Source organism: Pezoporus wallicus, unplaced genomic scaffold (genome assembly GCF_028554395.1).
Source record: "Pezoporus wallicus isolate ANWC-B61680 ecotype Strahan unplaced genomic scaffold, APGP_CSIRO_Pwel_v1 contig_3365, whole genome shotgun sequence".
NCBI classification, from domain to species: Eukaryota; Metazoa; Chordata; class Aves; order Psittaciformes; family Psittacidae; genus Pezoporus; species Pezoporus wallicus.
The window spans coordinates 2,173,635-2,299,393 of record NW_026640883.1 but is presented as its reverse complement, the minus strand read 5'-3'; the positions used below and the strand labels follow the sequence as shown (position 1 = coordinate 2,299,393).

Sequence of the window (125,759 nt, the reverse complement as noted above, 5' to 3'; positions counted from 1 at the left end):
CGTGACTCCTAGAGTTAAATCTGTGGGATGGAGTCACTCACTGTTTAGCTGCTGCCCTGTTCAACACTATCAGATTTACATTACCTCATGTTGGGTATATTTTGGGGACGGAGTAGGGGAGAACAAAACAAAAAAAAAAAACCCACAAGATTCATAAAATTTTGTAGAGAAAAAACTTGTGTTTTTTGTGAGATTAGTTTTATGCAATCCAGAAAAACAGGAAAATAAAAAATATTTCATTTTAAAACAAATGCTGGAGCAATCCTTTAGGTTTTTCAAAATATGCAAGTTTTTCTGAAACTTAGCACTTCTCAGGTTGCATTTTAATGTTTGATTTCTCGCTGGCTCTGGTTAGTATATCCATCTGCAAAATGATGTGGGATTGAGAGGAAAAGCTTATGCATATGAAATCATTTTTATGTATGTACTTATTAGAGGCAAATTCTAAAGTCACTTCGAGCATGTCGATGTTATTTCTTCTACAGCATAAATAATCTAATGTTAAAATACATCTTTGCTATTCTATGATCATGAATCACTTATGTGTTAAAACTTTAGAAATAAATATATACTTTACTTTACTTGAAGGGTTATATTTAGACTTAATTGTAAGCTTCAAAATTCAAAAAAGCTGCTTTAGAAAGAAATACATGAACTGATTTGGAAACTATAAGCATCACTACCCACCCTTGTTAGCTGCCATGGTATATGGAATTAGAGATTTTTCTCAAGAAACATTTAAAACCACCTATTAAAGGTAACTTTTGCAAAAGCAAAACTTTTGCTCTGACTTTTTCTTGGTAACCATGGAATGCTCTTCCCAAACTGTTTTCAGCAGCAGGAGACATTCAAAGGCCCAGTAACATACAGCAAAAAAAAAACCACTTAATTCCATTCAACAGCCTTCTCCTTGAACACAAAACATGTATACTGCAGATTATTATGCACAGGGTTACATTATTAAACTTGCTGAGGACTGGAAGTACACAGGACAATTAATATCTTCATCTATATTCTTTGATTTGAAAATTCCTGAGTTGGGCAGTTACTAGGAAGAAAATCTGATTTCAGTTCCTTGTGCCCAATTCTATTCATTTAATATCCATGGATTAGTGTGAGGTGTCCCTGCCCATGGCAGGGGGTTGGAACTAGATAATCTTAAGGTCCTTTCCAAACCTATTCTATGATTTCTGCCAAATCTAGAAACCTTGTTGCATTAAGAAGGAAACTATTTTTAGAGATTCAGTAATTATAAAGATAGGAGAGGCTCATAGAGGCATCTAATTGATGGCATTTCTGAAGTACTATAAACACCCATGGAAACACATCTCAGAAAGGGTGAGTCTATCCAGCACAGTTTAGACTGCAATGAAAGGAAATTAAAATGAATTGCATGATTTTTCTTGTGACCTAGCAGTCAGGGACAGTTACTACAGCTCAGCACAATAACCCGAGTGAGGATCTGTACCACACAGCCACGTCACAGGTGGTGTAAATCAGCACACTGGAACAAATCTCACATCATCAGCACTGCACCAGCTCAAGGCAGCTGAAAATCCAACCTCCAGCCTGCGTATCTGGACCTAGTCTTCAGTCCCACAAACATCCCCAGGCTGCTAACCTCCCTGGGCAGAGCAACTTCCAGGCAGCTCAGCAGCAGCTTCTCTTTCAGATCCCTCAGACTATGTGGGCAAAGACAACCCACATGAAATAACTGGAGTTTGGATGCTGGAGAGGGACTCTTCACTAGGGACTGTAGTGACAGGACAAGGGGTAACGGGTTAAAACTGAAACAGAGGAAGTTTAGATTGGATATAAGGAAGAAGTTCTTTACTGTAAGGGTGGTGAGGCACTGGAATGGGTTGCCCAAGGAAGTTGTGAATGCTCCATCCCTGGCAGTGTTCAAGGCCAGGTTGAACAGTGCCTTGAGTGACATGGTTTAGTGTGAGGTGTCCCTGCCTATGACATGGGGGTTGGAACTTGATGATCTTAAGGCCCTTTCCAACCCAAACCATTCTGTGATTCTATGACAAGTTACAACCACCATCCATCTCTAAGCTACAAAAATCTCACCAGCAGTTCATAAAACAGCAAATCCTGGGGCCAGCTATGAAAAGCTGTCTCTCAGTTCAGATTGTCATTGTGCCATTTGATACCAAATAAACAACGTTTCACTGAAATAGACAATTTACATTGCACTTCAGCAAGAACAGGGGGAAGGTAACAGCATCCCTCCACCTCTCTGGCTTTTTCTGCTGGAAAATTATTCATTTGCAGCTTATCAAGTAATTATACATGTGCCTTGGTATTTGAAGATGTATGAGCATACTTTGTTTAATGGCTGGTAATTACACAGGCCTCCTCTGATCCCTCTGCTCTAAAAGGAAGGCTTTTCTGGTTTCATCCTCACACTGTCACCTCTAGAGGTTAAAGATCCCTGGACAGCTGTTTATCTTGTTGCACACAGAAAGCAGGCTTATACTTCATGTCATGATGCAGGCCTCCCTAATAATTCACTGTTAATGCTACATATTAATTCCTTCAGAGTTAAAAGGTGACCTCAGTTTGTTCAGAATGTGTGTGAAAACAGCTTTTATTTTCATGTATAGGTTAAAAATCACCAGGTATGCAAAAGGCCATATGAAGACCAAACCACTGTTACTTTTTCCTCTGCAAGCAGGTAAACACATAGACCTTGCACTTCAGTTCAACATCTACATAACCTCCTGCTGCAGTTGTCAACCTAGTTATGCAGCACCACAGGGATGTCCCTGTGAGACAGGGCATGAGGCTCAAAACATGTCAATGTGACAGAGACATACAGATATGGTAAGATTCAAAGAATTCTTGACATAGACCTTTGAATAGCACAGCTGGAAGGAATGAAACTTCAGGCAAGAATGCTGCCAGAGAGGGAAATATTGAAAACGCAGTTATGGAGAACAGGTTTTGAATTTGTTGCCATGAGTGTTTGCAAAGAAACCTCAGCCTTAGGATTAGGCTCGGATAATTGAGTACCAGATTTAAGCGTGGCCCATTTCATCATGGTAACGCTCAGAAAAGATGAGGTGAATCAGCAAGCGGCATGGAGGCAGCACAGACAAATTAAGGTTCTCTAAACTCCTGAATGAACATCAGTGTTCCAGAAGTTTTCAAGCACTGCCAGTCATTCCTCTAATTTACAGCCACTTTCTTTCTGAAAGAAGGGATTTATGCGAGTTTAGGAGACTAATTTACTCCATTAGTTGGCACCTTGTATCTCGAGTTTACTTCTGTAGATGAGCTCCGTCCCAGCTCTTTATTATTAAAGAGCCTTTAAAGTTTCCAGCTTCCAAAGATTAGAAAGAGGCATTTAAACACCTTTAAGAAGTGAGGACTTCAGAGACTGATATCCAAATTAAACTGTTTCATCCTTACCCTCTCTTTAGAGTTATACTGCTGAACACCTCTGATTTTGGTAATGGATCAACTCCAGAGCAGAGTAAAGAACTTGAACCTACCACTCTGAACCCAGCTGGTAGTTAAACCAACTTGTGTGAATGGCAAGTGATCTGCTAAGCTTTTTATGATGGAGGCCTTTCTTTCACACTTGAGACAAGTAACTTTTTGGAAATCATCCCAAGCAAGACTGCAGCAGCATCTAATGTAATTAGTTAATACTTACAGCTGAAGAACTCAAAAAGGAAAGATAAAAGTGGCTTTCAAAAGTAGCTGGGTCAAAAATAGATAATACACCTCAACTTTCCAGTTACCCTCAGTTTTGAAGCTGTTAGAATTCCTAGTTTCAAGCTTCTCTGTGCACCTGTGATTGTTTAATTCTTGCCAAATGAAAAAAAGCCAAAATGCATACAAAAGCAACCCAGTCTGTGTGCTGCATGACTCAGTATGAAACAATAGCACATGACCTGTGAAAGAAGATTCTTCTGAAATTGCCCAAAATGAGCAAAACACTGAACTAAATGTTATGCTGTTTTAAAGGCACCGTAATAAACAGCACTGGAACAATGTGTGCTTATGGCTTTACATTGTGGTTAAAATTACAAAATATGCAAAATGTTTAAATACCTAGAAACATAGTATTTTACTAGGCAGGCAGATCTGTAAATTCTGTTATATGGAGCACAGATTGGAAAGAACCTCTCCCTCCCCCCCCACTTTCTGGGAAGTGACAAGTTGAAGCATCTCTAGCTAGGAACCAGAAAAAAGGTAACTGTGACTGCCAGCCTTCCAGGCCTGAGTCTGAACTGGGCTGTTAATTCCTTCCTATCACTAGGAACCTTTCAAAAACTGACCCACTGAAAAATGAAGTACAATACCAGCATTCAGCCTTAAGCACAAGGTGACAGCAGGCTTTTAAGCATCTCATCTCTCCTATTTTGATGTATTTTCCCTCATTAGTAAGGCGTTCACCATGCCTCCCTTCATCACAGGTCCAGAATAATCACTTATTGTAGCTACCAAAGTAGGGAGCAGCAGATGTTTCTCTGCTCTAGTGATAAATATTGCAGATGTTACATGAATACTCTAGGGTCTTATACATGCAAATATCTATCTCATAGGTCCTGTGCTAGTGGATACACTTATGGATATATCAAATGGTGCAGGCAGTTGCAGGTCTAATAAAAATTATTCTGCTTCTGCATTGTTTCCTTTATTGAACTATGCTTCTACTGAAGCTGCTTGCTTCCTTTCACATCTACCTTTATCTGTTCCTGCTGCTAAACCAGTGGCACCAGTCTTCACCCAAGATCAGCCAAGCTTCAAAAACACTTTATTTGGGAAAGAGGCTCACTCCATTTTCAATGAAAGCCAGCAGAAGCTCAATTGTAGGCACTGTGAAGGGAAGTAACAAATGAAAATTGATGTCATTTCTTAAATCCCAGAGCTGACCAGGTACCTGTGCTCTAGAGAAACAGGTAGAATCATTGACTCATTTAGGTTGCAGAAGACCTTTAAGATCATTGAGTCCAAACATAAACATAACACCAATTCCAGCACTAAACTATGCGTTGAAGTGCCATTTCTACACATCACCTCCAGGGATGGTGACCCCACCACTTCCCTAAGGAGTCTGTTCCAGTGCTTAATAACCCTTTGAGTGAGGAAATTTTTCATAATATCCAATCTAAACTTCCCCTGACACAACCTGAGGCCATTTTCTCTCACTCTCATCCTATCACTTGTTGGTAGTATCAGAGGCCTCAAATTGAATAGTAAATACAGCCTTTGATACAGCACATTAAGGAGAGGGGAAGATAGTATTCAAAGCAAAGCTGTAATAGGCCAGCATTAGTTTACCAGCTTTTATATTGGATCCCAATAACGAGTAGATATGTTTAACAGTCGTTCAAAGCTCACTGTGAGGAAAAAAGCAATTTCTGAAATAGATTATACAAGATCCTGCTCTTCTTTCACTTACTTGTTCTGTAACTTTCAAGCTCTTCCATACTTAAAGTGATGTTATCGGAAATAAGGCCACAAAATAAGAAATGTAGAGAAAGCTATATATACATATATTCAATGGAATAACAGGAAAAAAGGGAAGGAGTGCTGTACTTCATGGCAGCAGATTCAAGCAGATTGCTTGAAGCTGAGAAACATAAAGCCCTGTTCCAGATCTCTTGCTCTAGGGAAAGTGAGGAAGAAGGGATCATCCAAAAAGAAGAAAATAGATGAGTCTTTTCTGGGTAAATAGAAGAAATATCACCTTTCCTGGAGAATTTTAGTTACTCAAAGCAGTACAATGAGACACCAGCAGTCTAAGTTCTCTGTGATGGCCACAAGTCTCTTTTCTAAAGACAAATCTGTTAAAACTGTGGGAAGCAGGTGGGCATTTAGATTCAATTCCAATAAGGAGAAACTTATGGACTGAAAGGTGAAAGACAATGCAAGTGGAAGTGATCATAGGACAGCAGAGGAAGGGAAGAGAGACCAGGAGAAGGAGGACAATGGACTTCAAAAAAAAAAAAAAAACAAAAAAGGAGGAGCTGGGGAGAAGCAGAATTCAACAGGTTTAGAACTGTGAAGCACCGTCTGTTGGGAAGATAATCTGAGACAGAGGAATGCAGGAAACCTGGTAGTGCTCAAAGAGACAGTATCAAAAGAACAATAGCAGACTATCCCAGTACAGAGGGAAGATAGTGAACATAGCTTGAAACCAAAATGGCCACATTAGGAGCACTTTAAAGACTGAGCAATCAAAAAGCAACTGTACAGAAAGTGGGAACAAGGACAGGCAACTAAGAAAGACTATAAAGGAATAGCACAAACATGCAGGGATAAATCAGCAAGGCTAAGGCATAAGATGAATTACAACTAACAAGGACATGAAGGCAACAAAGAAGCTCTATAAATACATTAAAAGTAAGAGGAAAGCAAAGCAAAGCAAATGGAGAACAAGTCCAATGATGCCAGGAATGCAGTATTATCTCTGCCGCAACCTCCAGTAAAAAAAGGTTAGTTGTGACCAGATACTTAATGCCATTTTAATAAGGAGACAAGAGAGCCGGCCAGAATAGGAAACAAGCTGAAGACTGTTCTGATGACTTAAGGCTTGCTTGCCCAGGGACATAAAAACACAGTGAATTCATGTGTGAATTTGCCCTGTGACTCTGCACCAGCCAGCACCTGCTTTAAGGGATGCACATCTGTATTTGCAGAACAAGTGGCAGGAATGTTGCATTGCTCCAGAAGCCAGCTGGTGTCTAACCTTGACATAGAGGTGCTGGTGACAGATGCAGGATATTTCTAGAGATAAGAGAAAAAATACATTCACACTCACAAAATCCAGCGCCTTTAAGAGATAATGTCTTTTTTTTTTAATTTTTGGCTAATTCCTTGAATAGGGTCAGCTGAGAAATATGCAACGGACATGGGTCAAAGTCCCACAGCTACCAGCTCTGTCTAAATGGACAATGCCAGTTTTGCTCTGCCATCTTCCAAGGAGGCTGGCCTTGCAAGAAAATAGAAGCAAGAGTTCCTACAGTCAGAAACTTGACCCCTTGGTGTTGTGGGATGTGTTACCCAACAGTTTTTGCTGCTCAGTCCAGGTACTGACAATCTCTTATGCTCCAAGATCTTGTCATCTCCCTCCTGGCTGACCAGGATGTGTCCCTGCCTACTGTCTTCCATATGGCACAGACCAGATGAAGCCTGTGCTCTCAGGACTCCAAGTTATAGCTGTCCTCTACTAATAACACATTCTTTCTGCAACACAAAGTGACTCCACAGCATTTTCTGGTAAGGGAAATTATAGCTTGGCATCTGTTCTTTTCACTGCCAGAACCAGATTGCTCATCTTATTATATCTTACAAAATTGCTCAAGACCCGCAAGGAGAAAATTGATTTTCAATATGGCCTTTTTTTTTGTTTTAATAAACACACTTAAGATCATTAAAAGCCCCATGCCAGTTCCAAACACACCACAGCATTTTTGCATGGACAGACACCGTGAGGGTTTTAGAAAATACAACTGAGGAGCTTCAGAATGTTACATCCCAACACCAATAGCAAGAAGATGTGCTGGATCACAAAGTTCTGAGCAATGCTACCCCATTTCAGCTCAGGTGGGGATGAGTCTCCCACTTAACCCCAGGTGGTGAGCAAGCACAGCACAGAACATCCTCATACCACAAGAAGAGGTATGCAGCTATTTCCTTCTGCTGCAATGTCTCCACTTACAGGTGAACTAATTTCCCAAAGCTGTGATTCCCAACTGATCCAACACAATACCAGAGACACTAAACACCCTTCACACTTCTTAAAACATGGCACAATGGCACAGATTCAAAAGAGGAAGCACCCTGACAGCTGGGATTGGTATCCCTGCTATCACCCATGCGAAGGGGTGGTAGGACCACACAGCCAGGAAGAGATATATATTTGCATTTAACTGTGCTCTCTGCTGAACAGATGTTACGTTTAATCAATAGAGAAAATCATTCTGACTTTCATCCTGTTACCACACCTTTCCAGGAAGATGAAGTCACCTGCTGGCTACAACATGGCTTTCTTAAGCCTCACACTGTGAAACAACAATAGAAATAAAGTTGTAAGAGGTAAGGATCTGTGGAAAATGGCAAACCCTTGCAGGTAATGTGCCTTCTACAAAAAAAAAAAAACCTCACAGAGCAGTTGAATGTCTCCAATCCTAGAAGTCTTTTTTATAGACCAGTCCAGCTGTTTTGTTTTGTCAAATGGCAGCCAGAGGATAGGTATTATTAATAAATAGCTGTTATCCATACGGTACTCCTACCATTTACTTTCATTTCATGTACTATTACTCCTACAGCACAAACCTACAGAGGTTGCAGACACAGCCTATAACTAGCAGAAGCATTTCCAAGAGGCAGCACCTGCACACAGACCCAGGAGCTGTAGACAAGCTCAGAACAGAGTTGAGTTCCAGCATACATTATCAACCTTTAGCCACTGCTGAAAGAACCAAAGTACAAAAGCCAGGAGAAGGAAAGTGATCTGACTTCAAGCCAAACTGTCCCTCTTCCCCTAGGCTTACAGTTCTGATTTAGACTCTTTACCTGCCCCCTTTCCTCTTCAGTCAGGCCTTAACAGAATCCAGGAAACAGCCACAAATCTCCTATGAGGGTCCAAAAGAAAATATTAACCCCAAAATTGACATATTCACATCATTGATGAACTGAAATCAATAAACCTGCTTAGAGAGACCCTTTCTGTTATCTCCCCTCATCCCCCAGTTCAGAAGGTACATTCAGCTTGGCAACACCCCTGATTACTAATGTGGCATCCTAGATGCTGCTCAGCACCTGAGCACAGAGAGCTTTCCTCCCTGTGCTCAAGCATCACAGCAGCAGCACAGAGGATGCTTTCACCTCCAAAGGCAGGGAACAGCTCAGTAAAGCTGATGGGTCAAGGTGAGCAGCACTTTAGCCTGTGGAGATGCAGTCCTATTCAGCTGGCACATTGTGCAGCTTAGCTAGTTAATGTTGCTGTGCTGGTTTGATACATAAATCATGCATTAGCACCTTTGTTCTGTCTGCAGGGCACACATAACTAACCGGCATGGTGCAGAATTTGCTTTAGCTCAATAGCAGACCTGCTATTCTCAGGGTATTCATTAAGTGGAAGTGGCCAAGGGAAACAGCCACAGCACAGTGGATATTTCCCTTCTAATTGCCAGCAAATACCTGTTGAAAGCCTTCCTATTTTTTTTTTCTTGTTTTAGCAGCTGGAGAAAGGACTGCATATGGACACTGAATAACTGGAATTTCACAGCCTTTCAAGAGTTATTAAAGTAACTTTTTCCATTCCTCACCTGGACTTGTTTCCTCAATTTCCCTTCCAGTTACTTGGAGATAAAAACTAGGACTGCCACTCACAGCCAGGACTTTGTACCATTCCCCTCTAAGTGACTCTAGTCATTAATATATTTTTCCAGAAGACATTGTTATTTTTCTCATCTTCCAGTATTAATACATCACTCCATCAATTTCATCTCCTTACATCACTGCTCTTCACTGGCTAAAATCCCCACTCCCCTTAACAGACTCCAAGACCTTCACTAATCTTCATGTGGGCAATCACATCCCTTGCCATGCATGCATAAATCTTGTGTTGCACTGAATAAGGTAGGGATGCAGTCTGCCCAGATCTCTTTTCAGCGTAATATTTGTGCTCTATATGCCAATGAACTAACAGTTAGCCTGAACTATAGACAGAATATCAGTGGTCCTACTCCACTGCTATTTTCTTCTGGTAATTTTGCAACTGGGTAATAGTGAGCAGAATGTGTAAGCAGTGAAATAATGAAAGGTAAAACATAAGGGGAGTCATAGGAGCTACAGCCTCCAGTGGCATTTGCCGAAGTTGCACTGGCCAAGTTAAATGCAATCTGCTAAGAATCTCCAAGTGAACACACAAGCAGTTTGAGAAACCTTTGAAAATAAGACTAAGGTTGACTTTGAAAATAACACAGAAAATACTGGGACCAACTCCAGCCAAGGCTCAACCTATGTAACCCCACACAAGGTTAGAGGGACTGAAGATGCCCAGTTCACAGGGACCAGATCTACAGACTTTGAAAAGAAATGAAATCCAGAGATGACCTCTATCAGCTGAGCAAGTTTTCACTGAATGCTCTGAGAACTCCACCATATAAACCTGAACAAACCCACCAAAACACATCAACCTACAGTGATTAAAATTGTTTTAAAAAGTCAAGTTTTGATTGCGGGAAGGTAATGTGAAGACAGTCTTCGAATCTGAATTAGGATGAGTCATGCATATTTTATTTCCTTCTTCAAATGCAAATGCATGTCTAATGTATTTAAAGTTTCGTCTATTGCCAGGCTGTTTACCAGCAGGTGTACAAAGGGAAAGAGATGGCAAGGAAACTACAGGGAGACAGTTTTCTCAGCACTTGAAGTCCTCAGCATAGCAGCGCAGTAGCTGTAATGATGACCCATATACCCCAAACAGTACAGAGAGAGGCAAAGAGACGGGTTAACAGTCAAGGATGTCCTCCATTATCACAGGGAGGAAATGAGATAGGTGCAAGACCCAGCTTTACGTCTTGCTGCGTTTACCTCTAGCCACTTTGATGTTCTTTCAGCGCTGGACAGGTTCTGATCTCTTGAGTATCTTCAGCATCCTCAAGTTTTCTCCAATGCGTGGGAAGTATTTTCCAGGCACAAAGAATACCAAAGCACAGCCATTCTGCCCTTCCTTTTTCCATGATCATGTGCTTGATTCCTAGGTAGGACATCTGTGAACTTAAGCAGCCCAGGAAGCCTGATAGATAAAAAATACATGAGGAAGGAAGTATTGTATCACAAAGCTTCCTGCCTGCTTTGCATCGCCAGATAGCCCAAACCCATGAGATCCGATGTGAAAACAATGTCTATCTGTGCCTTGAAAAAGCCCCAAACATACATGCAGAAAGAGTAGGTTGGCACAACCCAGATAATAGATGTAGGAGTGACAATGAATTACCATAGCTTTGTATGAATAGCTTGCTTTGGGCCAGGTCTCAGGATAATAACCTGAGAGACGGAAACAACTCGAGGCCTTATAGGGAAAGCAGAGAACAAGTTTCAGTTTGGCATTTTGAGTCCCACACCCATTATATCTCCTACAACACCAAAGCTTTCTCATGGTCAAAGAGAAACACTACTCCTTTCACCTAGTCTTATTCCTAATGACTAGAACCTGCTGCTCACAAAACAGTAGCCATGAGATGGAAAGAAACTAAAGGAAGAGTTAGGTCATTAATCCATCAAGTTGATCCAATTAAACTTCTGATGACAGAAGATTAGTCCTTGGAGCATATTTCTGGTTGTATCCAGTTTACTTTTTAAACAACCCCAACAGAGTGTCTATCGTTTCCCTTGAAGAAATTACCCACAGCTCATTGAAGATCTCTCACCAGGACAATTTCAATTCTTTCCAGCCTAAAGGTTCTCCTTTTCTTCATTTTATGTTACTGCTCTCAGCAATCTTTCGTGGCCTGCTTTGTAGGGCATTCCTCAGCACACATTCTGCACGTGCACATGGATCCTTGGCTTCTAGCTTTGTAAACTATATTCAGCATTTTCAACCTTTCCAAACACAATTCCCAGCCCTTTTAGATTTATGGAAAAGCAGTAGCTTTTTTTTTTTGATTTTTTTTTTTCTCCATTTACTTTCCTCCCACTTGTCCCTATGTTTTGTTGTCCCGCTGTACTTGAAAAGCTCAAACTGGCACATTGATCTGTGGAAAGAAATAAAGACACAGCAGACTACAGAATGATGTCAAGTACACCAAATTCCTTCCAGAAGGGAAAAGATAAACACAGACATTTTTCTTCTCCAGTGGAAGAGAGATTGGATGGTTATTCAGTCTTCTGTTGGCAAGACTTGTGCTTTGAACACACCTGTGCCTGCCAAGCAGAAGGATCGGGATAACCTCTGATACAGAGAAAAAACAAGCACGAGCACAGAAAAAAAATACATTCAGGAAAGCATGTTCCATATTGACATCAGTACTTCAACCAGCCACAGCAGAAGTTTGGATATCAAAGCACCACTCCTGTCTCTGGGAGAAATCTCAACCTCCCCATGTGCTGAAGTAAAGAGCAGCTGCATTTAATCACTTGTGGGACAGCCGATGGCAGTCAGGGCCTAGGCTGCCCTTTGCTAAATGCCAAAAAGCACAGCCAAAGACTGGCTACATGCTGGAGAAATCAGTGGAGACAGAGTCCCTTCCAATCTGAGGGCTGGAAATCAGAGGGACTGAAGATAAGAGAGGAATCATCCAACACAGAGCCCCAAAATGAAATAAACAGTTCTTACAAGATATTCTTGCTTGAATGGGATATAAAGAGTAATACCTTAGCACAGCATCAAATAGAGTTGGCACCTGTAATTACAGGCAGGAGTACCACAGAGAGCACAGCACGATGCTGAGTATCCCCAGGCAGAGATTCCTAGGAGAGGCAGTTCTTCACAAGCCAATTGCCTGCTGACTTACCCAAGTAGAAGTACTGCAAAACACACTTACAAATTACTCCAACCCTGCTGAAGCAAGAATCTTGTGCAGATTTAGATCTGATGAAGGTCTGGCTAGCAAAACACAGCTACACAGGGTATTCTCCGCAGCCCCATCGACTTCAGAAGGAGTGGTATGCACCAGTCAGAGCACATACGGGCAAGAATGAGCAGGAGAATGGGCTCATGCTGCTGTGTCTGTCCACTGCAGGCCACTTTGTTCAGCTGGATGGGAAAAGAAAACAGGACTGGAGGGCCACTGGAAAGTTCAGAGGTGGTTCAGCCTTAAGTAGCAATTGAGCTTCCTCCTCCTCTGTTCCTAGTTTAACAGAACTTCAGCATCATGAGCTGATTGTTTCTGTTCATGACTACACCAGTTCTGCCTCTTCCTTCGATGGATGGATGAGATCTCATTAATGCATTTTTAAACCACACCATCATAATCTCTCTTGACTTTCAATGGCTTTGAGCTACAACCACACACCTTGAAGAGCTGAGCTTTTGCATGCCTGATAAATTCAACTTTAAACTGATTATTGAAATACCCAAGCTGTTCATGCAATGACTGCCAGCTGAATCTGCACTCTCTTCACTTCTTAATCTTCACTTACAGCATCAGAATTCATTTGTTCTTTTCCACTGCACTCCCTGTTCCCAATTGTGCATTCCCACCCTTTTCCCACCTCCCCAACTCCACTGAGCACACTGCTTACAAGATTTCTGGAAATGGCTCATTCAAGAAAGAGCTTATTTGTTTCAAGCAATAAACCAAAAAAAAAAAAACCCAAAGGAACAACTCAATTACTGTTTACTTGAGGACAAAACCAGAGCATCTTTGATACCTTTGTGTACAACAGAAGGTGAATTTTATATTTAAGTCTTCTTTACTTCCTCTTCTGGATTCCTGAACAACAGTAAGTAGGAATCAGCTCTTTGCTTTGCCAGAAGTAATTGCATTTTAGAAGTAAGCTGTCCCAACAAAAGTTTTAAGTAGAAAGCATAAACATCAAGTTACAGCTACCATGCCCAGTAAGGGGGATGAAGCTATTTCACCACCACCTATGGCTTCAAGCAATACATAGACTTACCTGAGCACGAAACACTCATATCTCTGCTACACCAGACAAGCCCTTCCTCTGAGTTGCCTCCAGCTCCTTTTGTTCTCACCTCAACCAGGAGGCAGAGGGAAGAGGAACTGTGAGCTCTCAAGCCCAGAAGCATCCTCCACATTATTAACCCCTTGCTCCTCCTCCACATTGCAAATATGAAGGATCTTTTCCTTTGCAGCTGATTCCACTCTCTCCTGAGGGCCAGGGAAGCAAAGGCAGACAGCTGTAGCCTTTCTACAGAAAAGGGCATTTGCCTCTTTCTTGCCAGCTGAGGGACAATGCCCAGCCCCCTGAGGAAGGCAGATATCATCCACTCCACTTGACATTTGCACAGTGCTTTGGAAGACAGCTATGTAAATGTAAGACAATGAGGGGATATTGTTCAAATCCTGTAAACCTATTTGAAGCCAAGAGGGTAATGTCAGTTTACACCATCCAAGTATCTAGGCCTGTGTAATTAATAATTAGAGATGAAGCACAGGGGCTGTTAGTAATAAAGCCAGGTTTACTCAGGTCTATGGCCAGCACTTCAGCAGTTTTACTGTGCAGTTTTAATGAAAAATGGAATTCTCTCAGAAGAGAACAAAATTTTAACCAGTTGAAAGGATCATCCGACATCACATTTGTCATTGCAATCACTGGAAAATTATCCAATCCATTGAACAGCACATATGATCTTTGCAGGTGGGTCAGAAAAAGCCTAAGGCACAGAACGGCAGGTACGGTAGAGGTCAAACAGCACTATGCCACAGGCACCGAGGCCAGCAGAAGCTGTGAACACACATGGGTTTGAGGACACCACTTGGCAAAGCGGCATTTTCTACCTCTCTTCTGCTGAAGCCTGGGAACACTAACACTGCAACGCTCCCCTGCTTTCCCTGTCCTAGTTAAAAGACTTAGCAGACAGAGGTGATTTACTCAACCCCCATGTGCAATACAATCAGATTGCTTACAAACACCCCAAGCCCTCAATTCCAGCTATGGTACCTTGTGCTTTTGCCTCACACATCAAAAAGCTTCTTTCACACATTTCCTCTGTGCAACACGATCCATTGGCCTAAAATGTTTACCTTATTAATAAATACTGCAATGATTCCCTGAAGGTCACAGGTAACTGTGCTGGCGCTCCACAGGGCAACGTGTGTGAAATATCCCAGCACTTTTGTCCAGGGCTTTCCACGCAGCTCCATGTTTAATGAGTCCATCACCAGGTTTAATGACCTGCCAGAGCTTTAGAAACACTCTGCCCTCCTCATCAATGATTCACATGCAGTCTTAAACTGTGCGCAGATTAAAGAGGCTGCTGCTTTCCCACCTCGCTTCAACCCAAAGCGGTTTTAAATATTTCATCTCGCCACAGAATTCTTCTGTACACATCCCAAAGGTGCTCTGAGAAGCTCTTGATGGGAGTTTGGCTTTACCTGGCAGAGGGCCTGCTGGCACCATAAGAAAGCTGTCGCTGCCAGGCCTGCCCACATCCTTTATTTACTTTCTTTAATGAGTCCTGCATGACCCTGGCTGTGCGGAGTGGGGACAGGATTTTCTGAAATGGTTGGTACTTTCTGTTTACGGAAAGCAGATGGAAGCTCTGACTGCAGGGAAAGAACAGAGAAGTACCTGATCCACAATTACCTGGGCAGCAGGAGCCTTCCTTTAGCTTCAAGAGGACAGTCATGACTCAATTTTCCTTTCAGCTCTGGTGGGATTTAAGGAAATGTAGGCAGGACCTTGCCTTTTCCAGATGAGCACATCCAGGATGATCAGAACACTTTATAGCTCTTACTGCAAAGCAACTCTGATGTGAGAGGTCTCACAGTCCAGACACAACCATAGAAGCATCACTCCCTGCACAAAGCAAGACTCTGGCCTCTGATACAGTCTCTATGCACACATTTTTGGTCCCAAATGAAGGAGAGGAAAGTAGCCCAGGTCTGAAAGACAGACATAAAGAAGTAAAGCCACACCTCAGCTTTGTCACCAATGGCAGGATGCTGCTGATATTAGTCTCAGCCATCACTTTGACATCTCTCAGATGGGAATGCTACCAGCAGATCTTGCTGTCCAAGGCATTTTGGGAATTACAAATCCCTTGTACAGTACATGCTAGTACATTACCAGGAACAGCCGTATTTTCGAGACATGTAGCCATGCATGCCATACACTTCTGGCAGACAGAGGTCTGTCCAACATGCTGGATTTTCTTATAGGTTCAAGTTCTCCAGAATTACTCTAGGCAGATTCTTATAACTTCATATTGTTTTCCTAAGAATTCCTATATATAGGGTATATATGCTAAATAAACAAATTATTAAAAAATATCAGGAAATATAATAGTGAGAGAATCACTTATAAAGCACAACATACACCCTTTTACCTATTGTTTTACTCTGCTCTTACCCTCCTTTCACCAGCAGTGCACAACAGCTTACCTGCTGGCACCTGTGGGTAGTGTTCCCCAAGCATTCAGACTTGACAGGTCACCAGTTTCATGGGAAATCCATTTCCCAGGAATTTGGCTATCTCAGAGACAAATGATGTTCTCTAGGTAAATAATTTACAATTTTTGGTCGGCAAATCCTTTTTTTTGGTTAGTCAATCAGCTCGGAACACAGAGAGAGAAGGACAAATCCAGGGAAACAGGCATGCAGAGAGATAAGTGCGCACATGCAGACACACAATTTCTATACTAGCTCCTTCAGCAGCTCTGGATTTCTGCCCTCTTTTTGGCTTGCTTCTCACCCAGAGGCCTTGGAATAGGCAGGGAGCAGCTTGAAGCCACCTGAACACCTGTGCCCGCATCTTTGCCTTTGTTGTCACAGCCTGTAGGAAGTGACAGCCAGCCTGCATTTCTTCAGTATTTTACATACAAAATTCCTTGGCAGTGGAAGGTGCCTGCTGAAAGCACGAGCAAGCAACCCCTGTCCTCACAACAGGGGTACAAGACAACCTTAGTCCAATGCATTCACCTACCATTTCCAATAAAGACAACCTCAGTTTCCGTGCCCATTCAACCTCAGGAGTGTTTGGAAAGGAGACATTCATCACAAAGACTTGAGCTGGGACCACATAGGTTGCAGAGAGGCATTAAACCACAGTGACTTTAGGATCTACACGGCACAGAACAGCTTGCACCCACAGAGCTCCCTTTACAGCACTCATCCGTGGTCAGGACTGTGGGGGTCAGGGACCAGACAATTCCCCCTACATTGCCAGGGACAGCGCAGCTGACAGCACTTGGTCATGTCACTTCCTTGTCCTCATTTCTTCTCTCACCAGCTAACGGGAAATGAGGCAAAAACTCCTCAGTGGGTGAAGGGGGTCACACCAGTCCATGGCAGATATGATCAAGTAATGAAAAATTTTGTTTGTTGGTGTGCTCAGAAAATAAAGCCTTGCTTTCTCCTTCATAACTCAGCCTTTCCTATAATGAATGATGAGCTCTGTGGGCCTGCAAGGGTAGCCCTGCCTGAGAGAGAAGACAAAGATCCCTTTACTTAATGCAAAACCAAACAAAAGCAAGCAATAAAGCACTGTAGAAAATGAGCAGGTAAGTACTTGCATTTTATCTTCAGTCAATAACTTTTCAGCATGGCTGATCTCTGAAATCTGATTTTCTGTTGTACTGCAAATCCATACCCCCTGGGAAGCCTGCGTCCCCCTTGCTGAGCATTAGCTCTCACTTCATTTGTCCACACAATCTCTACACAGCTGTCATCTCGGCATCCAAGCAAGCTTAAACAAAAACATAATCTCTCCATAAAGAACACCTCTATACTTGAATAGCTGTTGCTCTCAGGTGTCCCATTCCATGAAATCCATCACCATACCACTTCTGCCTTCCTCAGTGAAGGGAGGATGTTCAGAGAAGAGCTCTGTAGTGCATCATGGGCTCAATTTACTGTGGCTCATTACCTCTCCCTGGCTCACTCTAGTCTTTTCGGGGGTGAGAGGGCCATATGAGTCCTTGGTCAAAGCCACTGCAACAGCTACAGAAGGAATCACTGTACATCCTCACTATACAACAAAGCCGTCATGCTAGGATGTGGCAAGAGAGAGCTTGTAGTCAAAGGGTTGTGTGATAAATAACTAGAGCTTGAGGTGAATGCAGGAACCAGATGATGGGGCAATAAAGTATCCATTGCCATAATGTCAATTAACTTTCTTTTTCTTTCATATCCCTTCCTGCCTAGTGACTCAGGACATTCAATAAAAGTGAACTGATCAATGCAGCTGAGCTGCTGCTCAAGCTGCATCTAGAAAATATTGTTTCCCCATTACCTTCTGTTAGCTCCAGCTATCTTATTATGATTGTTGCAGAGTAAATGTTCACATTTTAGTATAACCCATCAAGAAATCCTTGCCATTTACCCACAGCAGCAAAATGTTACACAGAAGGGAAAGATGCAGGTAGTGAGGCTGTTTCCAAACTGCCTTCCACCTAGCTGTTTCCAGTGCTGCTCAGCCAGAGAGCCATCACCACAACCCTCCTGAGGGGTTCTCACTGGAGTAACAGTGCTAAAGCCTGAGCACCACACTAAACTGCCAGGTGCATCAGGGCTCCTAAAGCAAAGAGGTGTCAGGTACCCACTGTTGCTATTCATAACCTTATGCACTCAGTCTGAGCCATATGAAAATCATGCTTGACAAATCATGAGGATCAAAGGAGCACCTCCATCCCCGACAGAAGCAGGGTACCCTTGAAGTTTTATCAGGGTGGATTTCATCCCAGGTTACATAAAGCCATTGCAGTAGTCTCAAAGATGTGAAACTTGGGTATGAGAGGGCAATGGTGCTAATTAATTACACTGAGGAGTTAAGGTTAGTGGAACCAAACCCAAGACAGTGTGAATCATCGCAGTTCCACTGGAGGGAACAGTTACATTATTTACTGAGTGAAAATGTGTTTCACTAAGTTGAACAGAACAAGAAAGGGCTATAAACAGAACCCGAGTTATAAAACAGTAAAACACAGTTTTCTGTCCTTAAAGTAGATCTCTCCCCTACACTGGGTCTCAAATCCAAGGGCCATGTCAGGTGAAAGGCAAAGCCTGCCATTTGCCGACTTAAACAATAGAAAGGACACAGCGTGATGAAGCCTGTCAGATGTAACTCACTTGCCACATCAGGAACCATGGCTCATAAAGCAATGAGCCCAGCCTCTCCAGTCACCTCAGCACACCACTGAAGTCCTTTCTACAGATGCGAAGCCAGCCTTGAGGACTGAAGCACAGGTATGGGATTTCAGAGGCCTGGGCTTCACCCTTGCTTCCCCTACTGCTACTCCTCAGCAAAGTTTTATGTTGTGTCTTACCCAGTCAGGACTATCTTGTACTTACACCAATAAATATCTGTGGAAAAAATCCTCAGCTGAGGTCCAGGGACTGATGCCCATGACACTGAGTGCTTCCCTGCTGGCCACCCCTCTCTCATCTTCCTGCTCTTCATTGCACCACTGGAAATCCCCTGTCCTGAGCTCTTTGCCACAGCCTTATCCTGCTTCCTTCCACAGCCCAGGATGGGAAAGCTTCTGGGAGTTCTGCTTGCTCAGAAAGCAGAATGCTGCAGGCAGTTTTGTGTGCTGCAAGGTGTTGTATAGATGGAGCAACACTAGCAGTCAGAGGTAATCTCTCATGTTAAATCATCTGGGATTGGGGGGGGATGACACAGAGGAGCTTTTGAGCACATTAACCCTTGTCACACCACTCCACCTACAAAAGGCTAAGACTATTCCAGCTACCACAGTATTGCTGCTACACCACAGGTGATGGAGAGCTACAAAAGGAGGACAAGTACTTTGATTTTACAGTGCCCTGTCATGCTAACTATTTACATTGACCTGAAGTGCTGATCCTCAACATTCATCATTAACCCCGGAGAACAAGTAATGCACTTCCTACGTGTCCTCCGCAGGGACAGGCTTTGCACATTAGGGCATTAAGTCAGACATCCACTACTTCTATGACACTGTTATGGGACTCCACTGCTCTGGTCTCCCTGTCAGGAGTCCAATTCACAGTACTGGGCTCCTCAGCTATGGCTGTTGAGCTGATCTGCATATTAATCCAATAACGCTTTACAATTGAATGAGAAGGAGGGGAAAGGAGGATGAAATAACGAAGCCCTCTGCAGATGTTGTCATCACATATGGTCTCCCATATGGTTGTATGTCACTGTTGCTTCACTTTGTAAGATCTCTCTCTCTGAAGAGAGTAACTCCAGCCCCTTCCATACTGCAATCAAGAGACTGATTAAGAAACAGGTAACACTGCAGGCCACTTTGTCAGTGCTCACAGAAGTGCTGAACAGCCACCTCCAAATTACAGCTATCAATCTCACAGACTGTATGTAGATACATTAATCATTTCTCCCATTCCCCACAGAGACAGATGCTTCCTGTTTTCTTTACATAAGCCGTGTGGATCACTTGCCCATCTGGCTTACCTATGTTGTTATAATGGTATCTTTCCTTAGATGTCATCTTTCAATTTCTAATAGCATTTCTAAAAGATGTGTCTCTAATCCTCCAAAATTTGTGAATTCACCCTGAAATTACTGTATTGTGTTGGGATGTACTATTTGCTCAGATATACAGGGTGCATATATGGCCAGGGGTTTGGTGGCAATTACATGAATTGCCAAAAGTCACAGTGATGACCAGTGACAAAACACACACTGGAGCAGAGATTTTAAAGTGGGTTTTCACACCAGTAGGTAAGGATAAGAAAGAATGAGATGCAGCAGTCCATGACCTGCTTGTTTAGGAATAATGGAGTCCACATGCACAAAACAACATGGCTTCAGCTACAGTCAGATCCAAGGAAGATGCTGTTTCTTTAACAATCAGGCAGGACATCTATGGAATCCTGGCAAGCCAGGAGCAGCAGCACAGCATGAAGCCACAACACTGGCAGGGCCACCAACAGCAGCTTGCCAGACTTCACAAGCTCTGGCAACTGCTCTGCAGACACAGAAAGCACGAGGGCTTCTGCATGGGGAGAAAGCCTCCCAGCATGAATTTCATCAACAAAACTGGAGGTCTCTGACTAGCAGAAAAAGGAGCTGGTTCAGGGATTTCCATTTCAAGTTCACACCTGGCCCATAACTCGTAAGGGAAATATAGCATAGATGTGACATTAGAGCAATTCCACAAACCACCTCTCCTAAGCATCAGTTTCTCCAGGCAAAGAAGAATGGGCAATTTTTACAGCAGCTCCTTTTTTATGACTCACTCCATCTCATTATACCAATAAGATTCTGTCTCTCCAGGGTGTTTTTCTCCAGTGATTAAAGCTGTGAGCCTTCGACCTTGTGCCTTATCAACACTACACAACACACACTATAACCACCTAGAAACTTGCTGCGTTTCATCCCTTATTGCTTAATAAACTTGCCAGCAGACCTACAGCAACAGAATAATGAAGCTAAGCAGTTTCATTCAGCTCAGTAAATCTGGGCGCAGGACCTGTTAAAAATAAATAAAATTAAATTAAAAAAAAACAACAAACTAATTGCAGAAATGTGGAGTGCTGTGAAGAGATCCTGTCAGTTCAGCCAGAGTTCGCAAACCATTCACTCCTATCTCAGCTGCTGAGAGGAGCAGCAGTGTGACAGATGGCGGTAGGGGCTTGCATAAAGCTGGAAGAAGAGCAAGAAGAGGTGCCGGGACAGATCCACACACAATTTGCACCTTAGGAAGCTGCTGTGGGGGTTGCAGACAGCACTGTCTTTGGAAGCATGAAGTGCTAAGGAAAAGAAGAGATGTTCAAATGTGCTTTGGCAGAGTGATGTGGAGAAGGCAGCCCAGCACCTGGCTTCTGAAGCTTCAAATTTAGTGAAGTTGCAACCAGTTGACATTAATAACCTGCAGTTTACATTGTGCTAGTGCTGTAATTGGGCATTTGATGGCATGTAGCACAAGACAGGTTCTCTTCCAAAGCAAGGCACGGGCACGACAAAACAGTAAGTTGCAGGGTAAGCATTGCATTTGCAGGAACATCTAACACTCTGCTATGCTGAGTAGTTATAGAATACTTAAGGTTGGAAAGGATCTTAAGATCATCTAGTTCCAACCCCCCTGCCACGGGCAGGGATACTTCACACTACACCATGTTGCATACAGTGGTCCAGATGCCTGACCAAGCTGCTTAAGGTATGGCACTTTCTCACTACAGCCTATGTACGGAGCCTGGGATGACCACATTTCCACCTCTGAATGCCTTGTTTGGGTCTTATGGCCAGGCCCACAGAACATCAAGTCTGCAAAATCACACATAGGCATTTCACAGGGCACATGGCTACTTGTCATGTGCTGAGCAGCCGGAGACTGTTAGCAAGCAATACCAAAAGCCACAGAAATGTATTCAGCCCCCATCAGACAGTAGGGGAATACAAGAGCCGTGTTCTCTCTCATATCCAATTGCCTCCAAAAGCAAGAAGCTCAGTAGGGAAAAATGCCAAATCATCCCAGTATTACCTATGACTACACTAAACCTCTTCTGTACTGCCCCCTGGCCCACTGTTTTATCAGCATATATTTCCTGCTGCATCCTTCCTCAGGCAACAGCATCTCGCTGCAAGACCCTTACTGCTTCATTGCTGCAGTCAGCAAGGGGGTTCAGAATGGGAAGCACTAACTTTTACTTCTCATAGAAGAGCCTTCTTGACCAGAAAGCTTGTCAGGATCACAGGGAAGCACAAATGCAGCAAGACCACCACGTTGATTCTTATACAGTGATAGAAGCAGGACCAGAGGCTTCACCAATCCCAATAAAAAAACAAATAGTCTCCAGTATCCAGAGCCGTATCACAAGGAGGCTCCAGTGGTTCCCAACACCATCACCCCAAAACACTTTCTCCAGCTACTGAGACACTCGTAACTGAAGCTAGAGCTGGGTCTGGCTTCCTGAGAGAAATTTCTGCTGCAGGTGTAAGCTGCTGCTGGTCCTTCCCACCAGGCTATGTAATACATCTCCCAGGTAGACAGGGAATGAGAAAAGGGAGTTCCATCACCACAGTGCACTTCACAGTAAGCACTACAATTTATAGCACATAAATACTGTATATATACAACAGCGTTTTGCAGACATTATCATCTCAAAGGGTAGGTAGGAGGTGGGAATAACAGCTTGTAACAACTGTAACATAGACAGCTGCTTTCTTTGCCATGTCTAATGCTGTCTGGGGAGGCAAAATAGGTCTACCAGCAGCGCCTCTGCTTCTGCTAGCATACGTTGCAGCTCCACGTGGGGCTTCTGGTGAATAATTAGGTTAAAGGCAGCACAATCATGTAAACAATCTTGTAGAGGCTTTCTGGGAGAAATTTCAGGTAAAATCATTCATAACTCCAAGCACATCCAATCCCCAAAAAGGAGAGATGACATTCTCATGCTGGGATTTTGCACTGTCTATAACACAGACTGTCTGACCCAATCACTGTAGTTGAAAGTCTAGTTGAACAGTGTAGTTGAAAGGTGGACAGGATTAATCTCTTGTAATGCTGGATGCCGTAGCTAATAGCAGGTTTCAGCTGCACACAGGATTACATCAAAGTTCTCTGACACCAGAACTGTCAGTCCCAGTCTTCCTACACCTCCTCCTCTCTTTCCCCAACCTGATTATCAGTCCTGCTCCCACCCTTGTCCTTGTGTCAGACTCCTCATAGAGCCAGTTCAACTCACTAACCTGACAAAGTGCTTCCTTTATTTTATCCTGGGGGAAAACTTTTGGCCAGCTTGCTTTTCCTGCCAACTTAGTGAGTTGAATCACATCAGCAGGAGCTGGCCAGCAAAACCAAAAATCAAAACTAACAATAGCTGTACTACCAAAGGCATACAAATGGAAAGTAAAAGTGTTCAGGATCAGGAAGACATTGGATCAGTTCAGCTGCACCCTGCATTAGAAGTGAAACGTCTCGCTTTTGACAGATATATGGTCTCTTTCCTATAGCCCACAGGATATAAGAAATTATATTTTCACTGGTCTAGCTTATTCTATTTGCTGGATAGCTTGGCTCCATGGGCCGAAACAGTAGCATTTTCTTATTTGCCCTGAGGAAATTTGGCAGGGTGCAGCGAGGACATCTGTAATGGTAGCAGCATGGGATAAAACTTCCAAGGTGATCCTGTTTTAGAAGTAGAATCACACTGGACTCACACAGCCTTAAAGAAAGCAACCTGGCCTGGGATATTAGCATACAGATATTAACATTTGTGAAAGCTTTTGCAAATTGGCTGTAGCTGGGGCTATTCCATACAAAGACACCGTATCTGGTTCTGGCAGCCCAAGATCACCAGATGCACTGCAGACAGGTGAGAAGACCAGATGACTTTCTGCTCGCCCTGTTCTTACACATGTGTTTGCTGCTGGTGATTGCACAATGTCACCACAGATCCATGCTCTGACCCACCAGGTCTGTCTGTGTGTCTAGTCTAGACACTCAGCAGCCAGTGGCCATAAGCCCTACTTAACTCCTTCCTTCGACTCTGCTTTGAGCTCTCAGAGCAAAGAAGTCTTTGCTTTTCCCTTTAGGGATGTCACACAGTCTTCCACATTGGTGGCTTGCCTGAGCCACAACACTGCCATGGTTACAGCCTCTTTCATGGAGTCAGGGAGAGCAGCAGAATTCATGGAGCTAAACTCAGAGCTCACTTGAACTTCAGAGAGCCGCAACTGGAGATGAGTCAACATCAGAAAGGAAAGGAATTGCTTCTCTCACCACACAAAATGCCAAAAGAGACAGTCAGGAAACCCAGCATCACATCAGGGCTTTGATAAAGGTGAGCTCAATTACTCTCATTAAAAGGCTTACCAAAATATCTAGCCATCATCAGAGCAAGCAGGCAGTTGCAATCCAGTCAATTCCTCCTTGAGGGCAAAGTCTGATTATTCTTTTAGAAGTGCAAACTCCCTCAAGCAGATCTCTTCGCTCCTTATTTTGTTTCAGCCAGAAGTTGTGATGTTATAAAGGCACCACATGCCTGCTGGTATCTTTGCTTGCAGCAGCACTGAAGGAGGCTGCAAGAGAAGCACGAGGTAGAGCTCAGCCTGGGAGAAACAGCTTAACTGCATGAGCATCAATATCCCAAGCGTGACATGACACAACCACAACATAAGCCTGCATGACCATGTACAAGAAAGGCAACCATGACCTGACTGCCCCTTTGGGTCATGCTTGCTTCTTATCAGCAGCCAGCTGCTGAGAAGGACCAATGTCCTTGCGTAGGTATTTATTCACTGTGGCTGGAAAGCAACATTCCTGGGGGCAGTGCAAAATACTGCTGTAGAACATTGCAGTTCAAGACCTCAAGAGATGCTTCCTGCCAGCCACAGACCTATACACCAGGATACAGCTGGGGTCACCCTGTAAGATCAGGAGACAATCCACAAGCTTCTCTATTTGCATTGGGATGGAAACCCCCTCCGACACCCAAATGCAAGCTGATGTCTTCAGTCAGAGCCATTGGAAAGCATCTATAAAGCAACAGGAATCCACCACACTCACTTCTAGAAGCTGCTGTCCACATGAACTCCTTTTCTAGGCTTCTTTCAGCACAAGATGAAGAAGAACGGCCACACCTCCTCGCATTTCACTGGGCAATAGGCAGTCTGAGCATGCAGAAGAGCAAGGGAACACCCTTCCCTAGTTCAATATGCCTCACCTCTGCAGTGCTGCTGGTGTGTGACCAGCATTGCCCCTCTGAAACCTGCTTGTCCCCACCAAGGCAGTAGCAGTATAACAGCTTACAAGCTCAGAGAAAACACTTCTGCTGGCATGAATACTCCTGCTTCCCAGGAAATCAATGTATTTATAGCCCCAATTTAAACTGCTATAAGCACTATCTCTAAAAACATATTTGTGTTATTATCATTACACTGCACAGTTAATTGCTATACAAACATTTGTGTTGCCCACATTCATCAGAAGCTGCTGCTGCTGCCTCAGGGTGAACTTACTGAAAATCTGATGTGTTTTCCCAAGACTGGAGATCTTAAAGAGGATGTGTCTATTCTGTATGCTCAGAGAAACACTGCACCCCGATCCAAAATTCCCTTCCACTGAGGTGGATCTAGAGCAACAGGCACCATTTGCTTCAGAGGAAAAGCATATCGGGGCAAGATGAAATCCAGACTTCCCAGGCTATAGTTTTGGACCACGAAATGAAGCTACACTCACCTTCCCTCTTGTCAGCTCATTGTGGTTTGTTTAGATTTATCACCAGTCTTCCCTGCTCCCCTCTCTCCTTTCTTTTTTAATTAGACCATTGAGGCCTTGTTTTCAGAAACTCTCCTGATCCCAACAGAAGCTTTTAAGTCTCAGACATCAAATGGCAGGCAGATTACTATAGTTAATTACGGTAATTTTTGCTTAATAGTAGCTTGCCTCTAAAGAGTCAAACCTACTTAGAAAAAGCCACAGCCCAAGGCATGAATTTCTAAGAACATTTTTTGCCATGTGTGGTTTTACAAAGTTTAGTAGCAGAAAATTAAAACCCAAAGGGAAAAAGAAAGAACTGACAAACAGAATAAGCTTTTGGGGTTTACACAGCATCATGTGATAGACAACCAGACTATGTTTGCGCCTTTCATAGGCATCAGGCATCACTGGGCTGAGCAGCAGTACAGGGGCTGGGTCATCTACAGTGGCCCAGTTTCCTACCACAGTTGTCCTCTGCTACCAAGGTTGCTCTGAATTCCATAGGACAGGCAGCCCTCCAGCCAACCCCAGAGCAGAGAAGGCACAAAGGTATCCTGAAACCACAGACAGTCTGAGGATGGAGACCAGATGGATTGTCACATGCAGCCAGCTCCACAGAGATGCTCGTGCCTTTGGATGCAGAGCATTAGGTGACACACTGCATTCAGTCCCTGCTGTAGGCAGACAGGACACCTCATGCAGCTAGCAACCAGCAAGGCCACAAAAATAACAGAAAACCACTCCCAAAGACACCTGTAAGAAGACTGTGCACAGCAACAGGGCTTTGAAATGCCCTAAACAGTCCCTGTCTCTTCACAAGAATTAAGCCTATGGCTGAGACCATATTGCATGTTAAAAATTATGAGCCCTGGGACGCAAATGCTGACTTACAGATCCGTTCTTGGTTACTCCACGTAAGTCTCTAACACGGCTCAGGCTTTGCCCCAGACCTTCATTAGCAGAACTTTTACTTGCTGTTGTGTCACCTCTATGTGCAGGTGCTTTACCTAAACTTTCAACCCAAGCTTGTAGCCCAGTATGAACCAAAAATCAACATAGCCATGATGCTCACAAATATGATCCATTACAAAGAGGATGGAGTTAACTTATGTAGACAGGCAAGCTTCTTGCACAAGGAAAAGACACTTGTTCACTCCCAAATCAGCAAGCCAAATGGTGAGGAATTGAGTTACTTTTCCAGTGTCTGGGCAAACCATCACCAAGCTGCCTGCAGACTACTCACAGAATCACAGAATCCCAAGGGTTGGAAGGGACCTCAAAAGTTCATCTAGTCCGACCCCGCTGCAAGAGCAGGGTAACCTAGAGTACATCACACAGGAACTTGTCCAGGTGGGCCTTGAATATCTCCAACGTAGGAGACTCCACAACCCCCCTGGGCAACCTGCTCCAGTGCTCTGTCACTCTCACAGTAAAGAAATTTTTCCTGATGTTCACATGGAACCTCCTATGCTCCAGTTTACACCCATTGCCCCTTGTCCTATCACTGGGCATCACTGAAAAAAACCTAGCTCCATCATCCTGACACTCACCTGAACGAGTTAAATATATTGTTCCCTTACCCCACTTTTTCTGTAGCAAATCAAGGATATTAACCCCTATCTGTTTTCCAGGATTTCCTTCTAGGTTCCCATAGAACTTCCCTTTGAAGAGAAGTTCACCACCTGGAGAGAAAAACAGAGGGAGAACTGACAGTCTGCCTTTGATTTCTATGGCTACAGGTCTGCCCAGATAATCTGGGGCTTGCTTTCTTTTATGAAGGGTCTGAAATTGTGGTACATTTATCAATCACTGAAATATGCAGTCTTCAGGTCTGCTTTGCTCCTGCAGTTTGTTTCATCTTCAGGCTCCTCTTTTAGGCAATTTAGCGTTTCATCTGGGAATCTGGAAACCACTTGGAGCAGTTTAATTCAAACTTTCAAATATTTATTACAAGATGGGTTCAGAAGTAGGCACAAGAATGTAAAATACAAGTTCAGAGCTTCCTGCATAAACCATCTCAGACCTGGAGGAAAGGAGAGGGGGAAAGAATTATCTGTATTTCTAATTAAATCAAAGGACAAGTATCTAAGCAATCACTATGGTCCTTTCCATAAGTTCTCATTCTCTGGATGTTACAGCTGTTTGTTTGCCAAGTGGTTTGAACAGCTTAATCATTGTTTAGTGTAAAAGCAAGCGATTGATTTTTGAAGTTACACGCAGACATTGCACAGCATTGAGAAAATTGAGTTTTCAAGAACATCTTTTTTTAAATACAGTTTGACTCCTTTCAGCAAAGTGAGTCTGGGTCTCTGCCTACTTTCAGACAATGCAATTCTGTCTCTCAGCAAAATTCTTTATATGCAAATATGAATTGGTTCAGTTCAGCTATTGTTGGTGCTTTAGGTCAAACTCATTCCTCACAGAAGTCAAATGAACTTCAAGGCCCCCCTGAAGTCCTATTCTGTAGAACTCTGGAACAAACAGGGAGCTTGTTTCTCTTCTCACTACCCCCTCATTGAATGCTACAGCCAACCTAGAGATCCACCAAGCAGCAGACAAGGGTTTGGCATTTGGGACTCACAGCTCCATCAAAGCTTTTCAGCACTCACGTGGCTACACGCAGGCAACACCATTCTACATGCACTGCTTTGAGCATGCATGCCAGTCATTAGAGGCTATGGGACAACAGACAGGCTGGCGTGTTTTGGGGCACTAAAGAGAAAAGGAGCAGCCATAAAGCCACCAACCAGCAGGGATAAAGATGACAGGTTCAGTTTCTCAGGCCACACAACTCTAGTCCCTGAGCCAATACCTTTTCTTTCAGCAGGCAGGGAAAAGGCTATGCCATTTCCCTCCTGTGCCAACCTCTTCAAGAAGACTTAAATACAACTCCTGCAATAGTGTCAGTGGTAGGATCAGCTGAGGCAGAGAGAAAACAACCATTTCTGCCTGACAGACTACAAAACCCATCTAACTCCCAGGATCAGTGCCCAAGGATGGCATGTCTATGATCCCTTAGGCCGCAGAGACAGCTTTGCCTTCCCAGGACAGACCTTGTCTCCTGTCACAGTCCTTTATTCCTGCCCAAAACCTTACAGGGAAGCACAATGACCAAAACTGCAAGAAAAGACTCACCTTCACTGCATTAACCACTCGGTGAGCAAGAGAGTCCAACAAGGAAGTGGTGGGAAAACCTCAACTAGCCTACAAGTCCCCCTTGGAGAAGCCCATGGGGTTCAAGCTGCTCAGACTCTCTTCTGCAAATCCAGACATGTTGAAAGCAATTCCTGCAGTACCACTTCTCACGTCACACTTCAAATCTTCCACTTCATGACTAGAAGATTAGACCACACAAAAACCCACATCATGCTAATATTTAGCTCTTAAGTAGTGCTTTTTAGCCACAGATCAAGGTACTTTACACAGAATAGTTCAAAGAGATTTATAACAAGGTTCAGGGCTGCGCTAGTAGTCAATGGAGAAATCTCAAAGTGCTGTGTAGAGATGCTTATGCTGTGTGGTCAGCATGCACACTGAGGAACTTCAGTTCCCTTTCCCAGTTCTTGTTTCCCAGCTTTTGCAGTGCGCATTCAGAGCGGCAATACTGCACCAAAACTTTCCTCCCAGATGTTCACCCTCCTCACAACCCACCCCACTGCCACATGTGGCTTTAATAACCAAAACACAAAGATTACATGAGTCAGTGGCTGCCTTCTGGGTTGCCATCAAAAAGCTGTCCTCTCATTAACCAAGCTTCTCCCCTCCATGCCACTGCCAACCAGGGCAAAACCAGCACAGTAAAGAGACACAGACCACAACTTTCTACTCATGGATTAACCCAGACTAAGAGAACTGCTTCATGTTCCTCTCAACTGTGACAACACATACTGCAAATCAGGGCAAGACTTCCTTTCTCCATCCTTTCAGCAATGCCATTACATTCTTCTTGGCCAAAACTTACTCTGTGGGTCCACAGGAAAAAATCTTACCGTGCATCTCAGCTCATAACACCCACTGAGGTTGGGGGCAGAGATACTGTAAAAGCCAGTGAACTGCTGAAATCAGCAGCTTGGTTGGGTGTGCTTGCCTGTCCCCATAAAACAGAAGGAAGAAAAGGAAAAGGGTTTAAACACGCAAAAAGTGAACCATGTGCTCCAGCAGACCCTGCTCAGGATCAGTGCAATCCAAGCCTCCAGACCTCCCTCACAGGTACAAAGGAGTCACCTGCTCCTCTGCCCAGCTGCAGACAAATTCTCACCCTCAGCACAGCACCACTGAGCCAACACCAGCACCTACCACCATCACAGAGCAACATCCCAGGAGAAGAACCTGTGATGGGAAACTCTATTCATTCACCAAGCACCAACGGACTAGAGCCACTGATTCACCATCTGTTTTAGTGTTGCTGCCTTTTTATCAGTTGCCTTAGTTTTGTAGGTGGCTGGGCTCCCCTCCCCCCCAGTAGTGCTGTTTTTATGGCCTGACCTGAACAATTGCTGTTCATACAGCAGCCCCAAGGGTAGTTTATTCAACCAAAAGCACTTTTCTTGTGCTGTGCTCTCCTTTGGCTTGTTAAGAACTTGAGTTCAAAACAGCTTCCAGCTGCCAAGAAATCAATTGTAGTGGTTATAGGAGATACAGAGGGGAAAGATACAGGTGCTCTCTGCAGGCAGACATAACGATTAAACAGGTTCCATCCCATAGCTTTGTTGCCATCTGCCAGCTCTCCCATGTGTGCCAGTGGAGAGGGCTCTGCAGTTTCCCTTAGTCCAAAGGATGGGGAAGAAGGAAAAAGAAAAAAAAACAAAAACAAACTTGGCTGTTTCAAGCCCATTTTGTGGCTGTGTTTGCTGGGAGGCTTTCCTTGCAGCAGATCAGACAGAGCTCAGTTGGGCCCTTCCATTAGTAGGGCTGAAGCAGTCACATCCCTCCAAAGGGCAGACAACAGGGTGGGTAGGACCTGGCACCCATATTAGTAGATGTAAAGGAAGCATTTCCCTACCCAAAAGACCCTTTAAACTCTTCAAGTTGTTTGGAAAACAGTGACTCAGGCCTTCCACAGACTACTGCCTGTGATGAAACCTATTCACCCTCTTCTACCTGTGACTGTGGCACCAACCCTCCCCATAGCCACATCACTGTGAAGGCCCATGTCAGCAACTTGCATTTCCCGCCTGCACCAGCAATCTGAGGATACCTCTTATGCCACCTAGTGCCATACCCCACCTTCTGATGACTATATGGGACCAGAGCAAAGTGGACAGTGTGGTATCAACAGGAGTTTCCCTTTGGGAACATCAGTTCTGTGCTACCTCTTACCCCTTGAAACGCACCACTTCAAAGGCCAGGCAAGTAGAGCAGCCAGCCCATCTACCTGCTCTCCCCAATGATGCCTGCAATGATCTCCCCTCCCCTACTCGGTTTCTCAGCTGCCACGACACCACCTGCCCATCAGAAGAGCCCATCTTCAAAAGGCTCACATTACTACTTCGTTTCATTCTGCTCCAGTAGCACAGGAATTGCTGCGGGATGGCAGCTGCCTCAATACCGCACTATAGCTCTGAAGCCAATTCTGCTGTAAGGGCAAGTTAACATTGGTCAAATCACATGAATTCACCATGTCTCAATCAAGGATCTGTCAAATGAGGTCGACAGTAACCCATTGGGTTGAAGCTTAATTATTATTATGCACTTGATTTCTAGATATTTGTTATATGCACACACATAGGCAAAACATCAGTGATCCTGTGAGTGCCAACCCTTGACTACCTCAAAAGGTCTGTAGCAACAGGTAGTTGGTTAACAAATAGTAAAGTACCAAAAGTATCTGTGAAGAGATAACAAAGCCCCCCCATCCTCTCAGGTACCTGTCCTGCATTTGGGAAGTACCTGGCCCATCTCCAATGAGAGACTGTCCCACCTGCAAGCAAGAGCTTCCTTTACCCATGCAGCAAGATGATGCTCCTGCATAATAAAAATTAACCAATTATGTTGTGCAACAGCTTGTTCACTTTGATGTGCATATCTAAATGATTATTGCAGGTGGATGCAAAACAGGTTCTAGCTTAATAGGCTCTCTATTTTGTATGGGTTTGGCCAGAATGATTGCCTATGAAGAAAAATCAGAGAGCTTTAGGCAGCTGTTATTGTTTAAAAACACAGTTTGCGGTGAGAAAAGAATTTGCAGTGGGGAAAAGAAGTCTCATTTGAATAACAAAACAATTTTTGTTGATGATGTTGTTGTTTATGAGCTATTTAAGCCCTGGGGTGGGTAGAAAAGGGGAAGAGAAATTTCTCTGTCAAACATATTTTAAACAGATAGTAGCGATGATAAAAACCCCATTTTGAGTCTGAGCAATGAGTAGCACATCGTACAGTTTCTAGGAAGGAAATTAAGAAAAAGGACTTAATGAGCCATGAAAATATTGGAAGAAGTGGTATGTGTTTTTAAAAATAAACACAAGTTTCGGCCCTGTTTGAGCTCTCACATCTTTTAATTTATTCAGCCAAACCCACCATCATCACTGTTAGGTTTGGAAAACACAGTGGCGTTTATCTTCCTCCCTTCAAGTCACAGGGAGCAGTGTTTCCAGCTTGAAGCACATGAGATGCCCCCCCAATCCCAGCAAACCTCCTTCTCTCTTGGTCTGCTTAGTTTGCAGAGCCAAAAGCTCAACCCTTGCTCCAATCAGCTCTGCAGTCCACAAACAAAGTGAGAAATAGCAACTGGTGCCCCAGGCAGACAGGTTGGAGATGCATGGATAAAGCAAAGCAGCGTGGAGTGGTGGTGACCACTGCACAGTTCCTGCCCTCACACCACACTGACTTGCAGAGACCTCTGTGGGTAGGACATTTGTAATATAACTGAGAATAAATAAGGCTCAGACGCTGTGCACATGACCTCCAAGATCAGTTTTCAGCTCTACCATGAATCTTTACTGCTTAAATCTATCACTTCAACTGTTGCTTTCTCCTTCATCGTAACCATTCACTAAAGTAATTTCTCCTCGCTGCACAAAAAGTTTTGGCACCAGCTCTATTTCCATCTTTTGGCTTCATATAAAACAGTCAAACAGCCCACCATTCATAGCTGGGCACCCAAAGGTCACAGGTATCACACCTCATAACCAAGCAAGGAAGAGACCAGAGTCCCCTCCATCACCTGTACATGCAGCCAGGCATGGAAATCAACAGTAAAGAAAGAACAAAGCAAAAATCCACAGTGTGATATTTACATGGCAACGTGTGTTCACAGAGGCCTTCATATATCAGAAGTCTGACACAGTTTAAGCAAAACAAAATGTCCCTTTTATGCTGAGGAGTTACTCGTACTTGCTTTTCTGCTTTGGGTTGTGATTTTGTTTCTTGTGGGTTTTTGTTTTTCAGCTAATAAAAGCCACATTGCAATTACAAAGACCTGTCATTCAACACGCATCTTGGGTATGCTGTGATTTAAAAATTAAGAGTAAACTCTTTATATAGAAAGAGAAAAAATATTCTCAGTAACCGCTTTGCAAGTGGCAACTTGTTATAAATGGATCAGTGTTTTCTCCCAAAGAAATACTCAAAGATACTCCTAATTAGCAGTAGGCTAATTGCCACACAGCCTCCTGCATTCAGCAGTGACACACTAAGTCACCCCTGCTTGCAGCTTCTAGAGCTTCACAAAAGCCAGCAGCAGGAAGGAGGAGCAGTGAGAGGAGTCATTGCTTGCTCACATGGGAATGAGCTGCAGCTCCCAGTGTAAGGTGAGGAGAGTCCCACAGGCCTCTCAAGCCCTCACTCTCCTCCCAGTCTTCCCTTTAGGCCCACTCCATCCCCTCATCCTCACTGTCTGTGCCCATCACAGTTCTTTTCTCCCATTTATCCAGCACTGTTTCTACTGCCTTGGTTTGATCCACTCTGAGCCTGGGTATCCCAACAGCGCAAGTTCACCAGAGCCTTTCTCACAAGGTATTTCAGGAGATCCCCATCAAACCCTATCCTAATCTTGACAACCTGGAAAAGAGAAAACGAAGTAAAGAAAGTCAGGAAATGAATCTGAAAGATTAGAAAAGTCAGAATGTTTGAATTTCAACATCTGCAGTGCAACTTCATTATTTAAATAGAAGCAAACTGGTTTTGACTTGGTTAAGAAAAAAGCAGGAAGTTTCAGCAGAAACAAGAACAGAATTTTGACAGTTTCTCTTGTCTGCCTAAGATCAGGTTCAACATTTCTCCTCATTGCACTCATATATAAAGCAGATTTATCCAGAGGTTTCCCCAAATCACAGATTTCATAGAGAATCCCAGATTCCCTAAATCACCACCGTGTGACACGGAGAATGGAAATGGAGAGGCTGTCCCTCTTGGGGTGGGCAAGTGCCTCCCTTGGGCTGGTCCAGCCCTCGCCCCTTGGAGCTGGAGCATCCCAAGTCCCCTGTTTCTCACAGCCATCTCTAGGCTTTGAGTTGTGGCGCAGTGGTAGTGCTCGAGGCTGGGAACTGCAAAGTGAGTTGCCCAGGAGGCTGATTCAGAGAAAGAGCTTAATTTAGGTCCTCTGCCTCACCCTCAGAGGAGATGGCTGCTCTCTGACTACAAAAGGAACTGGAAAGATTAGTGGAAACTTTGCCTCTGTGAATCCCTCATCCCCAGTGTCACACCAAGTCTGCTCAGGGCCCAAATCACACAGCCCAAGTCTCAAACTGCAAGCACTGTCAGGCAAACAACACAAAAACAGCTGGGACAGAGCAGTGAGTACCGGGAACCACTCTGTGCTATGCACCATCTCAGTTAAGACATTATTAAAAGCAGCTTCCTGAACTCCCTGCCCAGGGAAGCCCAAGGTTGCATTTGAAGTTCAGGGACAAGCTCAGTGGTGGATTGGACATGCAGCAGTGCCAAGGCTTTCAGAGACAGGGAGCAACCCAGCAATGTGTTAATCACCTCTGTCTCCACTTTAAAAACTATAGACAGTCAGGGCTTATTTCTCATGTTGTTTTATATAAAGGACCCTGAGCTATTATTAAATCACACAGAGGAACTTAAAGGGGAACAGAAAGGGTTCCTAGCTCCAGCTCTCAGGTCAGCCTCTCACATCCAGAGCATTTCCTTACCAAAAAGCTTGGTAAAAGGGGTCAATGGCCGGCACACAGGCTCAGGAGAGCTCTCCATTTGGTTTTGGAAAGTCTGTCAATGTTTTTTATCTGGCTGATAAACATCAGGAGCAGAGTTTTCATGCTCACTGTCCATGGGGCAGTGTCTGCATCCCCATATATCCCCCTTGATGACACATGTTCCTTCTCATTACCTGAAAGAATCCTTTGCATAAGATAGTCTTGTTTGTGCCAGCTTTGCTTCTTGCAAGCGACTGGAAGTGTAAAGCAAGCTGAAAAAGCTGATGTTTTGCAGATCAGACACTGCTCATCACAGAATGTTACAGCTCCTAAATTATTAATAGTAAAAAATGAGGTGTCCCAGAGCTGCTCCTTTCTGGGTGAGGAAGAGTAGGAGGGGGTAAGAAGAAAGGATTGTGCTATTACAGGTTATTTTTATCCAACATTTCTATGCTTCTGTCATTAGCTAATTGATGACACAGCCTGTTTAATATTATGTCTGCTTTTGGTATTTATAGCTCACCAATTACTGTAGTATCTAGGTGCTACTAACAAGCTGCTCTCAGATGGATTTGGATGCTCATGACTATTCTTTGGTGCAAGGAAGTGCAACTCGCTTGAAGTCAGCTGTTTCACACTAGCTAAGGATTTATTGAATAACCTACAAAATCATGCAGGGTGATGCTGGATCCCAGCTCATCCATTACTAGGATGAAGGAACAGTAGGAACAAGTCACCATATTGCACAGCAGAGGCCACCATTAGACACCTCCAACATTTCTCCTGCACTTGCCCCCAGAGGATCCAGAGCCTATTCTGCAGCGGGACACCTCTGTGTCATCATTGCCTTCAGCAGGGCCAGAAGTCAAACCAAGCTCTCAGACATTTGATCCAAACACCCTGCAGAGAGGGAGAGAAGAGGGGCCAATTTCCAGGCAACTGTCCAGTCAAATACCTCCCAAATTCCAGCGATCTCTCTGTGGCTGAACTCACAGCACCCAGCAGTGACATCTTAAGCTGGCTGAAGTCTTTCACTTGCAGCAGATGGCACTGACCTTTGGGTAGTGCTGCTTAGTGAGAGAAGTGGTACTATCCACATACAGAGCAACCTCCAAGCACCAAATCCGCTCTCAGCTGTGACAGAGACACTGGACAGCTCAGTCACAGCTTTGCACAGAACCTCTTACTCCTACAGGACATTAGCAGGAAAAAACATGCTTCAGCACATGGTAATTTCCCTTTCTGCCACCTACCCTACAGCTTCCATCTGAGGAAGACAAATGCACAGTCCCAGGGATGCTGTGCTCACAAAGAGCCTGTTGTTGAAGATGCAGGTCCCTTAGACTACCAGCCATCAGTGGGTCCTGTTGGCCGGCGGAGCTCAACAGAGCTCAACACAGGAATTTAGCAATTCAAGACCCATCAGGAACAGGGCTCAGACAAGAGCCTGTCTGCTTCCAAGTGCTATAGATGGCATGCACAGGAGTGGGTGGTTACACTGAAATGGCAATTTTCTGCTAATTGTAAACAATGCCTGTGCCCATGTATTTCATTCCTGCATTCACTGAGTAAACCTGGGAAATAATGAAACCTGGGGAGAACATTTGAACTTTTATTGTACAGGGTAAATGCTCTATAACATTAACAAATCAAAAAGCATTACTTCCTGAATAGCAAAATGCCAAGCCATTAAGATTAGCCATGCTCAGATTCCTGCTGCGATCCGTGTGTAATTGTCCACCAGCAAAGAACAATCTCTCAAAATTAGTGCTTGTCACAGAGCTCCAGACTGCCTAGAGCTGCACTTAACGGTGCTTATAGCCAAAATGCACTGAAATCTGCTTTTAACCCCAAATCAAAGATAGCTTTTCCGGTGGCATTCTCTCTGCAGCTGCCCCCTGCCTCCTTTTCATCCCTCATTCAAGAGGGAATCTAGTTTGGCCTTAAAAAGCATCTTTGTGTTACAGAAACTGGCACATTGCAACGCAGCTGCATGTGACCCACTGATTGCTCCCCCCACAAAACCCACAGGGGCTCCAGGGACTGATGTATCTTGGCTCAGCATTACATTACAACAGATGCTGTGCAGAAGTGACAAGTCGTGAGACAAGCCTAAGGCTCAATAACAGCTGTAGGGGACATTCCCTGTCCACCACCAAGCTATTTCCTCAAGACACCCAGAGTTACAGTGCTTGGCCTGGCTGGAGCATCCTCCATAGAAGCAAACAGCCCAGCACCAGGGCATTATTAGCTGCCCCAGGTCCTTCTCCATTTCTAGCCAGAAGCTTTGTAATGGAGCCAAGATCATCTCGCCACTGCAGGCTTCATTAAAAGAAGCACGTGTATTTGAAGAGTTAAAGCTCCAACAAGTTGGCATATCCTGGTAAAATGAGTTTAGTTTGAAAGCTACCAACCAGCTGTAATAGCATTTAACATTTGTATGAATTATTTCATCCAGACTGCTGTATTTTTAAGTTAGGAACTGACAGAGAAAAGTTCATGCCCCCAAGACTGCATTCTTCAGCGACAGCTCCTCAACAGGAAAAAAAAAACATAGCCTTAATTTTAAAAGGGATGGGTAAGGCTGCAGAAGCATCTTCAATGGAGAAGATTAGGTGGGCTGGGGAGAAAGATAGGACAATCAGTTGCACCCGAAGGCTTTCTGCTGGCTATTCCAGCTAGGCTAGTAACAAAGCAGCAGAGTCAGGTGGCTTGGAGAAGGTAGCTTTGTGCTCCTTCATCCTCCAGCACACAGCTCAGTGGCTAAGCTTCCTCTCCAGTTTGCCCACGTTTGCAGGCTGCTCCAATTCACATTGTTTTCCCTGGCTCCTGTTGCACTTGAAGCTTCCCCAGTCTGTGGGTGCACACACAACATCCAGAAGCTTAGCAGCCCCCATGGGAGCACACAGATAAACTCATCTCTAGCAGTTAGATGAAGGCATTTATACTTCTTCCAATAGGTTGCAGAGGGAAGCAGAGGAATGATTCTGCTTTCTCTCTGCACACTTATCACAGAAACAACAGTTATCAGCAGAGGCATTGGCCCAACGGATCAAGAGTGGCTCAAAAAGCTGAATAGCCCCTCCCCAGACAGGCATTTCAGGATGGATGAAATCAAAGTAAAGAGCAAGGTCCTGCAGAAGTTATGAAATCATCTGCTTTAGCAGCTCAGTCTTACAGCAGCTTCCCTACAAGGCACATAAGGGAATCTTGTTAGAAGATGGGAGTCCCCCAAGTTCCTCTCCTCCCAGCTGGACAAAGAAGGGTCCAGCCCTCCATGCACTTAGGGGAGCACAGAGCATGCCTGCTGCACTGTGTGGCAATAGGGAGCAGCTCCTGAGCCAGATGGTGAAGGGAAAAGCAGCTGCTGCACAGAGAGCAGCTATTTTCTTTCCCAGCACGCTTCCTTCCTCAGCCATTCCTTGCCTGCCACACTCACAGCGCCAAGGCTCCCCATGAGGAGTCCTGCCACATTTTTAACATCAAAACCAGCAACACGGGCTCCAATTCTGCTGGAGCAGCAGGACTGACACATATCTTGTGCCTGGAGAGAGGGAGATCTGCTGCAGCACCAGTCCCCTCTGCTTGTGCATGGTGTCACTGGAGGGGGAAAAAAGCCTGAAGCATCTGGGGACAACAGGAGCTGTGCCTGTCTCTCACTTCTGCTGTACCCTGGGGTTCAGGGTGTCCAGCAACCCTTCATGAGCCACTATCCTGGATGGGCCACCTCCACAGAAACCCCAGTGAGGAACTGAGCATCTTCTGTGCTGCAGACTTCCTGTCGTGCTGGGCGAAGGAAGATTTTGCCGGGGCTCCAGTGTACACACACAGCAGCTTCAAGATGAAGGTCAAGATCTGGCTGGGGTCAGGGTGCCTTACTTAGAAAGCACTATCCACCACCTCTATCCAAACCCTGTTCTAGGTGGACATACAGGGCAGGACATGAGAAAGGACAGTCCAGCTGCAGAATAGAAAACTACACACTTCAGTCTGATGGGGATTGAATAAGTCCCTTTAAATCAGGTATTTGGAAGAGCTGGATAGTGATACACTAACACACCTGGGCACTGTTTAACAGAGGATGGATAAGATCCCTCCCATGGGCTGTAAAAAGGCTGCTCACCGACACTGACCTCAGATCCTGGGCTTGGTGACTCAGGCAGGATACTGGGCAGGACACCCATTCCTGACACCCCAGCATCCTCACTGCCTGCTCCTTGGCCAGCACCCTTCTCCTCTGGAGTTTACACTGCTACAAGTCAGCAGAGCTGCAGTGACACTATCGCTGAGCATCCCACCCTCACTACAATCCTGTTGTACTACATTTTGCACACCCCAGATAAACTAATACAGTGTCTGGAACCTAAGCTAGCTAAATGGCCAAGCTCTTCCTCTGGATTAATCATACTTAGATGCATCACATTGGACTGGCACAGTCCCCATGGTTGGTGAGGTATTCGCTGTCTCACCTCATTGGGAGTCAGGAGGATGAAGCAGCTGTGTGAGGCATCCCATTATTTAAACAGCTTGTCCTCAACCTGAAGTACCTCACAGGGAGGCAGCCAAGAATTTGTCCTGTTTCCATAGTCCTGCCCCTTGTCAGTGTAAGAGTCTAAAGCACTTAAACGCCCCCTACAAAGACAGGATAGTGTTTGTTATTGCCCTATGAGTATCCACTGTTCCAAATGGAGAAGCCCTGAATACGTACACAGAAAGTTTATGAAGTTGCTCTTAGGCTATAAATCAGATTTCACCCAGGATTATGTCAACAGCAAGAGACATGTCTAACTCCTTGCACAGATCTTCCATTCACAGGATGCTTAGGGCTGGGGCAGAGGATGCTATCTCTCTGCTAAATTCATCACACCCCAGAAGCTGGAGGAGACAGGGCTGTAGCAGGCAGCACTCAGAGGAGACTGTTTCAAGTTGGAAGGGGCCTTTAAGATCACTTAGTCCCAACTCCCCACCACAGACAGTGACATTTTCCACTAGACCAGGTTGGGTGAGCTTAGGAGGAAAGAGCAGGGCCAGAGAGGAGCCTGCACTTGATTTCCAGACCCAAGAGGTTTGATGCAAACTCAGACAAACCTCACCAGCACATCCATCACCTCATCTGTGTTATATAAACCATAAATATAAAATATCATCTCAGCTTGAGAGGCTTCCAGAAACCTCACAAGAAACAACTCCAGCAGGGACCAAATGACAGAACATTGAGTTTTTCCCTGCCCAGGGGCCACCCAACACAGGAAAACCCTTTGTATGTGGTCCACAGCCAGCTCCCAGCCACAGCTGTGCACAACCCTACCCTGCAAGGGGCAGCAATATTGAGCCCCCTATGGCAGCACTACAGCAGGGCTGTTCTCATTCACCATCCCTCCAGTCAGACTGCAAAGGCACACTGCAGCCTTCCTGCTTGTTTAAATGCATCTTCATCCCCATCTCTTCCCCTGCTGCTCCTCCCTGCTCTTCTGCCCCCGCTTTCTCACCCATCTTACACTATCACTTGTACTCCCCTGAGCCCTTCTTTGTGACAGGTTCCACTCAAATAACTGTATTTTGTTGCACATTAAGGACAGATGAGCCAGAAAGCAAGGCTGCAATAGAACCAGCCCTCCTGCCCCTACAGGGAGGGCAGAGGGGTGCGCATGGCTGCTGGCAGCAGCACTTCCCCAACAAGTTACACTGTGTGAGAGCACAGAAGTTATGTTATTGACTAAAAAATGTGTTTGTTTTTAGCACAGGTGATAAATGCTGCCAGCTACATTTATCTCCTCACAAATCAGACATTAATGACTGTACAGCAGCACAGCCCAAAGTACATGCTGGCTGGTGGCCCGACACAACCTTCGTATCTGGCCTATTTAATGACCCTATACAGCCACATCGTCCAGGCCTCATCTGAAGAGAAGCCCTGCAACTGAGCAGGGAGGGAGAGTCCAGCAGGAAGAGGTCATCATCACAACTCTTCACTCATGTTTCACTCCTTCAGAGGAACAACACAGGACTGATAGTGATGGATGCAGTGGGACTCTAGGTGCAGTGTTGGAGCAGCAGCCCTACAGGAGAGCCAGTGTAACCCAGTTAAACCTTCACTGCAAATCAGAGAACTAACAGGAGGCAGCGTAACTCATTGCTACAAGGACTCAGGTCTTGCCTGATGCTGTTCAGGTAACGTGTGCTGGAGAGGAGCATAGCAAGAAGCCTCAGCCCACCTCATACAGGAGCAGCTCTCCTTCAATCAGCTCCTCCCGCCCTCTCAGACCCACCCAGACTTGGACATCTCTGCATTTCACACCAGCCCAGGGTGCCCAGCCCAGAACTACCCCATGGTGCCTTGCCTGGCTGGCAGGAAAGCAGGATTATGACCCATTACACTTCCAGAGCACGGTAGAGACAGAACGGCCTGGGGCTGCAAGAGGGCACAGGACCCCGGAGGAGGCAGCTCTCAGGCAGCAAGCACCGTGGGTGTAGGAATGAATAGCATGGAAAGTCTCCTGACCCAAACGTCTGTTGCCCAACCAGGGCTGTCCTGTCTTTTTGGGCTTCAGGATTTAGTTTCTGTACACTTTTTGCTGTGTTTCAGCAAGCCTTCCTACTACCAGTTAAGTTGTCCTCATTGGTTTTGAGGCAGAGATAAAGGCTCTCCTCACTAAGGGAAATTCCAGTTACGTTATGAGAGAAGGAGCATGCTGAGCTCCCAGTGCCAAGATACATCACATTTGGTATGGGCATCTCACAGAGCCTGGCATAAATAGGCCATGATCCTACATATAGTCTGGGAGCAGGAGGGGACCCCTCACACACATGCAGCATCTCTGAGGCAGCCTTGCTGCAGGGAGGCAGCACAGAAACAGAGGGACCAATATGAGGGACCAAACCCATACGTGTGTGATTGCTGCTGCAGCCCTGGCTCCTGCCACAGCCCCTGAATGACTGTTGCTGCCCTCTGTGCTCCCGGAGCTCTGCCCTTCCCATCTCTTTCCCCAAATCCCCCACATCTGGACCTGAGCTAAACCCTTATAGCCACCTACACAGCCCATTACCAAGACAGGTCCAGAAACTTTGCCCATCTGCTTTAAACCTGGTGCTAGGCTGACCTTGAGTCAAGCACCCAGATCAAGGCTGGAAGATCACAGTCCCTCCAGGCTGATGCAGTTACTGCTGAACACTGTATACACCAGGAAATCTTGGCAGCAGAACAAAACTAGCCTTGCCATCCTGTCTTTTAAATATGTGCTGTGTGTACAATACCCATACGTCCATCACCAACACAATTATCTCTAAGCATTTATGCAATTTGCTGCAGTCCTCTACAATAAATCAGGCGGCAGTATCAATGTCAAATCATAAGAGAAGATCATTTTATATACTAAAGCAGTGCTTTAAAATTGCTTATGGCTGCTGTATTAGAGAAATAATAAAAATAAAACCTACCCATAGTTCCAAAACAGCAATGACTTTGCTTTTAAAAATAAATTAGATATTAAACAAAAATTACAGCCCCAGAGGGGATAATTGCAAAAATGTAACAAAATAAAATAAAATTACAAAGAGGAGGGGAAAATATCACTTCAGCTCTAAGTCAGAGCAGCTTTCCCGTCCTGAACACACAGCAGCGCTGAGGAGCAGCGCATTGGCACAGCCGTGCTGTTTTCCTTCTGTTCTCAACACCACTTCTGGTTGAATTCAGAGAAGTGACATTCAGAGCAATTGTGTGCTGTGCCCCTGCCCAGGCAGCCAGGGAGGAGCAGTCCTGTTGGCAGCAACACAACGCTATGGTCATTTCTCTTCTGAGGGTGTACGGTGGCCCTGGGTGCCTTCAAGTCCCCAGTAGCCACCACTCACCCATACAAGAGGAGGGAGATAGGCACCACAGAGCTAGGGAAGAGCCCGCCCTGGCACAGCAGCTCTTTGGGAAGCAATTTAGGACTCTTCCAAATATTATTTCTCTAAGGATAAGGAGTGATGTTGTTTGCTTCTAGGATCAACTTCTGTATTATTTCCCATCCCATAATACCTGGTTGTATATAGGGCCACTGTTGAATGAAGGTTGGAGACAGGGCCCTCTAGGAGAGGACCCCAACATTTGTGTGTCAGTAAAAGTAGTGCAAAAAAACCAGCTTGTTCCTACCTGCAGAGGCCCCTGAAGCAGTGACTCTGAAATAGCCAAGGAGATCCAGGCTGCTCCAGTACTCAAAGTCCCATCACACACACAGCTCCTTTGTAGGACCAGAGGCCTCCTGACTCAAAGAGGGAGCCAGGACACAGCAATGATGGGCTGTATGGGATGGAGGTACATAATGGCCACAGAAATCCTGCAAGTCAGAGCCCTGGCCAGAACCTGGTGCTCTTAGAGAGAAGGAGAATGTCCCTCTTCTCACTCAACTCAAAAAACAAAGTCCTTGTCCAGACAATTCATACTTGCTTGTGGCCAGGGTAAGCCTGTCCTGGTGGCTCAGTCACTGCCCATCACTCTGTTCATTCTCTTTGACCTGGACTGTCCTCAGCATCTGTAAGGTCCTTGTGAATGAGACTAATTCTTGTCTGTATATTTGGTCTGCACACTGCATATAGGATAAGGCTTTGAAGCCCCAGCACAAAGACATTCCACTCTTTGCACTAGACATGATGCACACCTCTTCCCTTCTTCCTCTTTTCCTCAACAAAAAAATCACTGAATAATTTTCCTCTGCAGGGTACAATCCTTACACTCGCACACTGCACTGTAACAAGAACCCACAGTTTATACTGGAAATGCTCTTAGCCAATTCCTAAGGGACTGGCAGCATGTACCAACTCTTTAATAATAGCCCCAAAGGAGCTATTAGAACAAAAGCACTGTGGAATTAAGTAAAGACGGGAAGACGCTGGCATTACACGAGCAGGGCTGCAGGCTCCGTGCTTGTAGGCATCAGCTCATGACACTTGAGGACTTCCAGCACTCCACCAGCCACCTTGTGTCCCTATAACATGCTCTGCTTTTGCTGCCATCAAATTCAGCTATTGCACCCCATTCCAAAGGGTTTTACTTGGTTTTACCAACTGCCACGAACCTGGGAATAACTCAGGAACAATCATATTGCACCAGGTGCCTGCCTGCCAAATGGCAATAGCCCTCAGCAACCAGCAGTCAGCCCTCATCCATGTGGCTCCATATATTTCCTCTATTTCTCAGGACCTGGAAACACACTGGGCCATAAGAAAACCTTCCCAACAAGACCACACAAACTTCTCCCAAGTGGTACTCGCCAGCCAAGGTAATGGGCATGGCTTGGAGAGCAAAACCCTAAACTCACAAAAAGTAACTGAAACCCTTCAGTGGACTCAGTACTGCAGGGTTTGACCCAAAACCATAGGCTGGGTTATAAATTCTTCTGCTGAGCAAGACAACAGGCACCCAAAGAGGGGGATCCCAGAGATCTTCCCATCACATGGGTACCATGACAGCCTCACACCCATTGCAGCAAGTGGGTTTGCAAAGCTCAATTTGCCCTTGAGGAAGCACCAAGCAGAAGGCAAAGAGCAGCAGAGTCGCTGAAGGCAGTCACAAGACAGCTGGCTCAAACCCCTCTGGCAGACACACCAGCCTGGAGGCATGATGAGCACTGGGGTGAATCCTTCAGGAGGACAAGCAGCTTCTGCCACTTCACAAGCAGAGCAGGGAAGCCCAGAAAACAGGGGGCAAAGGGGCTTTGGGACACAATCCACACGGTAAATCAGGTTTAAGGGAGGAAGATGGCATTAAAGGGCCATAAATGCACCCTCGTGATTTATGCAGAGCCTCAGCCCTGAGCTGTGGTTACAACCCCATTACCCAGTGGCTGTGTTTATCACCAAGGCTCTCACTGAACTCTGCTCCAGCTCTGGGAGCAGTTTCCCTGGAAAATAGCTCATGCTCCTGTGCTGTGTCTTTCACTTTGAGCTTCCTTCCCTCCCTGCCCTTGTTTTTTTAATAAGCATTGTTTCTGTAAATCCCAACGTTCACTCAGGCTCCCAGCCCTTCCCATCTTCTGCACTGCCCTTCTCCTCAAGGGGCTTCCAGCCTGTCCTGCTCCAAAAATAAGTCAAGAGAAATTACAGACGAGTTATACTCCATCTGTCTCTGAAAATGGTCCTTGTGCTCATATTATTTGCCAGTGAGACTCCACCACCACAATTATCACTGTTATTTTATCTCTTCCTGCCTGTAATGCTGACAAGGGAGCAGCAGACAGTGCTGGTATTTAAGCTGAATAAGTCACTTAAATACATTTATACCCCTGAATCACAATATACAGCATAAATCTAACCATCTATCATGCACTGACTTGGTAGAGATACTCACCACGTTATCAGGCAAAGCAATCACAAGAAAAATGCAGAATGATTTCAGCTGCAACTGCCTGCAAGTCTTTGACAAGGGTATTAGATGAAAAACGTCAAGAAGGGATGAAGTATCTCACCTCGACATGGCTCTTGCTGCGCTGACTCCCCGGGGAAAGCAGTGACTTGAAGAGGTAGAACTGCAGCTGTTTGTAATAGCCTAATCCAGCAAGGGATTGCCCAAGGCTTGCTCTCTTTTCAAGAGCAAATCAAAGAGGAAGAGGGCCTGAGGCCAGGACGGTTGATATGAGGACCTGGCTCAGGTCCTGGCTCTGAAGCATCTCGCCAGCTCTGCTCCCTGCCCCGTCTGTTCACCCGGAGTGGGGAGGTTTGTGCCCAGTGGTGCTGTGCCTGGCAATGGTTAGAAACTGGAAGATGCTTGGATCCTGATGCAACAACCTAGCACACCTTAGGCACCTCTCTGAGGGACTCCACCATAGACTTGACTGAGAAAAAGTCGTCTTGTGCTTCCAGCTGCCCAAGATGTGATGTGGGTGTCACTCCGGAGCAGGGTTGCTATGATGTGGTCAGTGTTGGCCCCATTCCTTTTAGTCATCATCTAGAATGCATTAGAGAAAGGTGAAATACTATTACAGGCCTCATGGTGTCTGGAGTGAAATCCTCCATCTCCTGCAGCACCGTTGAACCAGAGGACAGCAGGGTGGGAAGGTTCCCTTGGACATCCCAAGGGTCAGATAAAGCTCAGCAGGGCTCAAGTGCTTTGCAATGGCATGTTGTAGTCTTAGGCGAGAGCCATACTCTAAGCAGCCAGATAACTCAACACTTCATTTCAAATTTGCTTCTCCAGCCTTATCACAACCCCAGTGCAGGATCAGGGAGCCATGGTCTGGAAGCCTTGCATGGTAACACACTTTTGCCTTTCTCTGCTTTGCAGTTGCTCAGAGAGGAAAGGGATGAAGGCACCACATGCTCAAAGCAGTGACAACACTTCAGGCTCTCACCCACCCTGAGGGCCTCTGCTCCCAACACTCACCTGCTCATCTTGCCTGCAGCACATTGCTTTATTGACTGTGCTTTAAATGGCAGCATTTCCTAGTGGAAACATTGCCCAGCAAACCCAGTCTTACTTTTTTCCAGGAGTACAATAAAACCCACGGAAGGGTTAATGGGGGCTGGAGCAGGGTGATCTTAATGCCCTTCCCTGCTCAGCTTCACCTGGGGGATTTGTCTGTGCATGCACCAGGCTGTGGGCAGAGGTGATGGGAGGGAATCAGGCAGGTTATGGTGGCATGAGAGCAGGATAAAGCTGTTTTTAATGACACCAGGAGGCAGGGCTGTAACACAGACCCTGGCACTCTGTGCTGTGCTCAGGGGAACATTAGCTCAAGATTTGTCACCAGAAATCTCTGTTCCCATCCTCGACTCCAGCAGAACAGACCTTTAGGACCCATCTTGCCTGTGGCGCCCATAGAGCGCCAAAGGCAGCACATGGCCACTGCCTCCTGCTTCTCTTTCCTCAAACTCAGCTTCAACCAAGGCAGTGCAGGTGATGAAAGCATATGCCAAGCCCTGTGGTACAGCACTGAGCACCAACACTTTCCTCCCAGGCAGGTTTGGATGCAACCAAGGGCAAAGCAGGCTCAGGCCTGGGACAGAGGATGGGGCTGGGGAAACCAGAACTGCCAGCACGTGGAACAGAGCGAAGAAAGCCAGGCTCCAGTTGCAAAACTTGATCAAAGCCCAGCAGCAATCTGCATGCTGCCAGCAAAGGAAACAGACAGGGGAGACACATTGGGCAGCAGAGGCTTGGGTAATTTGCTGCCAGCTTGCACTAAAGCAGACAGGAGAGAAAAAACCCAGTTATCCCTCAGCCTGAAGTAAATTACAAGACACATCCCTCAAGAGCACAAGGTGAAGCTCTTGATCAGACGAGCGATGCTGCATGTAATTCCCTTTGATATCACCCTATTTGAATTTTAGTGCTGTGAAGGGGGCATGACTGACAGCTCCGGAAAACTCAGGCATCTGTTCCCATGCAGAAGAGGGAGGACCCACAGCCCTGGGCACCAGCATCCCTGCACTGCCTCTGCTGTTGGTGGAGCCGCAGGGAGAGGATGTGCATCTGGGGAAGGAGGACAGAGCTCATCCCCCACTCCATCCAGCCCTTGCACACATTGCCAGAGGTGGGCACATGGGGGCCAGCTGGTGACTTGAGGACACAATCATCTGCCCCGCACTGTGCGGGCAAAAATTGGGTTTGCCAGCAGAAATAAGGGTTATGAATCGCATCCTTCTGATTCCTCCCCCCTCCATGAGAGCTACAGAGGTAACCACGTATTCAAACATTGGTCCAGTACCAAAGAAGCAATCTATTAGACATCCATCCTCCCTTAGTACCTTTCCACTGCAGGATCCACCATGGGGTCTACAAATAACCCACCAGAAATGCCACCATCACCAGAGCCCCCTCACTCCTGTAAGACAGAAGCAGCTAATTTCTGAGGACAATCCCCATGTATCCAGCCAGAGAATTAGGCTACTTACCCTGTATTACTGACAGCAATTGGTCTGGGAATAGTTTGCATAGCATCAACACTCAATATCAATGGTAAAAGACAGAAAAAGTGAAACTAAATCAGACTAAGATCCAGTAAGCACACATCATATTAAAATCAAAGAAGGAATTGTAGCTGATTGGAGGCAAATGGAAATACACCAAACCCTCAGCTAATGTACTCAGGCAGAGAACTGTTGACTTCTGTAACCAAAGTTCACTTAATTGCTCACTTTTTGCAGTTCTAACTCACCTGCTGTGCTGCATACCAATGAAACACTCGTTTCTGCAACAAGGACAACAGGATTCACTCCAAAACCAAGCCACAACAGGGGCTGCTTTAAGGAATTTTGAAGGCAATTTTGGCAAGAAAAGCTGACTGTTGAAGCTGTTCACAGTTCAGGACTGGTGCAAGCACGAGGACTTAGCAAATAGCTCACCACTAAGCAAATAAAGCAATGCACGGTTGTTAGAAAAGGCTGGTAGGAAACATTTCAGGTCTGCCTTTTTCCTCTATAGCACCTAAATCAGCAAGGGGCTTGGTAATTTCAGGAAGAATTGTGCATGCTCAGTTAAAATAAAACTCCAGTTATGAGTTTTCCTAACCTGCCAAGAGGGAATATATCTGAATGGTAACACAGAAACTGCAGCAGATGAGGTAGCTCAAAAAGGGACTTGGAAGCAAGAACATCTATTACCTAGCCAGCCCCCAGAGTCTGCCCTGCTGTGCAGCCACACCACATGCCCCTGCACACCCTACATCAATAGGGCTGCAAAAAGGTACAGCTTTAGCAGAGCAAGACCAAGCAGTCCTGAGGATGCTCAGAGAGCTGTGATTTATCAGCCTTCAGGTGAGCCGCAGTAACTGAGCATGTTTGCTAGTAGCCTGCCTTCATTGCAAAGTAAACCAGGCTTACTTAAACTGCTGCTTCAGGCACCTTTTCATTTGAAGTGACAAAGATGGTTTAAGCAAACACATTTTACTCCACAACTGGGGCCAGCTAAGAACATAGCCACGGTCGATTCGTGCAGCTCAGCTGCCACAGGGTAGCTTCTGGCACGATCACTTGTGTTCACATGAATGCCAAAGCAGTCCTGGAAAACCGTGCTTTCCCACAGGAGCTGGGCACCGTGCTTCAATTATTTATATTAAAAACAAAACATGCATTTAGCCTCCAGAAATACCCTGTGCTTAGAATAAGATTTCAGAGTGTTCCTGACGAGGAGAGACAGGAGCACACGTTGACCACTATCTATATTTTCTGTAGGGAAGAATGATCGATCACCTGCTTCCCAGTGCTGATCCCAAGTACACCACTCCCTTACTATTGTTGATTTTATTATCCTACAGCTCTCAAGAAGGCTGAGCTATGTGTGTTTTGCCACTACACAAACATACCTTGCTCCTACAGGGACATTCGGAAAATTAAGAGGGATCAACAAAAGTTGCAAATACATACTTCACTTGAAGTGCATTCAAACCCCATGAAGAGATTCTCATTACAGATTAAAATGGCTTTAAATTACTGCTTAGTCTTCTGCCAAGAAAAAGCCCTGAGAAACGGTTCTTGCTGTGAAGAGCTGTGAAGTTTAAATAGTCAAGACTGGCTGAAAGCACAGTTGTTTATATCCACTTCACACCTGGGCAGATTAAAGTGCCCACCATCAGAAAGGGAGGCTCCCGGCCACCTTGGAGAGAAACCGAGATCTGCCAAAACCCAGACTACAAAAATAACATCCTCCAAAACAGCCTTTGCACCCTTTTTACCTCTCTGGATGTTTGGTAAGCTGAAGAGCTAAAAAAAACCCAAACACACACACAAAAAGAGAGAAAATACTGATGATATCTGTAAAATAACAAATAACAGTAAAAATAAAGAAAACAGCTTGCCAGGAAGTCACAAAAAGGGAACAAGACAGCCCTTAAAGCCAGCATAGGACATGCAACCAGGAAAGGCACCATTACAAGGTTCTGACCAGCCATGACAAGGCCAGCCTTCCATCAGATGCAGCACCTCCTTGAAAGCGCTCAGGCTGTAAGATAAGGAGGATCCCAAACAGAAAATCTACAAATACACCCTGGTTAAGAAAGAGTTCCACAATTTGCCCATGATTTACAGATCTGGGTTCATCATTGCTCTCTGAGAGGAGGCTCTGCAGGACTGAGGATCACAAGGCAGCAGAGAAAATAGGAGCCCCAGCAGCAAGTAGAGCAGGGGCTACTGGATGCACAAATGCACTGAGAACACCAGTTCCTCTTGAAGACCAAGTTAAAACCATCTCTGAGGAAGTGCCTCTCCACACTGTCAAAGCCCTTATTGACATCAGCTAACCTGCAGAGGGTTGACACCAAGGGTGCACATTCCAGCCCTGCAATTAGGTGCAACAGGCCAAGAAACATGCTGTTTGTAGCCAAGGTAGACCACAAGAGCAAAGCTTACCTGCATCTTTGGTTCAGAGAAGTCTGCAGGGTTTAGCAATTCCTCCCCTTCATCTTAAAGCTTAATGTCTCTTCCCCTCCTGGGCATCCTGCTTGTGGTCACTCACAACCCAATTAGCACCCAGTGGGACACCCACATCCTGAGCTGCATCATGAGACAGCCATGGTGCAGCTCCTACCCTAGGGGTGGCCACATTACAGCAGTTGCTCAGTGTTTGGAGACCCCCACTCAGCCTCTTTACATCAGGGTGAGCTGAGGGCAAGACTGCTGCTTCACCTCCAGACCGCCTTGCTCCTGTAGCTCCCTGCAAGGACCTGGGTACTGAAGGCAGAGCAGCCCAGGGGAAAGCTCAGCACCCTGCGCTCACCAGAGGAGAAGCAGCAAAGGGCAGGGGAGGATCTCAGCAGGTTTGGAGCCTGTTCCAGCCCCACAGCTGCAGCCCTACTCATACAGGTTTATCTGGCTGGCTCCATATACCCATGGTGAGGAATATAAACCCACTGAGGTCAGCAGAGGGATTAAAAGGTATGTGGGTTCTGTAAGCCCACAGAGGTGCTCCAATTCGGGGAGAAACCCAGCTGAAGGGGAAGGTTGAAGATAAGAACAGGCAGCTGCTTTGACCTCAGCCATGTGCAGACATCCTACAGACTCTGCCCTGCTCCCTCACACCAGTGTTGTGCCATACACAGAGCTTTGTATCCCACTGGGAAGATGAGGCTCCTCAAGCAAGCCCATGGGATGAGATCCTGACGTCTTTCTGTCTAAGCATAAGTAGCTGATCTGCGTGGAGCTGCTTAAAAAGCGCACAAGTGCAGAACAGAAAGAGCATCAAAATCAAACTCCTGCTTTTAGAAACACACTAAAAATACACTCCGCTAGAGGAGATGGCACAACAGCTAAACCACCTGCTAGGAAAATAATACTCAATTGCTAAAGTGCCTAAATACAAAGATACGTGATTTAGAGACTCTAATTTGGGTAAAGACAGTTAGGATGGACTAACTTTCAGGAAGAGTCATTAACACTTCAGAGATGGCAGGCACTGGCTTGGCTGCCCAACTTCTCTTTTTTTGATTCTTCTGCTAACTTTACCCTCTGGTAGCTTCACATGAGAGGTAGGGAATAAGCCAAGGATCCAGCTCTCGCTGCTCTTTCTGGCGCCTTCTTTAAGGCACAACAGTTTCACCCTAACGCAAGGGAACAAAACAACATCTTGAGACCTACCACTGTGAACTCACACAGTTATTGGTAACCCACCTGCAAGCAGCATGCTGGGACACACAGCTGAACACCGCTGTAGCAATTCCTTGTCTTCAGGATGTGGGAAGGAAAACTTTCCTCTTGTTCACTTGAGCTTTCAACACACATCCCCATCTCCTGTGCAACCCATTACTCTTTATCCTGCAGCAGTTTGCATTTAAAAACACTTAGAAAATGACACTAAACGTTCTTATGTCCCACTGCCAGGGTGCAGCAAGAACCAGCTGCTCCCTCAAGGACAGAAAAGCACAGGAAACTCGCCGTGGGGCTGAGCTTGTTAAACGGTGCCCGTGGGCTCAGGTGGAGCTAATCAGAGCCATTAACGCTCATTAGTGCCCCAAGGCCCAGCACCTGCTGCTCTGATCACTGCAAAGCCTCTGCTCTGTGGTATTCAGCCTTTCCTTCTGCCTGCCCTGGGTGTTTGTAGCTTTTAACATAACAGAGCCGGAGATCTGTTCTTCACTGGCGTTGACTCAAAGGGTTCCCAGGTTTACAGCAGCAGGACATGCTATCTATCAGGTGTGTAGTGTGTGCTCCCGTTGCTCTGAACTCACAAAGCAAGTGTAAATTAAGGGCTGGATTCCTGTGCCATGTCTTTGGTAGCTGGCAGGTTATCCCAGAAGGGTTGTACCCCTGCCTTTGAGTGGATAGTTCGGTGTACAGGGTCTTGTTTGTGTCCTGCTACACAACACAATGAATTCAGACCTGCCAGACAAGATCCGAGCATAAGTTAGATATGAAGTTACTTAAAATGTTATCTGTATATTGCAAAAGCTCTGAAAATGAGCAATATCACATACTTTGCTCACCAAAAGGGGCTCTGTGCAAGCTACTACAGCTCCAATTGGAACCAATTAAAGTGAAGAAAGATTTCCTCCAACTTAAGTGCCATGTATCATAGCCCTTCGCCTCCATCTTTTCACATATCTTTACAGGAACAAGAAGTTAAAGATATACTTGCTACTGCTAGGCTTACATCTTGCACAGACTGGAATTCAATTAACATTTTTCTGCTACAAAACTTGGAGGAGCACTTCAGAGCTGCTGCTCACAATGCAGAAGCAACTGAACAAATGATATTCTCATTAACGCTCTGCCTTTCCCTGCTGCGCAAGCCAAATCCTTGAACACTAAAAGCACCTCAGCATCAGCTGGGTTCACAGACATCCAGAGCAATTTTTCAAGCTCCCTGACTTTTATAGACCAAGGGGGAAGGGATTTGGTGTGCTTTAATCCATTCTATTATATGAACTCAGAAATGGTTTTTACTCTCTAGCACTATAAATTAAGCTGGCTGCAGTTATTCTTTTCCTGATTATGCTGAAAGTTACTGGGAATAATTTGATGACTATACTTTCTTGCCCTTCTTTTTTTACCTTCTTTTTCAGAATTAACCTGTGAATTTAGTTTCCCAGGTAGTAAGTAAATAATGCAATAAAACTGGAGATAGTAGCCAACACATTCACATCTGTATGCCTGAAAGTGTGTATTAACACAGTAAAAGCTCTTGTACTTTGTATGTGGAATTTACTGCACTCACTTCCCAGCCCTACAGACTGGTAGGACATATTGTGCAAGAAAATCACCTTTGTTTTGCATTCCTCTGTTTTTTTAATCTAGAAGACTAATCACTTGTTAGAAATAAGTTAATTCACCTTTGCAAGTCATCAGACAAATACTATCCCACCCATCATAGAGGCTGGAAAACTCAGGTAAAGAATTACTTAGAGATGGAGTTTCTTACCCTAAAAATAGCCCAATCTGTGCAATGCAAGCTACTGTTAAGTACTTCTGAAGATGGAAAAGAACGTGTTCTGTTAGTGTAGTCATAAAAATACATGTAATTAGGGAACAGATTACATCTGTTTGACTCCCCCTCATTTGCTCTGACCATTGTAACACTTGTCTCCTAAACCCTGGTAACTGAAGGAAAGATGTACAGACTTGGATTACTCTGGATAAGTTAGGGGGTGCACTGTACAATTCAGAGTGTAATAAAAAGTTGCTTCTTTACAGCATGATGGTATTCTGGGAGTCTAACTGTGCCTCTCATTCATGTGAATTAATAAATGTGACTTTGATGATTTATTTGAGTGCAAATTACTTCACAGTATCAGTAAGCGTAGCAGAGTCCAGCTCCAGGCTGGGTACTCTTAACAAATATCATCTTTTAAAAGCTTCAGTAAAACCTACTTGGGATCCCATCAAACTCAAGTGCCCATGTCAGTTATTCTCAATTATTCTAACTATAAGGACATGTCAGGTACACCAAAGACGTGATTCAGACAGCATGACTGCCCTAAAACGATAACTTTAGCATAATGCACTTGACAGTGAAAAAGCAATAATAGCTATTTTGGGAACAAAAGAAAAACACAATGGATCTGATGACTAAGTGTTCTGGTCCCCAATGTAAAAGCAAAGTAGATCCCTGTCGTATTTAACTTGATTCCTTTGAATTAAACACTTCCATTAAAAGTTTCCCACAGTAGCTTTAATATTTAATTACGTATTCCACCAAAGGAAAGAACAAAATCTTTGCAAAGGCTTTTTTTTTATATGCATGTGAAATATTTATCAGCATATCTCTTTGGACAAGTATTTTTATCCCCCAGGCTGGGAAAAAGCTTCCGTGTACAAATCAGTTTCAAAACATTTTATTTTACAGCTTGGAAGTTTTCTATACTTCAGCACCTCATGCCGTGACTTTGTTATTTCACTTGTTAATGAATGGTAATTAAATCTCTTTTGGCTGAAAAGGTTGGAGGGCTCCTGCTGCATTACAAAAACAATTTCTGAAAGTTCCAAAAATGCCCAAGTGTCTAGAAGTTGAAGAGTGAAGTTTGCCGTGTTCTGAGTCCAACTTTGAATCACTCGGAAGGATTTATGTGGGAAAACAGCACATCCCAGTCAGTGTGTACAGTGTCCCCGGTTGAACAGACATAATTATGCCACTGTGTGTCTACCAGAGTAAACAGAATGGTGTTCTTAATAATGCACAATGTGGCTGCGAACTGCCTTGATCTTACTAACTGTAGCAAACACTGGATAAACCCTATTATGTACTACCTGCACAAAGAACTGCTACATGTGTACATCTAAGTAAAGACTTGTTAATTTTGCATTTGCTCAGCAGGGCTTGAAACATCAGCCTATTAATTTTGATTCTTCTCTGTTTTCTCTTTTTTTTTTTTCAGGTGCTTTCAGTCCGAAGATAAATGGAGTGCTTACAATAGAGGTAGAGAAAGGAGAAATAACTACATATTAAGGCATTTTGTGATGTTACAGTGCTAAATAAAGACACAGTATTGAAGAAGTGTCTGCATGGTCTCCATTATTAAGTTACACCAGTGCAAGCTTCCACTTGCATTATAAGAGCAGATTTGGTCCACAGTTTTTAAACCAACACCATGTTTATTCTACTATAAAATGCCTTTTCCTGAAGACAATACACTGATTTCAGAGAGAAAGTTGATTCTGAATTTCATTTAAAATTACAGTTTCTCAAACAATCCATCACAAATAGAGTTTAACAAAACATTGGGAATGGGAATGTGGTGAGATGAGTCCATTCCTAAGCTGTAAGTTTGGGAAGAGGTCTGCTGAGTGCAAAGCCCCCTCCGATGAAGCGAGGAACATCAGGCCTGTTGTGTGGAAACTTTGGCTCCTTGTCAGTCAAGAGTCGTTTCTTCTCCCTTTAAATAGAAACAAAGACAAGGAAAACATATCCTTCATTCTGCAGCCCTTTGCAAACCAAGGAAATCTGTATCCCCCAAAGTTATTTTCATGCCATCACATATCAAGAGATCATTAAAAAATTGTTGATTAAAGCCTGTTGGGCTAAACTGCCAAGACTAGGTGTCTGTTTGGATCTAATTACAACCTTACTGATGTTTTTTGGAACTACTAGAAATTAGAAATAAATGAGCTCTTTCCCTGCTACTTCCCAAAATGGTCAGAGCATCTCATTAGAGCAAGTTTGTATATGAGCTCAGTGACTTCAGATTCCTAATCACCATCCCATTCTAGCAAGTATATGCTTGTTTTCAAACAAACAGTTACATTCATCAAAGGCACAATGGGGAGATACTTTTTCTTTGTTGAATTTTAATGAATAAATAGTGTTGTCTGTCTTCATATTTTAACAAAGTTCTAGTGATAATTACCCTGCCTGTGACACTGGCAGAAAACTAACAACATGCTGTGGGTGCACTGATAGGCCCAGGAATTTTCTCCATCAGAGGATCCAGGGGTGGTTAAATGGCCTTAGGAGGAGGGAACAAGGGTTAGCTGTTTTCACTCTTAAGAGATTGGGGATGTAAACGCAGAAGAACAAATAGGAAGGGCACTAGTTCACATTTACTGTGATATACCTGGAGGTTTCAGAGAAAGGTCTTGAGAGATTTAAAATTAACCAACTGAAGCTTTATGAAGTCCTAGTTTATCTAAACAGCAGAGGTCTCAAGGCTTTACAAAGAAGGTTGCTGCCACTACATTTATTTTAGTTTTTGAGACTGAGACATAAGTGTGAGTGCAACCACGCTTTGGCAAAATGTAGCCTTGTCACACCAGTACCCTTTCTCAGTCCCCAGTAAAGGAAAAGAAAACACTTTCTGGAACTAATACTTTTCTCTTTGTCCCTAAATAACTGTGTCAGGAGAGGAGGAAGTTCAGAGAAACACTGTAGGATGACTAGTCATGCTTCCTTTTCCAAATTTTACCCATATGGAGGTGGGGGAATAGGCAAAAGATGGCACAGTTGAACTTAACCATGACAACCATGTATAACTGGTTTTAATTGTATCACTGTGGCACTAATGGATGTGCCAGCTGACAGCTCTAAAATCTAACACGCTATGTTTAGATGGCTCATCCTATCTCACTATTGCACTTCCAACTTTGGGAAGATAAAATGATCCAGAGTCCATGTCATTCCTTTCCATGGAGACAGCCAACAGCTGTGCTCATTCGTATGGAATATTCTACGCAGCTGACTATTGTAATATATTATGCAGAATTAATGTGCAAGCAGCCATGTGCAAAAGCTCCAAGTTACTACTGACATCCCTCAGTGCAGTTATTTACTTAAATAGGACTGCAGGATCAGGTCTCTGGTATGGATTTAAGCTCCATTTTTTCTCACCAATCCCTATCAACATCAAACTGGAACCCTGGTGTCAGAAGTAACTAGGGTAAGTAGTGAAGCAGAAAGGGTGCAAGAAGCAGAAGGAGAGAATGGAAAGAGTAAGCAAAAGAAAGCCTAAGACACCTGGGAAATACTACATTCAGAATCAGAGCAGAAAAAGAGGATTTCAAATTCACAACCAAAATCTTAAATATTGGATTTTCAGCTTGAACACAAACAAAGCTAAATTCCTGTTGTCACTCATTATATTCCTTCAGCATCCCATGGAAAGCTGCATTAGGTCAGTATCAAGACTTTAAATCACAAAACAGAACTGTCTTGTGCAAATCAATAAAAGCTTTTGATGATACCTTTGTGTGAGGTTATCTGAGAGCATTAATTCTCTTACATACCAGGGTAGTCAATAACGCTATTAATGTTATTGTCCTGACAGAATCCTCTTTTTATTAGCAAAACTAGCCACATTTATTTCAGACATGATGTTAACATTAGCCAGCATGGTAGAAATCAAGTCAGTGGGTTTGTGTCAGCTGGGATTTAGAGCAATCTGAGACTGTAGGAATCATATGGCCCTGGCTCTTTGGCCAGCATGTACACCCCAAACAGTGCCTGTCCAGCCCAGTCTAAGGCAGGTGCAATGTGGAATGGAATGGATGTATGTCAGGGATGAAGCACTCCTTGAGGAAGGATCTGGCTGCACAACAGGCGCTCTGTATTGCAGAAAGCAAAGGACACGTCATGCACAATTGGCAGTTTGGAGAAGGAAGGCTGCACAACAAGGTTGTTTCCTTTGCACTGTTGCTGGGCAACACGAAACGCAGCCTGGAGATTAGAGAAGCTGCAGTTATCCAGGACTGATATGCTCAGTTATGCCTTGGGGTGTGCATATCCTTCAAAGCAGGATGCAGTCCAACAGGTTTGACTGAAGAACAACACAGTGAGGGACAGAGGAGAGGAGAGCAAAGCCCAGCACCTTACTATGTCTGGCTGCCACAAACACAAGAGAAGTGCAAGCCAGGGCAAGTCAGCACAGTGCCGGTAGCTTCTGAGCTTGAGATGGGAACAATGAGGCGCTAGCACCCTGCAGAAGCGCCACTTACAGAATGTGCATTCAAAACGTGTGTCACAAAGACACCATGCTCATCAGACTACAGCCATGCCTGACCACAAGAACAACAAGCTGCACTAATGGCAGATATTTATCCTGAACCTACAAACAGTGTTATGATTTCAGCTCTAATTGACCTACAACACGAAATTCCATTCACTGTGCATGATTAACAGACCCGAGTTCAGTCACCATCACCTCACACACTATTTTTGTTTTACTTTAAAGCAGTTATGCCCCTAACAGTTATTGGGATTTTTCAATAGTTATGACAGGAATCAATTCTAGGTACAATGTAACAACACAACATGGGTGAATTTCTTCTCATCTGATGAACAGAAAGAAACATGATGCCAGAGTCCAAAATGGAAACATTAAAACTATTGTGAAGAGGATACTTAGCTGCTGGAAATGGATTATCAGGCATTATGGTGGCCTCACATATTGATCCTAAAGCTCCAGGAAAGCCATTAGCACTGCACAATTCTTGCTAATTCCAAACATTAAGGTAACATTATGCAATTTTCAGATAGAAACACGTCACTGTTTATCACTGACAATTTTGCTAATTTAGTCATCAAAATTGTTTGCTGGCTAGAATATGATTAAGGAAAAATAGATACAGGCAGCTTTGAATTATCTTCAGCAACACAGAGAATTGTTGGCTTTTGTGTGTGAGGAAGGGACAGGCTGAGGATGGAAAGGGGTGCAATGACAAAAAGCATACACAGAAAAACTTGTTAACAGATCATGTCATGTAACTGCAGAAATCTCATTAAGAAACTCTTTAAAAGTAAAGTTCAATCACTCCATTTTCAGAAGTCACAAACAGTTTTGGTGTCCCAGCTTGGGGACTGTTATGAGAATAGTCTCATCTCTCAGACTGTACACATTAGGTCACTTTATTGTACCAGAAATCAGGCAACTAAGATCCTAGTTATTTGCTTTTAATCAAGAGGAGCAGCTGAATGCTCAGGTGTGGACTGAGAGTAGCAGGGAAGTGCCATCAAATTGCTACTGGTTAAGGAGAGCCAACAGCTACATACAGGACAGTGCTTAGGCTCTACCATCAAAAGGTTAAGACATCTGACAAAGCCAGACTGAGCGTTGCTCACTTTCCTCCATCTGGATGTGGGAAGGGAAAAAAAGGTGGATGGGGAGTGCTCTTCCTTGTAACCATCAGCAATTATATCTGCCACCAGTAGGGGATGGTCATCAGTCACAACTGATACATTTTGGAAATAACAATGACATTGCTCTTATACCAGGATTATGTAGCTGCCACTGGAAGAAAGGTTGTCCCCCATATCAGATGCTGTTCCATTATAACTTTTAAAGTGCACTGAGGTCTTCATAATGCTTGGGGATCTCTCCTGATACTTGTAAAGTTATGGCAGTCAGGTGAAGTCCCTGGTGACTAGCAAAAGGGAAACATTGCACCCATTTTTAAAAAGGGGAGAAAGGAGGATCCTGCGAACTACTGACCTGTCAGCCTCACCTCTGTGACTGGAAAGATTTTGGAACAGATCCTTCTAGAAGCTATGTTAAAGCACATGGAGGACAGGGAGGTGATTCGAGGCAGCCAGCATGGCTTCACCAAGGGCAAATCTAGCCTGACCAACCCAGTGGCCTTGTACAATGGAGTAACTACATCAGTGGACAAGAGAAGAACTATGGATGCCATCTATCTGGACTTCTGTAAGGCATTTGGCATGGTCCCCCAGAACATCTTCCCTAAATTGGAGAGAATGGATTTGATGAGTGGACTGTTTGGTGAATGATGAATTGGTTAGATGGTCATATCCAGAGGGTAGTGGTCAATGGCTTAATGTCCAGATGGAGATCAGTGATGAGTGGTGTCCCTCAGGAGTCTGTACTGGGACCAGTATTATTTAATGTCTTCATCAATGACATAGTGGGATCAAGTGCATCCTCAGCAAGTCTGCAGACAACACCAAGATGAGTGATATGGTTGACACACCTGAGGGATGGGATGCCATCCAGAGGGACCTGGACAAGCTCGAGAAGTAGGCCCATGTGAATCTCATGAGGTTGAACAAGGCCAAGTACAAGATCCTGCACATGGGTCAAGGCAACCCCCAGTATCAATGCAGACTGGAGGATGAAGGGATTGAGAGCAGCCCTGAGGGGAAGGACTTGAGGGTACTGGTGGATGAAAAGCTGGACATGAGCTGGCAATGTATGCTCACAGCCCAGGAAGCCAAGCGTATACCAGGCTCCATCAAAATAAGTGTGATCAGCAGGTCTAGGGAGGTGATTCCGCCCTTCTACTCTGCTCTCATGAGACTCCACCTGGAGTACTGTATCCAGCTCTGGAGTCCTCAGCACAGGGCAGACATGGACCTGGTGGGGTGGGTCCAGAAAATGGCCACAAATATAATCAGAGGGATGGAACATCTCTCCTATGAAGACAAGCTGAGAGATTTGGGGTTGCCCAGTTTGGAGAAGAGAAGGCTCTGGGGAGATCTTATTGCAGCCTTTCAGCACTTAAAGGGGGCTTATAAGAAGGACATTTTAGCAGAGCCTGTTACTGTTGGACAAGGGGTAACTGTTTTAAACTAAAAGAGTGTAGGTTTAGAGTAAGTTATAAGAAAGAAATTTTTTACAATGAGGATAGTAAAATACTGGAACAGGTTGCCCAGAGAGGTGGCAGGTGCTCCATCCCTGGAAACATTCAAGGTCAGGCCAGATGGGGCTCTGAGCAACCTGGTCTAGTTGAAGATACACTGGCTTATTGTAGGGGAGACTCAGTTAAAGATGATCTTCAAAAGTCCCTTCCAACCCAAACTATTCTACAATTCTATGATTCAACATTGGAGACCAGACACTAATCTGTGTCCTCTGGGCACCATCGGTATGAATAATTTAACTGGACTGCAGAACAGGTCAGCAACATCTCTCTTGGATGTTCTTGTCCAGGCCATAGATCATGATAAATCTAGACCAGACTGAAGTAATATGAAAGATAATACTCAGGAAAATTAGGCAATAATATTATATCACCTCAGTCAAATTTGGCCATGTTCCAATCAGAAGGGTAAAGCAGGATTTAAATAAAAATCTAGTTTATGCAAAAGTTGTGTAGACAAAACTGTTATTTTCCCATACTTGGCCTGTTGTTCCTTGCGTTTCTGAGCCAGATATTTCTTTTTCACATTCATAAGCTCGTTGCCAAGTCTTTCAATTTCATGTTTGTATTCCTGGTTCTTTGATTCATACATATTCAATTCTGAGGACAGAACCTAACAAACAAAAGGCAAAAAGCAGGAACAGGAGCCGTTAGTTTCATTTACACATAAGTTAGTACTTTTACAAGCACTTTTTCCTTTCACATTGGACAATATAAGAAATCATTATTCTGTACCACATCTCATTTTCTATCATGTTATTTCGTCACCTCTTCTCACCTAAGGATAATTTACAAAATTAAGCCTATGCCATTTAACAACAATAAAACACATAAAATATGCTCCAAACATTAGGGGTATGGTATTAATACATACATTAGCTTTCAATGTTCTGGCATACAAATGTGGGTGAAAACCTCAACTGAAGATCTTAAAAACAAAGCACAGATTTATTTAATAATAATAATAATAATAATAATAATAATAATAGGGTTTATCACCGGTATCCACTTTATTATGTGAAGTAATTCAATTCACACAGGCAAAGTAGTGGTAGGTAGTGCAAATATGAATACAATGCCACTTTCATATGAATCACTAAACTTTAAAGAAAGTAGGAACACGTATAGTGTGTTTTCCTTCTTTAAGAAGGAGAATAGCTTGACCTGGCACTACAAAATGGCATGCATGCCAGTACACTAGAGCATACTGTGCCTGAAATACACAGTAGCAGTTGACTGCATTAAGGACAAATGGGAACCGTATGGAAAACTTGAAATCACATTCAGCTTAGCAAAATTTTGGCTTCTATTTTACATTTTCTACATTGTTTTTCTTCTCCATGGAAAGCTAAGATTTGCATAACAGCCTCTTTGTTTCCTAAGGGCCCATCTGCTACTGCATTTTTTTCCTCACGGTTAGTATAGACGTGATTATGATGCAGTGAACAGGAGATGATGACTTCAACAAAGAGAGGAGCAGTAGAAGTAGATGAACTCCTGGGGAGACTGATCTTTCATGCAGGCAGGAACAAGGGAAGATCAGCTTATTCTATCAAAAAATCACTTTTTAATATCATGCTTTCAAAGTTTTGCAGAAGATACCTTCAGCAGGAAATCCTCCCTTCTAATGACAAAGGGTTAGGACAGGTTACTCCTGTCATCCGTTTAAAAGTTGCAAACCTAATATGCGTATGCATATTGCAAGAGAAATAACAAGAATTAAAGACTGGATTCCAAATATATTACCTCTAGTTTGTGAAAAGGAAAACAAAATGGCTTTGATTTGCTTATTAAAGATCTTAAAAGTTTAAGAATAGGGAAGGAGAATAAGCTTAATGGAAAACTGCTAGTGTCCCAGAATGCCCATGCTCAAAAAGCATTTATAGAATTGTGCTGCACACTCATATTCTAATAGGACTTTTCCTCTATTTTAATGAAACAAACTAGCATAATGTGAAAAAAATTTCCTCTACTGTTATTGGTTTTTCCTTGGGGAGATGCAGCATTAACCTTATTCCCCTGATCTAATACACTAAGGCATGCACACTGTACATCAAAAACCTTCCTGAGGCCCTGCTCCCCAGGATCAGTGGTGAAGTTGTTCTGCACTCCTGGCAGCCCCCCAACCAGAGACAGAGGGCATCTCTTACTTTCAGCTGCTTAGTCTTCTCTTGGAGAGTGTGCCTGCAGAATTGCAACTGTTCTGCTGCTTCAGGCCCAGGCTGCCGGGCTAAGATGTGCTTCAATTCCACATACAGTTTCTCCTTTTCCTAAGAAAAAGGGAAGAGGGAAAGGTCTTATAAAATTACTACAGAATCAGCACAACCTGTGATGAAATAAACCTCACTGAAAAATGCAACTTAGGAAGACATCTGCAGAAACAAATCTGCCTGTGTGTCAGTCTTTCTCACTAGCCATAAGGTATTTAAAGTTGTTGTGATAGCAGTGGGAGAGCTCATTAAGAGAAACATCCAACTACTTTGAGCCACAAATGAAATACTCTTAAACACTGTCATCAGTGAGCACTCTCTGCCACAGAGAATATAAAACAGTCACTGGAGGAGTATCCAGGGATGGAAAATTAATTACTAGTAACTGTGCACATTGCAATCTCTATTTTTATGAGCCACATTGCCTTACATCAAAGATCATAGTTACACCAAACAGGAAGTAAGCAGGCTATAGAAATGTCAGGGAAAGACTGTACAAAAGAAGAACTTCTTCCAAAGGAAATCCTGCAAAGCACGTGTACACACACACGCACACACGTACGCATATATATATAACACCTTTCATTTTAACTGCAGGGGCTCTGGGAAAGGGAAAGTAAGTATAAACAGCAACAACTATGACTAACACAATTACCACTAAGTAATTTTTCTTTGTCACGTGTCTCCTCTTCCTTCACGTTGGAACAGTATACTTGTGGGAACTGGATATAGCCGTGCCTGAACAGAAACCACACCATGCACCCACTTATAGCTCTCTGTACTGAAATGCTGCTTCAACTGTGTTTTGAGCATGTACTTGGTTTTAGTCTGAGGAATAAAGCTCTGAACAAAACCTCCTTCATAGCTTTGCACATTACAAGATTTTCAGTATCTGCCCTTTCAGACTAAGATTTTTATTATTATTTAAAATTATTTAGCAAGATCCTATCTTTGTCTGGTACCTGGAGAGCTGGAATTAAAAAAAGGAGGGTTATTTGACTGGAAGCCAGACTTGAAGACAAACAATTTAACTGAAGCAGACAAAAATGGCAAGCGGGAGGTAGAACAGGTGATTATTTACTCTGGCTCTGACAAAACCTCATTTTGCTGTCTTTTTTATAAGCTCTGTCTATAACTCTTACCACAGAATTCTTTCATGGGGAATGTGGAAAAAGGTGCCACCACATCACCTAGAACTGCTACACGTGGCCTTGCTGAGTGGTTGAGTCAGGTTTTTCAGAAGTGTCTTGTCCCTTTGAAGATGATGTAAAATGATAGGGGTCCAGTCTTCAAGACCACAAGAAGCTCAAAGTTTTTAGACCTCAACGTGTTCTGAAAACTATGCATTATAATGGTCACAAGCTGAGACTCAAAAGTGGAAGCGCTTCTATTCATAAACTACTTTTGCAAGCATTGCCCTTAAACTCTGAATTTTGCTGAGGAAAAGTTCCTTATAAATGAAGTTGCTCTCAGGTTTTCTTTGGAAAAATCAAAACCTCCTGCGACCCGGATTGAAATTTGTATAGTGGTAAAAATTGAGAATTCATTCTCAGTAGAGAGCTGTTACGTCACTACAAGTGGTTTCCACTACCACCTTTTCTTTCTGAGGAAAACAAGATTATACTGCAAGTTAAAAACAACAGCAAAAGAAAAATAGGCCCTGTCAAAATCTGGCCGGCCAGTATTAACATTCCACCCCTGAATGTATCACAGATTTGTATTTTGGAAGAGTGTAATGGTAATTTGGATAAATATGGAGCATTTGATGGATTGAAGGTCTTATGTGCAATTGTTTTCCAATTTATTTCTCTCCTAAACCTCTACAAGGGCCAACCAAGCTCTTCAAACATTGTGCAATGGTGTGTATAATAACCTCATTTAGAGACAAAGTGTGCAATTCTATTATAAGGAGAATCTATCTTATTCTCGGACAGCAACAGAGACTCGTTAGCTGTCCAATGTATATTGTCTTCATAATCCAACGGAGGCAGAACCAGCTGTCTTATAATGCATATCCTGTCCTTCCTTGCTAAGCGCTGTCCATCTCTTTTACATCTAGTCAATTAATTTGTCACTGGATTAGAAGCACCATATGTCAGCAAAACATTAAAAGAAAAACCTGGCTACTTCTTTCCTCATCAGCAGAAGTTTGCATTCACAGGTTGGCATTTCTATAATTTCTGACATTTTACCCCAGGATGAGAAAAATAATTTAAAAAAAATCAACTGATTTCAATTAATTTTAAAACAGCAATGACGAATGTATCTAAGTCACTCATAAGGTACATTTGAAACTGCTACCAAAAATGCATTGCTTATAGCAGCTACTTTTATCTTTATACATAAGAAACCAGAAATGCCCAGGGGGGGAAATCAGCACAAATTAATAAAGCAAAATTTTAGCTTCTACCTATATTCAAGAGACAGACAAGGTGTGCAATGTGTATTACACAGGGATACCTTACAAATAGCCAGCTACCAGCATAGAACATGCTGAAAGACCAGTAGGGTTTACTGATTCGTGAGTTGTATTCAAAGTATTTTTCAGCTGTAGTGCATAATACCCCCAGAAGATGGAACTACGTTTTGGGGGGATTTGGGGAGAACAAGTAAAATACCTGTACATTCCTTTAAATGTCTGAGAACCTAATGGGGCCAGACAAGAGAAGGCATCCTAACACTGTCAAGAAAATCATAAGTCAGCAGTGACAATCAGCCGTGTAACACTAATTTAAAGAGGGTAAGGTGATCTGTTTGATGCCTACTGTAAGTCAGTTAACACTATTTTGTCCAAAGTAGAAGTCGGTAAACTTTTATTTCTGTTGGTGGCTGCACAGATGATGTTGGAGAAAAAGCTACCTGAAATCCTACACCCGTTGGGTAGGAATAAGTCAATCCATTACAGCGTGTGTAAGATTGATTTCTTTGGCTTGACCCCAACCGCCTTCCCTCACACTCCCCTCCATCCTCATACCTGGCTGCAATCACAACAAACATCTTGCCAGTGTTACATGTTCTTGAGATGAATAGAATTTAAAACTCATAAACATGCTGTGGGGAACTACTCTTCTTGAGGAGGTGAAGGAAGATGCATCAGATCTCTCCATAACTCCATGCTGTTAGGCCTTCACCAGTAAGAGTGAAGTACATGTCTTCAGATCAGGTCTAGGCCAGTACCAAAGCTTTTTATGCGATCTTTTCCATTGCAAAATTCCCTTGGAATTCAGGAGGTGTTTGATTGTAGGACCAAATCCATAACGTCAACCACCTTCATTGGTTTATGACATAGAAACTAAGACAAGCCAATGGCGGAGAGATGAGAGCACATTCATCTTGTGCATGCAGGGCACACTGGGAGACTCAGATTGAGGGTTACAGTCAAATTTCAGGCATACCAAAGAGAATTTCAGCACCTTTGTGAATACCTGCTATAAAAATTGTGTAAACAAAACTCCGCATTATTTTTAGAACAGCCCTTCCTGCCTTAGATTTGTTTTCCAGGGGAGCTCCAAGGAGCACACACACCTGCCTTTAGGCTTGGCCATGACAATAACTCTCTGCATCCCTAAGCCTCTCAGCCATTAATTCAGGGGAAGGTGGGGGTGAGTGGCGCTTTTCCCTAAATTTACGTAGCTGCTGTTTCAGCCAGAATCTGGAGCTCTCCCAGTCTGCAAGCTCTACAGCAAACTGACAAAAATAATTTTCTTCTGCAGGAGACTGGCTGGTGTTTGGCAGATTTCAATCAATTCTCCTTGATTTGGTGGTCGCAAGTTGGCTCAGTCTACAGCAAGAAAATTCACTTTTGCCACATAATCCTGCTTCAAAAGAAGCTATTGTTGCCAACTAGCACAGCATATTTTGCTCAGTTTTCCCTGTCAGAGGGACCATCAGCAGCATTAGATGCATTCCCAAAGTGACACCAAAGCATTTCAGTGCTTTGACAAGGAGTGGGAAGCAGTCACCAATGCTGGGATAGACCAGTGCGCCTGGTATTAGCTCTAAAGATGTGACTCCATTTTATGTCATCTTCTCCCTTGCCATGACACCAGGGAACTCCTGAAATGACCCATCTTGTTAGTTAGCCCAGCGTATCATGCTGAGCCAGAGACGATGAATGACTGTACATTTAATGAACATGTATTCACACCAGAAATAGGCCACGAAGTCCCAGCTTCCTCATTTTTATCAGCTTGTCTTTCCAAGTAGATAATTCAACAAATTTACCTGGCATAGCACCACATCAGCAGCTTTCTTCACCAGACCCACAAAAATCCTACTGTGCACCAAAAGCTTTCTACCACACATATTATTAAAAACACATACAAAAAAATGCCAAAGCCTCTGACTCAGAGTAAATTTCAGTTTTGTTAGTGCCTGTCTCCAGCAATTGAGCTAAAGAAAAAACCCAACAAGGTAAAGATGTAAAGCAAAAGCGTGCAATGTCATGTAGGGTTGCAAACCCCAGCATATTTAACCTAGCTAAAAATCCTTATTTTAATTCGTAAGGTGGAGAAAGCAACATCATAACCATATAAGCAGACTACAGTTTCTCCTGGTTTGATGAGGCAAAGTCAGTCAATGTGCCACAGGGGGGTTTTTTGTTTATTGACATTATAACCAAAATGTCACCACTAAGCTGAACTCCAGAGCCATTTTGTTTACGATGCCATGCAGCAGCAGAGCATCCTTAAGGGGTTGTGATCCCTTTTCAGAAGTGTTAAACAGGACGCTGAAATATGGCTTAAATACATAAATAGACATACACATCTAGTCATAGTCATTTTACCTCTATAAGCTGCATGTTTATTTGTGTGTATGTGTATACCTGTTGTCCCAGGACATCTATAATTAAAAGTTTTATGAGGAAAAAATTAGCATATGGTAACCTTCATGAATTTTAGAGCAATAGAAGACCGTTGCCTCCAGCACTATGAGAAATGTGCAGGATAAACTTTCTCAATAAGACTTTTCAAAAGCTTCTGCTCTTTCTTGTCTATTCCATATCCATCAGCAAACAACTTTGCAAGCATGCAGTTCCCTAGGACATCTGATATTTTATCATCATCTAGGCCCTCCTTTAACTGTCCAATGTGATATTTTTATTGGGGAAATTAATTCAGGTTTGAATCAGAGTACTGAAGCCCTTTCACAGTGTGTCAACACTAGCAACACATGAGACACTTTGGGTTTTCTTGTCAATATGCTGCTACCAACTTGAAGGAAAGGCCGGATAATCTCCCCATCTTTGGTGAAATTTACACCAATGTAGATGGAGTTAAATTAAACCTGTCTAATGACATATCCCTCCGTTTGATATTAATGCTCCACAAGAGTTAATCCATTTCCTTCGGCACAGAGCAGACTCCACCAAATTGACTGGCATTTTCCAAACAACAAGAGAGGAAAAAACACCTTGGAGCATCTTTTAAGGTCTTCACCCTTGACTCTTTTTTGTAACAACAAGAGCTGAATGCTGCATTATTACCATCCTCCAGGAACAACAAAGTACAAACATTTCCAGCTAAAGTGCAATTGCAATTTATTATTATTCTTTTATTATTATTGCTAGGTGTTGTGCAGAGAAACATTTGCTTTTTTTTTCTCCAAAGGAAAAACAAATAGGTTACATATCCTCCCCTCCTTCAGCTTCTGAACTCTGACACGCAAGGATAAAAATCTATCAGAAGAAAAAGGCATGGATGCCTCTTGCTGACATAATAGCTGTAGTTCCCTTTTTACTACTGATAGCACGCGAGTTTATAAAATCATTATCCAGAGTAGCTCATTTAGTCACAGCTTTTATACTTTACATTGCAGAAGATGATCAATTAATTATCCCTTGCTCTTCTATGTGTGTGAACAGAAACACACATGTACTTATATACACACAAAAGAGAGCTTTTCCTTGAAGGTGAGAATTACCCTTGACAGGGCATGGATTGATGTAAATATTCCATCTATTTCCACTCTGCCTGCAGCTTGACAGTTGGGCTGAAGAGAGCTCTAAACAAACCTTTGTTTCACATTCTACTAGCAGCTTGTCTTAAAGTGTCCTGGAGGAGATTCTGAGGTTGATATGAATCTTATCAACAAGGAAACTAAATATTCTAAATAAATAAGTCTACAAAGCAAACAGTGGGGAACCTTTTACTGGCTAATAATTACTACATACAGGGTTTCAAGCCAAATGTAGACTACTTGACTTAAAACCTCTGTATTTTAACATCAGTGTAACAGCATGCATTTGAGCTATTCAGTAACCATTTAGATTTTAAAACTATCAGATGAATCAAATGAGAATTATCACAGCTCTGCTATTAATGATTAACTGCTCCTGCAGGTGGAGGACTGTGTTAGGGATTCCCAGCCGACCAAGCTTCTGCTCTCACTTCTGACTGATCTGACAGATGACCTCAAAGGGTCAGAGTAACTGCAGAGCTGCTTCTAGAGATACCTACCTTTAAGTTAAGCACCTACATCAGTTTAATCACCTGCTTGACTCAGATCTTTAGATTTCCCTGAAAGATGAGAGCACTTAACTTCAAGTCCTTTCATGTTCTGGAATTGCTACCTCTGAACAGCTGTCTCAAAGTCAAGCCACCACTTAAACCTACAAATATCTTAGCAAGACAGTAAAGCCTACATACATCTTTCTGACATGATAGTAGAGTTTGCCTGCATATGCCAAGTACCTCAGGGAAGAAAGAGTGGTCTCCTATCACATTTTGGAACCTATTAAGAAATAACAGTATATCTAAGAAACACATATGGCAATTCTGAAATCATGAATGTTTTAACATACGGTTTCATTCAGACTCACTACAACTAGAGCTGACCCTCTGCTATCCTTTGAGGAGTTCTGTTTCAGCTCCCCTTGCCTGTTTCTTAAAATTCAAAGAAACAGAAACAGGACTAAAGGAAGGGGAAAGAGAGTGAATCCTAATGTAAAGACAACTTGCTGTGCTGAAGTGTGCTATCCCCTGTTTAATATTACAGCTATATCTACCGACAGGCACAGGAAGACTTGAGATATGAGTTTAGAGGATGCAGAGCAACTGGCAGAGTCCCCCTAGTGCTTGGCTCCTGTGCACTCAGTAGCTTGTGTCTGGTTGTCCCAGAGTGAAGAATGGAGGCACAGAGTTCTTCCTATGCATATTTGTGTCCTCATGTGTCCAATTTTAAGCTACTTTTTAAAACAGAACAAAAAAACACCACAGTGACTCTAACTGCACCCTTTCATGGCCCTAAAACAGCCTTAACCTGCTGCATCTTTCTGCATGTTTTTTCTCAACAAGGGCACCATTCACACTCTTACAAGAATAAAAATAAATTATCCAAAATAGATAAAATATAATCTGTCCCTGTGGAATGTCTTTTTGTTGTTGCTGCTGTTGTTGTTGTGTTTTGTTGTTAAAGTTGCAGCTACCATATAAAATAACAAACCATCACTGAAAGGGCTGCTGTAGATTGTCCATATCTTGGTGCTGAAGGAAGAGCAGAACACCCTTGCCTCAATGGAAGAATGCCTGCCAAAGGGTATACCTGAATAATAAAGATTTGCAGCTGGCTCTGGGCCACACTATGTAATACAGGCTCGTGAATGTACTGCTACATTGCTGTTGCACTCCTCCAGTATTTTAACTTCTGTGGCAGCTTCTGGATGGCTGACAGTATCGGATTGCTAACAGCACTGCAAAGCTTGTGCATTTCAATGTATTCACTCAGCACAGCGAGTCATTTATTTTCCCTTAACAAGATAACTGGTTGATTAATATACTTTACCCTGGGGTGCATGGCAGATTTATTTCCTTCCCAGATACATGCTGAATGCAGGAATGAGGAGTAAACAAGTTTGCTTTCAGTTATTTGTTATTTACTGGAACAATTCCTGAACTTTTTACTCTAGCTTTATTCTAGCAAATTATCATTGAGGCTAATGGCAATTTTGACCAAGTAAGAACTTTAGGAATGGGTCATTTTACAAAATATTTTAAGTCTAATGACACAAGGTATCAATGCTCAAGATTTCTTGGCTCAAACCAGATATAATGCGTTTGAATAAAATACTTTGGTGATCACTGTTCCTGTTTTTCTGATGCAGATTGCGGATAACCCTGAAGTACCCTGGGTACTCATGTGGCCTCCTCCTGTCAGTATCTGAATGCAGTTAAATCTTTAATGTACTTATGCTGAAGTACTACTTCAGTGCTCCTACTCTCATCCTACAAGAGGTCTGGACATGAACAATCTCTACAGGAATTTGCCAAAGTTCACTAAAACTCCTTGAAGGTCCACAGACATGAAACTCACTCTCCCAAGATCCCAGGACCACCATGCTGAATAAGCTAACACATCTGCTCCTTGCTTTTCAGAAACACCAGGGCTAGGCAACAGCAGGAGGTTAGAAGCATGGAAAAAAAGTCACAACCATAAACCAGAGTACACTTCAAGACAACTATCTTGCATGCTAAAATTCATGAACTAGGAGTACCTGTACTGGAATGAAGGAAATAGCATTCATCAATGAAGGATGGTTATTTGTGTCATTAAATCAATCTTGCATGATGTACAGGAATGGCATCTGAGGACCCAACTAGAGATCACTTCCAGGTTCAAACTCAAGTAAATATATCAATTCTCCTAAGAAACTTCAAAACCAGATTAAGCATTCATCTACATTTGCCACTTACAAACCCTGGGGGATTTTTACTCCACCTGCAACTACTTCATCTTTGTAAATGGCATCTGAATATTTCTTTACTGAAACACCATTATAGCAGCTAATAACGGTGCAGGACCCCTAAAGTTGTTTTGATCTATTTTCTTCTAATTTCTCAAATAAATTTATACCTTGCTTCTATCCAGAACTATTTAACATGGGAAATCTGTTTTGTTTCAGGGCAATGTAGTTCCACAGAGATTCAGTGAGATTTAAACTCTTCCACTAAGAAAATTTTCCCAAAAAACATTTTGTTTGATTGCTAAATAATCTGCTTTGCTTCCCCGTTCTCAGTGTCAGAAACACTTTTAATGGAAAATTATTTTTCTACCCTAAGGAGTAGTCGACTAAACCTGATTAAAGTGATCAGTACTTTTCCTATGTGGTTTTTCAGAACCCTGTTTAAACAAACATACCCTAAACAAACAAAAAACCCAAAAACCTAAAAAGGCTATTTTCCCGAGAAGACTTCATTCTCTTCCAGTTGAATTGCATCAAATGTGGGAGGAGGGAAAGAATGTAAATGTCAGCGTGTTTTTAAGAGCAGTTTATCATGCTGTAAAGCTTCTATAGCATAGAACATCTTCTAATTCTAGATGAACTGAGATTAGAAGGGCTAAAATAAACTAATGCGCCAAGAAGCATATTTATAATATGCAGAAATAGAAATCAACTGCTTTCTGAGGAGAGCTAGGGCAAGAACTGAACATTACCCAAATTCCTATTGAATTCTTAAGGCGTACTTGAAATTTTCAGTTAGATATATAGACCCTCAATAGACCCTTCACACAGGTGAATCATATCTTTCCTGTTTATGAGATGTGATTACTTATCGCATCATCACAGGATTGCACTAAGAATTAACACAATGATCCTACAATTTGCTCAGTGTAAGTGGTTTTAACCTACTCACAGAACCCTACTGGATATGCATAAAAAGAAATCAATAATTGAATTAATTTAATTAATCAGAAAAATAATATCCATGTCAGAACAAAATTGCATAGGAAATCATCATGCCAGGCATAAGAGCTCTAAATGACACTAATCCTTCAACTTAATACCAACACTAAAATACAAAACATTTCCACCTACAAAGACCCCAGTCAAAGCCCTAGTTCAGCAATGAACGTTTCAAGTACAATAAAAGCAAAATAAAAGGGCAGCACAAAAAGGAAAGAACCTCAAAAAGTATGCCTAAAGGATGAATCAATGCATTAAGTTCCTCAATATGACTTCATACTACACTGAAGACCCCAGTTCAAATCAGATTCAAGGCACTGGATTGAAATTAATTTAATGGTGCTAACTCAGTAAACTGTTGTGCATCAAAATATTGTGCTGATAATTAGATATATTTTGTTCATCAGTAGATAGAACTAGTTACAGCCAGAGTTTATGGAAATACATTAATTTTTCATTTGAAAAAAAAGAACAGAGAATCTCTTTGGAGTCCAATTCTAAATCAAGGCAATTCTTACAGCATGCCTTTGACACACCAATGCCTAAATCTGCATGGCACAGGGGAAGTAAACTTTTTCTTTATGATTCATACCCAGCTGAAAGCCAAAAAGTAAATGTTAGGCCTGAGTCCTTACTGTATTTCTCATTTCTATATTCCAATATAAATTCTTTGAAATTCTGGCCACCAATTTACAAATGGAATCATAAACTCAAAGCCCACGCTCCAGCAGGTACTCTTTTCTCTTTTTCTCTTCCTTAAGGTCTGTAACAACCCTCAGATTTTTATGAGGACAGGAAAGATGTTTTCTGCCTTTTTTTCACCATGTCAGGAGCCATTTGATCAGTGTTTAGAAGTCTTGCCAGCTTAGCTTTCTCAGTGGTGCAATTTCTTTGTGCTGACATGGCTATGCCAGCTACTTGCTATACAATTAGATGCAATTATACTGGCAAGAAAATATTCCGCCATTCAAGAGCTGGTATAAGCTAAATCAGAAAAATGGCCTTTTTTTGTGAGTAGGAATGGTACTTCCAAGCATAGAAAAGGCCTCAGGCTCAATATACTCACCCCTTTAATTGAGGGCTGAGAGAACCGCTAGCTTCAGCTGCAAGATAGGGCATTAATCCAGTGCTTCCAGAGGAAGTCAAATCCTCCAGGAAACAGAGAGAGAAAAGAGCCAAGTCCCAGTGAAGTATTAAAAGCCAGGAAAAAAAAATATTCCCTTTTCATTTTTGGATGGAAAAATCCCTTCAAAAGGTTGACTTTATATATAAATGATAAAGGAGCAGTAAAGAAAGGATTGTATTTTGGCAGTGGATTTTACAGTTCACCTGTAAGTTTCAGTATGTACAAAGCACACTCCCAAACTACCTCTGCTAAAGTCTCTCTAAAGGCAAGATGACAGAGAAACAATAATGGGCAGGTCAAAAGAGACTCTTCGGGATTCTACAGTCATTAGTTTCCTGAAGTGAATTGCAGTTATTTTTATGAAAATAGACAATTCTGCCAAAAAAAAAAAATAAATCTCCAACTCAGACTATCTACCCTACGTGCAACACTAAGTAGGTTATACTGTCAAATCCACGCAGAATCTATACTCAGTATCAAAAATATATAAACGCCACATTTGAGTACCTAAAGTAAATCTCAACTATTTTGAAGATGTACAGATAAAACCTAAATTAAAACTGAACAGGGCCTTAAGAGTACCAAAATAAAAGTAGGAGAATATTCTTCTATTTCCCCTAGCAGGACGTCTGATGAAAAAAACTCTCTTACTCGGCATTTGAGCACACTTTTTTGTATTGCATGCTGTATAATGGAAGCTACATGAGCACTGTGAGAGCAATGAAAAGCCTAGCAGAAGCATGCTTCATGAAACTGCCAAGCAAGGGAAAGAAATTACTTCCAGAAGGACAAGGGTCTCATGAACTGGGCTGAGAAAAATGAAATAAGATTGAAAAAAAAATAGTATTTTTAAATAATAAATGGCCAGATTTTTTGTAATAACAAATACATGGAAGCAAATCCCAACGCTCCTGTGTTAGTTGGGAGAAAACTTTAATTCCAGTAGCTGCCAGCCTGCACAAACCCACATGGTAACATGCTGTTCTAAAGCATATTTCCTTATGAAACTATAGTACCAGCTCTGAGAAATAAAGACAGTTATATCTGTATGTTCAGAGATTATAGCAACAAGCACCTCAAACTGGACAGAACAGCTCTACTACTAAGTTAGCATAAATGCCATAAAACATCTGCCTATTTTGAGTGTTTAGCTAGCTATTGTTACTACTGAAATGAGTCATGTCTCTAATATATTCATTCACACACCACTATAAGAGTGGAAATTATTTTATTCCCTTTTTTCTTGCTGTGCAAAAGCTATGTAACCTGCCCAAGGTCGCAGAGAAAGTCTCTTTTGCTCTCTCCTCCCTGTATCCCACAAAACCCAAAATGAAACTCTACTGATAAATACTGGAGACAGCAGCACCCCCTCTGCTCCTCCTACTCTCTGTCAGTGGGGCCGTCAGCTCTTTGGGGGGACTGAAATCTTGGCTCAATACAAAGGACATGTGGGTGCTATCTCACTGTAATCTCTGAGTCAGATATATGAGCTAATCATGCCTTTTGCCCTTGCACTCTTTGAAACTATGAGCTCAAGACGCTAACAGTCCGGGAGCATCACATCCTGACTGCCTGGTCCTGCACACTGAATGCTGACAACTTAAAACAATGGTGATTAAAAATATATACGTACAGAAAAACAGTACTTTTGCTACTACGTGCCAGGCTTAAATGAAACACATTTGCCTTTGCCTCCCTTCACAAATAATCTTGGTTGCACATCTCTTTTACAGTTATGAACAATTTTCTGAGATGACTGACAACGGAGGTAACTGACATGTAATGTGAATCTTCCCACTGTTATGCATTCTAGACGTGCAGCTGAATAAAATCCTGCTCAGTCAGACATAAAATCAAATTAGAGTAGTTCACTCTGAAGAGAAAGAACTAAATTTGAAACAAATAAAGCAGTGCATAATTCACTTTTAATGGGATAAGTTTCTAAAACCACGCTAATCATAATCCTAACAAGGTAATCCATTACATTGTGAGTTTACCACATCCCTGTTCAGTATGCGGTAGAGCTTCAGGCACATGGGGGATTTGCCCCACATGCAAAGTGAGCAAGTATATATTTTTTTTTTGCAGCTGGAATTTGGTCAGCAGAGCACCTCTGTTTATTACTAATTATACCTTATGGGCATACAACACGTTTTGTTCATATCACATGTTCCCAAATATCTTCACCCCCCATTGAAATTCCTCGGCTACCACAGAGTGTATTTCTCCACAAAGTCTGGCAGTATTAATCAACAGCTTAGAAAAAGAACCAAAAAAATGCTGTATCTTAACTGCACAGATTCAGAAGGAAGGTAATGATTCAAACATGGAAGTTGGATAACCCTGGAGTAACATTTCCTGTGTGTGGCAAAAATGCCTTTGCATTCTTATTGACCATAAGTATTCAAGACCTTGGGTCTGGATCTGATTTTTAAGACAGCATTTTTCATCAGCACAGCAGCTCACAACTGTGAGAACGCCTGAGTTAAAGGAGAAAGTATGACTGCCTGCTTTGCAGCTACCCTTCAAAGTCTCAGGCTGTCCACACTTATTTGGTGTATGAGAGCTGATAGGTTATAACCTAAGATGCTGTGGCTACAGGGCACAGATAAATCAGAAACAAGTAAAGAGTTTAATAGTTTCTGTAACATGGGATATCTTTCTATCCTTTATTAAAGTGTTCAACTCTGAAAAGTCATTCTAAATGACCAACATTCGGCATGTTGCATATTCAATACCTCTCAGATAATGTCTGACACAAAAAATGTGCCCTGCTGACATGTTAAAAGATAATGTATGGGATTTTAGAGTCAAGCTGGGTTCTTTCTGTACTGTCAGCAATCAAAATTTTCTGACTGAAACATAGTGAATCTTTTAATCACATAGCAGGGATTGTAGCAAGCTTTTCCAGCTGCATCATTTCTAAAGAAAGAACTAACAGGTGAGAAATACTGAAAAACCTAATAAAAAGGATATGATCAAATACACATCAGGAGCAGGTAAAGTAAGCAGATGCTTTTCTACATGAATCTCTATACTGCAATCCTTCGCAAAAAATTTCCATTTATATATCCAGCTCATCCTGAAACATTGTTCCCTGCATAAACCAGCTTTATTTAAAAGACCATTAACAAAACAAAAAAAGTCAGGAGACAGAACTACAGTGTATACAATACAAATGGAATTATTTTTTCTTTATACAAACATTACAGCTCTGCATGAGGATGCAGCAAGGTGAATACCCTATAAATCAAACTGCAGGTTGCTGACACTGGGCTCAACCATTATCAGACATGGGTTATTTCTAAATTCCAAGGGTGTTTTTAATACTCAATATTGAACCCAGACAGGTTTTTGAACTCCATTTTATTACTACATTTTGATGTGAGGGAATTTAAGTTACATCATATGCATACACAGAAATCATAGACACAGGCACCCGAAAGCTTCACCTTCAACAAATATCCTATTTGCCAGCATGATGGCCACACACACATAAAAATGGTTACGTATGGCAAGCAAGAGATTAAGATCATTTTAAAGCAGATACATGCAATTGCTATGCCCTCGTCATAGGGCAAGATGTGGATAAAGACGGCTCAGAGTGAGGAGGTGCGATTCTGCAAGCAAACTCAATATGGGAAAGCAGTTCTCTGAGCTAGGAAGTTCATGTCCCTCAGCTCCTACAGTCTCTGGCTCTAAATACAGGGGATGTTACACCAACTCTGCACAGGCCAAGTCATCAGCAACTTCCCTACCCCTGCAAATGAGCAGAGACTGAACTGAACTGAGCTAATTTCAAGGAGAGACCTATAAAAAAACAGATACTGAATGCCTTTAAACATGAGAGGAGTTAAAAAAGGGGGGCAGGGTGGGAATAAGAAAGTAATTATTAGACCTTATGGAGGAGCAATGCCTTATACACTGACTGTTGTATAGACCACAAAACAAACTCACTAGCCAAAATAAATTATATTGATGGGACAAAAATTGAAAATTCCAGAAATAGCAGCTAAATTGCTGCATTTTCCCACAATCCTAAATTTCAGTCAGGATCACACCCTACACTGTCTATTGAATAAGGAAACACTGCCCAGAAGGAGGTCTGGTGAAGCAACCCTCCTGCCGTGTACAGCTCAGCTCCCTCTGGAAAGTTAACATTACTGCTCTCCATTCATTTCCTGCTGCTGGAGGTGCTGGAGCATGATAGCATCAGATTCATAAGCTATTAGTGAGCATTTTGCCTTGGTGAGCATCAGAGTATCACTTTACAAAACAGATATTATCATAATACCAAGGAAAACCTGTCCAAAGAGTAATAAAATTACTTGTACAAGGTTATCCAGGCATAGCAGAAGAAGCCTAGCTTGGACACTTAACCTGCAGCTCCTAAACCAACGACCTATCCAGTAGGAAACCCCTTTAAGGAAATGAGCTGGGGGATCCAGCTCCATCTATGGTTACCTTTCCTTACCTGCACCCTGCTACAAAAAAAAAACCCTATCTCAGTCATTGTGGAGGACTCAAAAACACTGTGGCAAAACAGAAAAGAGATCAGAAATGTTGATCATAAAGCCCTAAGCAGAATGTTGAGCATGGTATTTTGGCCTTCTCTTTACTATCAGTCACTCTAAGGGAGACCTTCATTTCAGCATTGTTGCACAGGAAATCGGTGCCTGCTAAGGAATTCATTAACAATTCTAGCTGTAACAATTAAATTTCATGGTGCCAAACTCTGACTTAATTCTAGGAAAACAGAAAAAAACAAAACAAACAAAAAAAAAGAATAGTAGAGTTGCCACAGAAAGATTGCTGCATAGACAGATTGTGCCAATGACTAGTATAGTAAGAGGCTCAGGTACCTATCATTTCAAAGATTTTCTTGGGCAGGCAATTTAATACTTCTACATCTCAGTTCTTCATTTCTAAATAAGGACAATAACTAAATTGAAGCACACTAAGGATAAGGCAAGATACGCAATACAGACTACATAAAAATCTAACAGAACTGGATTTGTGCATGGGTATAACAGTAAATTTGAAGCTATTTTTGCTGCATTTTGTTTAAGCCTACAAACTATTTCACTGACAGCATTTCAGTGTGTAGCAGTGCTATGCAGCAAAGATTAAATTTTTCCAAGAAAAGGCATAATACACCATACATTACCTTCAAGCAAAATTGCAGATCCATTTTTTCCTACAAAACAATAAAGAAAGAGAGACAAACCCAGGCTCGATAACATCTGCTGAGCTGCTTCTCAAAACAGAGGGAGATTCAGGTCACATTTGACTCTTCATTGAGCAACACCCAACATAGGCTTCATTAGGGTATTAAAGACTGAGATGTTAAAATCATACCTAGAGGTGGCAAACTGTAGCTATCCCTACAGTCATTAGGGGAAAGGAGATAAATTTCACAGTTTTACACCTATGTTGAAGCCCAAAGGTGGTCCTTTTTTTGTCATATTTGATAGCAAGGTTTGTACTACAGGAATATAGTCTCTCCTTGATTCTACAACATAAATCTCACTGGTAGCACTGGGGTTAGGGGACATCAGACACAGTTAAAAAGATAAACTATCACAAAACTATTTTTTGGCAAAGTTCAGCATGAAGACCTTGAAGACAAACATGGCCCATTCAGCAGCATATCTAAATCACACAAAGTCGGTAGTATCACTTCTGCCAAAAGCCAAGCTACACACAAATGTTATCAAGCAAGGATTTTCCTTCATGTTCCAGTCATAACAGGCATGTTCAAAAGGACAGAAAAGCTTTTCCAAAGGTCTAACACTGACTTGAAGACTAATCTATTACATGAATAAAGTAATCTTTTTTTTTTCCTGGTTTTTTTTTCCCCTCAGAGTTGTCCAGGTAACAGTAACCAGACTATAAAAATCAGCTAATCAGATGCTATTTGTTCTCTTTCAGTGAGTCAGTGCTGCCATCTAAAGCTACCTAAAAGGCATGCAAAAGAAATTCAAAGTCACGCATCTAAATAACATTCAGGAAGCACATCTAAGTAGGCAGAGAATGCAGGGTAAGTCGAATGTGTTAATAAGATACAACAAAACAGTGATGCTGCAGTACCTGAAGGAGCAATTCTTTCTCTATCACTTCACCTGTCTTGGTGATAAGCTGCTTCTGTAGTCTTTGTATTTTCTTAATCAGCTCATAGGTACTTGGGTCACTGGCCTAGACAAGAGCAAAGCAGTCTCAAAAATTATAAATTATAATAACAATAAATAACAAGTTATTTTTTCTCTCTTGGAAATTAAAACCATAATATCTAAGTGTTCAAAAGTGACAAATATGAAAGGCAGAGGGCAGTGCTGATTATTTTTTAAAATGACAAGTATACAAGCAGTCCTGAAACTGGAATCTCTGCATCTTGAAGATCAGTTGGAGCATATTTATGTTTAACACTGTTACCCTCCTGAAACCTCCTCAAAACATCCAATAATAATAAATAATTCCAGAAGGAAAAGCCAGCAAAGCTTACTTTCCCACCACTTTGTATCTTCTTGTTGGATCCTTTAATGAAGAGCAAACTCTGAAAGAAGCTTTTCCCCACTCAGGGATTCACAACACCTCTCCCAGGTGGTTTCTCCTTTCTCGTGTAATGTCTCATGAGAATTAAACTCACATTGCAGCAAAGGCTCCAATAAAGTCCTGCTCTCTGTATGTTTGCTTGAGCTTATAAGGAACTTGGTATCTCATGGCTCTTAATCTTTTGTCTGATACTATCTAAATTGACTAATCAATTCAAGTGTAACCAGGACACTAACACAGATACACATGCAGCACTCAAAACAGAATATCACCTCCTGAGAAACCAGGCTAAAAAGTAGTTCGGTCCCCATGACCCGCATGGTCCTTGACTGCCCAAACTATATATAGTATACAGCGCTGCCCAAACATGGTGCCAGTTTGGGACAACTGTAGTGATACAAGAGTATTTTTTCATTAGGAACTGAACCAAAACCCTATGAGGATTATTTCACATGGATCTTGACATCTTTTTGTGTTCCAAATACAGACCACTAGCCTAGAATGGAAAGGCATGATTTCCTGTATCAGTCTCTTCATAAGTTCATTTCCCCAGTATGAAATGTTTTGACTGGCCCAATTTTCCTTTGTTACAATGTGCTGGTGGAGACTGTACCTAGATGTCTTTAAGCTACTTCAGCATCCTGCATTTTATCTCCCTTCCATGAGAAAAGCTAAGTGCACCATTCTGCTTTAAGCTCAGCATGAAGAGATCAGAAATGAACTGTCATGCTAGTAAGCACAGCCAAAATACTCAGCTCTGCTTCTGTAGGGACTAGCATGTTACCACTCATTATTAGAGCAGCTAAGCTACCCAGGCTGGCATCAGATCAAAGATCCACACAACAGAGAGGTCTCAGCTGGCACTGACTTCGAAAATACCCAGTCATGCCAATTGATGTTCATATATTCGGTCTGTGCTTGATGGATTCTTTATTTTTCCCCTTCATTTGGCAGGTTCAAATAGTGTGAAATTTAGATTTGCTGTTTACATAACAGCTGAACTCACATTCCCTGGCATGGCTATCTTTGGGAGCCCACCACTGTTATGTGAAGGCCTCTTCATTTTCTCACAGATGTAATTTACCATTTGATTTTTTAACTGGTCATCCTCAATTTGACTCCGTATCTGTTAATTCTATACCTGCATACGCTCCTTTCTAATTCTGGCTTTTTTTTTCCCATATACTTCTCCCTAATTGATGAGGGCAGGATTGTATCTTTCTCCTATCATTCTCTTTCTCATCATCCATGTTAAGGAACCACCCCTTTCTAAATTCACCTTATGCATTATTATTTCCTTTAGCATTTGACTGGCTCTTTACCAATCCCTCTGCAATTTTTCATTGAGAAAGTAACACAAAAATAACACTGATTGCATTGTGCAAGGAAACCATTCAGCAGTTAACCATTCTGCTGGTACTATGGAAATTTCAGTCTGCCTGCCCCTCCACATAATTTGCATAACAGTAAACGAAATAGGCTTTGTGCTGTGTCACTGACTTGGCAATATGGGCTTTGGGGACTTGAAATGCTCAAATATTACCTCTAATTTTCTCCATCTGTGAACATTCAAGGGATTCTCCAGTTCTTCTTCCAAAACTTTGCATCGAGTCTGCTCCCTTACTAGTTCTTTCTGCATGTGATGAATCTCCTGTCTAAAGACCAGCATAAAACAGAAAGATAAAAAACACATCAAAGCTACACCAATGTGGCCAAGGCACTAATATGGATGATAACACATCATTCTTCCATGCACTACAGCATGAGCAAAGTGACTTTTGTGATTAATAATCAACACTGATACCACTAAGCAGGTGGAACCATAAGATTACACAGTTAGAGCTCTTCACTCACTTCAGCTAGATTGGATTAAAAAAGGGACTTTTCTTCAGTTCTTAGGGAATCTACCCTACTGGATCTCACTGCCCATCTCTTCCCACATACATTAAGGCCAGAAGGAAAGTTAATTCATCTAGAGTAACCCACAGATCAGTTTTGGAGTCATATCTAGTTAGTCCTGTATTGAATCTAACAGATTGTGTTTGAAAAAAGGTTTGAAATCTACATGACCCACATAATCCAGTAAATAAAGCACACTCTAGGACCTAACTATCATGGACACTGTTCTTTACAGAATGCAAGTTTGAGTTCTTTCATTACTTCTCCTCAAGGAATTTCAGGGGTGATTTGCTGATTAATTTAAAATTAATTGAGCACTTCCAAAATGCTTTGACAACTAGGCTCTTACTAGGTGAGGATAGGGGATCAAGGTGCAGGGAAAATAAAGGCACATTCTGCAATGGTCCAACCCTTATCACTTTAGTGGGTGGATTCTGTAAGCTCTCCAAGGTGAGAAGGGGGTGGAGGATCAACATGTGCCTACTCTGCAGCTGAATCTTTTCTTACTAAGCACAGAGTTGCATTTAGCTCAGTACAGAGAAAAAGACCTTTTTTTAACTGTGAGATTGGACAAGGTTATGGAGGAGGAAAAAAAACCCCACATCTCCAATTGGCAAATCAAGAAAGCTAATTAGCAACACAAGTGATAAATGGAGTCTTTCAACAGGCAGTTTTCATGATGGTTTTGGACTTCATTAAGTATGTGATTGCTGCTGCAGTTAGCAAGAATTGATCCACCCATCATGGCATGCATCGCACTATACTTCAATACCATCACTGAGTTTCAATACAGTAACAGACTTTCAGCTTGAATGCATCTGGGCAGCAAGTTCAAATCCTGTTCCTGCCTACAGTCAGTCAATGAAAACTGCAATTGCTAATGTTTTGTGCCCAATTCGCTCTTCTTTCTCACCTAATCAAACTGGCAAATTCCACTGGAATCAATGGGACTGACCATGACTGAAGTTAATTTGCTCTACTGAAAGCCATGGAATTGTACCGATACAGTTAAACTAAAGATCTCAGTCAATGCTGCGCTAGCTACATAGAATTAATATGACAGTTACCTACTAAAAACATAGCTGCTCCTCCTTACAAACTAAGACTGATTCTATAGAAAAGGATAATAATTTCCCATCAGCAAAAAATAGACCTTAAATACAGGAGGGTTAATAAGAGAAAGGAAGCATTATGACAGAGAAGGAGGAGATAAATCAGGCTGGGGCTATTAAACTTCTGTTTTAAAGAAACACAACCTTCGATGAAAATTTAACTAAATCTTTCTCAGAGAGCAAGTCTTCATATAAATCTGGAAGAAGAGAGCTGTGAAAATGTGCAGAGGTTTGTTATAAATATGTCAAGTGTTCCCCATCCTCTGCGGATTGCCTCATAAAAAGGAGTTCCACTAATTTGGGCCTTGGGTACCACTAAGTAGCTCACTGAACTATGAACATCTTTTCTGCTGCTGTCTGTCAAGTTTAGTCTTAGGCAGTAACTCACAGTACAAAGGGAAATAGGGAAAATATTACAGCTTTGGCCAAGATCTTTTTTCCTCCTTTCCTCCTTCCTATATTATGATTGTCTTAATTGCTGTTATTTCATGAAGTTAATCCAGTCTGTGTTTGAGGTCAAATCAAACAATTCCCTTCTTCAAGGTATAATGCTGTTGATACAAATCTTTATGATGCATAGAACATATTTCCTGTCTCAAACACAGAATCATGGATGCAGTCACTATAGAAATGCATTAAGTTTTTCTACCTGAGATCCTTCATATTAGCCACACTTTTGCCAAGTATTCCCTTCTCCCGCCTAAGTTTTTTGATCTCCATCCTGAGAAGCTGGATGTCTTCCATTCTCTGATGGTATTGGTTTTCATTCTTGTTTAGAATGGACTGCTGAATTTTAATCTTTTCATACAGAAGAGCCACTTCATCATTGCGCTGAACAAGCTGGGACCCAAGGATGTTTCTCTCATTGACAACCTAAGGACTCAGAGCAAAGCAATAATATCAGGTATAGCTCCTCAGCACAATCCCAAAGGATCATGACTGTATTTGCGTTAGTCAAAATCATGCGCATTAAGAGGTTTCACAGTTACTCGTGAAAGAAATATGGCAAGGGCCCAATAGTTTCCTCTATAAGGATTCACTTGCCTGAGTAGCATAAGCTACATATTCCATTCACTTCAGTATCTTAACATTTTTGTTTCAATGGCACCGTAAAGCTTCTCGTAGTACCACATTTACAGTAGCCGAGGATCTCGATCTTAAAAATACACTGGATAAATGAGAGAATAGAATGCGGAGTTTTTGAAAAGCCAAATCAGAGATTCCTACCCGCTCAATTTCCCTGTTCTTCTTCAGCTTCTCAGCATCAGCTTCAGCAATAATTTTTAGAAGTCTTTTTTCTTCTGCCTCCTGATTTTCCATAAACTTCTTGGTTTCCAGAGCCTGTTTTTTCACCTGAAGCAGTTCAGCCTGATGAAGTCAAAGAATACAGGTAAACTGCACTTAGTATCAACTTCCCGCTACATAAACCAGGGTTCAAAAGTTAGGATCTAATAAAATCTCCTACATTCTTTTAGTTTCCTGAGAGGTACACGGTTTTTTTTGTTAGTTTTTGAGAACAAAACATTAACACAGGAAAGCATGAAGATCCCTAAAGAAATGTAAACAGTATTTTAATATTGTTATGTTATAAATAATAAAAATTTGAATGGAATTTTATCTATTACAATGATTCAAGTTGTAGTTCAGGAGCACCTCATTTAATAAATGTTGGTGGTTTTTTTTAATTAAGTAGGTCTTATTTGATAAGCCTTTTAATGGAGCTGATATTTAAAGTTCAAAGTCAGTCAGAGATGTGAGAAATGATAGCCCACCTTGCTGGAAAGGGCAACAATCCTTTTAACAAAGGATTATGTAATACAAATCAGCATCAACCTGAGACAGACTTCAGACTGGAATAACAGAATAAATGGAGAAGATGGCAACTAGGCATGGAACAGCAAAATTAAAGAGCTCTAGCATCTTTTTAGTAGATGTGTAGGTGAGGAAGCTGTCCCTAAGCGCATGGTTACAGTAATTGCATACCACTAACCTAAAATAACGCTGGAATGTGCCCAATAATTCTATCCCACTGTCATGTCTATAATTCAAGGCATGTATGTAGATAAAAACTAATAGGGTCTTCTTGGATTATAGGGAATTTCTATCATTGCTAGGGAATTTCTATCATTGCTAGGCAATTAGTCAGAGCCAAGATGGAACTAGCTGACTACAGTCTATTTTCACAGATAGATAGGAAAACTTTCAAGCCTTGACTCAAACACTTTGCCACAACTCTGACCCTTATAAAGGATGATGTTCAAGCTGTCTTTTGGAAAAGAGCATCATCCAATGCTGAAAGAATGAGGCTGTGATGAAGGCTGCACCTGCAAAAACAATGATTTAAGACAGAAACAGTTCCATTGTCATAATAAAATAGCTTGTTCCATTCTTATTTTCTTTAAAAAAAAAAACCTCTCATTTTCCCATATGTGCAACACTCACATCTCTCTTACTCAGTGTTAGATGTTCATAAGAATCCATCAGCCGAATAAAAATGCAAGCCACTTCATACTGAAATGCAATCAACACTGTGCAAAAGCTCTCTACAAATGTAAAACTGCTCATGCGTTTGGCATTGCTGGATAATATTTTTTTAATATATCAAAATTCTATAGTCTCCTTATGTCAGAAAAAGTATGAGTTGTAAACAAAGGTGGCATTAGATGTTGGCAGCAAACATTCGTATAAACAAATCTCCTCACTGGAATGCACTAAGTTAAAATAAATCTGAACTGCCTTGTGTAGAAAAGAACATAAACACTTCAAACCACACAAAGGCCCCACAAGCTAACAGGACCTTCAGTTAGACTAAATATGCTAAAAACTAGAGTTAGAGGATCTGTGTACATTAGGTGAGAGAAAAGGAAATGAATTAACATAGTCACTGTGCAAGCAGGAAAACAGGTCTGAAACTGCTGTAAATCAGCAACAGCTCATTTGAAGTTGGTTCATAGAATTTCGAAGACCTGAAGAACAGTCAGCAAGAAAGAAGAATTTATGTGGGACCTATGGCAATATCTCAAGCCAAATTCAAAACAAATTCTTGCTTAGATTCTGAAATACTAGTGTAAGTGAAGAGAGGTTTTGTTTGTTCTAGAGGTGGGAAGAGAATATGGATTTTATAAAAGATGTAATTGGGACTGGACACAGAATGCTGAAATAACAAGTCAGAAGTTTTGCTTGCAGATTTCTAGAAAATGCTAAAAAGAAGTAAAAGACATGCATGAACATCTACAAAAATATACAAAAGCACTTCACTGCAGCTCAAACACGAGGACCATATTTTTTACAGCTTTCAGATAGGCATTTCTCACCATTCAGGTGCTTTGTCAAACCAGTCTGATCCACAAGCCTGTATGAAGGCCAACTGAAACCAAAAGATGGCATTGTACTGGCTTTAATGGAGCTTGGATAAGGCATCTTCTGTTTCATTTACCATGACTATACATTTTTAAGATCTTTATGCTAGCTGAGGCCAGCATAATTCCAATGTCTGTATGATCTCATTTCTATGAAACCCAGTCCTCCATGATTTAGCACATTCTTCAAACTGATCTCCCAGGAACAGCTTGCTTGTTTGCTTCACATCAGTCAGAACAGGACAAATTGAAGCTGCCTTGCTACACAAATAATTGGGTTCTTTCATGCCTGTATCAATCACCTCCCTCTTTGAATTCTCTTCAACTTTAGTATTCAGCAGAGACATTCAGGTAGAAGTACACAGTGCCCTCAAGCCAGTCAGTAGTGTGATGTCAGTGTATGGACATACTTACTAGTGAATAATTGTGTGTGTAAACCATCTAGCAATCCTGTTGTTGTCAAATGGATGGCACCTCTGTCTGAGATGATCAGACAGAACTGGGGACTAGTTAAGGCAGAAAGCTGTACACAGGAAATGAGACACTGTTTGACTTCTCCATCACTGATAGAACAACTCTGAGACAGATCAGGTACAAGAACACAAATTCATCACCTTTTTACAAAGCTCTATTGACATCTTGTCATAACTGTAATGTACTGAGAAGGTCTGAAAACTCAAGGAGTCATTGCAGCATAGCAATAAACTGACAAAAGAAAATATTGTGGAAAGTGGCAGGGGACTTCTGGTTTTGTGGGGGGTTGTTTGTTTCCAGGTTTAAGGTTTTTTTTCCTAGTGCTTAGTGAAGAGAAAAAATAAGCTGCTGTGAACACTAACTCCTTCATTCTTTTGAGAGTGCAGTAAATTGAGTTGAGGTATCACCACAAATCTAACAGCTTATGTAAGGATGGGCTGCAGCCAATGCTGACAAGAACAGAGCTTCAAGCTCAGATTTCCTTTGAATTAAAACAGATTCTTGCTGCTTTATACCACAATATTAAAATAACTTTGTGCACAGAGGGACCTACTAAAATGCACTACCTAACTCCCAGAAGACTAATGCTCGCTAGTCACACAAATACAACATTGTGAAGTATAACATAATGGGTTTTGCACTTAAAAACAGCAGAGAGAAAAAAAGTTTTAAGAAGAAAAACTTGAATTATAAGGGTCTATATTAAAAGTTTGCCAGAATCAAGCTATCCCCAAAACCCACATTTCTGCAAGCAAAATGGAACTTTACAGTAAAACTGTTTAATCACCAAGAGATTTAAAGCTTCCAATTGACAAACCAGGGTGTTTTGGATTGTAATTATAGGCAGAGATTAAATTTGGCAGATACATAGAATATTTGTGTAACTAATGCCTCTAAAGTGCAAAGGATCTTATGCTTCAGTTACAGAATAGTTTATTAAAATACAACAAAATAACTACCACAGACCAGGAACACAACGCAGTCTGTGAAATAATGGCAACCATCCTTTGTAAAAAGGTGTATGTGTAAAGGCTCTTACTTTCAATAATTCCTTCTCCTTCTCTGTTTGCTGATTTTCCAGATGTGCTTTTACAAGGTCATCTTCTTTGGTTTTGATCTCCTGTTTCAGCTGGTCCATCTGATGTATTACAGATTTCAATTTCTTCTTCATTTCTGATACCTCATCCTAATAGGACAAAAAGTGTGAATACAGAGACAGATCAAAAAAAGAGTAAGTTTGTGATGTGAGTTCAGGCTATTTAGATGTTGGAAAACATAGCCACAGTGCTTGAGAGGAGATGTGTGTACCTCAAGATAATTACTTTTTAATCCAACAGAACAGTTTCATTAAATGATAATTTTTCATTTATGCCAGAATGACACTGCAATAAAAAAGCTTTTAAAAGATACATTGACAAAAATAAGAACCATCAATTATAATAATCTATTTAAAGTGTTGAATATATAATAAGAATTAGCAGTCAATCCAAACTAATAAGATTCTGATCCTCTCCATCTGTTATCATGCTTCTAGTAATGTGCTTTTCAATAATGCTGCATGCAATTGGGCACAAATATTTGGAGAATAGCTGCTCCATTGTGTAAATGAACATAATCATAAGTAAGATACCTATATGCCTGCAAGGGAGTATAGGAAATGCTTATCTCCATTTTGCCTATGTGCTAGCTTGCACATAGGTACAAGGCGGAAAAGGGTGCTCAGAGACTTAGAAGCCCCTGACACTAGAATATTTAGCAAATATTCTAAGCTCAAAACACTGAACAAAAAGTTTGGTAGCATGCAGAGAGATCAGGTCACTAGGAATACTTCCACTCACAGCAGTGCCTGCCTGTACAAAAAAATGTTTCAACTCATTGCAGTGATGGCTTATGTTGTAACATGAAATGGAAGCTAATAAATTCAGTGCTTAGGCAGGCATGATTTAGAAGCTATTACTCCTCTTCCAGAGGCTGCCACCTCACAGAGAAGATATCATAACCTTTCATGTGAATATGATCATTCAGTACAAAACCAGGGTACCATAAAGCTCTTTCAACACTGCCCATCACAGGGGTGGATTTACTTGACAGATGAGTGATGTTTTCTTGCATGAAATGCTTAACATAATTAAGCTAGATCTTGAGTCATAGTCTTCACAAAGAGCACACAGAAAGTACTGACTAGACATCCAACAGTCCTCAAAACCAAATCCATGGATTCCACATTTATTTGGGAAATTAAATGAAACAGAAATAAAGGCAGTAATGACATTAAGCCTACCTGTTTGCATGTCCAGTCACTCCTGTGAATGCGAAAGACATATTAAAAGTTGTTATTGCTAAATAGCTTATAAATATCTTCAGTATTGTAAGAGATGAGAGATACTTAAAACATGGTGCCCAGACATACACACAAATACCCCTAATTCTATATTCAATGAAGAACAGTAAGAACACACAATTTTTGCAAACAGGTCTCCTAATAAACTCGCTTAAACAAATGAGCTCCTAACACTAAAAGAAATCCCAAGGACAAAAGCATCAGATATTTATCTCATATTAACAGCCTGCCAGAATGTCTTCTTCCAAGAGATTTTACTGAGCTGAACATTATGGAACTGTAAGGATCATCTGTCTTCATGCACAGGACTTGCTAAAAAAGTTCTATGGTAAGCCAAGTAAGCTATTGAAGTCTACAGACCAGCCTCTAACAACTGGAACTGTGAACAGCATTGGTGATATCACCATATAATATTCTAAAACCCCAAAAGGCTTAGTTCATTGCTTTATTTTGTAACTGAGCACATAGATGCCGACTCTTTATAAGTAAGCAAATTTATGTTGTATGTTTAAAAAGAAAATGAAAAAAAATAATAAAAATCTGTGTTGCAATTTTTCACCCTTATTTCTCCTGAGAGATTGTTTGTAAGCAGCAAGAACCCCAACACCATATCTAGTGCTGAGAAGCAGACAAAGGTCAAGTAAATCATCCCACATAAATGGCAAAATGGTTCATTCCTCAGCACACAGTTGGGTAAGAACTCGTATAGTTCATTCCCGTCTGCTTCTCAAGCAAACCACCTACCTATTCAAAGCAGAGTATAAATTTATAATCTACTGTATATGTCTATGTTATAAATCCTTATTCTGAAATAACCCACAGCTATCTGAGGTCCCAATCTCTGATGATTACAATAGGATTTGTGTAGTATTTTAGATTGTTACATCAGAATAACAGACAGTGATCTGTTCTTTTCCTCTAGTATTGTTAGTGAGATCCCCAAGGAAGAGATATGAATGCAGAGAGCATCATTAGCTGAGGAAAATTACACTCCCTGAAAGGAACAAGTGAGGTGGAAGCGTTAAGTTGTGTCAGAAAATATCACTTCAGCTGGGAAAGTTTTCCCTCTGCTTTCTAATCATGATTCACAGTAATGTGCATACACATTCAGGGTTAAGGAGGCAATCTTATTCCCCTTATACCCTATTTCCCATAAATGCAGACACCTCCTAAAGGAATAAACAGAGTGGAGCTAGAATGAAAAGAAAAAATTTCTCCTCTGGTAGGGTTTTGTAATTCCATAGCTCCAGTGTACTGTGATTTTATGCATGGGTTGAAGCAGGGAAATTGCCGTATGATGACTGTGGGTTCCTATTTCCACTCCAAATACAAACTGTTCAGATAACATGTCAGGGACCCAAAATACACAGAAATAAAGAAATCACTTCTGTCATTGATCCAGTGAGCTTTCCTTTTATCAAATTAAAATTAGATCAGGAAAGAAATAGCAAGAGCAGAGAGAAAAACATAAGGAAAAATGTATTATTCTACCTTAGCTTCAATCAGGTTTTTACTGAACAGGTTCTTCTCTGTTCTCATAGCTTCACACTGGCTTTGTTCCTGTTTAAGTTTAATTGTAGACTCTTCTAAATTCTTCTTATAGTCACAGATCTCTATTTCCAGTTTTTCAATATCTTTCAGGTTCTGGAGGACCTGGAGCAGAAAGAAAGTGAACACAATTAAATTGTCATCACAAGGTTACAAGGATGGGGAAGAATTTATGATTTTCTTCTAAGATGACAAGTTCAGACCCCTGTGATAAGAAGTTTTAGCTACAGCTGAAAACCACTTCAGTCCACGTACGAGTTTAACCTTCCTGGATTGCTTACGTGGGACAACATTCTGCTTTAACCTGATACCTAGCTTTTGTTCAAGACTAAAACTTAAAGATGTGCACACATGTAATTTAAAACATGCAATTTAAAAACAAGCCACTGAAAATATTGCTGCTGAGCAGATTCAATAAAATCAATATAAACAGCTTTCATCAAGAATAGCGTTAGGTTATGCACAGAGCAAAGCTAGACTTTGTATGTTGGTTTGCATGTCAGCTGTATGACAAGATGAACAAAACCACACAGGTTTTCCCAAGAAGATCTGCATGTACTCCTATATTCTCACAACTCAACCTTCTTTTAATGAACACATGATCACAAACAGTTGATATATGAACAAAATAATAATAAGAAAGTCAGTTAAGGTAACTTATTCTTGATCTAAATAAGTAGGTAATCACACTTAGTTGCTTCTATGAAGGGTTAGAAATAATATTGTGAAGGTTACCTAAAGAGAATGGAGTATTGTAGACTGTAGAAAGCAGATGATCACATGCAGCATCAGTATGCAAAACCACAAAATTTTATAAACACCTTTACTAGCAGTTACACAACAATTCATAAGGATTACTCTATTAAAGGATCAAAAATGCAAATAGCTGCTAATTGTTATGATGGGCTTCCTAATTGTTTTGGTTTTTTTTTAACATAAGAACCTTCTTCCTGCTGTACAAAGTGGAAAGCCAAGGAGCACAAAAAAAGCAGTATTCAAACAGAATCCAACATTACAAAGAAAGAAAAGTAAAAGAAATAAGAAGAAAACTAAGGAGTACACACATCAAGAACATAATTTTTCAGGTTCATTGCCCACGGGAGAACAGAATGCCACCCTTCATGCTGGGAAAAAGATGAAGCATTAAAAAAAAAGCTGAGGAATCACATAGACAAAATCCAGGGGAGAAGTCCATTTACAACTGCATTTCATACTCAGTTTTCCTGACTCTCATTTTGATGGTAGCAGTTTGAGGTAAGGTTTATGTTCATCTGTCAAAGCAGAAGAATAAAAAAACTAAAAAGACAACAAATAGCCAATAACGGCAAAGTTTGCGGTTGACGGTGTTGTCCCTTGCTTAGCAGTAAATCCTTGTGAGGTGTAACAGCGAGGGATGAGCTTAATTAATTGATCATTCCACCAGGTACCTCCAACCAACTTTGAAGATAGGGGATAGCTAAATATAGAAAATTTAATACAGTGGCAGGAATACAATTCCAGCGTATTTGTAGCTGACTGCAGAGGATCCAAGGAACTGCTTACAGTGCAATACAAAAACACAGTCCCAGTTTATAACTTACTCCTGCCTTTTCCTTTTCTGTTAAAGCAACCTGCCAATAGTAATAGCAGGGAGAAGAAATCAATGAGGCATGTATTCTATCTCCACTATGGTGATCATAGGCTGGAGCAACATTTGAAAGTAGGTCACTGCATTTGTAAGTCTTTTACTTGGTTTTGATACAATATAAGCACGATAAGCTTGTGGACTGTTTTTTGAGTTGTGCTCACAGGTTGGATGCTGACACTGCTTTTTTCTGGAATGATTAAACCCAAATAATCCTCCCTTATAAATACAGAAAATATACATGCAATGTTTCCCAACAGAGCCCTGTGGGAAGCTGAGCATCTTCACACCACCTCTCAGATTCCACAACAAGGGGCCAAAGCTAAGCAGAAAGTATTAGATATTCATAGTTTTCTTCTGTACCACACAGTATTTCATCTGCACACTTAACTAGCATCTACCGCTGGTTACTCTTTTAGTTCAATGAACCTACTCAAGATCTCAGTAAAGGCACCATCCTTATTTTCTTACCTTTGTTTAACCACTCCTAGAAGCTCTGCCATGGTCTTAATGATGTGTCTTTTGAGCATTAGATTTTCCAAAGATTATGTGAATGTAAAGAAAGAAATATGGGGTTGCTTGTTGCTTTTTTGATTACTTTTTTTTATTAATTTTCCTGGCTATGTTGTTAAACTGTAAAACTGAACTTTTGTCCTGGGTTCAGCAGTAGCCATCAATTTCCTCCTTCTTAGTACCTGGTGCAGTGCTGTGGTTTTGACTTTTAGCCTTGGATCAGTGCTGGTAACACCAACATTTTTAGATGTTGCTAAGTAATGTTTAATCTGACCAAGGACTTTCTGAGCCTCATGCTCTGCCAGGGAGGAGGGGAAGCCAGGAGGAAGCAGAGACAGGACACCTGGCCCAAACTAGTTGTCGTGGTTTAAACCCAGTCAGGTAATTCGTTCGCTCACTTCCCCCCCTTTCTTGCCCTCCCCCTGCTCTCGGAGGGACGGAGAGGAGAATCAAAAGAATGCAACTCCCACGGGTTGAGATAAGAACAGTTTAGTAACTAAGGTATAACACAAATCACTACTGCTACCACCAATGATAATAACGATAAAGGAAATAACAAGGGAACAGAATACAACACCTCACCACCCGCTGACCGATAACTCGCCCCCCAAGCCCGACCAAGCTCCGACCGATACCTCCTCCAACCCTGCAGTCTCCCAGCCCTTCCGGCTCACTCCCAGTTACATGATGTGCTGTGGTATGGAATACCTCTTTGGTCAGTTTGGGTCAGGTGTCCTGTCTCTGCTTCCTCCCAGCTTCCCCTCCTCCCTGGCAGAGCATGAGGCTCACAAAGTCCTTGGCCAAACCAAAACATCTCTATCAGCTCTGTTCCCGAGCCGAAAGTCAAAACACTGCACTGCACCAGCTACCAAGGAGGAGAAACATGACTGCTACTGCTGAACCCAGGACATTATCCACCCCTTATTCCATACCATTCACGTCATGCTCAGATCCCACATTTTCAATATACCATCACTCTTATCCCGGTGCACTCTTATCTTAGTGCATGGACCAGTCCCTATAAAGCTGCTGCGTCCATCTGGTCCATGTCAGGCTCCATCTCTTGTAACAGTCTTCCAGAGCAGGAGAGACTGTGTGCAGTGTTCACACTCGTGAATAACCTGGGCAATAGTGTCCATTGTTAAGTCCACCCCTCGATCATGAGTCCATCTCTGTGTTGCATCTCTGCTCTGATGGCCTGAAGTGCCATGGGCCCACCAGGCTTAAAATAATTCACTGTCCCCTTAAGCAGTTTCTGCAGCTTGTTGCTGGGGACTCCATACAGCTGCCTTCCATCTCCGATGCTTCCAAAGCACTGGAGGGGCCCAGTGGACTAGATACTTGCCCATACTGTCCCACACACCCTGCCACTCATGACTCTCCAGCCTTGGGGAAAATCTCTTGGTCCCCCTATATTGTTGTCTAACCCCAGACAAGACCCAAACCTGACTCTGCTTAACTTTTGAGATCAGACAAAATGGTTGTGGGTAGAACACAGTGTGTGTGCCAACATGCTGATCCCCATCACAATCAGCAGGCAGGTCCCAAGGATACCCAAAGGCCATTCAGAGCCTTCAGAACACTCAATTGATGCTGCTGTACTTGTCACTGGGTCTGGTGTAGCCGCTGTGCTTGCCGGCTCTCCCACCGCCAGCTTCTCTTTTCCTGAGTCCAGCTCTTCCTCCTCTGCCTTGCTGGGAAGTGCTGCGTGGTCTCCTGCATCCTCCTGGGGCTCGGCAGGCGGCTTCCGGGGAATGCTCTCGGCCGTCGCGGGGCTCGGCTCCTCCGCGGGGCTCGGCTCGGCCGCGGGGCTCGGCTCGGCCGCGGGGCTCGGCTCCTCCGCCGCCTTATCCCGCTGCTCGGCAGCCGCTTCCTTCTGCTCCTCGACCGCCCCGACCTCCTCCACCGGCAGCCGTCCCCTCGCGGCCTCCGGCCCCGCTCCCGCCGCCGCTCGGTCCCCGGGGCCGCTCTCCCGGGCCGGTTCGGCTGCCGCCGGCTCCCGGGGCCGCTCCCCCTCGGCTCCCCGCAGCCTCACGAAGATGGAGAGTAGGGCGAGGGCCAGGACGGTGAAGAGCAGCCGGACGGCCAGGTACAAGTCCACGGCCACGTCCGTCCCGCCCTGCTGCTGGAGCCCGCCCGTATTACAAGCCATTGCCATAAAGCACAGTGAGACAAGAACCTTAGCCCAGGCCCCACACTTGATAAACACTAACACAGCAAATACCGGCTCTACGTAAGTTACAACATTCTGAAACTGTGAGATCAAGAGAAACAACTCTGAGAGCCAATAAATCGTCATTGTGATGAGTGACTATTAATCTGGTCAGATCTGTCGTTATCTCAACCCTTCGTGCCCCACGTTGGGCGCCAAAAAGAACTGTCGTGGTTTAAACCCAGTCAGGTAATTCGTTCGCTCACTTCCCCCCCTTTCTTGCCCTCCCCCTGCTCTCGGAGGGACGGAGAGGAGAATCAAAAGAATGCAACTCCCACGGGTTGAGATAAGAACAGTTTAGTAACTAAGGTATAACACAGATCACTACTGCTACCACCAATGATAATAATGATAAAGGAAATAACAAGGGAAGAGAATACAACACCTCAGCACCAGCTGACCGATAACTCGCCCCCCCCAGCCCCAACCAAGCACCGACCCATACCTCCTCCAACCCTGCAGTCTCCCAGCCCTTCCGGCTAACTCCCAGTTACATCCTGGGCATGACGTGCTGTGGTATGGAATACCTCTTTGGTCAGTTTGGGTCAGGTGTCCTGTCTCTGCTTCCTCCTGGCTTCCCCTCCTCCCTGGCAGAGCATGAGGCTCACAAAGTCCTTGGCCAAACCAAAACATCGCTATCAGCTCTGTTCCCGAGCTGAAAGTCAAAACACTGCACTGCACCAGCTACCAAGGAGGAGAAACATGACTGCTACTGCTGAACCCAGGACACTAGTCAAAGGCGTATTCCGTACAACAGCACATCATACCCAGGATGTAAAACCGAGGGCAGTTACCCGGAAGGGTTAGATCACTGCTCAGGTCAGGCTGGGTATCAGTTTGCAGGTGGTGAGCGGTTGTATTCTCTTCCCTTGTTATTTCCCTTATCATTATTATCATTGGTGGTAGCAGTAGTGATTTGTGTTATACCTTAGTTACTGGACTGCTCTTATCTCGACCCATGGGAGTTACATTCTTTTGATTCTCCCCCCCATCTCTCCAGGAGCAGGGGGGAGGAAGGGGGGGCAGTGAGAGAGAGACTGCCTGGCTGAATTGCCAACTGGGTTTAAACCACGACAACTTTGTAAATAGCTTTTTTTTTTTTTCTTGGAAAAACAACACATTATGGCTATTTTTGTGACCGCTCATAAGGAGCAATTGAGGGAGCACTTCAGGTGAAACTGAAGGCTGTACTTCACTGCTTCCTTTTCAGCAGCCTAAACCTTCCACAGGGAAACTAAGATTTCATACTCTAAGAATTTTAATTAAAAAAAAAGAAATAATCTACTAACACTTGTAGCTCAGTAATACAGGCTACACAGCAAACAACAAAGAGCCAGATTTTGTGCTGGCTAATCTCAAAGTAAAGCTATTCAACAAGTGACACTGGCTTAAAAATGATACAAATGAGTGGTCAGCCAGGCCAAAAATTAGAAGAGCAAATCTAGCATGAATTTACATCACTAAACTATTTTCCTGTTGTGGATATAACTTTGCTGACTCTGTTCATCAGTTACTAAATAGTAAATGATAATTTTAAAAGAGGAATTCTGCAGCTCTATAGATTCTGTCATGCTGTAAATAACCAGACAGCTTTCAGAGCCAGCATGGGTCTGTCTGCCTTGCTGGAGTTCCAAGGAGTCTTTGGACTTAGATCAGTTTGGCTCTTTACCAGCCCTTACACAATTCAGAAGGTATGCAGTGAGCTTCTTCAGAGCCGGCTTGATGGTAAAAGGTGACAGAAGAGCCTTTACTGGTCATATGATTACTGCCCATCAGAAGCTCATTCCCCACCATTTGTGAAATTGCTCCTGCAGTTTTGACATGGTTTCTCAAGCCTGCATAGGTCAAACAGTGAACCTAAATACTACCTAGTGGATATAATAATCCTGATCCTATGTCCTCCTGTCCTGTCTTATCCTTCCGAACAATAATTTCATGTAGGGAACCACTGCAGGGAAAAGACTATTGTCTCACATACTTTTATGCTCAGAACTGCTCCTGCTGCTCTTCACCTGCAAGCTGAGTCAGGAATTGCCCCTTCAGTGAACCACAGAAGCATGCAAGTCCTTCAGAAACTTGCAATCACAATGAAAGCATCATTATACAAACAGCACAAGTGCCATAATCCATTTACTGAGAATCTGCCTTATGATAAGTGACAGCAAATTTGCACCCAAAGTGGCAGGGAAAAAAAAGAAAAAGTAAGCAAGCAAACATCTGTCATTTTCACCCTCAAAATACTGCAAGCAACCTTAATCAGAATTGAAAGCAAGAGCCTTGTAGTTCTGAGTGTTATGAATTACTCCCTCGCCCTATTTTACAATGTTCTTAACTCATATCTATACTGTTAGAAATGCATTACGAGGGAAAGATGCAAATATGACTTTGCCACAAAGACAAATCCCATTTTCATGGAATATTATTCCGAGGAACTGACAAAAGGTAATCCAGACAAGGGAGTATATACCATTCAAAAGATGATTTAAAAGCCTCTGGTCACATGTTAGAAAGGATCATTTTTACTTGAAGAGATAGCAAATAACTTGTGAGTTGAAACATCTTGAAAGCTAATCCCAGTAAATCAATGAGCCTCTTGAAGGGCCCTTCAATGTGATCTTCAGCAATTAATGGAACATGTTACAACCATGTTCCCAAGTATACTATCAGGAATAAAGTTGTACATAATAATGCGTAGAAGGCAAGACAAATTTTATGCAGTGTTTCTCTGCAGCTGTTTCTGGAAGACTTTTGGTTTGCAGACTAGCTTGAACATGTTCAGATGTTTTCACGTAATGGGAGTAATCCTTCAGAATGCTAAATCTCTTACAAAGGTGTCAAGCATGGTCATCTCTCACTAGCCTCAACAGTATGCAAGATAAGGTCCTTTGCAGGTAAGACAGAAAATCAAATAATAATTTCCAACTGCATATGAGAGTTTCAATTGTAGGATTTGGTTATAGGAAGTCAGAGGCCTTGCTTTGAACTCCAGTTCTACTTTAATTTCCAAAACGATCACTGAATAAGAGAAATACATTGTAACTCCAAGCCTCTCTTAGAATATGCACCCCTTGATGACGTTTTCCCCAAGGAAGATTGAAACAGCAGCAGGCAATATGCACTGACAAGAAGAAATCTTTGTAAACAATGTGAAGACCACTGATCTAAGCTTCCTCCCACTGGCATGTTAGGAAATGAATATAACAACTGTACAGTTTTGAGAGTAAGACAGGAAAGAACCACTTGCACAAAAATCTGTCCATACCTTCTGTTTGAGCTCACTGGTTTCACTGATGAAAGAATCCCTCTCCTTCTCCAAATGGTAAATAATCTTCCTTTGTTTCTGAGCTTCAGTCTTATAATTTTGGATTTCACTTTCCAAGTTCCTCTTTGACTGTTCATGGAGCTTCACCAGATTTGTCTGCTTCTGAGCGGCACTGGTGGCCTTGACCAAGTTCTACAGGGAACACAAAATAATGAGTCTTGAGCTGAAAAGGCAACACTGCCACCACTATGGCAAAAATATGCCATATGATTACAGACTTCGTAATGTCATTACCCCTTAGCTAATTTGTTCAGTTGAAATACTTGAGCCTCAAATCTGATTTTAAAAAATACCCATCTCTAACAGAGCTGCTAAATAGTGCTTTTTCTGATTTGAAGTTAAAACACTAGTGTCTGCATTACAACAAAAAATGGATAGGATTGTTTACAAGTGGATATAACTAATGACTGGAAAAACCTTACCAGCTTTGAGGCATTTAGATTGTAAAGCATACCAACAGCCAGAAAAATAAATAATAAAGGCAAATACCCTTCCTTCTCATGTCCTAAATAGCAAGTTCAAGCTGGAAATTAACCAAGCTTGGTTTGAAATTATGCATAAGGATTAAACAGAGACTACTGAGATATTATATTTATAAAATTAGCATTCTGGTCCCACTTAAAAATTTACCTGCCCTATACAAAACAGGTTTTTGTTACTTGACAAATGTGAACCTCTGCTAGAGTTGAGACCCATGACAGTGAATCTATATAAAGTAAAGCACCTCAGAAATCATCTTTTAGCACTGAATTTAGTAGATTACACTTCAGGAATGCCCATAAACATGAGATGCTACCCTGCAGTACAAGATCCTTGGGCTGATGGAAAATGATCAGTATGAGAAATGGACCTAAAAGCAAGGATTGGTATTAACATAGCCTGCCAAGCTGCTACACGGTGCATCAACATTTTTGGGTTGTTCTTTTACTAACAAAGACTTAGTTTGCCTAGATTAATATTAAACTTCATATGCTTCAGAGTGTAAAAGCACAGACGTAATGAACTCTGGATATCAAATAATGGATTTGCAATAAAGGTGAACATATGTAGCATTTTTTAACTCCTTAACAGTTTGTACATTAGAAATCTTTTGTGTGCTTACGGGTACACTATTTCGATGCATAGGAAAGAAGCAGTGTGAGCATTTGCTTAAGAAAATCTGAATTTTTTACTCAACATTGTTTATTCTACAACATCTATGAGCTCCGGTGTTTAAACCAGAGGTATTTCATTCTCAAGCAGGGATTACTTTATCACTATTATCAATGCAAGCTCACCTTGCTTAGCATATGTCTTTCCCTCCCAAGCTCCTCTATAGCTTTCTTGTCAATATCCGCCTGCTTTTTGGCAGCCTCCAACTCTAAAAAAAAGAAGAAAAGAGACTAAATCCTGGGTTCAACCTGTACAGCTGTTAAAAATAAAGAAACAACTTAGTGGACTTCTGAAGCTTCAACCTTACATGAACAGTTCAACTAGCTGTGACCAGGTTTAACAACCTCAGGCTTCAGCTAATGATGTTGATACTTATTTGGGTATTTAAAAGAGCTCAGGTACAGTAATTAATGATATGTGGAGTTATTATATTTAGGTTTTCAAACCAATATACCAAAAAGAAGTGTATATGTAGAAATCATGGAGCATAGAGAAAATCAGAGCCTTTTAAGAAGCTTCAATCTGAGCATTCAAAAATTGAGGCACTTTCAAAAAACAGGGACTTTCAGGATTATCCTAATCCCTCTATGTGAAATTCAGTTCTCCTCTGAGGCAGTGAAATTCTACTGGCTTCAGTAGAGTCAAAACTACCTGCTATGGGTCAAGATTAACACTGGACATGTACTATTAAAAAGATGCTAAAAACTGGAGACATGTTTTCACTACATTTTGAAATTAATTAAAACCTGCTACACTAACACTGCAACTCAGGAAATGCAGTACATTGGAGTGATGGGTCAAATACATTACTAGTAGCCATTCTCATGCATTCCAGTACAGATTTGAATTTCTTAAGTTCCTCTCTGCTTTCTAGCACAGCGCATGACCTGAAGCAGTACTAGCACAATACTTGTGGGAAAGCTCTTCCACCCTTGCAGAGATGCATGAAAAACAGACATAAATTTCCATAAATACAGTTACACATGAGGATTCATACCTCATACATGCAGTCTTGTCAGAACAGCAAGAGGAATTTATGCCCTTATGCATCAACTCAAACTAAATGAAATTTATAGCAAAGTAATTTTTTCCACCCCAAAAAGTCTCAGCAACTCTTAATATTTTGCAAACTTCATAACTTCAGAAAAAAAATCACAAAACTGTTTTTTTAATGAAAAATCACTTTGTAAATGTGTCTGTATTTCAAAGCATATTTGATTTTGAAAAGTATTTGCACTTTAATGTTTAAAAAGAGGTGGTTTAAAATGTTAAAAAAAAATACAAGAAACTTGGTTTTAAAAGTTGAACAAAATATTGTATTAGACCCAAAGTGTTTTCTTCTAAAATGCCCATTTGGCAAAAACGTTTAAAGTTCCTTCTTAAAGCTCTCCAGATCTGTCAGCAAGTCAAAGTCAATACATAGACAGCTGTAGCATCCACACTGACCAGCTGAAGACCTGAACATACCAGAACTAAGCTCATTAGCTTGCTTGCAAAAATTCACTTCCAGGCTGTAACTATTCAGCAGAATCAAAGGAGGGAAAAATAGCATGTCCTAGCAATATCTGCTTTCAGTAAGTTCTAAGATTGCTTCTCTCACAGGTCAGTTTAGGAGCAACGAAAGTGCATTGGGGATGACATGGCACCAATTGGTACATCACAAAGTTCAGTTATGCCTGTTATATGTTCACCTGACATATGCTACATTATGAAAATTTGATAAGTCTACAAGGTTCTTAAAATGCTGCTATATGTTCCAAATGTTATTTATACAGTCTCCTACTAGACACTAAAAGAGCATGATCCTAACAGGGCGACATACCCCGAATAAATAAATAACAAATCACAAGACAGATCCACCCATCAGTTAGACACATACCTTTCTCCAGTCCAGATATTTGATTTTTTAGGATGTTTCTCTCATGTGCTGCATCAGTTTTCTGTTCCTCTGCAGCATGCAGCTTGTTCTGGAGAATCTCTCTTGTTTTGTTCAGCTTTGAAATTTCAAGGCGCATCTGAGCCACTTCCTCATCTCTGCCCTACAGAGCAGCAATAAAGGGGAGAGAATGTATCTACAGAAAGAAAACGCTTCTGTACTTGGCATATACTTATTCCTTCAAATTCAGGAAGCAAAGGTATAAGTGCCATGGGTCACCTGAGAGAAAGTAATTAGCTAGTTTAACAATATTAAAAATAATTTATAGCAACACCAGCTAGGGCAAGGAAAATTATAACCAAATCTTATGCTTTAGGGCTAAAGATGATCAATAAGGAATCCCCAGCTGCAAACCTTGCACAGCACTCCCCAATTAATCCTGCAGATTAAACATGGGCAGCTCTAATTTCCTTTGAAGTATCAGGAACAGTGACTGTGATGAGAAAGTTATCTGTAGTGCGATCTGATTGCATGTCCCTAATAGCAAGTATCTGTTATCCCTATCTCTTTTATAACCTATGGCTTTGTTGTCATTTACCCAAGACAGGCTTTTTAAAAAAGTAAAATGCGGAATTCATCTCATTTGCTGTACAATCAGAGGAGAAAATAATCAATCAAAACACTTCGTAACTAGTTACCAGGAAACACAACCAATAATCACAAGAGAAATTAGTATATCTCCTTTTAAGACGTAAATATAACTTCCTCGTACAATTCAGTGCCACTCTTAGGTTTTACAGCCATCACAGACTACAGTATTCCAATTACAGCCTCAGTTACTGATCCTGTGAGATGGTGAATCCTACTGTTTAAGTATCCTCTGGGAGAGTGTGAATGTCCTCAGTTCTTACTAACAATAACCTTGAACACACGTATGAGTACTTTCACAGTTCAGTGAACACCACGGTGGAGGCACTCAGCATGCTGCAGGATGGAACTGCAAGCACAACAGCTATAAAAAGGGTGTCTCAAACCATGACTGGGGCTTGTAGAAGTTTTAGCAATTGGCTTAATTAGTAACTACTCAGTAAGTTCTATTTTGTTTTGTTCCCAGAATTCCATCTGCATGATTCTACAAGTTCTATCCACTTTTCTTGAAGTTAGGATAAGATCATAGAATAAAAATCTTCCTTTTGACACTCTAGAGCCTCAAATGTAAGTCACAATTGAACACATTGCTTGTAAAGTTTTAAACGATGGTATTGCTAGAAGGAATGATAAAATCAAATAACCTGGAAAAGACAGCAGTTTGGTTCTCAAATAGGCAAAAAAAAAAAATATCCTCCAGTCTGCCTAACAAAATACAACAGAAAACAGTCTCCTACCATACAGTCCATTGAGGATCAGAATCATCTGTGGTTTAATCTGTCAGCGGTTAGTTTTTTAGTTTTCATCATTTTGACTAACAGTTCCCTTTTTATTTAGGGGAATTGATTACACTTGACTAAACCTTGATAAGATAATTATTCTCTACCTTAATGTTTAGTGTTTTAATCCCAATGATAATACAAAATGCGAGATACGGTAGACCGAGTAATAACATCTAACACACATTACCCTTTCTCAAAGGGTAATCAAAGTACCCTAAAAGGCATATGCAGGAACCTTCCCCAGCTGAAGCTCACCTTCTTCTGAGTGGTACAAAACAACTCTTAAACAATGTCAAGTCAGGCAAGAAAACAATTTATATCAGCAAGTAAACACCATTTTAGTTACATATATTTCATTTTCCAAACTCAGAAAGGGGGAATTTCAGTGTTGGAAGCAGCTCCCTTCAATGGAAGCTATCCAGGAAACTGTCATTACAATTTATTAAGATTTGTCAAGGTTTTTGGCAAAATTCAGATTATGTTAATTACTGTAAGCAAGAAAGCCGTTGTTTTTATCTGTAGATCTCACAACCAAAATAACCATCGTGCTTGTTCAAAGTACCACGCATCGTTTCTGAGCACGATGTACTGAGCAGCTTGGTTTATGTGTTTTGTGAAACACAGCTCCTCCTGCAGGACAGGTGCTCTACTGTCAGGTGACAGGGTTGGAGGCATGGTACTGCCACCGAAAGAATGGCACCCAGTGACAGCCAGATCTATTCCTAGAAACTCCTTAGCTGAGATTTTCTCCAAAACTACCCATAGGGAGCTACCAGTACAAGAACTGAGGTCATCCCTGTCCCAGGCAGTAAGATTGCCATCAGAGCAACACAGTTGATATCATGCATACACCTTCCGGTACTTACTTTCAGTTCTGCTGTCTTCTGCTGCATGTTCTTCATCACCTCTTCAAACACCACATTGTGCTGCTCAATCTCTTGTATGAGCTTACTATTTCTCATATGTAGTTGCTCAAGTTCCTTACCAGCTTTTTCATTCAAGAGCTGTTAGATTAAAGAACAATCCTAGTAATTCTTTATAATCTCATTATAATATCTATATATACATGAAGACAGAACTTTCCATCTCACCAGGAGATAAAGCCTGCTACAGATTGTTGGCTGCTTAAAAACCACTCTTCATTGCTGATGAAATTACTAATGTGAAATACGATACATGCTCATATTGACTACAGGAAATGATAATTTCTAATAAATAACACAGCTAGTGTCATTTCAAAATTTTCTTTCTGAGAGGGAAAAAAATGGAAAACATTTAGCAGGTCTCTCTTGCAGGTGGTAGATAAATATTTTACTTCTTGTTAGGCATTTGGCAAGCATCACGTAACACAACGTGCTACACATAATTGCTGAAAACAAGGATGAGATTCAAATTACTTCAATCAGCAGAAGGCAGGGGAGCTCTGTTTCTTAGCAAGCAAATCCTACATTAATATGCTGATTACATTTCTCTGGGTACATGGTATGCTGAGACCAGGACACAGCCATTTTCTTCTCTAATTTGTCATCAGTCAAAAGCCTGCAACAGCAGTTTTATGGTCTGTGTGGAGAACATATACTTCAATACTGGAGCTGCCAGTCTTGTCTTCTGCTTTATGGGACTTCCCCTAACAAATATTACTCTGTAAGTGAGGAAAGAAAAAGCATCATATTTTTCACTTCAAGCATTAATGTGTGATAAATTCGTGAAGTCAATATATACTATGCCCTTACAAACATACAAAGAAGTGGAATCTCCCTCTTTTAAACTCATACAGAAGCAAAGATAAGTTGCTTCTTATCAAAAACAAGGAATATTGGGTTTTGTGTTCTAAACGTTAGGATAACACTGTGTTTCAGGTGACTTTTTATTGAGGTTTGTCCATGGGTGGGATGTAGCCCATAGTAGCTGTATCAAGCCATCTTCACTGTCATGCAAGAAAGCCAACTACCATTCAGTTGAGAAATGGCAACCCAATGACATTGCAATAGCTGAGTCACCTTCTCTCACAGATCTCTACTCTAGCTTATGCACAGTTGGATAGCCTGTGTTTTGGACAGACTTTTTGCAAAAGACAATGCAGGGCATCTACAGACACCTTCATGCCAGCACAGGTAACAAAGACAGTGCAAAGCCTGATTAATTAGCCTAGGCACAGCACTTTATGTGAATTATTGGTTTCCAGGATAGCTTGGACAATTGAATGCCCCTAAAATCTGCAGTTAGAAAGGTTGAAAGGGACTATAAAGAAGAGGAAGAAAGGAACAGAACCATGAAATGTAGGTATCCTATTTTAAAAAAATGTGATTTCCTGGCAGATCATGGAGCTGCCCTCAAAAGCTGCATCAAATGAGTGATATTCAGAGAAAAAAATCAAGTCTTCTCTGTACCTCTTTATGTGAAGTATTTTACTAGGATTTTTTGTTGACAAAAATATTGTCACAGACATCTACCTTCACAAATTCAGGTACCTGAAGGGTGAAAAAGCTACAAAAGTAATAAATTTACAAGATACACAAAACTCCCAAGGTAGGACTGGTTTACAGTGATGAGATCTCTCCTGCCATTTACTGAAATTGCTTCTCTGAGAGTTTCTTAAAGTCAGGGGAAATGGACTGAAAACCTTGAAATTCAAACACTTTAAGAACACTATGTTAGGGCATTTCCAGATAAAGTTTTTAGAAACAGAATGGAGAAAATCAATCAAAAAGGTTTACGAAGACAGCTCTCTGCCCTTTCACGGAAACTCTTCCACAAGCTTGAGAGATAGATAAAAATTATTGTGACAGAGAAGAAAGAAGGGGTTGGAGGTAAAATGACTTTTTTACTAATGCCACTACAGTCAATCAGTGGCAAAACTGGCAATACACATCAGAAATTCCACCTGGCAGTCTCCTGTTACTATCATTAGACCATCCACACTCTTCACAGACTGTGTCTCATTTGATGTGATCTTTCCAAGATCACAATATCATTGTGATCCACTACTGATTTCTGTGAGTAAATCTATCTGAAATGTCAGCAAGCTTTACATATTTATTTATTAGTAAATTAATATTTATATTGAAATAATTATTTGTTAAAATGTAGTGACTTAAATTAATATCCCTCCCTCTCCCTTCAGGAAATTATTTGAGCAGCTTAGACCTGACACATGCAGTGTACCATGTACCCTACCTTCAGCTCTTTTAGGTTCTGTTCCATTTTCAGTTGTTCCTCTTTATTCCTCTGTATATCTTGCTGTAAATTCTTTATCTCAGTTTGCTTATCATCCATTTCAGCTAGAAGATTTTTCAGATCCTTCTCTAATCTTTCCTTTTTTCGAGTCTCTCGTGTTACCTCATACTGTTGCACCTGGATGTCTTTCTGCAGCTGTAACAATAGACAAGACAAAGGTTTTGAGTTCTGCTGCCTTTTATTCCAGAAAACAAGGCCTATCACCTCTCCTTTTACTGTGCTTAATTTTGAAAACAACAGCTTCTGTATTACTGTACCCACTACTCCATGTAATATGCCAGATCTTCTCAGAAGAAAATATGTTCTCTAGAGGTTGAACAAAATACCCTGCATGAGGGAACCTATTCAATGATGACAAGAATTTATTAAGCATCAGTCAGTTCATCTACACAGAAGGGTCTGACACAATTCAGACAAAAAAGCATTCCTCTGGACATGTATTTTCAGTTATAAGGTATTATAAAGTGGCATTTTCTGAATGCAGCATTAAAACTAATTAGGGCTTCATATTGTACTGCAAGGATTTTTATTTTTCTATCTCACCAGCAGAAACACTTATTATACTGATATTAAAAGAAAGAGAGAGATGTCAGACCAGTGTTCATTTTCACAACTGCTCTCAATCTTCTGTTCTCAAAGTTCCTCTGTGGGAACTTTGAAAGAGGAGCTTCCTTTCATATTTAATAGACTGTCTTGTGACACTTGCTCTCTCCCTCCCCAAAAATGTGATGGAGCAGAATCAGCAGAGAGGAGAGACAGGGGGTTGATCCACATGGAAATTTTCAGTTCAGCCAGGAACCAGCAATTGTAAGATATTCATTGCTTAAAGTTTCCTCTCCTTCTGAACCCACAGATGAAAAGTTGCCAGAACAGACACAGTCTTTAATAGGATCTTCAGAAAGACATTGTCATTTAAGCAGTCTGAAGTGGAGAATAATTTCTCGAGAACTGGGAGAATGGGGGGTAGTTACAAATACTGTAACAATCCTGTAAATTTAAGGGCTGATAAAGTGAATATCAGAAGATTAAAGCTGGCAAGATCCAGTAAGTTTTGATGGGAGTTTCAATCCTCTCTCTTTTCTCCCATGCTCACAATTCTGTCAGAAAAGCAAAGATTTATGTTGTCTTGTAATACACTCCCAGCCATCTGCTTTAGAAACAGATGCTGTGCACAAAACATAAACTGATCATTACTTTCCTATATGTGATTAATAAAAAACTGTAAATTAAATGCTGCTTCTATCTCTTCTTTGTCCTTCAAGTGTTCTTTTCTGCTTTTCCTTTCTCCTGCTGTCTTGCTCCAGCCCCTATTTACATTCTGCTTTAAATTCTCTTATTCTTCATTATTGTGTTTTTATATTTTGTGTATCAATCAGAGTTCTGCATCCCGTCTTCCATTCTTTTCTACTTTCTTTCCACTCAGTGGCCATTCTATTGATCCTCAGTCTTCCGTATCTCTAGCTGCTGTACGCATTTAAAAGAAGCTGTACAGATTGATCACTAAAGTAGAACTGTCTGCTCAGATGGTCAGAAAAAGAGAAAACCTAACTTAAAAAGGAAACAAAAAAGTAAAGCTGAGATGGAATATAGAGACCTCATAGCAGCCTTCCAGCGTCTGAAGGGGGCCTATAAGGATGCTGGGGAGGGACTCTTTATTAGGGACTGTAGCAATAGGACAATGGGTAATGGGTTAAAACTTAAACAGGGAAGTTTAGGTTAGATAAAAGGAAGTTCTTTACTGTAAGGGTGGTGAGGCACTGGAATGGGTTGCCCAAGGAAGTTGTGAATGATCCATCCCTGGCAGTGTTCAAGGCCAGGCTGGACTGGGCTTGGGTGACACAGTTTAGAGTGAGGCATCTCTGCCCATGGCAGGGGGGGAGGGGGGTTGGAACTAGATGATCTTAAGGTCCTCTCCAACCCAAACCATTCTATGATTCTACAACTCTATAATATGACTGCTTCCTACAGGTAGTGGTGATGTGAAAAATTATTTAAGCTGAAAAACAGTAGGCAGGAATCAGTGTGAAGAAGAAAGGAGGTCTCTAACCATTAGAAAAGTGATGTTCTAGAAAGCTTCCCACAGAAAAAAGTAAGGGAGGTTTAATTAATTCAAAGCTTAATTAGCTTTGAAGTCAGAATTTGATGCATTCTTAAAAATGATGGTATGGTGACCACTGCCAACAGCAAAGAATCTAGGATCTCTATTCCAGGTCTACATTCTAAATGGTTCTTTGAAAGCATAATGATTTACAATGCAGAAAAAAAAACACAACATCTCCAGTACGAAAGATAACTATGACTCAGGCAAAGGAACCTTGGCTTCATTCACGCTGCTGGGAAGTTATGGAAGCAGCTGGTCCATGACATTACACTTTGCAAAGGACATAGCCTAGAAGTAGAGAAAAACATAAAAATCATTCACAATAGACTCCTTTCTGAGCACTACTGAAAACATTTGAGATGTGAAGGAACAGGTAGTAGCATACTAGTCAATGGAGACCAATTGCAAGTGTGGAGAATGGTTCAGGATAAAGTCTAGAGTTACCACCTGGTGATCTGTACTGACCTGCTTAATAGATTGATCTGCCTCAGTTTTTGCCTTCTCCATAGCCTGCTGCTGTTCTGCAGCTTGAGTTAGACTTTGACGTAACTCCACAACTTCTGACAACAGTTGGTCTCTCTCCTTTGTTATGTCTTCTTTATATTTTAGCAAATCCCAGACTCTGGAAGCAAGGAAATAATAGTCAAGCAGTGTCACAGGCCATTTCTGCTCTTCCTGCTATGCCAGAGCAAGCTTTTTTGTGAGAAACAGGAGTTTTAAAGTAATTTGTTTAATTTTAAACTCCTTTTGGATTAAGGCTCTGCTGGTCAATTGAGTTATATGCTGTCTACTGTCAATGTAGCCACCATCAACATAGGTAGCCTTAAAAGCTAACCTAGTCCAATAAATCACTCTTTCTTGTAATAATTCCTTATGGGTATGAAGAAACCCTCAGTTTCCCAAAAAGGTAACAGGGAACAAAATTCCTTCTTCTCTGCCTATTGCAAAAATACTCAGGGACCAAAAATGTCACATTATTGTAACCAGTCTCTCTGCAGATTACCTGACTGGGCACCTAACTAGGGTATGTCTTACAGTACCTAATGTAAGAATAAACCAGACTCCCCCTTCAGACACATTTTCAATCTGAAAGAAAGTTCAAGCAGTGTGGGCACAAGCTCAACCTTAAAAAACAACCTATAGTTCTAAAAGACAATAGGACTTTCAGCCTTATAGGGCTGAAAACCTTCAAAGGAGTTGTCTGGCCCCTGGCCAGACAAGTCCCCCTGGCTTTGTCACTGGACAAAGTATTTAAGCATGGAACTAGCAGTAAATACAGAAGGAACTTTAAGAAGCGATTTTAAGTAGGCAGGTCTCAAGCAGCCTGGGCAGCAGCTGGAAACGGTAAGCAGCTCCTGGCTCTTGCAGGAAAATGCTACAAGCAGCCAGAGAGCTGCTTTTAGACAGAGTTATACTGGGGGAAGGCTTAATGACCAAGCTTTTAGATCCAAGGAAACCTGTTACACAGGCCCAGAACATTTCAGAGACAAAAGGTGAAGGAGTGGATTTTTCATGCATTCAGGTGGTTTATGTTCTGGCATATTCCTTGGGAGGGAAATGTTTGAGCACACTAAAGGCCTTACTCATACACACAAGTCTTGTTTATGTGGTCAGGATGCACAGTGCATGGGGAGATGAGTATGGCCCATATATATCCTGAATGCTTAACATAAATACCTTATACAGTGAGAGAATTACAGCCCAGAACCAGCCAGGTGAACCATCAGCAATCTCCACAGAAAGTGCACAAGTCAATATATTTATCTCATCTTTGAGTTTAGACTTAAACTTACAGCATAACCACAGTCTGAGGATTTGATACTACAAACACTAACTTTTAGAGGACTTTTGAGCAGCTCCTGAAGTTCATTATTATTTGTGTGCTGTAGCAGCCAGAGGCTCCACCTGACACTAAGTCCCTCTATGCATAGATGTTCAGTAGAAAAAAAACTATAGTCTTGAAAGTATGTAAATATAAAATACAAATAAGAATACAAACAATAATAACTGTTGTAACAAAGCTGGGAACAGAAATAAAGTCTCCTGCTTCCTTGACTTATCTACTTGACCCTGCTGCCATCACATGTAAAAATCTTGACAGGATCCTGTTCTCAAAGACAGAGTATGTTGAAATGCTACTCAGATAAAACAATATGACATATACTGAGAAAGTGCATAATATTGATTTTTATTTGATCTCCCAGATTAATCCAACACTGAACGAACTTGCTCAGAGCCTGATTCTGTACTTGCTTACTGCATACACATGTAGACCAATAAATGTGCAGTCCTGAGAAAAGTAGAAGGCAGGAAAGACCTCTCTTTCTTTTTCCCAGTGTCTTTGTAGTGTGTAAACAGCTAACCAGAACAGAATGTAGTGTAGAATGACAGAAAATCAGATTAGGATTTCCCCCTCGCTGAGGAAAACTTACTTGCGGTCTTGTCCTAGGGATGCTTCAGATCCTTTCTCCACTGAATTACTTAGGCGTGCAATTTCCTCTTTCAGTGAAGCAATCTTCTCCTTTGCTTTCTGCTCCTTTTCATAGGCTATATCCACCATTTTCCAGGCCTTGTCAATCTCCTAGGAATGAAATTGAAAACAATTACACAAATTAAATTGTGTTGAAAATGAACAAATTAATTGCCTTGCATTTTAGTTAATTAAGAAAATGGATTTTCATGCCTTTTCATGCTTAGATTCACAAAAGTTTTCCTTACTAGTTGCCTTTTCATTTGGATGAGGGCATAGCAAACACTTTGAGACATACAGACTATGTATGTCAATTTACATCACAAAAGCTCTAATACATTTTCTTTAACACACAGATCTGAACATTATCAAATCTCACTCTACAAGGTTATGGTCATGTCAGACCCAGTAGTACCTAAAAATTTGCTGAAAATTCAGTACCCACAAAGGTACTATCTACTTCAATGGCTCACTTATGTCTGTACAAATCTTATTAGATGCTATGACAATGAACATTCAATTTAATTAGGATGAGAAAAAGATGGTACTCTGGGCTTTTCTCTCCCTTTGTTCATTTCCATCTGTGAGGACCTAGTGTATTTTTATTTTAACTGTGTATTTAGACAAGCTACGATTCTTACACCAAATTTCAGCACATAGAATTACTTGAATGACAGACTCGTGCGCCTCTCACAAGCCCAGGGCTGATACCCACAAACAGGATAGACCAGGATAGGGGAGGAGGGTTCACTCAAATTTTTTAACTTCCTCTGTATCTCTCTCCTTTGAATAAGATCCTTAAAAGTCACAGAGCAGGCTTATTCTTTGCCAGGTTTAAACCAAGCTCTTATCAGTTCTAGAATCCTGTGCTAAAAAAAAAAAAAAATGCATAAATTCAGAACTGGACTGGAAGAAAAGTTCCCAAAGACTCAGTAAATAATGAAGACACTACTTGTGGCACTAGAAGTCCCTGAGCTGCAAATCACAGCATGACGTCCTCTCTCATGCTCTTTTCTCAGCTGGCTCCTGGTGGAGTCCTGGACTTAATGGACATGTACAGATTTAGACTCCTAGTGTGGCTGTGCAGCTCTATATTAGCTCTAGGGTCTCCCCAAGCAGAGCCAGACAGAAGCATCATTACATCAGGCCATAATATGCTTTTCAACTCCTATTTGCATCATACGAAAATGGGACAGGGAAAAAAACTTAAAACACCTCCACAGTGAAGTATGTAAAATAATTTCATTTATATCAGATTGTTTACAGCAATTCTCTATTGCAATTAACATATCTGGTTCTAAAAGAACCCCATTTAACATTAAACTCAAAATTATGACACCTATACTATGGTATATTGTTAATATATTTATTGAACTCTTTAAAATCAAATGTAGTACTTAGCTGTTTACTGCCTAAATTAAAAATTTAAGCTATTAAACCAGCAGAAGTAACAGGCTACTAGAATTTGCTGAAAAGATAACACAAAATGTAACATCTGTGGCCTCTTCAAACTGGAAAGGGAATACATTTTCCTTTTATTTACTCAACGAGTTCAGCATATCCAAATTTGAAAAACCATCTGGAACTTAAAGATCAGGAATGTTTGTTCTTCTTTTTTTTCCCACCCTATTAAAGAGTTAGGCAGTGGACTTTACTTGTTCGGAAATTCTGAAGGAGATTATAGTCAATTAAATTCACTACCTAAAACCAGTATTTTCATTACTCAGTAAATTACTTAGCTCAAAATGTAGTTCAAAAGATGTGCTTTTCACTTCTGCACCAAGCATATTTAAACAGGTTTAAATATTAAAGTAAACTTTTGGTTTATACATTTTGAGTTCTAATTTCCATTCAAATGCAGCAATGATCACACAGAAAGTATTAAGTATCATCTCGTAAATATTAAATTTTCCATTCATTATTATCTTACATAAAAATGTTCAATTATGAAATTGAAATAAATGCACACTGGGCTGAAATAACAGCATGAAGATATCATCTTGACTGGCAGAATAGCACAAAATATAGCTGTAAACAAACGTGTTTCAGATTTGCCAACCAATAAGAGGCAACCAACCTTTCTCTAGAAAAATGCAAATGGAAAATAAGATTAAGGCTGATTACTTAAATCAAAGCTTCCTGCTGGCTGATTAGACTGTGATTAAAATTGGTGAATTAAATCATTATGATTGGAGTTTTGGGGGATAGAACTGGTGAATAAAATCAATATGACCTCTGAGAGTTCTTAATGGCTTCAGCAACTATTTTATTCTGGTGAATATTCACAGCAGAGATCACTGAAGTCAGTGAGGCCATTCAGATAAGCAGTGATTTCAAATCACCCCAAGCTGTGCTTTTTTAACTTTGTCTTGCTTTTGATGGGTAAAAATAATCTTATTGAATTTATATTGATAAAACCAATTTTGATCAATAAAGTTAGCAGGCACAGATGATGGCCCCATTAACAAGTAAAATGTAAATAAGAATTTGCTACAGAGTTTAGCATCAGCAAAACTGGGCTTCTCTGTAATTGTTTCTTGGTCGTGTCTTTTACCTTGAATAGAGGATCAGCAGAGAGCTTTCTTTAATTTCAAAAGTAAAGAGGAGGAAAATTTTGATGGTGGAAGCCTTCATTGCAAAAATGTTCACACTATTACTCAGTGGAGAAGGGAACTGAAAGAATGCAGTTTGTCAGCATCACTGCATAATTGCAGTACATGGTTAGATAGGTAACATGCTTTGCAATTTGCATATAACTAAAGACAGAAGTCCGCTGGATGTTTGCAGTTAGAATCATCCAAAAGTTTTGTGGAGAAGGACTGGAACTCTGGAAATTGTGAAGCAGAATTCAGAAATGTGACAGCCTTATTTTTTTTTTCATTAAGTACCCCAAAAGATCACACCAGTTTCACTGCTCAGAAACTGAGAACTACTGAAATGGTTTATTAGTGTATTGGATTGATCCCCCTGGAAATTGGGAACTTGGTGATTTCAAGCTGGGCAATACAAGCTCCTATAAATTCCCATTCTAGCATTCTTCCCATGCAGCCCTGTGGATCAGTGTCCCTATCAATGAAAAAAGAGAACTGTATTCCCTTTCTGTTCAGCTTGACCCTTTGCTCCTTTGATGACTGTAAACAGCAGACTGTTATGTCCAGTTTATTAAAACTATAAACCATAGCACTGAGCAACCATCACGCAGTTAACAACTATTGATTATTAGTGACCTGGGTCCTACCAGCCACTGATCTGTGTAGTTAACCCCTGTCCCTAAACAATCATACTAATTACAACCAGGCTTCACATGGAGAAAAATTTTGCTTCTGCAACTTGTATTTGTATATGAAACAATGACCTAGAAGAGGAAAGTTGTATACCTTCAACCCTGATGATCCATCAGGTCCCCAAGATTTAGGGCCTTAATTTGAAGGAACTATTCCATTTTGACAGGAACAGCCCCACCAGGATTCTCCCAGCTTTTATAAATAATGAAACAGAGGAACAGATTGTTTATTTAGCACTGAAGAATATTATCTTTGCTATTTTAGCACTTGAACTTGCCTCATCACTTGCCTTGGGCACCGCAAAATACATTGTTTGAACATTAGTAAAATTGTAGTGAAATACAACAGCTGTAATGGAACTTCCCTTCAGAAAGGAGGATAATGTGAAATATGGAGGGTATACCAAACAAAACCCCAAAACATGACATTTAAACATTTTAAACAACATCCAAATAATTCCTGAACATTTAAGGGGAAGACTAATTCTCATAATCAAACTGAAAAAGTGTCAGTGCTCTTTACTTGGCCCACAGAAAACCACCAGAACTGATATCTTGCCTGAGCTTCAAATCAGCTGCTTAAATTGGAAAGGCTCTTATTTTTCCTACTCTTCCCTTCCTCAGTTTTATGACATTACTAAGACAATGTCTCCTCAGCTTGGGAACATCTTGAAGGATTGCCTCTGCTACTGCTCACACTCAGAGTATTGTCATGTAATAGCAGAAAGCAAATTAGAATGATCATTGTGGTTCCTGACACCCTCCTACCAGGTTTTGCTTAGCAGCAGTGAAAAACAGCAAGATTTTCTATACAGTTTTCCTCCTTCTCTTTGAGCAGTACCATGGGCTTGTGAGCTGCAGCCATAGGATGACAACATCCTATTTAATAATTATAAGGACAAGAAACTTCACTTCAAAGAACTTCTATTTATGTAGTGCTCATAGATCACTCTGGATTGCTACACTGAATTTATTTTACTGGAACAAACCACTTGATTGTAAGGCATTGAGGTTTCTCAACTAAGTGCTAAATTAAAGCCTAAGTTTTTAAACTATCAGAGAGGAAAGTGTTCAAAATACAGTCTTCTGATCATTTGGCAGCTTTATGTTTCTGCTAGTCAAACCTCACTGTAAGTCTAAAAAAATTGACTGTTTTTAGTGAGTGAAACACTCTGATTTGACAGAGTTCAAATCAATAACAAAGAACACATCAGACTCAATTGGCAAAATCACATTGAAATGCTGTAAAGGATCCCTATTAAAAAACCAAAGAGTTGTGAAACATTTACTTAGGTGAGTTGATGGCACTTCCCTGGTCTACAATCCATATTTCAGCAAATAAGTAATTTTTTTTAATGTTTTGGCAGCAGCCCTTCAGAAATGCTAATGAATCAAAACCTGTATATTAGGTTGAAAACGTGCTATTTTACAAAGGGGAAGTTTAAACAAAATTATTAGTGAGTACCTGAAAGCTGATAAGGTTGGTTTAGTGCAAATAAACACAGAATTTGACTGAGACCCGTAAAAATTTCCAGGCTGAAAAAACAAAGCAACTGATTGCAAAGCAGAGGGTAAAGAACTGGACATGCCAGCTCTACAGCTAGTCCTCCAGCTAGTTCTCTACATAAAGAAAGTGTTCTTGTAGATGTATGTCTTATTACCACGCTTGTCTTTAACAATTTCAGATCATTTTTAATTCTATTCAAAATGTTACCGTCTTCATCGATGATATAGTACTCTGATCGTCTTTACAGAGCTTTATGAGAGCAGCTGCTTTAGATGAATTCACCATAAGCTCAGCATTCAGGCTCCTGCATTTCTCCGTGAGACGCTTTTCATTTTCATGAGACTTTTTCAGAACAGTATGGAGCTTCTCATATTCTATTCGGAATTTTTCCAGAGCTTTATCTCCCTTAAGCTGATTGATGACATCTTGGAAGTCTTTCTCCAGTGCTTCAAATGCACTTTCATCTAGACATGGTTTGGAAGACTGAATGAAATAAAAAAGATAATCAACAAATAGGAGAAATGGAACATTTCAGACTCCATGTAATGGCTTAACCCCAGCCTGCAACTAAGTACCACACAGTGCTCACTCACTCCCCCCCATCCCAGTGGGATGGGGAGGAGAATCAGAAAAAGGTAAGATAAAAGATAAAAACAATTTCATATTTGAAATAAATTAAATAATAATAATAATAATAATAATAATAATAATAATAATATAAAAGGAAAAAGAGAGGAATCAAATCCAATACACACAACACAATAACTCACCACCCACTGAGTGATACCCATCCTGTACCCAAGCAGTGATTGATGGCTCCCAGACAACTCCCCTCAGTTTCTATACTAAGCATGACTCTCTGTGGTATGTTGGCTTGTTCAGGTCATCTGTCCTGGCTGTTCTCCCTTCCATTTCTTGTGCTCCTCCTCACTGGTAGAAGATGAGAGACTGAAAAGTCTTTGATTTAGGGTAAACACTAATGTGGAACAACTAAGACATCACTGTGTTATCAACATCATTCTCATAATAAATCCAAAACACAGCACTGTACCAGCTACCAAGAAGAAAATCAACACAGCTGAAACAAGGACACCCCAGAATACAAAAAGACAAGATACTGAATGTGTAACAGCTGCTAAGAAATCATAACAAAATTTTCTGAAATAACAGTTCTCTTACTAGCATATGATACACATACTGCAGGCTATTTTTCAAACAGATCTCCCCTGATTTTACTGAAACTTCTTGTGCTTTCACAGAATTGAGTATCATAACTACTTTAAAGATAGGGCTATAAAATATCATTGTGATAGTGTTTGAATAAGACGTCGACTATTCAGGAAGCCCAGTATTTTAGCCTCAATTCTTCCCAGTTCTCTACACCTAAAGTCTGATGACTTTATGCTTTCTATGGAGACAGTGCCAGCAAACCACCTGCAGATAAGTGTGTCTGAAAGCTCCAGTAATGCCAGTGCATGCCAATCCTTCCTCTGTAGGAACTCATAGAATTACAGAATCATAGCATGGTTGGAAGATAATCCAGTTCCAATCCCCCTCCCATGGGCAGGTACACCTCCCACCAGACCAGGTTTCTCCAAGCCCTGTCCGACCTGGCCTTGAGCTCAGCGATGAGGCATCCACAGCTTCTCTGGTCAGCTTGTGCCAGCGCCTCACAGGGAAGAATTTCTGATCTAGCTCAGTTCTAATATCAAATTTTGCCAGCTTTGTTGCTGGACACCAAGTTCCACCAATATTTTTCAAAACAGCTTAAAATAAGCCTCCATTATAGCCTTCAAAAAACACATTCATACCAAGAGGCAGCAGTATGGCAACTTCTATGGAGTTAGCATGATCTGCTAAGCAGCAAGGCGAATCAGCCCAGAGGGTGGATCATGCTGCCACAGGTACACTGCTGCCATTACTCAAGCTTGATCAAAACTGACTGGAACGTCTCTATACTATGAAATTGAAGTCTAGTCGTATCTTTACAACCATACCTCTGAGGTGGACTCACTTGGATAGGCAAATAGATCTCCTGCTGGTGCTGGCTGCGGATGTATGGCAACCCCACCTCACAGAGGACATTCAAGGAGATGCACAGCTCAGCCTTAGAAATCTGCCCTCGTATCTGCACCCACCCCCACCCCCCACCCCCCCAAAGCAATAGACTGCTATTTCAAGAATGGTTCAGGCCTTTACTCACTATTTGAACATAAACGGTTTAAAGGTGGGAATTTTCAAAATTGAAAAAGTCTAAAAGCAAAACATGTTTATTTCATGTTTGGGAGGAAAGGGAGGGGAATATGTAAACTCATGCTACCTGAAATACCTGAAATTAAAAAAGTAAAATCACACCTTTACAATTGAAAGGTCAGGCTATGAGACACATTGTGGCAGAGGCACTGGTCGCAAATCCCTGATCCCTGCCAGGGACCTGATTTGAGGGTTTGGGGTTTGTTTTTCTGTCAGAAACTTCAATGGTAAAACAGCAAAGACAACTTGAATGTTAAACCCTGGGCTGCTGCCCGCATGGAAGGGCGATCTGCCTGACATGCACAAAGCTTAGTGCACAACCCCTCCAACCCTGCCATGACACTCACAGCAATTCATTTGGGCTGCTACTTATTTCACCTTCCTTTCAAGCATGAATCCTTCAGTTCTGACCACTTTTACATTTGTGATCATAATTGGTTTTAAAAGCAGAGCAGTAACGGCATATGGGGAGAGGGAATTACACCCAAAATCTTAAAAGCAGCAGGTGTTACTACAATTTAAGTGTTACTACTGCCTTGTACCAGTAGCCTGATTACTCCTACTTTGAACACAGGACGTAACTGAGCTCTGCTCACAGAAGTAACTAGGCACTTAAGCGTGGTACACAGATCCAGATGGTACACAGACGATGTTGTTGGGCTTATTCGGAGGTACAAAAGAAAAAGGCGGGGAGAGGAGGGTGAGACGGCTCACCTCAGCCATGCTGCCGGCTGGCCGCGGGCAGTGAGCACCGGAGTCGCGATCGGGGCTGCTGGAGCTACGGCTACCCGATGCCGCGGAGGCGCAGAAGCCGCCGCGTCGTATCGTAGCAACGGCGGCGGGCGGGGCCGGGATGGTTGCTGGGGCCCATGGAACCCGGAGAAGGGCTCGGGGCCCTGAGGGTTCCAAACTGTTGCTTAGAGAAGCCCTTCACACGTCCCCTCAAGGCACGGAGGTAGGCAGGGTCCTGTGGAAGGTGATGAAAGAGGGTTTGTGAGGGTCTGGGTCGCAAATTGCGTTTAGAGCATGGTTTCTGACATTTCGTTGCACCTGACTGTTCACACTCTGAAACATAGTTCCAGTCATTTCAAAGCATGCTTCTAATAAAAAAAAAATCAATAAAGATCCTTTTCTAAATTTTGAACTCTTCTTTTTCCTCATTTCCTTCTGTACTGATGTTTCTTATGAAATAAAATTACCAGGAAGATGATCATGAAAAATTCCTTGATTCTAGGTTTTCATATTCTCAAGAGGACCAAACTTTCACACCTTTAAAATAAAACAGCTGCAAGTGTAGAGAAATATCATAGAATCATAGAATAGTTAGAGTTGGAAAGTACCTTAAGATAATCCAGTTCCAACCCCCCTGCCATGGGCAGGGACACCTCACACTAAACCATGTCACCCAAGGCTCTGTCCAACCTGGCCTTGAACACCGCCAGGGATGGAGCATTCACAGCTTCCTTGGGCAACCTGTTCCAGTGCCTCACCACCCTCACAGTAAAGAACTTCTTCCTTATATCCAATCTAAACTTCCCCTGTTTAAGCTTTAACCCGTTAGCCCTTGTCCTGTCACTACAGTCCCTAATGAAGAGTCCATCCCCAGCATCCCTTTAGTCCCCCTTCAAATATTGGAAGGCTGCTATATCAAAGGTATGATTTTAATGTTGCTATCAAAATACTGCTGGAGGAAGTGGATATGCTCAGAATTACAAAAAAAAAAAAAAAATATCTATGATAAACACAAAATCCTTCAATTTCACATTTTAAGTATGTAACCCTGATATTTATTATACTCTCTTATGGCTTTAACAACAAAACGGGAGTGGAAACCTACGAAGGGAAGTAATTACCTTTGCGCTTTAGATTCGTGTTTGTGCTTCTAAGTAACAACACAAATGTGCCCAAAACCAATACCTATTTATTCCCACGAGGCATTCCCATGAGCTTCCTGATCTACTGGAAAGTATCCTTACTTATTGCCAGGGGAATGAATTAGATGACCTTTGAAAGTCCCTTCCAACCCAAAATATTCTATGATTCTATTCTATGTTTTTCAGACTTCTAGTGGTTTGTGTCCTGTGAGACCCTCTAAGGGTGACTGTAAAGGCCGTTCTTCAAGACAAGTGCCATTTGAGCTAAGTTCATTCAAATCTGGTAAGTTCACCATAGAGCTGCAGTGCAGACATAGTAGAGTGACTGTGTTAGGGATCTGTGATAAAGTCATGCTAAAGTCCTTTTTTGATAATACAGCCACCATGCCTTAAAACATCACAACTCACACTGTATAGGTTTAAGTGCAACCAGGGCTGCAATCTGTTACAAGACTCAAATATTTACTTTGAATTAATTCTGCAGCAAACCTACAGAATGTCTCAGCAGGTTCACATCTGAGAAGCTGGTCTAACATCAGCACTTCTGACCTTAGCAAGTATTTTCTCTAGCCTGGGACCATCAGGAAGGTGGAAATAACCACAGCAGCCATCCTGCAATAGTGTTGTAGCTGTCATGGCTGTAAATGATGCACTTATGTCATAGAGTGAACCTCTAGACAAAGTGAAGCTCCAGAAGTGGAATCACTTTTTAATGCCCCCTTTTAAGCTAATCCTACATTCCCAGCTATGGAAAAACTTTTCTGCTAGTCAGTGTGAAAAAACTCTTACAGCCACAAAGAAGGGGGAAAAAAAGATAAATCACCTTAAAAGAAACCCAAATAAATCTCCATTAACAGGAGGGACAAGGCAGACCCAGAAAGTTTCAGTTCATTGAAAAGGCTGTTATTTATTTCCAAGTGTTTGACTTTGTTCAAGAGACACCCGTACTGTATGGTAAACAAGCAGAATCACCTGCTTCATGAGTGAGTTTTGCGTCAGTGGAGTACATTTGTGTTTGTGCAGAAAGGGTTACTAGAGAAGAAATGTTTGCTCACTGATTTATTTGAGATCACAACCCCCAGGCAGTTAATTTAATGCATGTTTTAAACTGTAGTGGCATGAAAATGATAAACCATCGCTTCCTGACTGGAAGGATTTATGGGCTACTGCAGAGGTATAAATAAATAGAGTCAAATCTCATCATAACATCACCCAGGAGAATGCAAGAAATTTGGAGCAAGGACCATGACAGTACATGTCTTCTGGACAGTGTAAAATGAACCTTGTGGACACTGGAAGGTAACAACGAGAAGAATTGATAAAGGAAAGCTCGGGGGGAGCGGGGGGTGAAATATGCTTCCTTTCACACCACGCTGTTGTAGGGAAGGACATCGCTAGGTGGCACCCCACCACCACGGTGGTTTGATAAACTGCCCCCCCCCAGAAAACTACTTTCAGCCCTGTCAATCTTTTCTGGTTTAGAAATGTGTTACAAATGTTAATTACTACATGAAGACACGATGGTTGGGTGAACATGTGTCCATGGGTAAGGTCCTCTGCATATAATTTTTCTCAGTTTACTCAGTTATCATCAATGGGAGATTATCACTAAGGAAAGCAAAATTTGTCAAACAATTTACTAACATTAAAATATAATTTTATATATATTACTACAGATATGATACATACATACCTAACTGCAAGTCTTGTAATTTCCCCAGTGATATGGAAATCCATCACAACCTCACAGCCTCAAACACCAGTGATCCTTCAGACACTGTCCGTGGGCTGATACCCTGTGACGCATCCTGGAAGCCAGTCTGCCTTCCCAGTTACATCACTTTTGCAGTATTAAAAGGAACAACAGCTTACTAAAATACTTCTTTTTTCCAGTGACAAAGAAATACTATGCAGTCCTCGATTACTTAATTATCTGATATTTTTACTGCATCCTTTTTGAACATCCTCTCCTCCTGTTATTCTCCAACTTAATGATAGTTTTATAATGTGAACAGTCATTCAGCTTAAACTGGATTGAGGCTTTCTACTTTGTTCATAAACATCAGCAACAGATCTCAAATAACTGTAACCTTTGATCATGTCTTGCATGAGAGTTGAGCCAATGATCTCAAGAGGAAGAAACATTACCATTTCATAAAAAGTTAAATCATTTTAATTAATAGAAACACCCAAATAAAGAGCTCAGTTCTGAGATGAAAGCTAAAGTTGACAAGCAGTTTGCGTATAATGTACAATTACATGCTCTACATAAAAAATAAAATAGATGACAAATACGGAAAGCAACTAAAATTAAGTCAGTAATCCTGGAACTAAACTGGACTTATCATTCCCCACATGGCTTGAAACTGCCGAAGTTTTCTGTCAGTTTTTCCTCCCAGTTCTGCAAAAAGGATTACAATGGCTTGCCATGCTTGTTAGAAAATTTCTCCCTTTTATCCTTCTCCCAGCCAAACACAGGCATTCTCAAGACTGGAGGAAAAGCAACACTCTGTGGATCCCCATCACCATTACTGCCCACTGCGGGCTCTTACCACCAGTAGCATTATGGTTTATGCTACTCATCTGACCTACAGCTTTGGAGAGTGACAGGGGGGTGAGGGGGGAAACTCTTCCTCCTATGTATTTGGAGGCATAGTCTGCTAGAAGTGACCTCCTCCCATCCTGGTTGCCCAGCATTATTACTCCTTAGAAAGGTTATGAAGGAAAGCCTACAAGGTAACACGAACACACTTGGTGCTGTACAGCACTAGGATCTTCGGTGGATGACTTCCATTACCTGCTTACCAGTTCTGATCCATGGCTGTCTTCCCAATCATGAACATTCGGGTACATTTGAAAATGAGCTTAAAATATGTCTTATGACACGTGTTCATTAGCAGAAACAACTTCCCCCCGTGCTTTCCAACAGCCTTTCAGTTTCAGCAGCAGAATCCAGGCCCTAATCTCTGATTCCTGTTTCCCTGTTATTTTTCACCCTTTTAATTCTCAACCACCAAATCTTCCCTAGCTGAAAATTTTTCTGGCATCTTTCACTACTCAACACTTGAGTCCTCTGGGAGGAAGAGGCTGTTAAAAAAAAATCTTAATACCCGAGGAAGGCTATAGAAATCACAGAGATTTAAGATATTCATAAGGTCAGGTGTAACGGGGTAGATGGAGACACCATATGTGAGCTGTGAGGAGGTAACTCCATCTCCCTGCACGATTCCTTGCACGGTAACTATGAGGTGTGAAATATTCATGGGTAGAGAGGAGTCCCCTGCTCCCTTCTCTCTTTGGTCTGCTCATATTCCTGCTGTGCTGGATCACACTGAGGTGTACCTGCTAGAAAACTGTCCTGCTGCAGTCTCCCTTAGGCTTACACAAACACTTGTTGTCTAAAAGGCCCCAGCAAGGCCTGACTCCAGCAAGATTATCATTCCTGCTTTCTCTGTGTTAAATGTTAATGTGATCCCTCTCTGTGCTCCAGGTTGGCAGCCATCTTCTGTGAAGGGGACAGCTGGAAGCTGTACTAAAACCTGTTTCACTGCTGCCTACCCATGGCCTCTCTATTGTATCCCTATTCCCTCTTTGTAGAGCTTGCAAGATGACCTTTTTATTTACTGCTTGTTATAGTTAAATGAATATTGCTAGTTTTGTAATGGCTTAGAAATACTAGTGGAAAGAATAAAATAATTCCTCTATCTTCTAACATGTCTGAAAACAGCTGAGAAAGATGCCTAGAATTTAACACTCAGGACAAATCTTGATCTTGTCCTGCTCCTGCTGATGGAATCTTAGAGTCCATTTTAGAAATAATATTATTATTATATCTCCTTTCTGCTGCAGTAGCAGTCACATCACAGAGCCACAGATTATGTCCCAGCGTGAGAGGAACTGTGGTACTGTTACTCCACTGGTCACAGCTTCAGGTCCTGGCCAACATCTGAGTAAGGCTAGCGGAGCCTGGCTCATTATCAAATAAATTACTACCTTTAGCAAGATAATGATCTTAAGCCTTCTGCAGTGCAGCAATACTCAAACAATGAATCATGTGCTGGAGCTGTCAGGATATGTGCTTCTAGCTTTCCCTCCTCTTTCAAACTGCTGAACTGCATCAAAAAACCTAATACAAATCAAATTGAATGTGTCTTGGTTTGACTTTTCCATTTACATGTATCGTATTGTTATCATAATTTTATACCATCTTAGGTTGCACAGAAAGTAGATCCTGAATGGGATGGTGGATTTGCAATATAATCTGTTGGGATGCGAGGCTTTCTTTGAAAAATGTTCAGGCCTTATCCCTATATCCCACAGAAATTTTGCAGATGAATGTAAATTATAGTCACTGTAACCTATAGTGATTTGTTTTGTTCAATGCGTGTGTGTGTGTGTGTGTACATATATATATATATATATATATACAAGGCCAGAATCAGTAATTACTACCTTGTCAGGCATTATGCAGCTGATATTTAATAGATATTTTCCTTCGGCTTAGGTGATGAATAGCTGTGATCTTGGAGAAGGAGCTGTGTTCTCTCCTCCTGCTGCTGTTAAGTTCCCAGAGGAAATAAATAATGCACAAAGACAGGCTGAGTCCTGCAGCACAGAAGCAGGGAAATTCCAGCTCTTGCTAGAGATGATTTTCATAGATTATGGCATAATGAGAAAGGAATGTACTAACAACACCCAGGTTGCAAATAAACCTGAGTAAACTTGATTCAGACACTAAGGAAGTAATACCCATATGCACACATTTACAAACACAAACCCTTTGAATAACATTAAAACTGTTACTAATTCAATAAGGACTTCAAGAAATTCAAAGAACGGTCCGACTTAACAGTCCCAGTTATTACTTAGCAGCAAGGTGGCTCCGATGCATAGCTGCACTATTGCATTTACCTGGTGCCTTCTCCATACTGCAGATCGTTAGTGCAATCTGACACACAGATTGTCTCTCACCTCAGCACATGTCCACCACCTGAGCTTAACAAAAATAAAATCAAAGCACAAGTGTGGAGAACATGCAACATGCCATACCAGTGGTAATATAAGACAGTTGTTGCAATGCTGTAAAGAGGAAGGTTGAAATAAAGGGATCTGTAGGTCCCCTAAAATGGATCATAGAATCACAGAATGGTTTGGGTTGGAAGGGACTTTAACGATCATCGAATTCCAGCTTCCTGCCACAGGCAGGGACACCTTCCACCAGACCAGGTTGCTCCAAGCCCTGTCCAACCTGGCCTTGAACACTGCCAGAGGTGGGGCAGCCAGAGCTTCCCTGGGCAACTTCTGCCAGGGACTTACCACCCTCACAGTAAAAAACTTCTTCCTAATACCTCATCTAAATCTACCCTCTTTCAGTTTAAAGCCATTCCACCTTGTCCTATCACTGTTGCTCTTATAAAGCATCCCTCTCCAGATTGCTTGTAGGCTCCCTTTAGGTACTGGAAGGCTGCTCCAAGGTTTCCCTGAAGTCTTCTCCAGGCTGAACAACCCGAACCCTCTCAGCCTGTCTTCACACGAGAGGTGCTCCAGCCCTCTGAGCATTTTTGCAGCCTTCCTCTGGACTCTCTCCAACAGGTCCACATCTTTCTTGTGTTGGAGCCCCCCGAGCTGGAGACAGGACTGCAGGTAGGGTCTCATAAGGGCAGAGTAGAGGGAGAGAATCATCTCCCATAAGACCTGCTAGATAGAGGTTACTATGCTGTTGCTCAAACCTAGTGCCCTCAAACTTCTTGGGGGAAGTAACAGTTGCTGAGCAAACGAATTTCTCTCTAGATCTGTAAGATGCCCTTTAACTGAAGAATGAAGGCAGTGCTGGAAAACACTTCTTAAAATCCCTAACCATGGCCTTTGTCATTGGTAAGTTAACCCTCTCGTGCCTCAGCCCCCCCCCCCCCCTTCCCCCCCGGAAAGTTCTACCACTTCTCTGCCTCGGAAGGCTGATAGCCAGCTTCACAAGTTTCTGCTTGTGCCAACTTTGAGCTCAGCATCCCTCGGATCTTGCTTTGATAGGAACAACGAACGAGGTTACGTGTTTTAGCTGCTTTCCTGACTCTCAGGCACGACCACCAGGAGGTCAGAATACATCCGACAGGCAAAATGAGCGCATTTCCTCTCCATCCCCCGTGCCCTCAGTACAAAACCATCTGGGAAGCTAATGAGGGAGACAGGAGGGACGTGGGGCAGCGAACTGCAGCCTCCCA

At 41.9% G+C, this 125,759-nt stretch overlaps 1 protein-coding gene and 1 long non-coding RNA gene across 4 annotated transcripts; one reads left to right on the top strand and one right to left on the bottom strand.

The window, feature by feature from the left end:
- Positions 1 to 53,952: 53,952 nt before the first annotated feature.
- On the bottom strand, positions 53,953 to 118,431 carry CFAP58 (cilia and flagella associated protein 58). Of its 2 annotated transcripts, XM_057421084.1 has the most exons (18): positions 118,382 to 118,431; positions 115,622 to 115,897; positions 110,587 to 110,735; positions 108,620 to 108,776; positions 105,994 to 106,188; positions 103,683 to 103,820; positions 101,390 to 101,549; positions 99,636 to 99,718; positions 98,299 to 98,490; positions 90,631 to 90,792; positions 87,838 to 87,984; positions 84,193 to 84,333; positions 83,615 to 83,838; positions 81,498 to 81,609; positions 79,493 to 79,597; positions 62,535 to 62,654; positions 60,864 to 60,997; positions 53,953 to 55,175 (listed from the first exon to the last, which is right to left on the bottom strand). In XM_057421084.1, exons 1-18 carry the CDS (start codon positions 118,388 to 118,390, stop codon positions 55,055 to 55,057), a joined length of 2,625 nt encoding a protein of 874 aa, XP_057277067.1. In that variant the 5' UTR covers positions 118,391 to 118,431; the 3' UTR covers positions 53,953 to 55,054. The 2 variants fall into 2 exon arrangements, 1 of the variants encoding a protein (XP_057277067.1); XR_008973728.1 differs by lacking the exons at positions 53,953 to 55,175; positions 60,864 to 60,997 and having other exon boundaries at positions 62,611 to 62,654; positions 81,455 to 81,609.
- Positions 118,432 to 120,076: 1,645 nt separating this feature from the next.
- Positions 120,077 to 121,760, top strand: LOC130605488 (uncharacterized). Of its 2 annotated transcripts, none has more exons than XR_008973718.1 (2): positions 120,077 to 120,544; positions 121,263 to 121,760. It is a non-coding gene; the product is annotated as an uncharacterized LOC130605488 (long non-coding RNA). The 2 variants fall into 2 exon arrangements; XR_008973719.1 differs by lacking the exon at positions 120,077 to 120,544 and adding an exon at positions 120,700 to 120,840.
- The last annotated feature ends 3,999 nt before the right edge of the window (positions 121,761 to 125,759 follow it).

Coding starts and splice junctions, on each gene's coding strand:
- CFAP58 (XM_057421084.1), bottom strand. Junction 110,736..115,621: donor CTATATCATCGATGAAGACG/GTAACATTTTGA, acceptor TTTCATTCCTAG/GAGATTGACAAGGCCTGGAA. Junction 106,189..108,619: donor CAGATCAATCTATTAAGCAG/GTCAGTACAGAT, acceptor CTATTGTTACAG/CTGCAGAAAGACATCCAGGT.